At 61.9% G+C, this 119,930-nt stretch overlaps 6 protein-coding genes across 9 annotated transcripts; 2 read left to right on the forward strand and 4 right to left on the reverse strand.

Moving 5' to 3' along the window:
* Positions 1-4,488: 4,488 nt before the first annotated feature.
* On the forward strand, positions 4,489-17,389 carry Pkp3 (plakophilin 3). The gene is given in 14 exon segments (XM_042665566.1): positions 4,489-4,826; positions 10,724-10,803; positions 10,899-11,530; positions 11,613-11,736; positions 13,406-13,610; positions 14,107-14,210; positions 14,212-14,282; positions 15,182-15,299; positions 15,370-15,540; positions 15,646-15,831; positions 16,194-16,347; positions 16,502-16,694; positions 16,786-16,873; positions 17,075-17,389. Coding segments are annotated over 14 exon segments (2,400 nt in total). The 5' UTR covers positions 4,489-4,588; the 3' UTR covers positions 17,111-17,389.
* A 363-nt stretch (positions 17,390-17,752) lies between these two features.
* Sigirr (single Ig and TIR domain containing) lies at positions 17,753-30,274 on the reverse strand. 2 transcript variants are annotated; one of them, XM_042665519.1, is made up of 10 exons: positions 30,253-30,274; positions 25,319-25,485; positions 23,854-24,052; positions 23,271-23,404; positions 23,049-23,189; positions 21,297-21,440; positions 20,111-20,213; positions 19,800-19,950; positions 18,349-18,532; positions 17,753-18,079 (listed from the first exon to the last, which is right to left on the reverse strand). In XM_042665519.1, the coding sequence occupies exons 2-10, from the start codon at positions 25,323-25,325 to the stop codon at positions 17,919-17,921; spliced, it is 1,224 nt and encodes a 407-aa protein (XP_042521453.1). In that variant the 5' UTR covers positions 25,326-25,485; positions 30,253-30,274; the 3' UTR covers positions 17,753-17,918. The 2 variants fall into 2 exon arrangements, with proteins under 2 accessions (XP_042521453.1, XP_042521452.1); XM_042665518.1 differs by lacking the exon at positions 30,253-30,274 and adding an exon at positions 27,221-27,645.
* Positions 30,275-31,704: 1,430 nt separating this feature from the next.
* Positions 31,705-54,023, reverse strand: Ano9 (anoctamin 9). The gene is made up of 24 exons (XM_042665513.1): positions 53,952-54,023; positions 46,134-46,211; positions 45,909-46,031; positions 45,638-45,783; positions 43,754-43,800; positions 43,611-43,669; positions 43,455-43,531; positions 43,225-43,359; positions 43,013-43,109; positions 42,803-42,863; positions 42,618-42,700; positions 42,294-42,398; positions 41,664-41,816; positions 41,560-41,596; positions 39,519-39,630; positions 34,777-34,834; positions 34,592-34,689; positions 34,356-34,498; positions 34,126-34,278; positions 33,449-33,596; positions 32,476-32,577; positions 32,299-32,392; positions 32,017-32,186; positions 31,705-31,928 (listed from the first exon to the last, which is right to left on the reverse strand). The coding sequence occupies exons 1-24, from the start codon at positions 53,955-53,957 to the stop codon at positions 31,901-31,903; spliced, it is 2,313 nt and encodes a 770-aa protein (XP_042521447.1). The 5' UTR covers positions 53,958-54,023; the 3' UTR covers positions 31,705-31,900.
* A 12,600-nt stretch (positions 54,024-66,623) lies between these two features.
* LOC122095029 (vegetative cell wall protein gp1-like) lies at positions 66,624-67,765 on the reverse strand. The gene is made up of 2 exons (XM_042665555.1): positions 67,701-67,765; positions 66,624-67,203 (listed from the first exon to the last, which is right to left on the reverse strand). The coding sequence occupies exons 1-2, from the start codon at positions 67,763-67,765 to the stop codon at positions 66,624-66,626; spliced, it is 645 nt and encodes a 214-aa protein (XP_042521489.1).
* Positions 67,766-69,902: 2,137 nt separating this feature from the next.
* Positions 69,903-94,816, forward strand: Ptdss2 (phosphatidylserine synthase 2). Its single transcript, XM_042665514.1, has 12 exons — positions 69,903-70,127; positions 74,682-74,783; positions 82,860-82,942; positions 86,847-86,914; positions 91,320-91,454; positions 91,589-91,639; positions 92,060-92,173; positions 92,330-92,448; positions 93,135-93,249; positions 93,322-93,467; positions 93,552-93,737; positions 94,105-94,816. The coding sequence occupies exons 1-12, from the start codon at positions 70,012-70,014 to the stop codon at positions 94,265-94,267; spliced, it is 1,398 nt and encodes a 465-aa protein (XP_042521448.1). The 5' UTR covers positions 69,903-70,011; the 3' UTR covers positions 94,268-94,816.
* A 1,210-nt stretch (positions 94,817-96,026) lies between these two features.
* Rnh1 (ribonuclease/angiogenin inhibitor 1) lies at positions 96,027-118,341 on the reverse strand. Of its 3 annotated transcripts, none has more exons than XM_042665515.1 (10): positions 118,267-118,341; positions 106,244-106,348; positions 101,408-101,578; positions 100,970-101,140; positions 99,608-99,778; positions 99,363-99,530; positions 99,084-99,254; positions 98,709-98,879; positions 96,403-96,579; positions 96,027-96,284 (listed from the first exon to the last, which is right to left on the reverse strand). In XM_042665515.1, the coding sequence occupies exons 2-10, from the start codon at positions 106,336-106,338 to the stop codon at positions 96,197-96,199; spliced, it is 1,383 nt and encodes a 460-aa protein (XP_042521449.1). In that variant the 5' UTR covers positions 106,339-106,348; positions 118,267-118,341; the 3' UTR covers positions 96,027-96,196. The 3 variants fall into 3 exon arrangements, with proteins under 3 accessions (XP_042521449.1, XP_042521451.1, XP_042521450.1); XM_042665517.1 differs by lacking the exon at positions 118,267-118,341 and adding an exon at positions 108,461-108,575; XM_042665516.1 differs by lacking the exons at positions 100,970-101,140; positions 118,267-118,341 and adding an exon at positions 108,461-108,542.
* Positions 118,342-119,930: the final 1,589 nt, after the last annotated feature.

A 119,930-nucleotide genomic window follows, 5' to 3' on the forward strand; every position in this document is an offset into this window, starting at 1 on the left:
GGGAAGCTGAGATCTGAGATCTCAGTTCAAAGCCAGTCTGAGCAGGAAAAGTCCATGAGACTCCTATCTCCAATAAACCACCAGAAAACCAGAAGTGGCGCTGTGGCTCAAGTGGAAGAGCGCTAGCCTTGAGCTGAAGAGCTGAGGAACAGCGCCCAGGCCCAGAGTTCAGGCCCCACAACCAGACCCCCCAAAAAATAAATAAAATAAAAAATAACCAATGCTGGAGCTGGAGCTGGAAAGGTGGCTCAGTGGTAGAGTGCTTGCCTAGCATGCATGAGGCCTTAGGTTCAATCCTGTAGCACCACATAAACAAAAAAGCCAGAAGTGCTGTTGTAGCTCAAATGGTAGAGCGCTAGCCTTGAGCACAAGAAGCTCAGGGACAGCACCCAGGCCCTGAGTTCAAGCCCCAGGACTGGCAAAAAAAAAAAAAGACTAACACATGCAAATGAGGTCACTGGCTCAGCAAAATCAGGAAAGACTAAGGCTTGGCACTTAGGGGAGATGCCCCAGGTGGGGCCTCAGGCTTAGAAAGAGGGCTCTGAGGGCCCCAGGCCCCCCAGCGCCAGCTCCCAGCCCACCCCGCTGGGCTGCTAGGCAGGGTCAGAAATATCTCTAGGTGCCCTAGTTCACTTTGAAACTTATGGAAGTTGTTTAACCATGTGGAGCTTCCGTTTCCCCACTGCAAAATCGACTCTCTAGAGATGTTCTTGTTGGGACAGCATCGGCCTGCACTCCGGGATAACTCACGGCCATGCTGCTCCCTGTCCCTGCCACCACCTGCTGCCACTCCTTACAGAGAGGCTGATACCCAGTCCACCATCTCCCCAAATCAATAAACAACCTTCAGGCCCCCGCCAGCCCCCCGCCCTCTCCGCTGGGCAGGGTATCCAGGCTCCAGCCCTTTGCTCTCTCAGGCCCCTCAGGGGGGCTGGGGGCTGCAACAAAGCCTGTCACGCACACCTTGTCCAGAGCATGCCCAGTGCACACAGGAGGGGCCCGTGAAGTCCCCACCGGCCCGTGTGGACCCCCAGAGGGGCTGATAGGTAGGGGACCGACAACAGTACCATGCCCTCAGCTACCAGGGAGGCCACAAAGGCCGGGCCGAGCACCTGTAGGCCCAGGATCAGGGAAGAAAAGCCACAAGACAATAGGGCAACACTGAGTGGGGTCCAGTGCAGTGGGCCTTGGGCTGGGTTCTGCGGAGCTCCGTCCACTGGACTTGCCCGGCACTGGGCTGCAGGCTTCTGGGGCCTCCAGCCGCATGGCTGCGTGACCAGAGATGAGCCCTTCACCTCAGTGTGCACCCGTGCTTTGTACGTTGTGTTTCTGAAAATTACTTGGCAGGGGCTGGGAAGGTGGCTCAGCAGTTGAGCGCTCGCCTCCCATGCATGGGGCCCTGGGATCGATTCTTCAGCACCACATAAGGAGAAAAAGCCAGAAGAGTCGCTGTGGTTCAAGTGGTAGAGCGCTTGCCTTGAGCTGAATTGCTGAGGGACAGCGCCCAGGCCCCAAGTTCAAGTCCCACAACCAACAACAGAAAAAAGAAAAAAAAGTACTTGGCATTCACATCCTCCACCTTCCCCAGATCCCCAGCTTTCTGCATCTCAATATACTCCTGGCACACCTCCCGTCCCATACCCTTCCTGGACTCCTGACCTTCCAGACCCAAAGGCTTGCCCTCTGTGCCTCTCCCTCCAACACACACCACACACAGGGGCATGCATGCACACGCGTGCACGCGCACACGCACACACGCATGGAAAGAGCCTTCCTTCTCCCTAGCCAAGGGAGTGATCTCACCCCCCAGCCTCAGTGATCCCCACACCCAACTCCTCTGCCAGGTGACGACCACCGTAGGGCACCCTGGGAGCCCCGTGCACTCACGGTGTGGACCCTGGGCTCCTCGGATGAGGGTGTGCAGGACTTAGCCCACCTCCGGCTTTCTAAGCCCCGGCCAGAGGCTGGGTTTGCCTCTCAGCTGTGTTCCCCGGCTCACAGCAGCTCCTGGGAGAGGGCCCTGGAGTCTGATGCAGACCCCAGCCCCGAGCCGAGAGCCTGGGGAACCAGCCCCGGAGGGCAGCTGGAGGAAGCCCCGCATGTCAGGGTTTCCGGGGCCCGCCCCACGTGCTGCGGCCTTGCACCTGGGCCCTCCTGCGGCCTCGGCCCTCAGCCTGGCCTGGCTTCCCGGGGCTCAGGCAGGGCGGGCCCCAACTGCGCCAGGCGTGCGCCTCTAGGCCCATCAGCGCCGCACAAACTTGTCTCCCGGGATTTTTCCACACAAAACACGTCTCCCAAGGAAGCAACCGGTCTGATGAGCTGGGTGTGCGGCGTGCGCACCCCGCCCTCCGGTGCCCCCACAGAGGTGTCTCCAGGCAGAGGCTGCCCACAAGAGCGAGGCCCAGGATGGAACCCCGGATTCCTCGGCCAGTGGCAGCGGCCCCGGGGACGCACCGGGAGTCTGGCAGGATCCGGAGAATCAGCCAGGTAGGGCACCCAGCCCGCCCCCACCCTCCCAGGGGCCCGAACACACCTTTCACCTTTCCAGGTCCCTCTCTGCTAACCCCCACTGAGCTGCTGACCCCCTCTAGCCCTCCCTTCTCCTGACTCCCCCGTCCCTCCCTCCTCCTGACTCCCCCCTCCCCCCTCCGTCTTCCTAACCCCCCTCCAGCCCCCCTCCTCCTCCTCCTGACTCCCCTCCAGCCCTCCTCCTCCCGACTCCCACCCTCTGTCCCTCCCTCCTAAATGCCCACTCTCCCACCCCCTTCTCCTAACCCTCCTCTCCAGCCCCCCTCCTCCTGACTGTCCCCTCCAGCCCTCCCTCCTCCTGACCCCCACCCTCCAGCCCTCTTCCTCCTGACCCTTCATGTCAAGCCCTCCCTCCTCCTGACCCTTCACCCTCCAGCCCTCTTCCTCCTGACCCTTCATGTCAAGCCCTCCCTCCTCCTGACCCTTCACCCTCCAGCCCCCCTCCTCCTGACTGTCCCCTCCAGCCCTCCCTCCTCCTGACCCCCACCCTCCAGCCCTCTTCCTCCTGACCCTTCATGTCAAGCCCTCCCTCCTCCTGACCCTTCACCCTCCAGCCCCCCTCCTCCTGACTGTCCCCTCCAGCCCTCCCTCCTCCTGACCCCCACCCTCCAGCCCTCTTCCTCCTGACCCTTCATGTCAAGCCCTCCCTCCTCCTGACCCTTCACCCTCCAGCCCTCCCTCCTCCTGACCCCCACCCTCCAGCCCTCCCTCCTCCTGACCCCCACCCTCCAGTCCCCCTCCTCCTGACCTTTCACTCTCCAGTCCTCCCACCTCCTGGCTGCCCACTCTCCAACCCCTTCCTCCTGGCTGCCCACCCTCCAACCCCTTCCTCCTAGCTGCCCACCCTCCAGCCCACTCCTGGCTGCCCACCCTCCAGCCCCCTCCTCCTGGCTGCCTACCCTCCAGCCCCCTCCTCCTGGCTGCCCACCCTCTAACCCCCTCCTCCTGGATGCCCACCCTCCAGTCCTCCCACCTCCTGGCTGCCCACCCTCCAGCCCCCTCCTCCTGGCTGCCCACCCTCCAGCCCCCTCCTCCTGGCTGGCCACATGACCCTCACTCTGAGTCTCATCACACCCCAGACCTCTGCCCTCAGCCACTCAACCTTAAGACAAACGTCTCCAGGACACCAGGACTGGGACATAGGCCTGCCATGGGAAAGAGCCCTCAGAGTCTAGAAAGAGGCGGGGGCGGTGGGGATGGCAGCCCCGGAGTCAGAGGAGCACGGGGGCCGGTTGAGACACCAGCTCCAGCTCCATCTAACAAGGAACTGTGCTGGATGCCAGGCCTGACCCAGAGCTCCTCAGAGTATGCCGGTCCCCCAAACTGCAATGTTTGGAAGCTCCTAGGACCAAGCTCGATACCCCCTGCAGCCTTCCCACCTCTCCTTCCGCCCCTGCCCCCACCCCAGCCCTCAGCACACCCTCCCTCCTGCCCCCCCCCCTGCCCAGCAGGTGCCAACATGAGCCCTGTCCCCTGAGTCAACCCCCTGGGGCGCCTGGCCTGCCCGCCCTGACTCATGTGTTGGGAACGGGCCTCCCACCCCAGGCCTGGCTGAGCCAGGGAGAGGTGCCAGGGAGGGAGCCGGGGCCCTTCCGAGGACCAGACCAAGCTTCCAACCCTCCCACCCTCCTCCAAACTCTGTCCTGAGCTCTGGATTCAGCCAATAACCGTTCCTGGATGCCACCAGGCTAGGGTGTTGGAGGACCCCAGCAGCTCCTTACCACACTGACTCCACGAGCCCTGGGCTGGCTTTTTTAATCTGAGAACTGATAGGGCCCGGACCCCTGGGGTCCAGTCCTGGCTTGGGAGAAGAGTCAGACGCCAGGCCAGGGGAGCACAGGGCCTGTTCTTCCGCCCAAATTCCACCTTAAGCAGGCAGAGGCCCGTCCCTCCCACCTGGCCCAGGTGTCCCCGCCCCCAGAAGAGCTCTGGGCTGGGCGGGCCAGCGTCTGTCTCCAGGCCAGCTCTGAGCGCCAGCAGGGAGGGGACTTCTGGGACAGGGCCTCAAGGGACAGGACCAGGAAGGGGCCAAGCAGGCCAGCCAGGTGCTCCTGCCACCATGCAGGATAGTAACTTCCTGCTGTCCGCCCTGCAGCCCGAGGCCGGTGTGTGTTCCCTGGCCCTGCCCTCCGACCTGCAGCTGGACCGCCGGGGTGCTGAGGGGCCCGAGGTGGAGCGGCTGAGGGCAGCCCGAGTCCAGGAGCAGGTCCGAGCCCGCCTCCTGCAGCTGGGCCAGCAGCCGAAGCACAACCACAATGGGGCAGCCGAGCCCGAGGGCTTCGCTGAGGTCGCCCGAGGTAGGCCGGGCTGGCAAAGGCGGGCCGGAGGAGGAGACGGCAGTGGGGACGGGGACAGAGGCAGTGGACAGAGATGGCCGGCGGGGGTGTGGTGGTGTCGGGGCAGAGGCCGCCCGGGCTCCAGGGTTCAGCCATTGACTCACTGAGGCCTTCTCTGAGTCACCACCCCGCCCTAGCAGGAGGGCGTGGGCGTGGGGCTCGGACCCGGGAAAGCGGCCACGGGCAAGGTAGGGCTCCACTTCTGGTGGGCCCAGGGGTGGAGCCCCCACCTTCTGGGCCTCCCCACCCTCCTCATGGGAAGGATGGGGGAAGGCTGTCCCCTGTGGAACAGGCCAGGCCCATCTGTCTGCAAACCCGGAACTCACACCAGGGAACACAGGCCGAAGTGAATGGGACAGGAGCTGGGAGAGGGGAGCCCGGAAATCCCCGACAGAGCCAGGGCCTGTCTGGACCCAGGGCTCCCTGAGGACTTGCAGGCCCAGCCTGCCAGGAGTGACCCAGATATTCTCCGTGAGAACAGCCAGTGGGGGTGTGGACGCCCCTCAGTGAACCCGAGCCACCCGGGCACTTGGGGGTGAGATGGAGTGTGTAGTGTATGTGTGGTATGTGTGAAGTGAACGTGTGTATGAGTGTGTCTGTGCTGTGTCTGTTATGTGAGTGTATGTGAGTGTCTGGGTGGTGTGTGTGGTTCATGTGTATGTGCAGGGTGTGTGCATGTGTGTGTGGGGAGATTGTATGTGAGAGTGTCTGGGTGGTGTGTGTGGTATGTGTATGTGCAGGGTGTGTGCATGTGTCTGGGTGGTGTGTGTGTGTGAACTATGTGCAGGGTCTGTGCATGTGTCTGGGTGGTGTGTGTGTGAGTGTATGTGCGGGGTGTGTCCATGTGTGTCTGGGTGGTGTGTGTGTGAGTGTATGTGCGGGGTGTGTGCATGTGTGTCTGGGTGGTGTGTGTGTGAGTGTATGTGTGGGGTGTGTCCATGTGTGTCTGGGTGGTATGTGTGTGTGTATGTATGTGCGGGGTGTGTGCATGTGTGTCTGGGTGGTGTGTGTGTGAATGTATGTGTGGGGTGTGTGCATGTGTGTCTGGGTGGTGTGTGTGTGAGTGTATGTGCGGGGTGTGTGCATGTGTGTCTGGGTGGTGTGTGTGTGAATGTGTGGGGTGTGTGCATGTGTGTCTGGGTGGTGTGTGTGAATGTATGTGCGGGGTCTGTGCATGTGTCTGGGTGGTGTGTGTGTGTGAATGTGCAGGGTGTGTGCATGTGTGTCTGGGTGGTGTGTGTGAATGTATGTGTGGGGTCTGTGCATGTGTGTCTGGGTGGTGTGTGTGTGTGTGTGAATGTGCATGTGTCTGGGTGGTGTGTGTGTGTGTGTATGTGCACAGTGTGTGCATGTGTGTCTGGGTGGTTTGTGTGTGAATGTGTGGGGTCTGTGCATGTGTGTCTGGGTGGTGTGTGTGAATGTATGTGCGGGATCTGTGCATGTGTCTGGGTGGTGTGTGTGTGTGAATGTATGTGCGGGGTCTGTGCATGTGTCTGGGTGGTGTGTGTGTGTGAATGTGCAGGGTGTGTGCATGTGTCTGGGTGGTGTGTGTGTGAATGTATGTGCGGGGTCTGTGTATGTGTGTCTGGGTGGTGTGTGTGTGTGAATGTATGTGCGGGGTGTGTGCATGTGTGTCTGGGTGGTGTGTGTGTGTGTGAATATATGTGCGGGGTGTGTGCATGTGTGTCTGGGTGGTGTGTGTGTGTGTGAATGTATGTGTGGGGTGTGTACATGTGTGTCTGGGTGGTGTGTGTATATGTATGTGCGGGGTGTGTGCATGTGTGTCTGGGTGGTGTGTGTGTGAGTGTATGTTCAGGGTGTGTCCATGTGTGTCTGGGTGGTGTGTGTGTGTGAATGTATGTGCAGGGTGTGTGCATGTGTGTCTGGGTGGTGTGTGTGTGTGAATGTATGTGCGGGGTCTGTGCATGTGTCTGGGTGGTGTGTGTGAGTGAATGTATGTGCAGGGTGTGTGCATGTGTGTCTGGGTGGTGTGTGTGTGAATGTGTGGGGTCTGTGCATGTGTCTGGGTGGTGTGTGTGTGTGAATGTATGTGCGGGGTGTGTGCATGTGTCTGGGTGGTGTGTGTGTGTGAATGTGTGGGGTCTGTGCATGTGTGTCTGGGTGGTGTGTGTGAATGTATGTGCGGGGTCTGTGCATGTGTCTGGGTGGTATGTGTGTGTGAATGTATGTGCAGGGTCTGTGCATGTGTCTGGGTGGTGTGTGTGAATGTATGTGCGGGGTGTGTGCATGTGTGTCTGGGTGGTGTGTGTGAATGTATTGCAGGGTCTGCATGTGTCTGGGTGGTGTGTGTGTGTGAATGTATGTGCGGGGTGTGTGCATGTGTGTCTGGGTGGTGTGTGTGTATGTATGTGCGGGATGTGTACATGTGTGTCTGGGTGGTGTGTGTGTGAACGTATGTGCGGGGTGTGTGCATGTGTGTCTGGGTGGTATGTGTGTGTGAATGTATGTGTGGGATCTGTGCATGTGTGTCTGGGTGGTGTGTGTGTGTGAATGTATGTGCAGGGTGTGTGCATGTGTGTCTGGGTGGTGTGTGTATGTGCGGGGTCTGTGCATGTGTCTGGGTGGTGTGTGTGTGTGAATGTATGTGCGGGGTGTGTACATGTGTGTCTGGGTGGTGTGTGTGAATGTATGTGCGGGATCTGTGCTTGTGTGTCTGGGTGGTGTGTGTGTGTGAATGTATGTGTGGGGTCTGTGCATGTGTGTCTGGGTGGTGTGTGTGTGTGAATGTATGTGCAGGCTCTGTGCATGTGTCTGGGTGGTGTGTGTGTGTGAATGTATGTGCAAGTGTGTGCATGTGTGTCTGGGTAGTGTGTGTGTGTGAATGTATGTGCGGGGTCTGTGCATGTGTCTGGGTGGTGTGTGTGTGTGAATGTATGTGCGGGGTGTGTGCATGTGTGTCTGGGTGGTGTGTGTGTGAATGTGTGGGGTCTGTGCATGTGTGTCTGGGTGGTGTGTGTGAATGTATGTGCAGGGTCTGTGCATGTGTCTGGGTGATATGTGTGTGTGAATGTATGTGCAGGGTCTGTGCATGTGTCTGGGTGGTGTGTGTGAATGTATGTGCGGGGTGTGTGCATGTGTGTCTGGGTGGTATGTGTGTGTGAATGTATGTGTGGGATCTGTGCATGTGTGTCTGGGTGGTGTGTGTGTGTGAATGTATGTGCAGGGTGTGTGCATGTGTGTCTGGGTGGTGTGTGTATGTGCGGGGTCTGTGCATGTGTCTGGGTGGTGTGTGTGTGTGAATGTATGTGCGGGGTGTGTACATGTATGTCTGGGTGGTGTGTGTGAATGTATGTGCGGGATCTGTGCTTGTGTGTCTGGGTGGTGTGTGTGTGTGAATGTATGTGTGGGGTCTGTGCATGTGTGTCTGGGTGGTGTGTGTGTGAATGTATGTGCAGGGTCTGTGCATGTGTCTGGGTGGTGTGTGTGTGAATGTATGTGCAAGGTGTGTGCATGTGTGTCTGGGTGGTGTGTGTATATGTATGTGTGGGGTGTGTGCATGTGTGTCTGGGTGGTGTGTGTGAATGTATGTGCGGGGGGTGTGCATGTGTGTCTGGGTGTGTGTGTGAATGTATGTGCGGGGTGTGTGCATGTGTATCTGAGTGGTGTGTGTGAATGTATGTGTGGGATCTGTGCATGTGTCTGGGTGGTGTGTGTGTGTATGTGCAGGGTGTGTGCATGTGTCTGGGTGGTGTGTGTGTGAATGTATTGCGGGGTCTGTGTATGTGTGTCTGGGTGGTGTGTGTGTGTGAATGTATGTGCGGGGTGTGTGCATGTGTGCCTGGGTGGTGTGTGTGTGTGAATGTATGTGCAGGGTCTGTGCATGTGTCTGGGTGGTGTGTGTGTGTATGTGCAGGGTGTGTGCATGTGTCTGGGTAGTGTGTGTGTGAATGTATGTGCGGGGTGTGTGTATGTGTGTCTGGGTGGTGTGTGTGTGTGAATGTATGTGCAGGGTGTGTGCATGTGTGTCTGGGTGGTGTGTGTGTGTGAATGTATGTGCAGGGTGTGTGCATGTGTGTCTGGGTGGTATGTGTGTGTGAATGTATGTGTGGGGTGTGTGCATGTGTGTCTGGGTGGTGTGTGTGTGTGAATGTATGTGCGGGGTGTGTGCATGTGTGTCTGGGTGGTGTGTGTGTGTGTGAATGTATGTGTGGGGTGTGTGCATGTGTGTCTGGGTGGTGTGTGTTTGAATGTATGTGCGGGGTGTGTACATGTGTGTCTGGGTGGTGTGTGTGAATGTATGTGCGGGGTGTGTGCATGTGTGTCTGGGTGGTGTGTGTGTGAATGTATGTGCGGGGTCTGTGCATGTGCCTGGGTAGTGTGTGTGTGTGAATGTATGTGCGGGGTGTGTGCATGTGTGTCTGGGTGGTGTGTGTGTATGCATGTGCGGGGTCTGTGCATGTGTGTCTGGGTGGTGTGTGTGAATGTATGTGCAGGGTGTGTGCATGTGTGTCTGGGTGGTGTGTGTGAATGTATGTGCAGGGTGTGTGCATGTGTGTCTGGGTGGTGTGTATGTATGTGCGGGGTCTGTGCATGTGTCTGGGTGGTGTGTGTGTGAATGTATGTGCGGGGTCTGTGCATGTGTGGAGTGTAACTGTGTGTGGGTGTGTGTTAGGAAGTCACTCGAACATGCTGAGATTAGGACACTTCCTCTCTAGTCCATCTACAACAGCAAGGATTCAAGTCAGACAGTAAGACAAACCTCTGGTCAGAAGTCACCATGGTTCACATGCTTAGGAAGGCTCCCAGAACTGACCCCGTGACGGCTGTCCAGAGGGGCCGGCCAGGGTGGCTACTGCCTGCTGCGGGCCCTGGCCTTGCTGGACCAGAGCCGTACCAGGGGTCATGGGGGGGAGGGGAGGGAGGACTAATTGCCACCTGGCCACCCTGCCAATTAGGGGAGGAGAACAGTAATTTGGGGGTGGGCGTCAGGCCCCCAGGCTGGGGTGTGCCCCAGGCTGTCCTCCCTGGCGTCAAGAGTTAACAAAGCCTCATTAACCTGGGTAGATCTGGGGAGCTCCTTGGTGGGGCACCCCAGACCATCCAGCGGGGGTGGGGTGTGGAGAAGCCAAGGTGGACTTCCCACGCGTTCCTGACCCTTCAGCCCTTGAGCCAGCAGCTCTAGTCAAGGAGCCCCTCCCACAAGCAGAGTCCCCGCAGAGACGAGCCAGGAGGGAAGCTGGCTTCCTGGGCTTTCGCTACTCACCACGTGACCACCACCTGCCCGCCCCTCCACCTCCTATCCACTGCCCACCGTCCATCCACCTATTCCGGGGCCTCACCAGCCCTCTTCCCCGCCCACACCCCTTCCACCACTCGCGGAGCCAGGCTGCCGCCGCCCGGCTGAGGTGGGGCTGGATGGGGCGGGTGTGGTCCCGCCTCAGGCTCTGTCACCGTCCATCAGGGCAGACTGGTCCAGGAAGACTACCTCCTGGGTCGGCACAAGAGCTCTCCCGGCAGCCAGGGCTCAGCCTGGGTCTGGGCACAGGAGGCGCTCCAAGGGAATGAGTGTGGCTTGGGGCAGTCCGGGCTGGCTCCCTGGTGAAGGGGGCTGTGTGCCCTGTCCTGGCAGAGACTGGACAGCGGGCGGAGACCCTGGAGCGCTCCCCAGGCAGCCTCGAGGTCAGTGGGGCCGGTGCCCTGACGCCTCAGGCAGAGGCACAGCCGCTCCACAGCGGCTGTGGAAGGACAGAGGTGGCGGTGAGGCTGGACACCATTTCCAATGCCCACTTGGCCCTGGGGCTGAGGCCACTCTCAGGGACAGAGACAGCGGGCAGAGGGAGGCCGGAGGCCGGTGCACAGCTGACCGGCCAGGCCGGCTTCCCCCGCCCTGTCTGCAGGTCCGTCCAGGAGCCAGGACCCCACCCCGCAGGCCGGCTTCAGCTCCCGTTCCCAGGGTCTGGGTGGCCACAAGCCCGCGGTGAGTGCCGGGGGGGTCGGGGCGTCGGGGCGTCTCGGCTGCAGCGAGGGTGGGCGGGTTCCCGGACACCTGCTCACCGCGCTCTTCTTCCACAGACCTTCAGGCCCATCGCCAAGCCGGCCTACAGCCCAGCCTCCTGGTCCTCCCGCTCGGCTGTAGACCTGAGCTGCGGTCGGAGGCTGAGCTCTGCCCACAACGGGGGCGGGGCCTTTGGGGCTGCGGGGTATGGGGGCATCCAGCCCGGCGCGCCCATGGCCGTGCGGCCCGTGTCCTTCCACGAGCGCGGCGGGGCGGGCGGCCGGGCTGACTACGACACGCTGTCCCTGCGCTCACTGCGGCTGGGCCCCAGCGCGCTGGATGACCGCTACAGCGTGGTGTCGGAGCAGCTGGAGCCCGCGGCCCCCTCCACCTACCGCGCCTTTGCCTACGAGCGCCAGGCCAGCTGCGGCTCGAGCAGGGCGGGGGGCACGGACTGGCCGGAGGGCCCCGAGGGGCCCCCCGGCCGGACCATCCGCGCCCCTGCCATGCGCACCCTGCAGCGCTTCCAGAGCAGCCACAGGGGCCGCGGAGGGGCCGGGGCGGTGCCGGGGACCGGCCTGGAGCCCGTGGCCCGGGCCCCGTCCGTGCGCAGCCTCAGCCTCAGCCTGGCGGACTCCGGCCACCTGCCAGACGTGCATGGGCTGGACAGCTACGCCGGCCACCGCACCCTGCAGAGGCTCAGCAGCGGGTGAGCGGCCGGGCGAGGGAGGGGGCGTGCTCCCCAGCCCGGCCCAGGCAGGTCAGCCTGACCCCCGACCCTGGTTCTGCAGCTTTGATGACCTCGACCTGCCCTCTGCAGTCAAGTACCTCATGGCTGCAGACCCCAACCTGCAGGTGCTCGGGGCGGCCTACATCCAGCACAGGTGCTACAGCGACACGGCAGCCAAGAAGCAGGTGACTGTCCACCCCACAGGCCACCCGCTGCCCCTCAGGGGGGACTGACCACCCCGCCGGCCACCCGCCGCCCCTCAGGGGGGACTGATCACCCTACCGGCCACCCGCCGCCCCTCAGGGGGGACTGACCACCCCGCCGGCCACCCACTGCCCCTCAGTGAGACTGACCATACCGCCGGCCACCCACTGCCCCTCAGTGAGACTGACCACCCCGCTGCCCCTCAGACTGTCCACCCCACCGGCCACCCACTGCCCCTCAGTGAGACTGACCACCCCGCAGGCCACCCACTGCCCCTCAGGGGGGACTGACCACCCCGCAGGCCACCCGCTGCCCCTCAGTGAGACTGACCCTGACCACCCCGCCGGCCACCCACTGCCCCTCAGTGAGACTGACCACCCTGCTGGCCACCCACTGCCCCTCAGTGGGGCTGACCACCCCGCCAGCCACCAGCTGCCCCTCAGTGAGACTGACCACCCTGCTGGCTACCTGCCACCCCTCAGTGGGGCTGACCACCCCGCCGGCCACCCGCTGCCCCTCAGTGAGATCCCTGATCACCACCGCCCATGCTGGCCTCCAGTGCCTTACTCTCCTTACTCTCCGTGCTGACCTCCAGGCTGACTGGACACACTCTCCCTGTCCTGGGCCTCCTCAGCAGAGAAGAGTCAGGGAGCACCTGCCCACCTCTGTCATTTCCACACACCCACACCATCGTCACACAACACAGCACACACGTGTGCATCACGCTGCACATGCCTGCATCACCTACGCGCACTTGCACCCCACTACACGCGCACAGACCCCCACCCATCCCCGCACACACGCACAGACCCCCACCCATCCCCGCACACGCGCAGACCCCCACCCATCCCCGCACACGCGCGCAGACCGCCACCCATCCCCGCACACGCGCGCAGACCCCCACCCATCCCCGCACACGCGCGCAGACCCCCACCCATCCCCGCACACGCGCGCAGACCCCCACCCATCCCCGCACACGCGCGTGCAGACCCCCACCCATCCCCGCACACGCGCGCGCAGACCCCCACCCATCCCCGCACACGCGCAGACCCCCACCCATCCCCGCACACGCGCGCAGACCCCCACCCATCCCCGCACACGCGCGCAGACCCCCACCCATCCCCGCACACGCGCGCAGACCCCCACCCATCCCCGCACACGCGCGCAGACCCCCACCCATCCCCGCACACGCGCGCAGACCCCCACCCATCCCCGCACACGCGCGCGCAGACCCCCACCCATCCCCGCACACGCACGCATAGACCCCCACCCATCCCCGCACACGCGCGCGCAGACCCCCACCCATCCCCGCACACGCACGCATAGACCCCCACCCATCCCCGCACACGCACGCATAGACCCCCACCCATCCCCGCACACGCGCGCAGACCCCCACCCATCCCCGCACACGCACGCATAGACCCCCACCCATCCCCGCACACGCGCGCAGACCCCCACCCATCCCCGCACACGCGCGCAGACCCCCACCCATCCCCGCACGCGCGCATAGACCCCCACCCATCCCCGCACACGCGCAGACCCCCACCCATCCCCGCACACGCGCGCGCAGACCTCCATCCATCCCCGCACACGTGTGCACACGCGTGCACGTGGATGCACTCATGACCTGGGTCTCTGTGCGTGTCCCAGGCCCGCAGCCTGCAGGCGGTGCCTAGGCTGGTGAAGCTCTTCAACCATGCCAACCAGGAGGTGCAGCGCCACGCCACAGGGGCCATGCGCAACCTCATCTACGACAACGCAGAGAACAAACTGGCCCTGGTGGAGGAGAACGGCATCTTCGAGCTGCTGCGGACGCTCCGGGAGCAAGATGATGAGCTGCGCAAGAATGTCACAGGTGCTGGTTGCATCCGTCCGTCCAGTCCCGGCTGCCCTCCAGGGGCCCCTCCCCACGGCCCCCCACGCCCTCCTCCTCCTCCTCCCTTGCTTTTCCCCTCCTCCTCTGTGCTGTTCTCCATGTTCTGTGACAGACACATTTCCCCTGTTCTGCCTCTTTCCTTGGTCCCCAAATTCTGTGCTTCTGGCTCTGTCCCTCACTTATTTATTTTCGGTCATGGGAACGGGATTCAGGGCCTCACGGACGCCGTGCAATTGCTCTGTCATCGACCTGGGCCCCAGCCAGGACTCGCTCCTCACAGTCACCTTCACCTCTGGTCCCCCATGACCCCAATTCTTGTTTTCTGTCCCCACAACACTGGCCCCAGCACTGGGTGCCTCCCCAGCAGGCTCTCAGTGAGGAGGTACCAAGGACAGGAGAGCGCAGGCCGCATCCAGCTCCGTTCTCAGAAGGGAGCCCACAGCCTCCTGACCCCTGCCTTGGCCCGCCCACCCAGGAATCCTGTGGAACTTGTCATCCAGCGACCACCTGAAGGACCGCCTGGCCCGAGACACGCTGGAGCAGCTCACAGACCTGGTGCTGAGCCCCCTGTCAGGGGCCGGGGGGCCCCCCCCTCATCCAACAGAACGCCTCCGAGGCCGAGATCTTCTACAATGCTACCGGTTTCCTCAGGTGTGCTGGGCCGCAGGGCCACCAGAGGCCAAGGGGGGGACAGCCGGTGCCGTGCGGGGAGGGGCAGCGCTGGAGAGCCGTGCCCGTGGGGGAGGGGCAGCGCTGGAGAGCCGTGCCCGTGGGGGGAGGGGCAGCGCTGGGAAGTGGTGCCCGTGGGGGGAGGGGCAGCGCTGGGAAGTGGTGCCCGTGGGGGAGGGGCAGCGCTGGGAAGTGGTGCCCGTGGGGGAGGGGCAGCGCTGGGAAGTGGTGCCCGTGGGGGAGGGGCAGCGCTGGAGAGCCGTGCCCGTGGGGGAGGGGCAGCGCTGGAGAGCCGTGCCCGTGGGGGAGGGGCAGCGCTGGAGAGCCGTGCCCGTGGGGGGAGGGGCAGCGCTGGACAGCCGTGCCCGTGGGGGGAGGGGCAGCGCTGGGAAGTGGTACCCGTGGGGGGAGGGGTAGCGCTGGGAAGTGGTACCCGTGGGGGGAGGGGTAGCGCTGGGAAGTGGTACCCGTGGGGGGAGGGGCAGCGCTGGACAGCCGTGCCCGTGGGGGGAGGGGCAGCGCTGGGAAGTGGTGCCCGTGGGGGAGGGGCAGCGCTGGGAAGTGGTGCCCGTGGGGGGAGGGGCAGCGCTGGGAAGTGGTGCTTGTGTCTGAGACCTGAGGGACAGGCTACCATTGGCCAGTGGGCCTGGAGAGCAGGCACTGGGGCAAGCCACCTCTGGCCACCAGGAGGAAGGTGCGTCAGGCCCCGGCTGCAGGCTCCCAACCCTCAAGTGGTATCAAGGGGCAGGTCCTGCCATGTCTAGCAGGTGGAAAATGCTGGTGGCCGTGAATCTCACCGTAGGGCGGAGGCTTTGGCCTGGAGTCCCTAGGGACAGCTGGGCCGGGACCCCGAGGGGGACTCGATCTGTTTCCCTCCCCAGGAACCTCAGCTCGGCCTCCCAGGCCACCCGGCAGAAGATGCGCGAGTGCCACGGGCTGGTGGACGCTCTGGTCACCTACATCAACCACGCCCTGGATGTGGGCAAATGCGAGGACAAGGTGAGGGGCGGGGGTGCCTGGGGGTCCCCAGGCTTCAGCCTGCGCTGACCGCCGCCCTCCACCCCCACAGAGCGTGGAGAACGCCGTGTGCGTGCTGCGGAACCTCTCTTACCGCCTGTACGATGAGATGCCGCCGTCGGCCCTGCAGCGGCTGGAGGGCCGGGGCCGCGGGGCCCTGGCCGGGGCGCCAGCCAGCGAGGTGGTGGGCTGCTTCACACCTCAGAGCCGGCGGATGCGTGAGGTGGGCGCGGGCCTGGGCGGACGGGAGCAGAGGGCCCCCGTCCCGGACCCTCCCCCCGGCCTTGGCTACCCCGGACCCCGCTGACCCCAGCACCCTCTCGTCCAGCTGCCCCTCACAACCGATGCGCTCACCTTTGCCGAAGTGTCCAAAGACCCCAAGGGCCTGGAGTGGCTGTGGAGCCCCCAGGTGGTGGGGCTGTACAGCAGGCTGCTGCAGCGCTGTGAGCTGAACCGGCACACCACAGAAGCGGCCGCGGGGGCGCTGCAGAACATCACTGCCGGCGACCGCAGGGTCAGTGGGCCATGGCCCCGCTCCATCCTGTGCTGGGCTGGACGCCAGGACGCAGCAGGAGCCACTCCCCAGGAAGCTGGGGAGGGAGGACTGGGACTCAGAATGAGGCGCACGCTTTGCCCAAGCTCAGAACCCTGAGCTTACTCCACTTCTGGAGGCCTGAGCAGAGGGTCTGCCCAGACAGGCCTGGCCCCGGGAGGGCAGAGCTGAGCAGTGGCTCCAAGCGAGGGCGCAGCCCTGTGCTCCGCCCCAGGGCAGGGCGGCCTGGGCGCTGCTGGGGCCTCACCTCCCCGGCCTCCCCTCTGCAGTGGTCGGGTGTGCTGAGCCGCCTGGGCCTCACCTCCCCGGCCTCCCCTCTGCAGTGGGCGGGTGTGCTGAGCCGCCTGGCCTTGGAGCAGGAGCGCATCCTGAACCCCCTTCTGGACCGGGTACGGACTGCTGACCATCACCAGCTGCGCTCGCTCACAGGACTCATCCGAAACCTGTCTCGCAACGCCAGGAACAAGGATGAGATGTGTGAGTCAGGCCGTGCCTAGCCAGCCCAGTGGTTCTCCCTCATCGTCTGGCGTCTTGGTAACAGGCTGGGTGGGGGGAGGCAGGGGCATCAGCTGAGGGGCAGAGGGGAGGGGCACCCAGGAGCCCAGGGTCACTGACCTGGCCCTCCTGGCAGCCACCAAGGTGGTGAGCCACCTGATCGAGAAGCTTCCGGGCAGTGTGGGTGAGAAGTATCCTCCAGCCGAGGTGCTGGTCAACATTATAGCGGTGCTCAACAACCTGGTAGTGGCCAGTCCCATCGCCGCCCGCGACCTGCTCTACTTTGATGGTCTCCGAAAACTCATCTTCATCAAGAAGAAGCGAGACAGGTGAGGGATGACCCGACCCCAGGCAGCCTGGCTGGGCCCCCGCTGCCCAGGCTGCCCCTGGTACTGACCCCCAGCCTCCGGGCTTCCCCAGCCCTGACAGTGAGAAGTCCTCCCGAGCAGCCTCCAGCCTCTTGGCCAACCTGTGGCAGTACAGCAAGCTCCATCGAGACTTCCGGGCGGTACGTGCTGCAGAGCCCAAGCCTCAGGGCCTGGGGGACGGGGCACGGGAAGTCTAGGGAGGGACCCAGAAGCCAGGATGGAGTGGGAGTCGGGGCCACTGGGCAAGGGCCGGGCCGCGCCCAGCACGGGGTGGGGGGGGCCTGCAGGACAACAGGGCTGCACAGCAGTGATGCCCTAACCCCGGCCACTCCCCCCTGCAGAAGGGCTATCGGAAGGAGGACTTCTTGGGCCCATAGATGAAGACTTGTGGAGGACAAGGTGGAGCGTTCCAGCTTCGGAGTGGGCAGACTTGGCGCCAGCTGCTCACTCGCCCAGCTGGAGGAGGAGCTGATGGCCATAGGGTCTCACCTCCTAGAGGCTGGAGACAGCGGGAAGGGTGGGGTCTGGCAGCTTGGGGCTGGTTTCTGCAGGGGGTGGGGGCAGGGCTTGAGCTACTCTGGTGCGTGGGGTGGAACCCGGTCATAATGCAGAGGTGAGGCTGTCCTTAGCCTGGCAGGGCCGCAGGAGCACTGAGAATAAAGGTGGCAGCCGGAGTACTTCCTGTCTGGCTGCGGCGCCTGGACTGGCTGAGCCCAGGGGATGCCCACACGGACCGCTTGGGTTACACGGCCTCTCAGGACCAGGAGTCCAGAGTCAGAGAAGGCAGCAGAGAGCCCTGGAGAAGTGGAGATACAGGTCCAGCAGAGCTGGGGGCCCTCTGAGCACATTATCCAGTACCTCTGTCCAGCCCGGGGCTAGTGCAGGGACTCATCCCCACCTAAGGTTTGGAGGTGCCCTGGCTAGGAGTTCACACTAGTTGCCTAAGTTGGGGTCCCAGAGGCTCAGGCACATCCGGAAGCCACTGTTGATAACTGCACAACAGACAGCATGGTCACAGCTTAGAATTTAAGACCTTTATTACGTGGCACTGGGGTCCACGTTCCTTCCCTGAGAACCAGACAGGGGCTGCGGCCTTTCCGAAGGACACCTCCTGCCCTGCCTGCCCTCCCTGCCGTCCCCCCGGCCCGCCGCCCCCCTCAGCCCGCGTGCCAGGCTAGGCCAGAGCTACACGTCTGCCTCCGACACCAGGCAGTAGAAGTCCGTGCGGGCGCTGTAGTTCCTGGAGCCAAGGTCAGAGATGTCCACCTCGCTGCTTTGGCCTCCCAGCAACACCCCACCTGCATGTCGTGAGGCTGGTGGCTCCCCAAAAATAGGTCCACGCACGCCTGCAGGGGGTGGCACGAGGTCTGGGTCAGGGGCGGCCCGCAGACTGCCCCTCGGCCCGCAGACTGCCCCTCGGCCCGCAGACTGCCCCGCGCCAAGACCCACCGCCTGGCCTGCGTCTGCTCACCCCCAGCCACAGCGGCCCGGGAGGGTCAAGCCAGTGTAGAAGGGGGGAGAGGGGAGGGGGCTCTCGCAGGTGTACGCACCCCCCCCCCCGCGGGCCAGCCCCCCCCCCTGCGGGACCCGGGGCCGCGGCGGGGCAGCGCCGCACCCAGGTCTCCCTCGGGGTCCGCGTCTGCGTCTGGCTCGGGAGCTGCGCGGCCCGGCGTGGTCAGCATGGGGTCCTTGTCGTCCTGCCGCTGGGTCTGCGGGTCCCCGGCCCCCGCCGCCGGCCGGTACTGCACGGCCCGCGGCAGCGCCAGCTGCAGCTCTTTCCAGAAGTCAGAGGACGGCGTCTGCGGGCGGGGCTGCGTCAGCGGGAGGCCCGGCCCAGGGTATGGGGGGGCCCTGCCCCGCCGACCCGCACCATCGAGCCCCCCACCGACCCGCCCCACCGACCCACCCCACCGAGCCCCCCACCGACCCGCCCTACCGACCGGCACCACCGACCCGCACCACCAAGCCCCCCACCGACCCGTCCTACCGAGCCCCCCACCAACCCGCCCCACCGACCCGCCCCACCGACCCGCCCCACCGACCCGCCCTACCGAGCCCCCCACCGACCCGCCCCACCGACCCCCCCCACCGACCCGCACCACCAAGCCCCCCACCGACCCGTCCTACCGACCCGCCCTACCGAGCCCCCCACCGACCCGCCCCACCGACCCCCCCCACCGACCCGCACCACCAAGCCCCCCACCGACCCGCACCACAGAGCCCCCCACCGACCCGCACCACAGAGCCCCCCACCGACCCGCCCCACCGACCCGCACCACAGAGCCCCCCCACCGACCCGCACCACCGAGCCCCCCACCGACCCGCACCACAGAGCCCCCCCACCGACCCGCACCACCGAGCCCCCCACCGACCCGCACCACCGACCCGCCCCACCGACCCGTCCTACCGAGCCCCCCACCGACCCACACCACAGAGCCCCCCACCGACCCGCACCACCGACCTGCACCACCGACCCGCACCACCAAGCCCCCCACCGACCCGTCCTACCGAGCCCCCCACCGACCCGCACCACCGACCCGTCCTACCGACCGGCACCACCGACCCGCACCACCAAGCCCCCCACCGACCCGTCCTACCGAGCCCCCCACAGACCCGCACCACAGAGCCCCCCCCACCGACCCGCCCCACCGACCCGCCCTACCGAGCCCCCCACCGACCCGCACCACAGAGCCCCCCCCACCGACCCGCCCCACCGACCCGTCCTACCGAGCCCCCCACCGACCCGCACCACAGAGCCCCCCCCACCGACCCGCCCCACCGACCCGCACCACAGAGCCCCCCCCACCGACCCGCACCACAGAGCCCCCCCCACCGACCCGCACCACAGAGCCCCCCCCACCGACCCGCACCACCGACCCGCCCTACCGAGTTCCCCACCGACCCGCCCCACCGACCCGCCCCACCGACCCGTCGCACCACCGAGCCCCCACCGAGCCCCCCCACCGACCCGCGCCACCGAGACCCCCACCGACCCGCACCACCGACCCGCACCACCGACCCGCACCACCGAGCCCGCACCACCGACCCGCACCACCGAGCCCGCACCACCGAGCCCGGCCTCCAGAGCAGCAGCGTCACCAGGTGGCGGTGCTGGCGCAGCAGGCGCAGCGCCGGGTGCCCGGGCCCGCGCCGCTGGCCGTCGAAGGTGATGAAGATGGGTCTGCGGGTCAGCTCCAGCAGCCGGCACAGGCCTTCCCTGCGGGAGCCGCGGTCAGCCCCGCCCGCCCCGCGCGCCCCCGCACAGGCCTTCCCTGCGGGAGCCGCCCGCCCCCCCCCCTTCCCGGGAGCCGCGGTCAGCCCCGCCCGCCCCGGCACAGGCCCCCCCACCCCCACCCCCCCCCCCCCCCGCCCGGTACCGGAAGCTGTGGCTACACCAGGCTTGGCCCAGGAAGGCGTCGGAAAGCACGACGATGAGGCGTCGGCAGCGGCTCAGGTTTACCAGGAGGTCGGCCGAGGGCTCTGCGGAGCAGGGAGAGAGGGGTGACCCGGGCGGCACCCGAAGAACAAGCCCGGCCGCCAGGGGCGGGGCCGTGGGCGGGGCCGGCGGCGCTGGGGCGGGGCCGGCAGCTAGGTGATGAGGGCGGGGCCTGCAAAGGAGGGCAGGGTGGGAGCCGGGGAGGGGTGGGGCTGTGGGCGGGGCCGGCGGCAATGGGGTGGGCCTGCAGCCCAGGTGATAGGGCAGGGCCGTGAGGAAGGGGGGGAGGTGGGGTGTGGGCGGGGCCAGCGCCGGCCTGCAGCCCAGGTAATGGGGGCGGGCCGGGTGTGGGCGGGGCCAGGTCTGCAGCCCAGGTGATGGGGCGGGGCAAGGTGGCAGCCCAGGCCGTGTGGGCGGGGCCAAGGGCGAGCCTGCAGCCGAGGTGGTGTGGGCGGGGCCAGGGGCGGGCCCGCAGCCCAGGCGGCGGGGGCGGGGCCGGGTGTGGGCGGGGCCAGGGGTAGGCCTGCCGGCAAGGTGGTGTGGGTGGGCCGGGTGTGGGCGGGCCTGCTGGCGAGGTGGTGCGGGCGGGGCCTGGTGTGGGCGGGGCCAGGGCGGGCCTGCAGCCCAGGCGGCGGGGGCGGGGCCAGGGGTGGGCCTGCTGACGAGGTGGTGTGGGCGGGGCCGGGTATGGGCGGGGCCAGGGCGGGCCTGCAGCCCAGGCGGCGGGGGCGGGGCCAGGGCGGGCCTGCAGCCCAGGCGGCGGGGGCGGGGCCAGGGCGGGCCTGCAGCCCAGGCGGCGGGGGCGGGGCCAGGGGTGGGCCTGCTGACGAGGTGGTGTGGGCGGGGCCGGGTATGGGCGGGGCCAGGGCGGGCCTGCAGCCCAGGCGGCGGGGGCGGGGCCAGGGCGGGCCTGCAGCCCAGGCGGCGGGGGCGGGGCCAGGGCGGGCCTGCAGCCCAGGCGGCGGGGGCGGGGCCAGGGCGGGCCTGCAGCCCAGGCGGCGGGGGCGGGGCCAGGGGTGGGCCTGCCGACGAGGTGGTGTGGGCGGGGCCGGGTATGGGCGGGGCCAGGGCGGGCCTGCAGCCCAGGCGGCGGGGGCGGGGCCCGGGCGCTGGGGGCCGAGTCTCACCCGCGCGGGGCAGGAGGTCGCGGTCGTCCAGGAAGAGCTTGTAGCCCCGCCGCCTCTCCAGCTGCGGCTTCAGAATGAAGTGGACGAACTTGCGGTCTTCGGGGCAGTCGCTGTAGGACACGTAGGCGTCGTAGAGCTTCCCATCTGCGGAGAGTGGCCGGGCCTGTGTGTGGCCTGGCCGGCGCCTCGGCCGATCCCGGCCCCGACCCCTTGCACCTCCCCGGCGAGGTTCTTGCTCCTGCCCCCCCAGCCCCGGGCACCCTCAGACAGCGCCCTGGCTCCTGCCTGCCAGGATCTCCCCCGCCAGGCCGCCTGGGATGCCCCCCCCCCCCGTGTACCATTCATCTCCACCTCCCCCCTCCCCCCCGTACCAGTCATCTCCACCTCCCCCCTCCCCCCCCCCGTGTACCAGTCATCTCCACCTCCCCCCTCCCCCCACCCCCGTGTACCAGTCATCTCCACCTCCCCCCTCCCTCCGTGTACCAGTCATCTCCACCTCCCCCCTCCCCCTCCCCCCGTGTACCAGTCATCTCCACCTCCCCCCTCCCCCCCGTGTACCAGTCATCTTCACCTCCCCCCTCCCCCTCCCCCCGTGTACCAGTCATCTCCACCTCCCCCCTCCCCCCACCCCCGTGTACCAGTCATCTCCACCTCCCCCCTCCCTCCGTGTACCAGTCATCTTCACCTCCCCCCTCCCCCTCCCCCCGTGTACCAGTCATCTCCACCTCCCCCCTCCCTCCGTGTACCAGTCATCTTCACCTCCCCCCTCCCCCCGTGTACCAGTCATCTCCACCTCCCCCCTCCCCCCCCGTGTACCAGTCATCTTCACCTCCCCCTCCCCCCGTGTACCAGTCATCTTCACCTCCCCCCTCCCCCTCCCCCCGTGTACCAGTCATCTTCACCTCCCCCCTCCCCCCCCATGTACCAGTCATCTTCACCTCCCCCTCCCCCCGTGTACCAGTCATCTTCACCTCCCCCCTCCCCCCACCCCCTCCCCCTCCTCTCCCCGTGTACCAGTCATCTCCACCTCCCCCCTCCCCCCGTATACCAGTCATCTCCACCTCCCCCCTCCCCCTCCCCCCGTGTACCAGTCATCTCCACCTCCCCCCTCCCCCCGTGTACCAGTCATCTCCACCTCCCCCCTCCCCCCCCCCGTGTACCAGTCATCTTCACCTCCCCCCTCCCTCCGTGTACCAGTCATCTTCACCTCCCCCCTCCCCCCGTGTACCAGTCATCTCCACCTCCCCCCTCCCCCCCCCCCGTGTACCAGTCATCTTCACCTCCCCCCTCCCCCCGTGTACCAGTCATCTTCACCTCCCCCCTCCCCCTCCCCCCGTGTACCAGTCATCTCCACCTCCCCCCTCCCCCCCGTGTACCAGTCATCTCCACCTCCCCCCTCCCCCCTCCCCCCCTCCCCCGTGTACCAGTCATCTCCACCTCCCCCCTCCCCCCGTGTACGTCATCTTCACCTCCCCCCTCCCCCCACCCCCTCCCCCTCCTCTCCCCCTGTATCATTCATCTCCACCTCCCCCCTCCCCCGTGTATCAGTCATCTCCACCTCCCCCCTCCCCTCGTGTACCATTCATCTCCACCTCCCCCCTCCCCCCGCCTCCCCCCTGTACCATTCATCTCCACCTCCCCCCTCCCCCCCGTGTACCATTCATCTCCCCCTCCCCCCTCCCTCCTCCCCCTCCTCCCCTGTGTACCATTCATCTCCCCCTCCCCCTCCCTCCTCCCCCTCCTCCCGTGTACCATTCATCTCCACCTCTCCGTGACAGTCTTGGTACCAAAGCAGCACGTTGAGGCGACACTTCAGGTAGAGCAGGGCCAGCAGCAGCAGAGCCAGCAGGACGAGGAGGGAAGCCACAACTGCGGCCACATGGCCCGCCGGGCCTGCGGACAGGACGAGCTCCGGTTACTGACCCTCAGCGCCAGGTCCCTGCTGTCCCCACCTTCACCCCATGCGCCCCTCACCAGCTTTCCACAGAGTGAAGGAGAAGGAGCTGGTGTTGAGGACAGAGCAGGCAAAGGCCCCGTAGTCTTCAGCACTGGTCAGGTTGACCCCCAGGACACTGGATACAAGCACCTCTGAGAAGTTGGCCTTGACCCTGGGGAAAGAAGCTCAACCCTTAAGAGGCTCTGGGGCCTCCGTGGATGCCTGAGCCCCTCCTGACTGGAAGGTGGGTGAATCCTAGGCAGGGAAGGTATGGGCTTCCTGGGTGGCTCTCGAGCCGAGAGTTAAGTGGCCAGTGCCGGCCACTGGCAAGGCTGCCTCACAGCCACCGCCTGGCCCTGGATCTTGGGGTCCTCTGATCTCAGGCCTGGCCAGTGCTCATAGTCCTGGGAATCCTTAAAGCAAGCATCCACAGGGTCTTGAAGCCCCAGGAGATCTGGCCCTACCGTCACTGTGTCCACAGGGACACGACCCATATCCAATCTGGCTAGCTTCTGTTCAGCCCATGTCCAGGTGTTTATGACCAGAGTGTAGGTCACAGAGACTGCTGGCCATGGGCATGTCTGGGCGATCCTGCTCTCCTCAGGCACCCCAGTCTCTTACCAGAAGTCCTCTTGGAGGCTGTAGTGACTTCCATTGGGTAAAGAAAGCCCATCTTTCAGCCAGTGAACTGAAGGCTGGGGACAGTGGGGTCCAGAGACAACCCAAGCTGTGCAGTTCAGAGCAACTACACTGCCCAGAGCATGTTCCAGGGCTTGGTCTTCAGATGGGGAGAGGAAGTCGGGGGCCCTGCCACAGACACCTGCAGAGAGAAGAGCAGATCAGCTATGCCGTGATGTTGGGTTCCCAGGCCACGTGCAGGTTGGAACCCAGAAGAAATAATGCAGCCAGCAATGCTGATTGGTAGTCACACCACGTCCATCCCCAAGTCCCGAGGGGACAGGCCCCAAGCAGTAGCCATTGTTAAATGTTCTATCTGCCCTGAATGTGACCCAGGACATGGTCCAGAGAGGCCATGGCCAAAGTAATATTTGAATTAACCCTGGAATGCTCTTTTTTTTTTTTTTTTGGTTGGTCGTGGGGCTTGAACTCTGGGCCTGAGCACTGTCTCTCAGTTCTTCAGCTCAAGGTGAGCGCTCTACCACTCGAGCCACAGCGCCACTTCCGGTTTTCTGGCGGTGTGGAGATAAGAGTCTCACGAGTTTCCTGCCTGGGCTGGCTTTGAACTTTGATCCTCAGATCTCAGCCTCCTGAGTAGCTAGGATGACAGGCACGAGCCACCAATGCCCAGCTCCCTGGATGCTCTTTACGTAAGACATGAGTCTTAGCCGCCATATTTCCCACCCAGAGGAGAACAGACACCACACCTCTGGGATTGGCTTGCTCCAGATGGGGGAGATGCAGAAAGCTTAGGCACCAACAGGTTAAAAGAATATATACACTGAGCCGGGCGCTGGTGCTCACGCCTGTCATCCTAGCAACTCAGGAGGCTGAGATCTGAGGATCAAGGGTCAAAGCCAGCCTGGGCAGGAAAGCCTGTGAGACTCTTATCTATAATAAACTACTCAGAAAAAGCCAGAAGTGCTGTGGCTCAAGTGGTAGAGTGCTAGCTCTGGAGTACAGAGAGGCTCAGGGACAGCGAGCGCCCAGACCATCAGTTCAAGCCCCAAGAAAAAAATGCACTGAGAGGCCTGGGTAGAACTGGGAGCCTGAGGTTGCACGACCCTCCTTGTCCACAGGCCCGCTGCGGGCCAACCTTTTTCAGCTTTGGATCAAGGTGATGAGCCCTGGCCGGGGCCTGAGGGGTAGATTCCAGAAGTGTGGTGTCCCTCAGCCCACATCCACCCCCTCATCTCTGTGCCCCTGGGCCTCACCCTGAGTGCCTGGGCCCGGGACTCACGGCCTCACGGCCTCCTCTGGGCTCAGGGCCAAAGGCTGAGGAGCAGTGAGCAGAGGCCTTTGTACCCAAGCCTGCGTCTGAGCAGAGAACTCAGGCAAGAGCAGAGTGTGAGGCCCGGAGCCAGGATCAGGATACAGAATGAGGCCTGTGCCTCTGTGCCCCACCTACCTGCCATGGCTCTGTCGGGGGCCTCTCCGGGACAGGCTGAACACTGGTGGTGGGCCACCCCTGGCTCCAGGAGCTCCTTAATGAAACAGACTGCTCCACCAGCGGCTGGGCGGAAACCCTCTCTGTCCTTGTGGTCAGTTGGTCAGGGTGCCTGGACAGGTCAGAGGCTGCCGCCATCCCCAGGGAACAAGTTAAACAGGAACAGGATGAGTTAACCAGTAACCCTACAACAGGCAGCACAGGCACCATGCCAGGCAGCTGCCATGGGCTCTGGCCAGTCCTCGGGGCCTCAGTGAGCTGCCAGACACCCGCCCAGTCAGAGTGGGCGCCACCTCACACTGCCCGGGGGGACGAGAAGAGGATCTCAAGTCTATGACTTTTTTTTTCTTGCTCTGGGGCCACAGAGATGACCCAGGGGTGCAGTGGACACATACACATACAGTCTGCTCTTGTGAGGGAACAGCCTCATCCCTGGTATCCCTGCAAAGGACTGCTGCACGCCAGCGGCTGCCCGGCGCCTGCCGCCCAGCGCCTGCCGCCCGGCGCCTGCCACCCGGCTAGGTCCTGGAGACTCACAGTACTTGGCTGCTGGACTCTAGCTCAAAGTCACTCCCAGCCGTGGAGGTCTAGATGCAGTGCATGTGCCTGTGTGCATAGGCACACAGCACACCTACGGTCACTCTGCGGGTCAGCTGGGGCCTGCAGTCCCTGAACCAGGAGGGGCAAACGCCAACTGGGCTGCAATGGAGGCTACTCTGAGGGCTGACCGAAGGCTGTCCTGGGCCACTCAGCTGCCAGCAGTAGCTACACACACCTGACTCTAAAAGCCCCTTAGTGACATGATGCAAGGAGGAGCTGCTGAGAGCTATTCCTCATCACCTGGACCCTGGGGTCTCCTGACCCCGGTGCACCCTCTCACTGAGGGGATACATGGGCAGCAGTGACCTGGGGTCAGTCCCAAGACTCTAGGCCCAGGAACCCTCAAGATGTCTGCTCCTTGGCCGGAACCGGTGGCTCACCCCGGTGATCCTAGCTATTCAGGAGACTTAAGACCTGAGGGCTATGGTTCAAAGCCAGCCAGAGGCAGATAAATCCACGAGGCTCTTATCTCCAATTAGCCAGCAAAAAGCCAGAGGTGGAAGTACAGGTCAAGTGGTAGAACACCAGCCTTGAGCAAAAAAGCTAAGGAGCAGGGCTGAGTTCCACCCTAAGTACTGGAATTTTAAAAAGTCTCCACCACACTAAAGCCCCAGAGGGTTCCTCAGAGATAAGGCTCCTACCCCGCCCATGTTCCCCCAGCCAGGAAACCAGACTTGGCTGGGCAGCAATTGCCCTAGGAACTAGCTCAGCCTGTAGCGTGTCTTCTGTTGGCATTGGCAAGGGGACTTGTCCAGAAGCCCCTTAGAGTGGAGGGAAGTTGTAGGAAAGCCCATCAAGCAGAACTGCCCTCGGAAGGTGTGCAGAAGACGCCCTCTCGTGCAAAGGCCCCGCATAGCATGAACATAGAGCCGTGTTCCAGCCCGGCAGGTCCCATAGTGTCCCCTGCAGCCACTTTGGGTTTTTTGTTATTTTGTTTTTGCCAGTCCTGGGGCTTGAATTCAGGCCTGGGCGCTGTCCCTGAGCTGCTTTTGTTCAAGGCTAGCACTCTACCACTTGAGACACAGTGCCACTTCCAGCATTTTCTGTGTATGTGGTACTGAGGCATTGAACCCAGGGCTTCATGCACGCTAGGCCAGCACTCTACCACTGAACCACATTCCCAGCCCTAGCAGCCATTCCTGAACTCTCCAGATTTAAGATCTTGAGCCCCTGCAAAGACAGTCTCAGAAGCTGAGGTAGCTACCCCCCCTCCAACAATCTGTGCACACAGCCCTCTGACCCACACAATTAAACCGGGCTTACCTTGGCTGGTGTGCACCCTGGGTTCCACCCAACACCCTTCCTGCCGCACGCCTCTGGCTACCACTGCTGTACACACTGTTATATACTCCCAGTGCTGCCTTCACACACACAGGTGTGTGCGTTGGCACATGTTGGTATGTGCGTGTGGGATGCCCGGGGGTCCTCGGCCACGCCTAGCTCTGAGAACAGGCCACAAAGCCACGGAGCAGCAGTGAAGGCGGTCACCGGTTCCGGCTCTCGGCTCCCCCTCCCCCCAGAAGTAGACCGCTGAGGTCACTGGTGTGCACTGGGGAGCAAGGCCCTCTGCTGGACCCCAGCAAGTGTCCACAACACCACGGCTCCCCAGGACGCACCCCCAGCTTGGAGGGAACCTGCTTTTGTGAGTGTTATTTGAGAACTTTCCTGTAGTTTCCTGGCCTTGCAGTCACATCCTCTCCCAAGCCAAGCTCCACCCAGGCACCCACCCCTTCCCCTGGCGGGCGGGCATTTCAGCCCTGGCCCCGCCTGCCTGGTTCTTCCCCTGGCTGAGGCCATCCTGGCCTCTGGGGCCTCCTGCTCTGCACTTGCCTCCGTGCAGTGTGTGTGTGTGTGGGGGGGGGGTTGTAGAGGGGCACGTGCTGGGGTGATGTGCAGGGTCCTGGCCTGAAGGCCCCAGAAGCACCTGTCTTCACAAGGCGGGTCGGTGGGGCCACCTCCTGGGTCCCCTCCCTCGGGGTGGCTGGGTCCTCTCTGGCCAGCCCCGTGCTCGTCTGACCTCAACCTTCCACAGAGCAAAGGAGACCCTTCAGGAACTGCTGGCTGAACACGGAGGGTGGCGGGGATGAAGACGCAAGGGCAGGGCTCGGAGTCGCTCTGATTAAAACACGATGGAAGCATGTGGGCAGTGCCACCGGGAAGGAGACAGGACGAAACGGGTGGAAACGGGTCCGTTGGCAGACAGGGTGGGGGGTGAATGGGTTGCACTGCTTGGGTACAGGTGTGAAATGTCACGGTAGAGCTTGTTACGGTGGATTTGGGAAGGGGAGGGGACGAAGGGGAATCGGCTGCAGGGGTGTGGTGTGTACACCTGGACATGTGGACAAGAAACCCCTGCAGATGGGAACGGTCGGCTGAGAACAGTCCTGCGGCAGAGCGCCCGACAAGACCCGGATGAGAGGTCACAGGGCGGAGCAGGCTCCTGGGCCTGACCTGGGCGGTGGAGGGCGCCCCTTCCCGGGTCACTGCGGGTCACTGCGGGTCACTGCGGGTCACTGCGGGCGAGGCGGCCTGAGCCCGGGGCCGGGGCCCCACAGGCGGCCCGGCCTGGCCCTCAGAACCGGGCGGGTCTCCTCTGGCCGGCCGGGGTGGGGGTGGGAGGCGGGGGGGGGGGGGGGGGGGACGGGGGGAGGGGGGAGGCGGGGGACGGGGGGGAGGGGGGACACGGGGGGCAGGGGGACGGGGGGAGGCGGGGGGGCAGAGGGGAGGGGAGAGGCGGGGGGAGGGGGGACACGGGGGGGCAGGGGGGAGGGGGACACGGGGGGCAGGGGGAGGGGGGACACGGGGGGCAGGGGGGAGGGGGACACGGGGGGCAGGGGGGACGCGGGGGTCAGGGGGGACGCGGGGGGGCAGGGGGGAGGAGGGACACGGGGGGCAGGGGGAGGGGGGAGGCGGGGGGGCAGGGGGGAGGGGGGAGGCGGGGGGGGGGCAGAGGGGAGGGGAGAGGCGGGGGGACGGGGGGAGGGGGGGACACGGGGGGCAGGGGGGAGGGGGGAGGCGGGGGGGGGCAGAGGGGAGGGGAGAGGCGGGGGGACGGGGGAGGGGGGACACGGGGGAGGCAGGGGGAGGGGGGACGCGGGGGGGAGGGGGGACGCGGGGGGAGGGGGGACACGGGGGGGAGGGGGCAGGGGGGACGGGGGTCGGCGGGACGCGGCTCGCGGGGCCTTCCCGCCTGGCTGGGCACGGCGGGGCGTGCTCCGTGCCCGGCGGGCCCCCCCATAAGCCCTGCGCGGTGCTGCGTCCCCCACTCTGCGCTACGGAAAACCGGGGCACACGCGGCCCGGGAGCACCCAGGTCGGGCCGGGGTGCGGGAGGACCCGCGCCGCAGCCCGCGCCGCAACCTGCCTCGCCGGCCAATTACCGGGCGCTGCGCCTGCTCGGGCCAGCTACCTGCTCGGTAATGCACGCGGTCGGCGGGGGCGCCCGCGGGGTCCGGAACGCGTGCCCGCGGCGGGGGCGGGGGGGGGGGGGTGGCGCGCGCGGGGTCGGACGCGCATGCCCGCGGCGGGGGGCGGGGGCGCGTCTGCGGGGTCCGGACGCGCATGCCCGCGGCGGGGGGCGGGGGCGCGCCCGCAGGGTCCGGAACGCGCGTGCCCGCGGCGGGGGCGGGGGGGGGGGGCGCGCGCGGGGTCCGGACGCGCGTGCCCGCGGCGGGGGCGGGGGCGCGCCCGCGGGGTACGGAAGCGCGCGAGTATTTCTTTTCTAAACTTGCCCTTCCACGTGAAGGCATGAATCCTACATTTAATTTTAAAAATCAGTTAGTTCTGAGACTAGTATCATCCTAATTCAAATTGAATTCACAAATAAAAGAACCCAACGTGGTTGCATGGGGTCCGGACGCGCGTGCCCGCGGCGGGGGCGGGGGGCGCGCCCGCGGGGTACGGAAGCGCGTGCCCGCGGCGGGGGCGGGGGCGCGCCGGGCGGGGCGCGCGCGTTGGCGGCGGGCCCGGGCGCACGCGCACTAAGGGCCGCGTACGCGGGCGGCGGAAGCTCGCCCCCGGCCCCGGCCCCGGCCCCGGCCCCGGCCCCGGCCCCGGCCCCGGCCCGCTCTCTCCGGCGCCGTCGGAAGCCCCGGCCGGGGTCTGGCCGTGCGGCCGGGGTCCTGCGCGTTTCGGCGCCCCGCCGCCTGCGGTGGGGCCGAGCGGAGCCAGTGCGCGGGAGGCCGGGCTTCCGGGCGGCCCGGGGCCCGCAGGGCCGCGCGGGGTCCCGGAGCGCCCCGGCTCCAGCCCGGCCCCGAGCCCGGCCCGCCGCGGCTGGCGCCCGCGCCCCGCACTCACCTCCAGGGCCTGCGTCCGGCGCGCGGCACGCCGGGGCCCGGGGCGGGGCCGCCGGCCAGGTGCGCGGCAGGTGCGGCCCCGCCCCGGGCCCGGAGGGCGGGCGGCCGCTCCCCGCCCGCCCCGAGGCCCCCAGCCCTCTGCCCCTGCGGGCCTCGCTCACCCACAGCCGGGGGTCAGGGGGGTCGGGGGTCTGGGGGCCTCGCTCACCCACAGCCTGGGGGTCGGGGGTCTGGGGGCCTCGCTCACCCACAGCCTGGGGGTCGGGGGGGGGGGGCCTCGCTCACCCACAGCCTGGGGGTCGGGGGTCTGGGGGCCTCGCTCACCCACAGCCTGGGGGTCGGGGGGGGGGGGGGCCTCGCTCACCCACAGCCTGGGGGTCGGGGGTCTGGGGGCCTCGCTCACCCACAGCCTGGGGGTCGGGGGGGGGGGGGCCTCGCTCACCCACAGCCTGGGGGTCGGGGGTCTGGGGGCCTCGCTCACCCACAGCCTGGGGGTCGGGGGGTCGGGGGTCTGGGGGCCTCGCTCACCCACAGCCTGGGGGTCGGGGGTCGGGGGGCCTCGCTCACCCACAGCCTGGGGGTCAGGGGGCCTCGCTCACCCACAGCCTGGGGGTCGGGGGGTCGGGGGGGCCTCGCTCACCCACAGCCTGGGGGTCAGGGGGGGGGCCTCCCTCAAGGAGAGGCCCCTCACCTGGAACATTCCAGACCCCACCATTCTCTGACCATGTAGCACAGAGCAGATGTGACCTGGAAAGCTTATTTTTCCTGCAGCAGCAGGCTCAGCAGCCAACCCAGATAAGCTTGGTTTTATGACAGAAAGTTCTGGCGGCTGAGCACGGCCAGGGCCTCCAGGGGGACAGGAGCCCAGCTGAGGGCCAACGGGGCTGGAGGGGCCAGCCAGGCTGCAAGGGGCCGGGGGCTGGAGGGGCCAGCTGGCCGCAGGGGGCCAGGGGCTGGGCTGCAGGGGGCCGGGGGCTGGAGGGGCCAGCTGGCCGCAGGGGGCCGGGGGCTGGGCTGCAGGGGGCGGGGGGGGGGGGGCCAGCTGGCTGCAGGGGGCTGGGGGCTGGAGGGGCCAGCTGGCCGCAGGGGGCCGGGGGCTGGGCTGCAGGGGGCGGGGGGGGGGGGGCCAGCTGGCTGCAGGGGGCCAGCTGGCTGCAGGGGGCCAGCTGGCTGCAGGGGGCTGGGGGCTGGGCTGCAGGGGGCCGGGGGCTGGGCTGCAGGGGGCCGGGGGCTGGAGGGGCCAGCTGGCCGCAGGGGGCTGGGGGCCGGCAGAGGAAGGCCCTGAGAACTCTTCCTGCTTTGGCCTGCATGAAGCCCCACACCCTGGCTCTATGGGAACTTGGACACCCAGAGAAATGGGGCAGATGCCATAGGGACACCAGTGCTTTAAACACACAGAACTCCAACGGCGCAGCTATAGAAGGCTGTCCAGGGCTTCCTTGGACGTGCCAGGTATACCACCTTTATTCAAGGACTCCGATAACCACCCACATGTACGCAGCCTCCAGGGCCACCCATGTCGACACAGGCCTCCCAGGATCCCACACCCGGGCCTTCTCACAGCTCCCAGGGCAGGCCGCGGTCAGGGTCAGTCTGTGGACGTGGGAGCTGGTGCCCAGGCTCCTCTCCCCTTGTTCAGGGCTGGCTGTCTACACCTCTGTGCTCCTGGAGCTGGGCCTGCCGGTGGGTGGGTGGGCAGGTAAGGTCAAAGGGTGGATCCCCCGTGGACCTTCCCCAGCGCCTGCCCCAGCCCAGCCAGCCCTACCACATTTTCTGAAGCGTCTGGTTCTCCTGAAGTGTCTGGTACTTCTCCCGAAGCATCCTGTACTTCTCCTGAAGCGTCTTGTACTTCTTGTCTAGCACAGTGTTCTTCACCAACTGGGGGGTGTCCGGCACAAACCACGCCGCGATGAGCTTGACGCACAAGGCCACATGCTGCGGATGGGGGCCCAGGAGGCCCAGTAAGGACAGGGCTAAACAGGACCTTTGGGGGTCGGTGAAGAGAGCTGCCTGCCTGCCACCTCCACCTCTCCTCACTTCCGCTCACCTCGAAGAGGATGACGAAAGCTAGGCGGATGGCCAGGAGAAACCAGAACTGCTCAGAGAGGTTGTAGTCGTGGGCGTTGCGGTAGTCCCGGTACCTGAAGGAGGGAGGAACCTGAGGTCAGGGGTCAGGAGGGCAACCTGGGGGGGGAGGGAGAAGGGGGAGAAGAAGGTTCCAGACCTGCACTTGGTGATGTTTTCCCAGCCCTCTTTCATGATTGGGTCCTGGAAGTCCTTGATGTGGAAAACAGACAGGCTGTGGTTCACATAGCCCTTGAGGCAGCTGCAAAGACAGGAGGGGGCTAGCAGGGCCCCCGGGGCCTGAAGCACTTCTCAGAAAGTGGGGGGCTAGCAGGGCCCCCGGGGCCTGAAGCACTTCTCAGAAAGTGGGGGGCTAGCAGGGCCCCCGGGGCCTGAAGCACTTCTCAGAAAGTGTGGGGCTAGCAGGGCCCCCGGGGCCTGAAGCACTTCTCAGAAAGTGGGGGGCTAGCAGGGCCCCCGGGGCCTGAAGCACTTCTCAGAAAGTGGGGGGCTAGCAGGGCCCCCGGGGCCTGAAGCACTTCTCAGAAAGTGGGGGGCTAGCAGGGCCCCCGGGGCCTGAAGCACTTCTCAGAAAGTGGGGGGCTAGCAGGGCCCCCGGGGCCTGAAGCACTTCTCAGAAAGTGGGGGGCTAGCAGGGCCCCCGGGGCCTGAAGCACTTCTCAGAAAGTGGGGGGCTAGCAGGGCCCCCGGGGCCTGAAGCACTTCTCAGAGACCCACTGAGTCTGGGGGACAATTGGAGCAGGCACTATGGGTGCTGAGTCTACTGGGGTACCACCAACTGTCTCCCCCTCCCCCAGAGTCTGGGGAACACTCCTGGAGCTGCTCCAGGAGACGCGATCTGCAGTTGCCACGCTCCAGGGAAAGGAGCTAGGCATGGCTCTGCCCGGTCCCCTTGTGAGCCATTCAGCGGCAGCTGTACTCCAGGACCTCCATCCCAACAGGCTCTAGCCGAGGGGCTAAAGGTCAGTGTGGGCAGGGCAAGGAAGCCCCAGCTCCAGCTGCACTATAGTCCCACGTTGCGCAGGCAGTGTCCGGCCACTCCCGGCAGGGAGGGCTTGGGCTCCTCGGGGCTGGTTTCTTGGGGGGGGGATTCTCAGCGTGTGAGGCCTTACTCTTCTGTAGAGTTGGAGCCGGGGTGGCACGGGCCATGGCGGTACTTGTAGACCATGCGGGGGATGAACTCAGAGGTGAAGGCTATGACCATGCCATTGGTGATAACGGCCAGGACGCCGACGGTCTCCAGCACCTGCAGCCAGGTCCCTGGGCCAGAGCAGCGGGGAGAGGCCATCAGAGCCGTGGCCGAGGCAGCCCCGCTCTGCAGCCTGGTCCAGTCCCCAGAGGCCGGCAGCCCGCCTGGCCGAGGGCCTGTGGCACCCTGCCCACGACACCCCAGTGCAGCAGTGGGTGAAGTTTCTCATTCGGAAATCCCCAGCCAAGGCAGATACAGTGCTGTGCCTCCTGCAGTCCTTCACCCTGGCATAAATGGGGGGGGGAAGGACTGGGGGATCTTGTCCCCCATCTTCCTCCTGAACTCCTTAGCAGGACCTTTTGGTCCCAGGCACCCCCCCACTGGGGACTGGGCTTCCCAGACTCAGCCCTCAACCTTGGCAGCCCCGTAGGCAGAATGGCTGTCTGGGTGGAGGAGTGGAGCCCCAGTACCATCAGGCACAGGCTTGAGCTACAACAGATGAGTGCAGTCGCAGGCCCCGCTGCGCAGAGCGCAGAGCCTGCAGCTGGCTGCTGCACCCCAGCACCCGCCCCCTCAGCCCACCCTGCCGGCCTGACCGACCGATGTCCTTGGCCTTGCGGGCCACCAGGCGCCGCTGCAGCCGGACCATCTTGATGGCGTCCAGGCGGATCTCCACCAGGTTGCTGAAGAGCGCGAGCAGCGGTGCCAGCGGAAAAGCGGCCACGAAGATGGTGGTGAAGCCGTACTGGATCACTGTGTGGCGGACACCTCAGTGTGGGCCAGGGCTCAGAAGCCCCCTCCCCCCCACGCTCCCCTCCTCCTCCACACACTCATTTCCATGAACTCGTCAAACAGGCTGAAGGTGGTAATGGGGTTCAGGAGGTAGTTGCGTCGCCACTCCTGCAGCTCGGGCTCGTGGGCCCCAAAGTTGCGCTTGACGGTCCACATGGTACGGCACTTGTGGGCCAGCCACCTGAGGGACAGGAGTGGTGAAGACCTGCAGGCAGGGGCGGAGGGAAGGGCGGGCGGGTGGGGCCGGGTGGGGATGGGCAGAGGCCTTCCTCACGGGCCCAGGTACTCCATGCAATTGCTCAGTGTTTGCTTCAGACCCATGATGATGGCCATCTGCACAAACAGGTCCATCATGCAGCCGCTGAGATGGCACTGTGGGGCCAGAGGAGATCAGGGGAGGGCTTCAGGAGGAGGGCCTGGACACAGGAGGGCCCCGACACAGGAGGACGCCACACTGACCTCCTCTAGCTTCCACAGACCCGCCAGGCGTGTGGACTTCCCAGGGTGGCCGTTGATCCTGGGGTGGAAAGTGAGGTGTGGGAGGAGGCAGGCCAGCACCCTGCTGAGGCTGCAGTGCCCGTGAGACAAATGACGTAGCACCTAACTCTCCTCCTGCCGGCCCTGCAGGGCAGCACACAAGCCCAGCCTCATCCTGAGAGCCTGCCGGGCAGCACACAAGCCCAGCCTCATCCTGAGAGCCTGCAGGACAGCACAAGCCCAGCCTCATCCTGAGAGCCTGCAGGGCAGCAGACAAGCCCAGCCTCATCCTGAGAGCCTGCCGGACAGAAGACACAAGCCCAGCCTCATCCTGAGGCCCTGCAGGGCAGCACACAAGCCCAGCCTCATCCTGAGAGCCTGCAGGGCAGCACACAAGCCCAGCCTCATCCTGAGGCCCTGCCAGGCAGTACACAAGCCCAGCCTCATCCTGAGAGCCTGCAGGACAGCACACAAGCCCAGCCTCATCCTGAGAGCCTGCAGGGCAACACACAAGCCCAGCCTCATCCTGAGGGCCTGCAGGACAGCACACAAGCCCAGCCTCATCCTGAGGGCCTGCAGGGCAGCACAAGCCCAGCCTCATCCTGAGAGCCTGCAGGGCAGCACACAAGCCCAGCCTCATCCTGAGGGCCTGCAGGACAGCAGACAAGCCCAGCCTCATCCTGAGGGCTTGCAGGGCAGCACACAAGCCCAGCCTCATCCTGAGGCCCTGCCGGGCAGCACACAAGCCCAGCCTCATCCTGAGAGCCTGCAGGGCAACACACAAGCCCAGTCTCATCCTGAGGGCCTGCAGGGCAGCAGACACAAGCCCAGCCTCATCCTGAGAGCCTGCAGGGCAGCACACAAGCCCAGCCTCATCCTGAGAGCCTGCAGGGCAGCACACAAGCCCAGCCTCATCCTGAGAGCCTGCAGGGCAGCACACAAGCCCAGCCTCATCCTGAGAGCCTGCAGGACAGCACACAAGCCCCGTCTCATTCTGCGGGCCCTGCAAGGCAGCACACAAGCCCAGCCTCATCCTGAGAGCCTGCAGGGCAGCACACAAGCCCAGTCTCATTCTGCAGGCCCTGCAGGGCAGCACACAAGCCCAGCCTCATGCAGGCCCCACAGGCTCAGACAGGAGTGCTGAGTTGGTCTCTATCCCCAGAGAAACTGTACATATGGTAAGTTTATGTTTAAAGATTTCCTGTTTTCTGTGACATAATACACACACCTGCACACATACACACTACTAGGGACCAAGGCCCAAGTGTCTGTCTAGCAAGGGGAGAGGGAGGAGCTAGAGGGGAGAGAAAGGTAGTGGGAGGAAGGGGAAGAGAAGAGGAGGGGAAGAAGGGAAGGAAAAGAAAGAGGAGGAGAAGAAGGGGGAGGGGAAAGGGGAGAAGAAAGGGGGAAGGGGAAGGAGAGGAGGAGAAGGGGGAGGGAGGAGAAGAGAAGAGAGTAGTGAAGGAAAGGGAGGAAAAACCGTGCAGGAGGGGAGAAAGGAGAGGAGAGGAGCAATCAGTCGCAGACAGTGGAAACTTGTGAACTGGCCCGGTGTGGTAGTGCGCACCTTTAACCCAGCATGAGAGAGAGAAGCTGAGACAGAAGCTCTCGAGTTCTACACCAGCCTGGAAGACAGGGGAAGACCCCGTCTTAACAACAAACAAAACCTGTAAATAACCAGAATGAAATTCACAAGAAACCTTGTGAGCTATATGAAGAAACTCTACTGTAATAAAGAATATAAAGGGAGCCGGCTTTCAGTAGGAGAAGTCAGAGCTGCCCTGGGATAGGGGAAGGTATGGCCCCCAAAGCCAGCCAGTCCTGATTCCTGAAACCTGTGGCAATGAATCTCAGTGATATGACCGATGGGATGAAGGCTGCCAATCAGCAGACCAATCCACAGAGACTTCAGAGTCTTTAGGATCTTAAATGGAGAAAGGAGTGGCCAACCAGGACTCAGCTTGACATCGCCAGGTTTTTTATTTTGTCTTGTTTTCCTTTGTGCCCATACTGGGGCTTGAACTCAAGGCTTGGGCACTGTCCCTGAGCTTTTGCACTCAAAGCAAGCACTCTACCACCTGAGCCACAGCTCCACTTGACAGTTTTTTGGTGGTTAATTAGAGATAAGAGCCTCATGGACTTCCCTGCTCAAGCCGGCTTTGAGCTACAATCCTCAGACTTCAGCTCCCTGAGTAGTTAGGATTACAAGTTTGAGCCACTGGCACCTGGCTTGACATTGCTAGTTTTGGAGCCGGAAGAGAACATCATGAATCCTGGCAAGAAAGGCAAGAAAGCGGACTTTCCTCAAGCGTGCAAAGAGACGGGCCTGTGGCACGTCGAGTTTCAGGTACTAGTCATCTGGAACCCTGGGCCACGTGAGCTGTAAGGTGATCAACTCACTTGGGTTGTCACAGCCACTAGGCCGTTGTCACCTGCTACAGCAGCAGCAGGAAACGAATACAGTATTCTGGTCAATTTTCTCTAATGTTTTTTTGTTTTTTGTTTTTTGGTCCGGTTGTGGGCCTGAACTCTGGGCCTGGGCACTGTTCCTCAGCTCTTCAGCTCAAGGCTAGCTCTCTACCACTTGAGCCACAGCGCCACTTCCGGCTTTTTTTCCTGCTTATGTGGTGCCAAGGAATTGAACCCAGGGCCTCATACATGCAAGGCAAGCGCTTTACCACTGAGCCACCTTCCCAGACCAATTCTCTCTAACGTTATCTGTATCTTTACTATAATACTAACGCAAACCCTACAAATTTTGAGGCAGTTTGACAGAATGATTCAAAAGTTCATCTAAAGAATAAAGGTGGAGGCATGGAAATGGGGGGGCAAAGGATGAACAAATAGGGCAGTGGTACTCAGTGGAAACTATATTGAACTATAAAACTGTGGGTGGGCACAGGAGGGAAAAACTGGAAGAGACTTAAGGAAGGAGTGACATTGTCCAAAGAGAAATACAAATAAAAGGCAAGTAAGAGAATAAAGGTATAGGGCTGGGAAAGTGGCTCAGTGGTAGAGCGCTTGCCTTGCATGCATTATGTGCATGCATCAGCACCACATAAGCAGAAAAAGCTGGAAGTGGCGCTGTGGCTCAAGTGATAGAGAGCTAGCCTTGAGCTGAAGAGCTGAGGAACAGCGCCCAGGCCCAGAGTTCAGGCCCCAAAACTGACAAAAGTTTAAACAAAGAACAACAGAAAAAAAGAATAAAGGTGTAAATTACCATTAAAAAGGGAAAAAAGAAAGATGGGCACCAGTAACCTTAGCTACGCAGGAGCTGAGATCTGAGAAACGATGCTCAAAGCCAGCCAAGGCAGGAAAGTCCATGAGATTCTTTTTTTTTTTTTGCTGGTCATGGGGTCTGAACTCTGGATCTGGACGCTGTCCCTCAGCTCTTCAGCTCAAGGCTAGTGCTCTACCACTTGAGCCACAGCGCCACTTCCGGCTTTTTCTGTTTATGTGGTGCTGAGGAATCGAACCCAGGGCCTCATGCTTGCAAGGCATGCACTCTACCACTGAGCCACCTTCCTAGCCCCTCCATGAGATTCTTATTTCCAGTTACTCACCAGAAAACCAGATGTGGCACTGTGACTCAAGTGGTAGAGCACTCGCCTTGAGCTGAAGATCCCAGGGACAGAGCCCAGGCCCAGAATTCAAGCCCCATGACCAATAAAAAAAAAAAAAAGGAAAAAGAGCCAGCTACCAATGGCTCACACCTATAATCCATACCACTCAGAAGGCTAAGCATTGGAAGATTGCAGTTTGAAGCCAACCCTGAGAGAAGAGTCTGTAAGAATCCAATTAACCAGCAAGATATTGGACTGGAGGCATGGCTCAAGTGGTAGAACACCAACCATGGTCAAGAAAGCTAAGCCCTGAGTTCGAGCCGCAGAGCGGTGATCTCAGTGCAGCCAGCTGCAGCCTGGTGGTGTGGGGCCCACGGGAGCTGCGTGGAGCACACGGGCTTCCCAGGACAGGAGGGCAGTGGGCCGCGCAGAGAGGGGACAGCTGCTCACAGAGAATTAGACACATGGGCTTCATTCTCACACCAACTCTACGTCCTCATGAATCACACTGCCAAACCACAAGCATCTAAAGTCAATCATGGCCACGGTGCTGGCATGAAAAGCAGCAACCACAGAAGATCTTGTGAAAAGCTCACTGCGGGGGGAGGAGACCTGCCCTCTGAAGATCTCTCTCTTTCCAACAGGACCAGACACAGCAACTGAGGAGCTGAGCTCCAGAGCCAAACGTTCTGCTTCATCACCTATTGGTAGTTTAACCCTGAGTTTCTTAACCAAGCTAGGCCTCAGTGGTCTCATCGGTGACATGAGGCAAAGACAACACTGTTCCTGGGGCCACTGTGTAGATTCAATGATCTGACGACCGTGAAGAGCCAGTGGGCGTATGGGATGGGAATAAGCCGTTGTTATAAAGACCCGTCCCATCTGCTAGCAGAAACCAACTCAGAGATGAGCAGAGCCCCGGGACTGCTGAGGCGCAAGAGGCCCGTGGCGATGCGGGCCTGGAACACTCGCCAGGGCGAGCCCGACCCAGCCTTGGTTCTCCTGTGGGGCTGGGCGCTGGCCCTGAGCCGCGGCGCCATGCGCCTTTCTGCCTCTGTGGCGCTGAGGAGTCGAACCCGGGGCCTGGCTCCCCGCGGAGCCCCGCCCCAGCCCTGCGGCCGGAACGGCAGGGCTCAGCCGCGGCGCGCAGAGGCAGCGCACCTGCCCAGGATGAAGGCGATGTAGATGAGAGAGGAGAAGTGCACGAAGAACTGCAGGGCGAAGAACTTGACGGTGAACTTGCTCTCCCGCTCGGAGAAGGTTCTGGGCTCCTCTGCAAGGAGACACAGCGCGCGCTCGCCCGCCGTCCCCCCGCCCCCCGGGACGCGCCCGGCCCGAGTGACCCCCCAGGACGCGTCCCGGCTCCCCCCGGCCCCCAGGACGCGTCCCGGCTCCCCCCGGCCCCCTAGGACGCGCCCCGGCTCCCCCCGGCCCCCAGGACGCGCCCCGGCTCCCCCAGGACGCGTCCCGGCTCCCCCCGGCCCCCAGGACGCGCCCTGGCTCCCCCCGGCCCCCAGGACGCGCCCCGGCTCCCCCCGGCCCCCAGGACGCGCCCCGGCTCCCCCAGGACGCGTCCCGGCTCCCCCCGGCCCCCAGGACGCGCCCAGGCTCCCCCCGGCCCCCAGGACGCGCCCTGGCTCCCCCCGGCCCCCAGGACGCGCCCCGGCTCCCCCCGCCCCCCGGGACGCGCCCCGGCTCCCCCCGCCCCCCGGGACGCGCCCTGGCTCCCCCCGCCCCCCAGGACGCACCCTGGCTCCCCCAGGACGCGTCCCGGCTCCCCCCGGCCCCCAGGACGCGCCCCAGCTCCCCCAGGACGCGCCCCGGCTCCCCCCGCCCCCCGGGACGCGCCCCGGCTCCCCCCGCCCCCCAGGACGCGCCCTGGCTCCCCCAGGACGCGTCCCGGCTCCCCCCGGCCCCCAGGACGCGCCCCGGCTCCCCCCGGCCCCCAGGACGCGCCCTGGCTCCCCCAGGACGCGTCCCGGCTCCCCCCGGCCCCCAGGACGCGCCCCGGCTCCCCCCGGCCCCCAGGACGCGCCCTGGCTCCCCCAGGACGCGTCCCGGCTCCCCCCGGCCCCCAGGACGCGCCCCAGCTCCCCCAGGACGCGTCCCGGCTCCCCCCGGCCCCCAGGACGCGCCCAGGCTCCCCCCGGCCCCCAGGACGCGCCCCGGCTCCCCCCGCCCCCCGGGACGCGCCCCGGCTCCCCCCGCCCCCCGGGACGCGCCCTGGCTCCCCCAGGACGCGTCCCGGCTCCCCCCGGCCCCCAGGACGCGCCCCAGCTCCCCCAGGACGCGCCCCGGCTCCCCCCGCCCCCCGGGACGCGCCCCGGCTCCCCCCGCCCCCCAGGACGCGCCCTGGCTCCCCCAGGACGCGTCCCGGCTCCCCCCGGCCCCCAGGACGCGCCCCGGCTCCCCCCGGCCCCCAGGACGCGCCCTGGCTCCCCCAGGACGCGTCCCGGCTCCCCCCGGCCCCCAGGACGCGCCCCGGCTCCCCCCGCCCCCCAGGACGCGTCCCGGCTCCCCCAGGACGCGTCCCGGCTCCCCCCGGCCCCCAGGACGCGCCCCGGCTCCCCCCGGCCCCCAGGACGCGCCCCGGCTCCCCCAGGACGCGTCCCGGCTCCCCCCGGCCCCCAGGACGCGCCCTGGCTCCCCCCGGCCCCCAGGACGCGCCCCGGCTCCCCCCGGCCCCCAGGACGCGCCCCGGCTCCCCCAGGACGCGTCCCGGCTCCCCCCGCCCCCCAGGACGCGTCCCGGCTCCCCCCGGCCCCCAGGACGCGCCCCGGCTCCCCCCGGCCCCCAGGACGCGCCCCGGCTCCCCCAGGACGCGTCCCGGCTCCCCCCGGCCCCCAGGACGCGCCCTGGCTCCCCCCGGCCCCCAGGACGCGCCCCGGCTCCCCCCGGCCCCCAGGACGCGCCCCGGCTCCCCCAGGACGCGTCCCGGCTCCCCCCGCCCCCCAGGACGCGTCCCGGCTCCCCCCGCCCCCCAGGACGCGTCCCGGCTCCCCTCGCCCCCCAGGACGCGCCCCGGCCCCCCGGCCCCCCAGGACGCGCCCCGGCCCCCCGGCCCCCCAGGACGCGTCCCGGCTCCCCCCGCCCCCCAGGACGCGCCCCGGCTCCCCTCGCCCCCCAGGACGCGCCCCGGCCCCCCGGCCCCCCAGGACGCGCCCCGGGCCCCCCGCCCCCCCCAGCCGGGGCCTCCTCTCACCCAGGTCGCAGAGCTTCAGGGCCATGAACCTGTTGACCTGCCGGGAAAGGGCGTCACACGCGGGGCTCGCGGGGCGCCTCAGCCCCGCTCCTCGGCTGCCCTACCTTGGTCATGAGGACAATAATCACATAGTGGACCAGAGCTCCGGTCACCACCACCGCCGTGGTCACCTGCTCGCCCAGGAAGCTGCTGAAGAGGGCGGCCGCCAGCACTCGGTAGACAACCAGCACGTGGGCCATGCCGATAATGAGGCCGATCTGAGGGTGGGCAGCGGTGGGCGGGCTGGGGCGGGCTGGGGCCGCTCTGCCGTCCCGCCCCGCTCTGCGGCCCCGCCCTCGCCCCGCCCCTCGCCCGGCCCCGCCCCTCGCTCTGCCCATCGCCCCGCCCCACCCTCGCACCGCGCCGCCCATCGCCCCGCCCATCGCCCCCGCTCGCCCGGGCTTCCCCTCCCCTCACCCCTCGCTCCGTCTCTCGCCCACCCCTTGCCCCCGCTCCGCCCCCTCACTCCACCCCACCCCGCTCCACCCTTCACTCCGCCCCCTCGCTCCGGCCCGCCCCTCTCGCTCTGCCCCTCGCCCCGCTCCACCCCCTCGCCTCGCCCCCTCCCCACCCCTCGCCCCGCCCCTCGCCCTGTCGCCCCGCCCCTCGCCCTGTCGCCCCGCCCCTCGCCCTGTCGCCCCGCCCCTCGCCCCGCCCCCTCACCCTCTCGCCCCGCCCCTCACTCCCTCCAGTACCATGAACAGAGACAGGACCAGGATGATGGTGCTTCGCAGGTAGGAGTGTTGGTGAAATCGGAGCCTATACTCAGGGCAGTTGATGAGCTCAAGAGCCATCTCTTCCTGGGGAGAAGGCACAACACGCCTCAGACACAGCGGGAAACACCTCCAACAGGGTGGACACGCTCAACAGGAGAGAACCCACTGAATGGGGGACACAGCTCAGACACGGGGTGCACGACAGCACCATGCCTTCCTGCAGTACCCAGCTCAGACCGCGGCCACGGTTTGGGCCACAGGGCCCTCGGGGTGCCGATGACCCTTGCTGCTGGCCTGCCTTACCTGGTCTTCATCCCAGCCGTACAAGTCCCAGTTCAGGACCACCTGTGCTCGCTGCCGTTTCCAGATCTCTAGGAACACTGTGGCTGCAGTGGAGACAAGAAAGCACTTCAGATGCTGGTGCTGACCCTGCAGGGCCTCGGGCTCAGGCCGGCCCTCAGAACGGTGCAGAAGGCCAGCAGACTCACCCCACACAGCCATGAAAAAGGCAAACAGCACCGTGCCGTCGTTGTCGAAGAGGTGGGTGAGCTGGGGAGAGGCACAGGCTGCGCTAGGCCTTCACCCGTGCCCCAGGGAGGGGGGCCTCCAGCTCTGCAGAGCACCCGGGTTCCCGTCTTCCCACCCCCACCCCTGGGCAGACACACCGCGCCAGCCCGTGCCCTAGGTTTGCAGCAGACCTTCGCAAAGGTGCACGTCTCCGACAGCACGTGGAAGCCTCCGGTGTGTTCCCCCACGGGGCACATGACAACGCTGTGGGCTTCACAGACCTCCTTGCTGAGGGGGCAGGGGTGGTGCTGACACTGATTTTTCCCAGATGCCAGGCCGTGCTGGGGCCCTGTCCCCATCCCAGCCCACCGCCCTAGCCTCCAGTCCCCAGCACCTGGCCTACCTGATCTGACTGGCATCAAACAGGGTGAACCCACTCAGGAAGACGAGGAGGCCCATCAGCGCCGCGGGCACCAGCATGTAAGTGTACCAGCCGAGCCACGCAAAGTACAGTGCCACCTTCTCGCCAAAATAGTTCCTACAGACAAGCCACCCTGTCGAGGCCTCCCCTCCTCCTCCGGGCAGCCGCAGCCCCCTTGGCGGGCCCTGGGGTTCCCCCGGGGGCAAGGTTACCTGATTGTGTCAATCGGCTGCTTACGGAACATGCTTCTCCACTGCGCCCACTTCTTCAGCTCTTCCTCCCTGTGGACCTAGGTGACAACGTTCGCGTTCGCTGGGGTCTCACCCTCAAGCCCCAGACCCCAGCCCCAGAGCCGGCCCACCTCTCACCTTGTGCAGGGCAAACCTGGCTTTAAAGACCCCGCCTTTCACCAAGTCCTCGAAGGAGTCTGGGGGTCACAGGCCTGTGTCAGGGGGCGGAGGGCAAAGGGGCTGCCTGTGCCGTGCCTCCCATCACCTGCCCTTAGCCTCACCCCCGGCGGCTGTCGTGCGGTTCAGGAGAAAGTTCACAATTCGGATTCTGAAACCCAAGGGTGAGGTCAGGGTCCGGTCCCGCTGTCCCATCCGCCTTCCACCTGGGCTCTGAACCCACAGATCAGCTGGGATCCCACTCACCCTTCTGAGAGCCGCTGGGGGTGGGACGCTGCCAGGGTCCTTCCCCACCCCCACTCCTGCTGTCAGCCCTGGCTCCCAGAGCCCCCGCCTTTCAATCCTGCCCCCACCTCTGAAGCCTACCACATGCCAGAACAATCCCTCTTTACAACCCAGTGAGTCATTTTACCTACATGGGGGCTGAGGCTCAGAGATGCTGGGTGACATGACTATGGCCACATTGCCAGGCATGGAGCTGCAGAGCCACAGTGGAGGGCATCCTCTGGCTGTGCCTCGTGTGTGTGTGTGTGTGTGTGTGTGTGTGTGTGTGTGTGTGTGTGTGTGTGTGTGACTCCTTCCATGAAGCCTGAACCTCTAGGCTCCCACCAAGCTGCCTGCTCTTCCGGCTGCCTCTTGTTGCTCTTGCTGGTCTCAGCGGCTCTGGGACCCACGATCAGATTCCAAGAGCACCCTCTGCCCATGCCCTCTGGCCAGGCTCCGGCTGAGCCCTGGCACCTGGTGGGGGCGGGGGGCGGGGACCGGGACCGGAAATGCCAGGGGAGGTAAGTGGCGGAGCTGGGACCTGGGGACACAGCAGCCTCTCCCTACCAGGCTTCTGTGCAGAAGGTGTGGTGCAGACGTGCAGAGAGGGGCCTTTGAACTAGAATGGGGGGATTTGGGGGAGACGCTGGCCTCTGAAAGTCCTGCCCACTCCCCTCACTTCACACCTAGCTGGGATTCTGTGTCCTCACAAACAAGGTCAAAGGTGTCCTTCAGAATGCCTCAGTAACAGACTCATCATTATACCTTGTCACACATGGAAACTGGGGAAGGGTGGTCGCATGGGGTCAGAACCTAGGGCCTCTACGCTCCGAGGCTGAGAGGAGACAGAACTCAGCACAGGCCACGACTCTGCCCATGCCAGGCCCAGGGGTGAGGTCACTGTCTGTACCAGGCCCGGGGGTGAGGGTACTCTGCCCATGCCAGGCCCAGGGGTGAGGGCACTCTGTCTGTATCAGGTCCGGTGGTGAGGTCACTCTGTCTGTATCAGGTCCGGTGGTGAGGTCACTCTGTCTGTACCAGGCCCGGGGGTGAGGTCACTCTGTCTGTACCAGGCCCGGGGGTGAGGTCACTCTGTCTGTACCAGGCCCGGGGGTGAGGTCACTCTGTCTGTACCAGGCCCGGGGGTGAGGTCACTCTGTCTGTACCAGGCCCGGGGGTGAGGTCACTCTGTCTGTACCAGGCCCGGGGGTGAGGTCACTCTGTCTGTACCAGGCCCGGGGGTGAGGTCACTCTGTCTGTACCAGGCCCGGGGGTGAGGTCACTCTGTCTGTACCAGGCCCGGGGGTGAGGTCACTCTGTCTGTACCAGGCCCGGGGGTGAGGTCACTCTGTACCAAGTCCGGGGGTGAGGTCACTCTGTCTGTACCAGGTCCGGGGGTGAGGTCACTCTGTCTGTACCAGGTCCGGGGGTGAGGTCACTCTGTACCAAGTCCGGGGGTGAGGTCACTCTGTCTGTACCAGGTCCAGGGGTGAGGTCACTCTGTCTGTACCAGGTCCGGGGGTGAGGTCACTCTGTCTGTACCAGGTCCGGGGGTGAGGTCACTCTGTCTGTACCAGGTCTGGGGGTGAGGTCACTCTGTCTGTAGCAGGTCTGGGGGTGAGGTCACTCTGTCTGTATCAGGTCTGGGGGTGAGGTCACTCTGTACCAGGTCTGGGGGTGAGGTTAGGGCACTCCCAGCCCTGGCTCTCGACGCAGCCTCTCACCTCGTGGTGGCTGGGACCGGCTCAGACTTGGCGAGTTTGTCACTGGGGGTTGGACCCTCGGATTCCATGAGGAGAGTTTGGTACAGGTCAAAGATCCTACTGTCTGCTCGAATCCCGAAATACACCTGTTTCCCGTCTTCCACCACCTGGGGAAGCCACATGGGAACCTGTTCCCTTCATCTGCAGCCGGGACCTGTCCCCACGGGCTGTCCTTGCGGCCCTCGGCCTGTGACGCCCCACCCAGGCTCCGGCCTGCAGGGCACAAACCTACCTTGAAGTGGAAGCCCTTTCTCTGGAGCTGCTCCAGAAACTCCTGCTGCCTCTCCTGCTTCAAGCTTTGCTGAGGATGCCAATCAGCCACCAGAACATAGTCCCATTGCTCAGACGCCTCAGCCTGGAGGAAGGAGGGAAGGAGATACGGGACCACGGCCCGGTACAGGACTAGAGGAGCGGCGGTGGGCGGCGGCACCAAGCCCCCGAGGCCCAGCTGACCCACCTCAAGAGCGCGGCTCCTCTCCACCAGCGGGAAGCTGTCGGCCTCCGCGCCCACCAGGACCTGGAGGCTGTCTTCACCCTGGAGACAGAGAGGGGCTGGGGGTCTGTGGAGGGCCCCTCCTGCCCCCTCCGGCTCCGAGGAGTACGGCCTCCACCCCTGCGCAAAGCTGGGGTCGGGGCGGCCAGGACCGTGGAAGTGAGGCTGACACTGAGGAGGTGACACAGAAGTGAGAGTCACACAGAAGCACGGGTACAAAACAGATGATGCAGAGTCCGCGCGGGCGCACGGGGGGCCGCTGGGCTGGACGGGGGGCTGGACGGGACGGGGCGGGAGCCGCTGGGCTGGACGGGGGGCTGGACGGGACGGGGCGGGAGCCGCTGGGCTGGACGGGGGGCTGGACGGGACGGGGCGGGAGCCGCTGGGCTGGACGGGGCGGGGCGGGGGGGGTGAGGGGGGGGGTCACGGGGGGGGGGCGGTCACGGGCACAAAACAGATGATGCAGAGTCCGCGCGGGCGCACCGGGAGCCGCTGGGCTGGACGGGGCGGGCTGGGGGGGACAGTCATGGACAGCCCTCTAGCCCCCCAGAGCAGCCGCCACGGGAAGACAGGCAACCTTGCAACAGAAGATGGGGCGGGTGGCAGGAGGGGCCAGTGCCCACACGTGAGGAGTCGGGCAAATCAACGGCTGGGAGCCAGGAACACTGCTCCCGCCTTGCACGCCCTTGCACACACGGTGGCCCACTGAGCGGCGGGGCAGTCCCCAGCCATGCCTGGCCTGTCTGCCCTCAATGCCGCGCCCCCAGCCCATCGGCGCAAGGTGAGGGGGAAGCAGCTATGGAACCATAGATCTTCCATCAGGCCTTCTACGAAACAGACATCCCCCTCCCCCTCCCGAGGGGCAGACACCCTGACCTGACCACGTGAGGAAAGCCAGGTCATCCGAGAGTCACTGGACATCAGGGACCCCATGGGATGTGGGCGCTAGGACAAGGTCCCCTCACCCCATATGAGGACGACCTTGGACCATGGGCCATGCACAGGCACAGAGGAACTCCGCGGGGGGAGCCAAGGCAACAGGAATACCCACCACCCCGGACTGGGAGTCGGAGCAGGGAGAGGAGCAGCCAGGGTGCTGAGCACGGGCCATGAGGCCGGTGGGGGCTGAGCACAGTGCACCCCCGCAGCGCACAGCCAGGCTGAAGCCGTCTCAGAAAACAAATTTTTTATTTTTTTATCTTTTTTTGTTCTCTTGTGCTATTTATTTCTAATGACTTTCAACTGGGAGAGAGCGAGGCAGGGGTAACACTGTCCAAAAAGAAATGTACTCTTTACCTGACTTATAACTGCCACCCTCTGTGCATCACCTTTATAATAAAAATAAAAAAACGTAGCCAGGCACCAGAGGATCACGGTTCAAAGCCAGCCAGGCAGGAAAGTCCATGAGACTCTTATCTCCAATAAACCACTCACAAAATGCTGGAAGTACTGCTATGGCTCAAGTAGTAGAGCAGTAGCCTTGAAAACAAAGAGACTCAGGGACAGCACCCAGGCCCTGAGTTCAAGTCCCAAGCCTGGCATAAATAAATAAATAAAGTATAATAACAAAAAGAAAAAAGAAAATGACTTTCAGATGTTTACCTGCAACGTAATATACCAATTTTATAACAGTAAACTGAAAAGCAACCAACAGGCAAAGCTGTGCTTTTTTTGTTAGTTTCCTTTTGAAACAAGTCTCTGTGTGGTACCATGCCTGACTCTGTGTGTGTGTGTGTGTGTGTGTGTGTGTGTGTGTGTGTGTGTGTGTGTGTGTGTGAGAGAGAGAGAGAGAGAGAGAGAGAGAGAGAGAGTGTCCTGGGGCTTGAACTCAGGGCCTGGGCAATATCACTGGGCTTTTCCCCTGAAGGCTAGTGCTCTACCACTTGAGCCACAGCTCCACTTCCAGCACTTGGTAGTTAATTCCTGACTGGGCTGGCTTTGGACCGTGATCCTCAGAGCTCAGCCACCTGAGCTGCTAGAGTTACAGGTGTGAGCCACCGCGCCCAGCCACTGCCTCATTTTTTCAGGAATGTTCATAAACTGGATAAAACTGCACCATAAAGGAGGTGGCAGTGGCAGAACCGGAGCAGTGGGTGCTGTGAATCCATCCTGGTGGGTGGTGGGTGCTGCGTGCTTTATCCTCAACAAACAAGGTGCCTGAGTGCTGAAGCTGAGGGAAAGCAGAGCTGCTTTCCCGAGGTGCTGGGTCCTGCAGGGGGGGTGGGGGGGAGGCTGCCAGGCAGGTCAGGGAGGGCCTGCCTCAAAAGAGTGCCTGGCAGGAGGGCCGGGGCTCTCCGGGGCTGTTCTGAGTCTCAGCCACCTGCCCTGCCCACTCAGGCTCTTGCTCTGCCTGCTGCCCCCCTCGGCCCCCTTTCCTGCCTGCACTGCCCGCCCCCCCCAGTCCCCTTCCCAGTCGCACTGTCCCCGTCCCCTCCCCCGCCCACACTGCCCGCCCCCCCAGTCCCCTTCCCAGTCGCACTGTCCCCGTCCCCTCCCCCGCCCACACTGGCCCCCCCCCAGTCCCCTTCCCAGTCGCACTGTCCCTGTCCCCTCCCCCGCCCACACTGCCCGCCCCCCCAGTCCCCTTCCCTGCCCGCACTTCCCCCCCTCCTTCACCCCCTCCCCCCCCCCCCCCCCCCCCCCCCCCGTCCTGCCCCAGCCACATTCCTGCCGCCTCCTCCAGAGTTTCCGCAGACCGCCCCAGCCTGTCCAGCCTCAAGGCTGCCGGTAAAATGTGGGCCACCCAGTCACATTTCCATTTCAGATCAACGCCAAGGGCTTCTGGGGTATCTCAGTGACGGTCTGGGTTAGACTTGCAAAACAATGTTTGTCTCAGATTCAACTGAACCAAGCTCCTCTTTGCTTTGTCCTGCTGAGTCTGCAGCCCTCCTGGAGCCCCAGATCCACGCACACCCCCCGGAGGGCACAGCTCCTGAGCAAGGCTGGCTCTGCCCCACCCCCCCATGCCCCCACAGACGGGCAGCCCCCCCCCCAGCCACTCCGGGCCAATCTAGGTGTCCATGGTTCTTTGTCCTGTTCCTCACCCTCTGCCCAAGTCCTGTCTTCCCCCGCCCTCTCCCGATTACACCCCAGACTACTGGCCACTCCCAGCCTTCCAAAGTCAGCTCACAGACACCTGTGCCCAGGTGTGGCACCTGCTAGCCGAAACTTCTCCCGTCTGGAATCAGGGGAGAAACCGAGCTCAGTCAGACCCAGGGGAGGGGCGGGGCACCCTCGCCTCTTCAGGGAGGAAGGAGAACCATCAAACAGGTCAGGTGGCCCAGGGACCTGCCTGCCCCCGGTCCCCAGCTGGGCAACAGAGTTCAAGTGGGTGTTGTGTGTGATGAATTTGTTAGGGAAATGGATTTTTTTCAGTTATAGTTATGTGTGTGGTATATTTACTTTGGTTCTCATAAAAACATTTACTAATTATTTATAGGACACATATCACATGCTTTGGTCATAATCCACACATATATTGTATGTGCTTCTTGTTAATTCTTTTTAAAATGGTTATGATAGGCCGGGCGCTGGTGGCTCACACCTGTAATCCTAGCTACTCAGGAGGCTGAGATCTGAGGATCGCGGTTCAAAGCCAGCCCGGGCAGGAGAGACCGTGAGACTCCTATCTCCAATAAACCACCAGAAAACTGGAAGTGGCGTTGTAGCTCAAGTGGTAGAGCGCTCGCCTTGAGCTGAAGAGCTGAGGGACAGCGCCCAGGCCCAGAGTTCAAGCCCCACGACCGACAAAAAAAAAAAAAAAATGGTTATGATAAAGGTGATATGGGGTTGGCCGTTCCACAGGTCAGGTAATGAGCACGTGTCTTTCTGGACAGTGTCACCCCTTCTGTCTCTCTCTCTCCCGGTTTGGGAAGTGGAGTCTTACGAGCTTGATTTCCCTTGTCATTCCCTCTCGTCCGGGGCCCACACATCAGTGTGCCCCAAACTCAGAAAGCAGGGGTGTTGAGGCAGATCCTGCCATCCCAGAACCCTAGGCTGGACAGGACTTTGGAGCCCAAATCACAAGGGAGCCTGGGTTCTTCACCCTCGAAGGCCTGGGTGAAAGACTGTCCTGAGCTGGGCTGCCCTCAGCTGCTGAGTGCCAGCCACCTCCCCGCCACAGGCCAGCCCACAGCCGCACAGGTCCCGGCCCTGAGACTCGCTGCCCCACACCCCGCGGTCTCTGGTCTCCTCCCTGGCCACAGCCCAAGCCTCCTAGCTCATCTTCCCAGCTGTCCTCCTAGCTCTGGCCCCCAGCCTGACACCATGAGCTTCTCAGCACTGCCCTTGGGGTCTTCACAGGGTGAGGGGCGAGGGGCTGGGCTGGCCTGAGCTCCAGCCAGCTGTGCACGCGCGTGGGTGGGTGTGCACGCGTGCATATGCGCGTGGTGCACCAGTGCTGGGGACTGGACTCGGGCCTCTTGCCCTCACTTAGCTTTTCCACGTAAGGCTGCTGCTCTGCCCCTCAAGTCGCGTCTCTCCTTCCAAGTGTTGCTGGTTATTGAAAACAAGAGTCTCTCAAATTTGTCTGCCCAGGCTGACTTCAAACCAGGGTTCCCAGACCTCAGCCCCCTGAATAGCTAGGATGGCTGGTGTGAGCCATGGGCACCCAGAGAGTAGACAGCGTTGTGCAGTTGAGGCAATGTCCAGGAGCTACGTCCTCATCCATAGCGCCAGCCACCACCCACCGACTCCCAGGGTGTGGGCTCAGCCGGGGCCTCAGAGGCTGGTGCAAACCAGGGTCAGCATTCGGGCTCAGGCAGACGGCTCAGCTGTGGCCAGTTGCCCAGAGACTCGGTTTCCTCATCTGTACAGTGGGGTGATGTCACCCCACTTTGCAGGCAGAGCAGTGGACGAAGCCACATGTCCAGCCCTGGAGTTTCCTTCATCGTTTCTGTCCTTCCTGCCCTGGGGCTCATGGGACCCGTCCCACTGGGTGAGCCCACGGGTTCTACGTGAAGAAGCTTCTGGAGACACCGCTCCCAGGGACTGTCCCTCCTGAGGGTCAGGAGCCTGCCTCAGCCCGGCTCGGGCGGCCGACCTCCCGCCTGGCCTCCAGGTCAGGGTTGGCAGGGGTATGGCTGCCACCTGGCCGGCCGGACCTCCCCTAGCTGCACACCAGAGGGATGAGTCCTCTCCTCTGTGTGGCCCCTCACCTGAGGCCGCACCCAACCTGCCGGCCAGCACTCCTGGCCCTCTGGACAGGGCCCTTGAGCATGCTGCAATTTCACCATCCACCAAGGGCACCGTTCCACTTGACAGGGCCCAGCACAGAGGCTGTTCATGCCCACCCCATCCCCCAGGCTCTGATTCCCCAGGGCCTCCCCACCTGCTCCCCCCTCCCCCCCCACTCTCCCACCTGCTCCCCCTCCCCCCACCCTCCCACCTGCTCCCCTCCCCCCACCTGCTCCCCCCTCCCCCACCCTCCCCCCTGCTCCCCCCTCCCCCCTGCTCCCCCCTCCCCCCTGCTCCCCCACCCTCCCCCCTGCTCCCCCACCCTCCCCCCTGCTCCCCCTGCCACCCTCCCACCTGCTCCCCCTCCCCCACCCTCCCACCTGCTCCCCTCCCCCACCCTCCCCCCTGCTCCCCTCCCCCCACCTGCTCCCCCTCCCCCCACCCTCCCACCTGCTCCCCCCTCCCACCTGCTCCCCCACCCTCCCACCTGCTCCCCCTCCCCCACCCTCCCACCTGCTCCCCTCCCCCCCTGCTCCCCCTCCCCCACCCTCCCACCTGCTCCCCCTGCCACCCTCTCACCTGCTCCCCTCCCCCACCTGCTCCCCCACGCTCCCCCCTGCTCCCCCACGCTCCCCCACGCTCCCCCACCCTCCCCCCTGCCCCCCACCCTCCCCCCTGCTCCCCCTGCCACCCTCCCACCTGCTCCCCCTCCCCCACCCTCCCACCTGCTCCCCTCCCCCACCCTCCCCCCTGCTCCCCCTGCCACCCTCTCACCTGCTCCCCTCCCCCACCTGCTCCCCCACGCTCCCCCCTGCTCCCCCTCCCCCCACCTGCTCCCCCACCCTCCCCCAGTTCCCCCACCCTCCCCCCTGCTCCCCCTGCCACCCTCCCACCTGCTCCCCCTCCCCCACCCTCCCACCTGCTCCCCCCTGCTCCCCCTGCCACCCTCCCACCTGCTCCCCCTGCCACCCTCCCACCTGCTCCCCCTGCCACCCTCCCACCTGCTCCCCCTGCCACCCTCTCACCTGCTCCCCCTGCCACCCTCTCACCTGCTCCCCTCCCCCACCTGCTCCCCCACGCTCCCCCCTGCTCCCCCACGCTCCCCCCTGCTCCCCCACCCTCCCCCCTGCTCCCCACCCTCCCCCCTGCTCCCCCACCCTCCCCCCTGCTCTGGCTCTCCAGAGTCCTCGCATCCGACCCCCGCCATTCTCCCTCCAGCAGTCACTGTCAGTCACCCCCAGCCCATCCTTTCCATGTCTGCCCCTCGCTCATCCCCAGATACCAACCAGGCAGCTGGCTCTGTGCTGCCGGAGGGGAGTGGGCACTGTGAGCATGCCTGGGTGCTGGGTCCCTGGGTGTCTACCCAGCAGGCACCGGTGCCCAGAGCCCCGCCTTTGGCGGGGGCAAAAACGTGGGGCAGCGCTCCTGGGGGACAGAGTGTGTGGCCCCAGCCCAGGGGCCCTCAAGGCCGCAGCCCTCAGCACCTCTGAACGCCGGTGGTCCCAGTTCCCAGGGACCAGTCTCAGTACAGTCCCGGCAAGGACTCAGTCCTTACCACATCTGAGGATTCATAGGCCCTGCTCCTGGTGACTCACTGATAGCAGCTCTGTCCTCAGCACATCGTGACTGCTCGTGACTCAGTTCTCAGCACCTCACCCGCACAAAGGCCAAGGGCTGAGGCTAGAGGTGGGCGGGACCCAGATCAGGGAAAGTCGCTCTGGGGGTTCAGAGGCTCGGACCAAAGCAAGGGCAGTGGGGGCCGTGGAAAGAATCCGCAGGTGGGTGTGATCAGACCATGTGGGGAGCTGAGACCTCAACTCCTCTGGATCGCTAAGGACCAGAGTGCTCACTCCAGCCAATGGAGACTGTTTCCTCTCCTTCCCAAGCCCCCGGCCTCTCCACCTCCAAGGCACGGGGTGGTCAGGGGACCCTAGGTCAGGCCAAGTAGTCAGGGACCAGAGCCGGGCCCAGGAGGGGCCAGGAGGGGCCTGGCAGAGGGAGTGGCTGCTGACGAGGCCCACGCCTGAGCTGAGAGCTGAGTGGAAACTTTGTTTCACTCTCAGCCTCTCCAATGGGCTCTGCCCCGGTGCCCAGCGCCTGGCACTGGCCCCGGGAGAGGAGCACCCAGCGCCTGGCACTGGCCCCGGGAGAGGAGCAGGATCTCTCCCAGGGGGCCGCAAGCCCTTCCCCTAGCACGCTCACCCCCGGTCCCACCAGCCAGCCTCTGCCTACAGCAGGACCCCAGCGACAGAAGGTCCACTGTACGTCGGCCTTGACCACCCTGCAGGCCAGCCCTGACCCCTGGGCCTCTCTCCCCAGCACCGCTGCTGTCCGGGGGCTCAGCATGCGTACTACCCCACGTGCCCTGAGACTGTAGCAAAGCCATCACAGGGCACATACAGACGTCCAACCCCGGGTTCCCCGGACTTGGAAACCAGGCCCTGTGGGTCTGCCACATCTCCAGCCTGTTCCATCAATCCCGAGTCCACTCATGGCTCTGACCACCCTCTCCCAGGCTGGCCAGGCTGCCAGGACCCCGCAGACGCCTTCCCGGGAGGTGGAGAGGCGGGAGGAGTGGCAGCTGGGCCTGTGCCGCGCTCAGCTCACCTGCATGCTGGCGTGCTCTCTGTGTCTGGGGCCAGCGGGAGGCGGTGGCCCCCATGCAGGCGGGCCAGACGGGCTTCCACGTCCCCCGTCTCCTCCTCGACTTCCGTGTGAGTTCACTCCTCCCTCTTGCCCTGCCACACCCCAGGTGTTCTGGGAGGAGCTAGTGTTTGCCAGCTGCTACCACAAACACAGAAGCCCCCTTCCAGCCCACAGGAGCTCAGACACCGTTCCGGAAACCAGGTCTGGGCGGGACCAGACTGGACAAAGCCTCTAGACTCCCCTGGCCACCCTGCTTTCTTTCTCCTCCCTTCCCTACAGAAGAAATCTGGCTATAAGATGGGGTGCAGGGCACCCCCTGGGGGAAGCAGGTGTCCTAGGCTATAACAGAGACAAGCGCTCCCTCCCTCCCCCAGGATACCTCCGGATCAGCCGGACCCCTCCCTGCAGGTCTGGTCACCTCTGGATCAGCCCGACCCCTCCCTGCAGGCCTGGCCACCTCCAGATCAGCCCGACCCCTCCCTGCGGGCCTGGCCACCTCCAGATCAGCCCGACCCCTCCCTGCGGGCCTGGTGTCCATTCTGCAAGAGGAGAGGAGGGAAGGGCAGTGGGTGGATGCTCAAGGCCCCCGTGATCTCCAGCCGGTGTCCTGACAGCTGGGGACCTGGGGGTCTGCAGGCGACCCTAAAGGATGCAGTTCCACCCATCCACCGCAGCAAAGTCCACTCCCGGTGGCCCGAGGACTGACCTGTCTTGACACAGAGTCCAGGAGAGGTGAGGGCGAGGGGCGGTTCCAGAAGGTGCTGGACGGACCAAGAGGCCTGACAGACGCACGCTGGGAAGCTGGAATGCACTGAGACCCCAGGGCAGAGGAGGGCCCTGCGACCCCCGCGAGCCGTCCAGCAGAGGGCGCCGGCAGCGCCGTGGGGTGCTCTGGAGAGCAGGGGCCCTGTGAGGTCACGGAGGGCACAGGGCACAGCTGTGAGCTGGGGACCAGGGGCCCCAGGGTGTCTGGGGTGTTGTGGGGTGAGAAAGCGCCTTGGGGGGTCACAGGGCGTCGTGGGGGTTGCCAGGGAACACTGTGGAGACAGGAGCTCCGACTTGGTGAAGTCTGCCCAGGCTTCTCAGAGGGCCAGCACCCCCCCCCCCCCCCCCCGACCTCTGCTTGGAGTCCTCCCACAACGGAGACCAGGAATGAGGGATTCGGTAGCAAAGGTGGACCCGGGAGAACAGAGCTGTGCGGCGGAAGCAAATCAGACCAACACGGAGCCCGCTGACGACAGACAGGCCTAGCAGTGGCTCAGACACGCTGGTGCACTGTTCTAGCCTGTAAACTCTGAGCCGGGCACCAGTGGCTCATCCCTGTACCTCTAGCTACCCAGGAGGCTGAGATCTGATTGCGATTTGAAGCCAGTCAGAGCAGAAGAGTCCCCATGAGACTCTTACCTCCAGTGAGCCACCAGAAAACCAGACATGGCTGTGTGGCCCAAAGTGATAGAGCACTGCCCTTGAGCAAGAGCCCAGGGACAGCGCCCAGGTGCTGAGTTCAAGCCTCATGACTGACAAAAGAAAGGAAAGAAAGAAGGAAAGAAGGAAAGAGAAGGAAGGAAGGAAGGAAGGAGAGAGAGAGAGAGAAAGAAAGAAAGAGAGAAAGGAAGGAAAGAAGGAAGGAGGGAGGGAAAGAAGGAAGGAGGGAAGGAAGGAAAGAACGAAAGAAAAGGAAAGAATGAAAGAAAGAAAGACAGAAAGGAAGGAAGGAGGGAAAGAAGGAAGGAGGGAAGGAAGGAAAGAACGAAAGAAAAAGGAAGGAAGGAAGGAGGGAGGGAGGGAAGGGAATGGGAATTCTGGAAGCTAGGTATATGATACAGTGGTAGAACACTTGCTCAATCCCTAGTGCTGCAAGAAAAGAAGATTCAGAGAATCAGCGAGCGCGCGCGGTCATGAGCGGGAGTGGAGTGACAGAGAGGGCAGTTCAGCACTAGTGCGGCTGACCTGCGGTCCTCAAGGTTCAGAATTCCTTTAAGTTGTTGCTCTGCCGCCTCGAATAACTGGTCTCCTTGTCCCCCCGTGGTCCAGGGTGGCCGCTCCAGTGCAGGCAGCACGTGCTCTTCTAGCCAGCAGGAAGAGCCCAGAGGACGCCACGGCCTTCCCAGGTTTAGGCACATGACCACGCCTTACTGCAAGGATCCCTTTCCCTGAGGGAGAAAGTGAGGCTCGGGAACTCAGCAGCCTCATCCCAGGCCACAGGGTCTCAGACGACCACTGAGAATCAGAAGCAGAATCAGAGATGTTGTGTTCCACCAACTCGGATCCACATCACCCACCAGCACCTGAGCCTTGGGACTGCGTCCCCAACCGGTGCCTCTCCTACGCCTCACGCCTCCTCCTGAGAGACTTGAGTCTACCCAGCATTCATTTCCAACGTCCTTACTGAGAAATGCCAATTTTATTGTTGAAGAAATCTTGATCCTGTCTTTGTTGTTGGTCGTGGGGCTTGAACTCAGAGCCTGGGCACTGTCCCTGAGCTTTTTTGCTCAAGGCTAGCAGCTCTACCACTTTGAGCCACAGCTCCACTTCTGGTTTTCTGGTGGTTCGTTGGAGATACAAGGCTGGCTTCAAACCTTGATCCTCAGTTCTCAGCCTCCCGAGTAGCTAGGATGACAGGCGTGAGCCACCGGCACCCGGCTCTTATCTCCACTTTCTAAGGGCATAAGAGAGGTGGCTCCCTGCCCAGAGGTCCCCACACCCAAAGGTCGGCAAGCCAGGGCCCACACTCAAGCGACGGCAAGCCAGGGCAGACGGCTTCACCCCGTCTGCAGAGAGGGCCACTTCATCTTCACAGACAACGGCAAGAAGCCTCAAAGCCTTGACACCAGGCCAGTCGCTGGCCACTCCCTGCGCCCCCTGCTCAGGAGGCTGGGATCTGAGGATCGTGGTTTGAAGCCAGCGCGGGCAGGAAAGTTTCTGAGACATTTCTAAACCATGCAACCAAGTCTGTTATTAGGCATGGGTTTTTTAATGTCTTCAGAAGTTCCATATGTAGGGAAAAGTACCTGCCACGTAACATATTGGAACTTGCAAGCCTCATCTCTGCCTAGAGAAGGAAAGTTACCCTGGGGCTTGCTTAACTAGGAGGCCAGTGCGTCTGACGACCCCAAGAACACGGAGATGAACATGGCAGACAGATTGCCCACCATCCACACCGGCACCACCAGGCCTAGCCCTTCCTGAGGCCCACAATCCTCAAATCATCATCGTCACCACAGAAATCTGGGATATATGTTTCTTGGGGCTCACCAGAAAATGGGGTGAGGGGAAATGCCATTTTCGAAATGATTCTGGCAGGATTTCCTTGCGGACGGTCTTGTCACCACCGAGCCGGGAGGCCTGAGCCGTGGCAATCTCAGCCTCCCTCCTGCATGGCAGCCAGCGGGAACAGAGCCGAGGGGGCGCCGGGCGGGTGGCTGTGGAGAGCGCACACTCTCCACCCTGTGAGACTCTTACCTCCCATCAACCACCAACGCGCGCGGAGCAGAGCTAGGTTCAAGGGGAAGGGCACTGGCCTGGAGCAGAGGAATCCAAAGGGCAGTGCGGAGCCTGAGTCCATGTCCTCGTGCTGGCACCGCACACACGCGCGCACACGCACACACACGCGCACGCACACACACACGCACATGTGCGCAATGCATGCGCAGACATGCGCACACGCGTGTGTGCACACATGGACACACACATGCACACACACGCTCACACACATGTACGCACTCACAGACACGCACACTCGCACACACGTGTGCACACACATGCGTGCACACGCACACACACGTGCGTGCACACACGCACACGTGTACACGCATAGACACGCACACAACTACACATGTACATATTCACACACAGACACATGCGCACACATGCACACATTCACACGCACACACACAGCGCACATGCACACACACTCATGTGCACACACACACGTACACATGCACACATGCATGCACGCATACACACATGCACGCACGCATGCGCATGAACACACACACGCACACATGCATGCGCGTGTACACACATGCACACACGCAGCACACATGCATGCACGCATGCGCATGAACGCACACACGCACACACGCATGCGCGTGCACACACATGCACACACGCAGCACAATGCATGCATGCACATGTGCACTTGCACACACATGCATGTGTGTACACACACATGCAGATGCACACTCAAAGGATCCATGGGAACATTAAAAATGTCTATTATTAAGTAAAAAAGTAAATGGATGAAATTTTTATCTCATGTAAATTAAAATAAAGTAAAGGGCTGGGAAGGTGGCTCAGTGGTAGAGCGCTTGCCTAGCATGCCTGAGGCCCTGGGTTCTATTCCTCAGCACCACATACACAGAAAAGGCCGGAAGTGGCACTGAGGCCCAATTGCTAGACGGCTAACTTTGAGCAAAAGAAGTTCAGGGACAGTGCTCAGGCCCTGAGTTCAAGCCCCAGGACTGACAAAAATAAATAATAAAATGCATTCAAGTGCTAGAAGAATAGATTTGTGCTTGACACTTTCGTTTGCTTCACTAGTGAACTGTGGGTTTGGAGGTGTGGTTCAGTAGGTCAGAAAGAGCACCAGCCAATGAGCAAAGCATCTGGTCCTGAGTTCCAGTCCTTCTGGCAAAAAAAGAAAAGAAATATACTTTGCTTCTTCCTTATGCTACTTTGCTTCTTCCTTATGCTACTTTGTTTCTTTGAAACTTCATACCACAAATACACTTTCCTATAAACTTTATTTTCTTGTTAACCTGTTGCTTTATCATTGTTTATTACTGTAAACATTTTCCCTTTAAAGGCAGCCTTACTGTGGGACCCGTGATCTGGGATGCAGGGGAAGGAGCCCCGGTGCTGGCTGAGCCCTGAGCGATGGGACCCCTGTGGTCCCTGCCGGGCTGTTCCCAACACTGTCCCTGTCTTTCTTGGCAGAGAACTTTGGCCCAGAACTCCTGGGGCTCCTGCTCTTCCCTGTGGACTGTGGACTTTGCCATCCATTCCTTCCTCCTCTAACGCAGGAAGAAACACCTCCCTGACCACTTGGCATCCTCCACAACAGTCCAGCTGTTCCTGTCTTGCAGCCTCTTTCTAATGGGGAGCCCAGGGCCACCTGGGAGGACAGGAAAACAAACACTTTCCTCTGAGACGTTACCCTCCCCCCAATACTGTGGTATTGCTTGTCCTTACCCCTCTTCCTAAGACCTGCAACCCTTGGGAAATGTGTTTGACCAACCTCCAAGAGCCTGAATATGATCAAAGAGATGCTGCCCTGCCCAGAGGCCCCAGAGCGCCTCCCCCACAGGAGTGGGTCAGGGTGGGCGGCTGCAAGCACCTACTTCTCGTTAGATCCGCCCAGGAAAATAGTCCCTTCCCTTTGTTCTCTGTCTGTGCAAACTGCACGTGCCCGCCCCCCCTCCCCCCCCCCCGCCCCCCAGCAGTCCCATAAACTGTCAGCACCTGTATCGACCAGGCCACTGGTCCCTGACACCTGTGGGGCAGTGGCAGTGGGGGTCCCCTCCCCCCCAAGGTCACTTTCTCATTTGCTGAGGCCCCCTCCTACCCTTCCCTGAATAATCCCCCCCACTCACTCAAGCTGCAGCCGGGTAGGTTAGCTCTCCCGGTAAACTCTTTTCTGCCTGAACCCTGTGGTGGTCTCCTTTCGGCAAGTTTTACATCTGGTTCCAGAACCCAGGAGAGGACAGTGTCAGGGGTCATCGGACCCCCTCTGCATCTCTTTCCCAGGGTCACCCTGCTTCCAGCCGCCCCTCCTTGGACCCAAAGGAATCCCGTGTCAGACCTCCCAGCTCCCTACCTCTACCCTGCTGGCTGTGCAGCCATCCTACCATCTGTCTGGTGACATCTACAGACCCTCTGCTCGCCTGTCTCTCTTCAACATAGCGCCATGCCAGAGGGATCCCCGACACCTTCTGGCCAGTCTCTTCTAGTTTTGGGGACACTTGAATGGAGCGACCTGGGTGGGCTGGGACAGCTCCTCCTCGCAGACTCCTCCCCCACGCATCCCCACGGCTGGCTCTCTCTGAAGAATCCATAAATCTGATGCATTTTTTTAATTGCAATCAAGTCTGGCCACAGTACCCTACTCTCAGAGACTTGGACCGTGTCTGCCAGCACGATGGCAAGTGGTCAGATACACTCGGGCTTCCTTTGCTCTCCTTGCTCGTCCTTCTCTCTGTCTGTCCTCTCTAAGCAAACTCCCTCTGGCAACCTTCACCCCTGTGACCACAGGCCTGTGTGGCTGACAGATGGGTGGGCACCTCTGGAACAGCGACTTTCTTTGTCTTCTAAGTGTAATAGGAGCAGTTCAATCTCTCTCCCCCCCTCCCTCTCTCTCTCCCCCTCCCCTCTCCCTCTCTCCCTCCCCCTCTCCCTCTCTCTCTCCCTCTCTCTCTCTCTCTCCCTCCCCCTCTCCCCCCCCCCCCTCTCTCTTTCTCAGCTTGAACTCAGGTCTTGGACACCGTCCCTCAGCTCTTCAGCTCAATGTGAATGCTCTACCACTTGAGCCACAACACACTTCTGGTTTTCTGGTGGTTTATTGGAGATAAGAGTCTCACGGACTTTCCTGCCCGGGTGGCTTTGAACCGCGATCCTCGATCTCAGCCTCCTGGGTAGCTAGGATGACAGGCGTGAGCCAGCAACACTCTGCTCTCTCTCTTTCTTACTTGAAAGGTCTGGGCCTCCCTGCCCAGAATTAACACTTCCAACAACCATTTGCTGAGTTATACAGATCATCTGAAAATTAACAAATTTCATTATACAACATTTAAAACACAAACACGTTTGCACACATGTGCACACACACACACACACATTTGTTGGCACCACTGAGATCATCAGGCAAATCTCTAATATGGTTCATGGCAGCAATCAAACGTTTTTCCAAAATTCTAAATTTCCTATGAAAGCTTAAATAACTTACTACTAGCAGCCAATGCTATCTACCATTTTTCCTTGAAATGCAGGATCATTTCATTCATTTAACACAGTATCTTCCACTCTTCCTCAACAGAGCAATTTTTTTTTTTTTTTTGGGGTCCGGTCGTGGGGCTTGAACTCTGGGCCTGGGCGCTGTCCCTCAGCTCTTCAGCTCAAGGCTAGCACTCTACCACTTGAGCCACAGCGCCACTTCGGGCTTTCTTCTTTTTGCTTATGTGGTAATGAGGAATCGAACCCAGGGCCTCAGGCACACAAGGCAAGCGCTCTACCACTGAGCCATCTTCCCAGCCCAGAGCAATTTTTCTTTGTCAGCTATTATTAGGAAAACAGTTTCAAAATATCTTAGGTGTTACTTAGATTTCTTTTTTCTTTTCTATTCTTTTTCTTTTTTGTCGGTCATGGGGCTTGAACTCTGGGCTTGGGCGCTGTCCCTGCACTCTTCAGCTCAAGGAGAGTGCTCTACCACTTGAGCCACAGAGCCACTTCCAGTTTTCTAGTGGTTAATTGGAGATAAGTGTCTCACGGACTTTTCTGCCTGGGCTGGCTTTGAACCTCAGATCTCAGCCTCCTCACTAGCTAGGTTTACAGGCGTGAGCCACCGGCTCCCAGTAGTTACTTAGATTTCTATACACCACAATCTGAGAACGAGTAGCCCAACTCAATGAAAACAGATGTGTATTTGTAATGACTTTGCTACTATTTTTTTTTTTTTTCTTTTTGTGCTGGTCCTAAGACTTTAACTCTGGGCCTGAGAACTGTCCCTCAACTCCTGTGCTCAAGATTTACACTTGAACCATAGCTCCACTTCTTTGGTACTTAAATGGAGATGAGTCTCACAGACTTCCCTGGCTTTGAGCTGTGATCTTCAGATCTCAACCCCCAGAGTAGCGAGGATTACAGCTGTGAGGTACTGGCACCTGCTAAAATGTACGCTTGAATAAACTATATTATTTTAGTGTATGTAAACATCAAGGAAATTATACAGTGAGATTAATGCAATACAAACATCTACAGAGAATTTCAGAACTTTTTGTGACTTTAGTAGTTTAATTCTATGTAACCTAACTCCTTGCCAATTATTATTTTATGCATGTTTTGCTCAAAAGGTCTCCAAAGATAAGTTTTCAATTATCTGCTTGCATTTATTATAATAGCTGTTGCTATGTGATAAGCTATTAGTGCTCCTGGAAACCTGACATACTTTAGATTAATGTGCTCCTCATAGAAATGTTAGGATGTGGGAATTATTATCTCAACTGAGCAGATAATTGCTTGGTAACATCCCAGCAAAAAACAAAAAAAAAGTGTTGAATGAAGTTACTTGTCCAAAGTCCTCCTCCTTGGCCACGTCCCCTGCTAACATTCAGTAAACGGCAGAACCAGGACTCAGACCTGGCTCTGCACCTCCTCTTACCACTGAGTGTCGCCAATACTCACATAAAGAAAATGTATTCTGGGGCTGAATCATGGCTCAGGTGGTATAGAGTGCGTGTCAGCAACTACAGGGCCCGGAGTTCAAGCTCCGTTCCACCACCTCCACCACCAAAAAAAAAAAAAAAAAAAAGTATTACAAAAGGGGGAAACCTACTTCCTCCCTCTCTTGGCCTTCCTCTGTGGAAGTCCTGCCTGCTGTGAAGACCTGCTCCTCGGCGGGCTGAGCTTGCCTCTCCCACACATCTGCGATGGGGCCTGTCCTGGGAGCTCAGTCCTGCGGTTTAATTTTCTTGAGAAAACTCACAGTAGCAGGTGTCCCGGGTGGTGTGAGTTTTCTGTAATCCTCTCACCTTTACAGACCTACCCAACCAGCACAAAAATTCACTGCTCCTCTCCTTCCCTTGCATGGTTTTGTTTGGTTGTTTTGTTTGTTTGTTTTGCCTGTCCTGGGACTTGAACTCTGGGCCTGGGCGCTGTCCCTCAGCTCTTCAGCTCAAGGCTAGCGCTCTACCACCTGAGCCACAGCGCCACTTCCAGCTTTTTCTCTGTATGTGGTACTGAGGAATCGCCCCCAGAGCTTCATGCATGGGAGGCCAGCACTTTACCACGGAGCCACGTTCCCAGCCCTTGCAAAGATATTTTTAGAAAGCATTTGCCAGAGTCCTACTGTTTCCACCATGCGAGTGACTCAGGCCTAAGGGAGCCCGGTGACTCAGGCCTAAGGAAGCCTGGGCTCCACGCCTGGGCCTGCTCTCGTGAGCCTTGTCCCATTCTGTCTGGGCTAAGGCCGGAAACCACCATTTCCCCTGTTAGCAGGGACTTGCCCGAAGTCCCTGGGCATCCGACCAGGTGAGGAGGCTCAGCAGCTCAGAGTCCTGACAGGATCCCTTCTCCAGGGGGATCCCCAAGTCTGTGGCTCCTCCCACCCCCATGGAACTGAGCCGTCACCCTCTGGTCTCAGGGCTCCTCCCAGGTGCTAAGGAGGGCTGGACAAGGAGGATGGGTGATCCAGGGGCCCTGGCCTGGGTGGGAGAGGCAGGGAGGGGCAGGGACAGGACAGGAGTGAGCCCGGGGGTCACAGGGAGGGACAGGAGTGAGCCCAGGGGTCAGGACACAGGGACAGGAGTGAGCCCAGGGGTCAGGACACAGGGACAGGAGTGAGCCCAGGGGTCACAGGGACAGGACAGGAGTGAGCCTAGGGGTCAGGACACAGGGACAGGAGTGAGCCGGGGGTCAGGACACAGGGACAGGAGTGAGCCCGGGGGTCACAGGGACAGGACAGAAGTGAGCCCGGGGGTCAGGACACAGGGACAGGAGTGAGCCGGGGGTCACAGGGACAGGACAGGAGTGAGCCCGGGGGTCACAGGGACAGGACAGGAGTGAGCCCGTTGGGTCAGGACACAGGGACAGGACAGGAGTGAGCCTAGGGGTCACAGGGACAGGACAGGAGTGAGCCCCGGGGGTCAGGACACAGGGACAGGAGTGAGCCCGGGGGTCACAGGGACAGGACAGGAGTGAGCCGGGGGTCACAGGGACAGGACAGGAGTGAGCCCGGGGGGTCAGGACACAGGGACAGGACAGGAGTGAGCCGGGGGTCACAGGGACAGGACAGGAGTGAGCCCGGGGGCAGGACACAGGGACAGGAGTGAGCCCGGGGGCAGGACACAGGGACAGGAGTGAGCCCGGGGGCAGGACACAGGGACAGGAGTGAGCCCGGGGGTCACAGGGACAGGACAGGAGTGAGCCGGGGGGTCACAGGGACAGGACAGGAGTGAGCCCGGGGGTCAGGACACAGGGACAGGACAGGAGTGAGCCCGGGGGTCACAGGGACAGGACAGGAGTGAGCCCGGGGGCAGGACACAGGGACAGGAGTGAGCCCGGGGGTCACAGGGACAGGACAGGAGTGAGCCCGGGGGTCACAGGGACAGGACAGGAGTGAGCCCGGGGGTCACAGGGACAGGACAGGAGTGAGCCCGGGGGTCACAGGGACAGGACAGGAGTGAGCCGGGGGGTCACAGGGACAGGACAGGAGTGAGCCTGGGGGTCAGGACACAGGGACAGGACAGGAGTGAGCCCGGGGGTCACAGGGACAGGACAGGAGTGAGCCCGGGGGTCACAGGGACAGGACAGGAGTGAGCCCGTGGGTCAGGACACAGGGACAGGAGTGAGCCCGGGGGTCACAGGGACAGGACAGGAGTGAGCCGGGGGTCACAGGGACAGGACAGGAGTGAGCCCGGGGGGTCAGGACACAGGGACAGGAGTGAGCCCGGGGGTCACAGGGACAGGACAGGAGTGAGCCCGGGGGGTCAGGACACAGGGACAGGAGTGAGCCGGGGGTCACAGGGACAGGACAGGAGTGAGCCCGGGGGTCAGGACACAGGGACAGGACAGGAGTGAGCCGGGGGGTCACAGGGACAGGACAGGAGTGAGCCCGGGGGCAGGACACAGGGACAGGACAGGAGTGAGCCCGGGGGGGCAGGACACAGGGACAGGACAGGAGTGAGCCCGGGGGTCACAGGGACAGGACAGGAGTGAGCCCGGGGGCAGGACACAGGGACAGGAGTGAGCCCGGGGGTCACTGGGAGGGAAAGGAGTGAGCCCAGGGGTCAGGACACAGGGACAGGAGTGAGCCCGGGGGTCACAGGGACAGGACAGGAGTGAGCCCGGGGGGTCAGGACACAGGGACAGGACAGGAGTGAGCCCGGGGGTCAGGACACAGGAACAGGACAGGAGTGAGCCCGGGGGTCACAGGGACAGGACAGGAGTGAGCCCGGGGGGGCAGGACACAGGGACAGGAGTGAGCCCGGGGGTCACAGGGACAGGAGTGAGCCCGGGGGGGCAGGACACAGGGACAGGACAGGAGTGAGCCCGGGGGTCACAGGGACAGGAGAGGAGTGAGCCCGGGGGGGCAGGACACAGGGACAGGACAGGAGTGAGCCCGGGGGTCACAGGGACAGGACAGGAGCGAGCCCGGGGGGTCAGGACACAGGGACAGGACAGGAGTGAGCCCGGGGGTCACAGGGACAGGACAGGAGTGAGCCCGGGGGCAGGACACAGGGACAGGACAGGAGTGAGCCCGGGGGTCACAGGGACAGGACAGGAGTGAGCCTGGGGGCAGGACACAGGGACAGGACAGGAGTGAGCCCGGGGGTCACAGGGACAGGACAGGAGTGAGCCCGGAGGGTCAGGACACAGGGACAGGACAGGAGTGAGCCCGGGGGCAGGACACAGGGACAGGACAGGAGTGAGCCCGGGGGCAGGACACAGGGACAGGACAGGAGTGAGCCCGGGGGGTCAGGACACAGGGACAGGACAGGAGTGAGCCCGGGGGTCACAGGGACAGGACAGGAGTGAGCCCGGGGGCAGGACACAGGGACAGGACAGGAGTGAGCCCGGGGGTCACAGGGACAGGACAGGAGTGAGCCCGGGGGCAGGACACAGGGACAGGACAGGAGTGAGCCCGGGGGTACAGGGACAGGACAGGAGTGAGCCCGGGGGTCACAGGGACAGGACAGGAGTGAGCCGGGGGTCACAGGGACAGGACAGGAGTGAGCCCGGGGGCAGGACACCTGGCGGAGCTCCGGTGCAGGGCTGCTCCGGTGGAGGGCTCAGGAGAGGTCCGGGCTCCCTAGGGCAGGAGGCGGACGGGCTTCTCTGTTGCTCGGCCTCAGTATCTCTAGAGGAGATTTGGGAGGAACTGAATCCAGGCAGAGCTGGTGGTGATGTGGTCTGTGAGGACTGGCCCGGGAAGGGGTGCTGGGGGGAAGGGGCAAGCGCCCGCCCCCTCCAATGTCCCACCCTGACTTCCGTCTCCAGGCTCCACCCCTAAGCCTCAGGCTCCGCCCAGGCCATAGGCCCTGCCCCCACATCAGGCCCCGCCCACAACACTCAGGCTCCGCCCCACAGCCCCATGCCCCGCCCTTCAGGCCTTGGCACCGCCCCATGCCCTAGGCTCCACCCCCACGGCCCTGGAGAGGCTGCGGCAGGCCGGATTGGCTTAGACCAGGGCCTGGGCGGAGCCGACTTGGGGACACACCCAAGACCGGAAGGGAAGTCTTCATCCCTGGAGCTGGGAACATGAGGGCGGGCCAGCAGGCCGGTGTGGGGAGTCCGGGCCCTTCGGGGAGGAGGAAGTGGGGGTACCACTCACCCCGCCCCCGCCCACCCTCCAGGACCTCCACCCGCCTGCCAGGGCCATAAAGCTGGAAGCCAGGCCTGGGGACCGGGGCGGTGCCCTTGTTAGCTGGGGCAGAGGGGAAGCTGCTGGGCGGGGGCCAGGGGCCTGGGGGCGGGGGCCAGAGCCGGGGGCCGGGGGGCGGGGGCCAGGGCCGGGGCACGGGGGGCCAGGGCCGGGGCACGGGGGGCCAGGGCCGGGGGGCAGGGCCGGGGCACGGGGGCCAGGGCCGGGGCACGGGGGCCAGGGCCGGGGGCCGGGGGCCAGGGCCGGGGCACGGGGGGCCAGGGCCGGGGCACGGGGGGCCAGGGCCGGGGGCCAGGGCCGGGGCACCGGGGACCAGAGCCGGGGGCCGGGGGACAGGGCCGGGGGCCGGGGGCCAGGACCGGGGCACGGGGGACCAGGGAACAGGGACAAGGCCGGGGGCTGGGGGACAGGGCCGGAGACGCTGGGGGACGCTGGGGGACAGGGCTGGGGGCCCGGGGCACCGGGGGACAGGGCCGGGGGACCAGGGAACAGGGCTGGGGGACAGGGGCTAGGGGCTGAGGGACAGGGCCGAGGGGCCGGGGGACAGGGCCCGGGGCCGGAGGACAGGGCCGGGGGCTGGGGGACAGGGCCAGGGGCCAGAGCCGGGGCGCCAAGGGGCTGGGGGATAGGGCAGGGGGCCAGAGGACAGGGACGGAAGACGGGGGGCCAGGGCCAGGGCACCGAGGGACCAGGGGATAGGGCCGGGGTGCTGGGGCACCAGGGGACAGGGCTGGGGACAGGGCCGGGGCGCTGGGGGACAGGGCCAGGGGGCTGGGGGACAGGGCCGGGGGGGGGGGAGGTCGGGGGACTGGGCCGGGGGCCTGGGGCCTTCCCTGGCTGTCAGGTGCCTGGCTGGCACAGGGATCTCTGGCAGGGCTACCTGCTGTCCGCCCCCACAAGGACGGGAGGCTTCCAGGGACCTAGCCTTTCCTCTCTCCTTGGGAGTCCAGGCCAGAGGCCACGCGTGGTGAAGTGATGGCAGAGAAAGTTTGCTACTGGACAAGTTGTCACTGGAAAACACCACTTCATCCCGGGGGCGGAATCCGGGACAAGGGGTGTTGAAAGCGTGGTCCTGTGTCAGCTCTGATCTCAGCTCTGGTTCTCCAGTCCCTCACTGATTAGGAGGAAGTCGGTTCCTGGGGGAGGCGCCCTGTGCTTTGGGGTGCAGTCTGACCGTCATCATCGGCCCCACATGGGGTGCCACTCCTGCAAAGCCTTTTCCCTCTCAACCACCTTTTCCTCTTCTCTCCTTTCCTGTGCGCTCCTGCTCTGGAGCAAGCCAGCAGTTTGCTCCCCCTCCCCCCTCAAATTCTTTTCTGCCTGAACCAGGTGGCTGTCTCCTTTTGGCCAACCTTACAGATAGTTTCAGTCCTTTGTCACATAGATGTTATAGATCAGTTCTGTTTTTTCTGGAGGTCATCAAAGTGTGAGAGAATAGCTTAGAGCAAAGAGATGCAAAGCTTTTATCCTGCTTTGCTTAATTTGTGGCAGCAAAAACAGTTTAAGTATATTATGCTTTGACTAGACTGAAAATGAGTTGTGGGTAGGGTGAGAACCCCAACATTAGCAGGTCGGGTTTGAGTACTTACTGAGATTGCCTGTGAGAATTTCCTAGCCTTAGAGGTCTGGTCTACAGGGCCGAACACTCTACCCCCGCCAAGAGTTGGGAAGCTTAGTATTTTTCTCAGGGACTTTACAATTTCATCCATTTTGAATTTCCTTTGTATTTCCTCTTCACTCATGCTGTGACACAGGCAAGCTGAAATCATGGCCAGAATAATAGTGTTATTGAGATAGAACTCATACACCAAACAATTCACCTCTTCACGTATTCAGAATAGAAGTGGCTTTTGGTATTTACAAATATATGTGAACATTAGCCCCAAAATGGAATCATTATCAAAAGATCTTCCAAATGCCAGCAATAAAGGCCTACTGATCTGTGTGCATTCCTGAAATATGTGCATGCCCCTTCCCTGAGAAATTATCTGAGAACCACTTCCAATACGCTAGTCATTAGTTCTTGCACTAAGGCTGTTTCAAAGCTCTTTATCTCGATTCTGTCTTCAAAAGTTCCTCTTTGAGTTGGGTGCTGGTGGCTCACGCCTGTAATCCTAGCTACTCAGGAGGCTGAGATCTGAGGATCGCGGTTCAAAGCCAGCCTGGACAGGAAAGTCCGCGAGACTTTTTTTTTGGGGGGGGGGGGGTCGTGGGGCCTGAACTTGGGCCTGGGCGCTGTCCCTCAGCTCAAGGCTGGTGCTTTACCACTTGAGCCACAGCGCCGCTTCCGGCTTTTTTCGTTTTGCTTATGTGGTGCTGAGGAATCGAACCCGGGGCCTCATGCTTTGGAGGCAAGCGCTCTACCACTGAGCCACCTTCCCAGCTCCCGTGAGACTCATCTCCAATAAAAACCACTAGAAAACCGGAAGTGGCGCTGTGGCCGAAGCCCAGAGCGCTGGCCCTGAGCTGAGGGTCAGCGCCCAGGCCCCGGGACCGACCCCCCCCAAAAAAAGTTCCTCTTTGACTGGACAGGGATGAAAGTGAAAAATACAAGTCCTGGGAGGAGGTGAGAGCCGGGGATGAGGGGACAGAGGGCACCGAAGGAAGGGATGCCTCCCCGCGTCCTGGGGTACGGCCCCTTCCACACCTACAGCGAGCTACTGTGTTCTAGAAGCCAAAGCAGCACCTGTTGAGAAGGAATCCGCCTCTAAGGTCTAGGGTGGGAGCCCACAGCCCCACCTGGTCTCGAGGGCGGGCGGGAGGCGGGCGCGGGGCCCCGGGCCCGGCCTGTGTCCGCCTCGGCCTGGGTCCGGCCCGGCCCGGAGCTGTTTTGCTCAAGGTCAGCACTCTACTCGAGCCGCAGCTCCACTTCTAGCTTTGTGCGTGCGCGCGCGTGCGTGCGTGCGTGCGTGCGCGCGCGCGCGCGTCTCCCGGCCGTCCCCCTCCCAGCGAGCGCTCCATCCTGGAGCGGCAGCGCCACTTCCGGCTTCCTGGTGGGTCTCTGGAGATCAGTCACGGCCTCTCCGGCGGGGCTGGCTGTGAACCGCGGGCCTCAGCCTCCGCCCTGCGTAGCTAGGACGGCAGGCAGGCGTGAGGCTCGGGCGCCCGCCCCGGCGCCTCTTCACGGTTCTGCCCTTAGCTTCCTCCCCGCGGCCCCCGAGGAGCGCCCGGCCCGCCCCCCGCTGCGCCCGCCCGGCTCTCCCCGGCCGGCAGCCCGACTCCGCGGGCCTCCGGTCTCCTAGCAACCCGGCGGCGTCCGGCCGGCGGGCCCCGCCCCTCGCACTCCCGGCATGCCCCGCGGCCCTGCGCGCACTACGTGTCCCACAATGCCCCACGGCCCCGCCCCGCTCCGCGGAGACCCCGCCGGGCGGCGCCGGGACCCCCGCCCGCCACCCGCGGCCTGCGCGGCTGTGCGGGCCGGGCGCCATGTGGAGGGCCGAGCGCCGGGCCGCCGCGGCCTCGCGGCCCGAGTCCCCGCTCCTGGAGGGCCGCCGCAGCACCGAGTCCGAGGTCTACGACGACGGCACCAACACCTTCTTCTGGTGAGGCGGGAGCCGGCGGGCGGGGCGCGGCGGGCGCCCGGGGTCGGGGACCTGCGCCGGGGGTCGGGAGGCCGGGGGCCGGGGTCGGGGACCTGCGCCCGGGGTCGGGGACCTGCGCCGGGGGTCGGGGACCTGCGCCCGGGGTCGGGGACCTGCGCCCGGGGTCGGGGACCTGCGCCGGGGGTCGGGGGGCCGGGGTCGGGGACCTGCGCCGGGCGTCGGGGACCTGCGCCGGGGGTCGGGAGGCCGGGGGCCGGGGGTCGGGGACCTGTGCCGGGGGTCGGGGACCTGTGCCGGGGGCCGGGGACCTGCGCCCGGGGTCGGGGACCTGCGCCGGGGGTCGGGGACCTGCGCCCGGGGTCGGGGACCTGCGTCCGGGGTCGGGGACCTGCGCCGGGGGTCGGGGGGCCGGGGTCGGGGACTGCGCCGGGGGTCGGGGCGTGCGGGGCGCGCCGCAGTCGGGTGAGGGCCGGGGTACCCCGCGTCGGCGGCGGGCCAGCCCGGCCAGGCCCCCGGGCCGCGAGGTCAGCGGCCGGCGCTGTTCGGACCGACCACCCGCCGCCTCCCGGGCTGGCCGCCCGCGCGGCCCCGCGGCCCGGCAGCGCTCGGAGCCCGCTCCTCTCGCCCGCCCCGCCTGGCGGCTGGGAGCGCCCCGGTCGCCCGGCTGCGGCGCGGACCCCGCTCCGGGCAGACCCGCGCGGCGGCCTGCGTGACCTTGGCTAGCCCCGCACCTTTCCTCACTCGTGATCCCGAAGCCAGAAGGCGCCCTGGTGGAGAGCACCGGGACGCGGGCGCCTGTGCGCGGACGGAGACCCATGCCATCGCAGGGAAGGGGCGGGATGGGGCGGAGGAGGACGGGCCGCCACACAGGTAGCACCTTTGAGCGGCGCCTCGCGAGTAGGGGTGACAGCTCCGCGGGGTACGGAGGGGAGCCCTGGGTGGACCTTTAGGTCAGTGCTACCCTGGGGTGCGGACAGCTTCCGGAGGGTGCGCAGCCTGGGGATCTCAGGTCTCTCCATCCAGAACCACACCCGGCCCCTCAGACAGCTGGAGGACACCAGCCTCCCACAACCGAGCAGGGGACTCCTTGGAGACAGTTCTGGAAGGAGTGGCCGGATCACCTCCCTTTTCCACACTCGTTTACTCGGCGAGGTGCTCTTGCCATCCGTGGGGGCGGGGGCTGGGACTCGGATCTGAAGGAGAGCTTAGACTCAGGCACCGTCCTGGGATCTGAGGACTGGGCCCAAAGAGTGACAGATGTGCAGCCCCAGAAGTTGGGAGCATAACCCTCCCCCGACGTGGTTACGGCTGGAGCACTCCAAGAAAGGCAGGTGCTGTCTGTGGAAGTGTAGACCAGAGGCTCTCCGGACTCTCCCCTAGGAGAGCTTGAGAGACTGGAGTCAGGAGAGACTGTGGGGCTGGCGCCCCACCCTGCTTGCGCCGAGGAGCACCTGGGGCTGGGGCCGGAGGGGAGGGAAGTCTTTCACATTTCTTTCTGGTGTTTACCAGATGCCTACCCAGTGAGCATTACTGATGCTCCTTGCTGAATCGTGTGCCACCACGCTTCTGAACTATCTCTCACTGACCTTTTTTTTTTTTAAAACCAGACAAGGTGGTACACACCTGTAATCTCAGCATTCAAGAAGCTGAGGCAGAAGGACAGGGAGTTTAAGGCCAACCCAGGCCACATAGTAAGACCTAATCTCAAAAAAGCTAAATAGTAACAGTACTCTTATTTTGTGTCTTACAGAATTTGGATAATGTCATAAAAAGTTAACACAGGTAAAGGGTAACGTGAAAATATTACCTAAAAATGTGAAGATGTAATCTAAAATTTTTGAAGCCGGCTGTTGGTGGCTCACTCCTGTAATCCTAGCTATTCAGAAGGCTGAGATCTGAGGATCGAGGCTCAAAGCCAGCCCTGGCAGGAAAGTCTGTGGCGCTGTGGCTCAAGTGATAGACCACTCACCCTGAGCTGAGCTCAGGGACAACACCCAGGCCGGAGTTCAAGCTCCATGATCAACCAAAAAAAAAAAAAAATTTTTTTTTAAATGACCTGAGGGTCCAAGGCCACCAAAAGAATTTCGCATGAACAAAGTCTGTTTTTAGGTTTTTCCATTTTCAAAGACACATGGCTTCTCTGGGGTTTTGGTTAGCCATAGGGAGGTCTAAGGTCTGGGTCTGAAGTCCAGTGGGGACTATGGGGGGACGGGGGGAGAGTGGTTTAGAACCAAAAATACTATGCTGAGCTGTATCAGTGCATGTGTCTGTCTGGAAGAATGTTGCAGACTACTTCCCAAGAGAAAGTAGAGTACCTATCTAGATCCCACTCCTCCTAACCAGCTGCCACCTACAGAGCTTGCTTTGTATGCATGCACTGGGGTTTGAACTCAGGGTCTTGCTCTTACTTGGCTTTCTTACTCCAGTCCAGCATTTTGCTGATTAATTGGAGGTGGAGGCTTTTGCTCAGACTTTGCTGCTCTGGCTGGCTTTGAACCTCAATTCTACAGGTCTCGGCCTCCTGAGCAGCTAGGACTCTGGGTGTAAGGCACCAGTGCTCAGCCTAGGGAGCCCTTTTTGTTGTTGTTCTTGGTCATGGGGCTTGAACTCATGGAGCCTGGGCACTCTCCCTGAGCTTTTTTCTCAAGGATAGTGGTGTTCTCTACCACTTTGAGCCACAGCTCTTCTGGTTTTCTGGTGGTTAATTGGAAATAAGAGTCTCACAGGGACTTTTCAGCCTGAGCTGGCTTTGAACCACAATCCTCAGATCTCAGCCTCCTGAGACGCTAGGATCACAGGCGTGAGCCACCGGCATCTGACCCACTGAGCCTTCTTAGTGACTGGGTATTGCTGTTACCACAGCTTCCTAAGTAGCTGTTTAATGGGATCTAAGGTTATGTCATCGTAGATGGCCCAGGTTTCTCTGGAAGATGGCTCTCTCAGTGTGGCTTAGGGCTTTCCCAGCTTTGCCCAGGTGTGGGAAGCATGACCAGCCAGTAGGATGCCTTTTTGGTCTTCGGTCAGCAGGCCGGAGGGTCAGTGCCACAGCCTGGGCAGGCTCTGGCCCTTCCTTGGTGATCCCTGTGTGTTTGCTGATTGGTCTTGGCAGTCCTGCTTTGCTTCCCACTCAGCATGGCGATCATGGTTTTCTCTGGAGGCATGACAACCGGGTATTTTCCACTCCTGGCAAGGGGCCAGCTGTCTTCACCCACTCCCTTGCAGAGTAACTAAAGTCCTAGAATTTATATAAAGCAGCTCTCTGCCTGACCCCCCCAAACAGACCTTCTCCATATCTTTCCACATCTGGGAGGAGCAAGGAGGTGCCCTTACCCAGATGTGGCTTCCCGAGAGAGCAGGGCCACCTGGCTCCTGAGTCTTGTTACTTGTGTGGACACATGTGCTGTGTGCTCAGCAAGAAGCAGTAAGGCGGGGCAGCATTCTGGAGTCTGCTCTACTTTGAATCTGTTAAACCCTTCCTCCATGTCTCCAGCCCGGTGTCCTCCTTCCTGCCCTGGACAGGACAGAGCTGCGTCTCTCCTGCCTTGGCCTCTCCTGGGAGGAGAGGACCAGGCAGTCACTTACTGCCAGAATGACAGTGTGAACAATTACCTCAAGGGCAAAGAGTTACTCACTTTTCAGGTGATCTTTGTGTTTTTAGGAGAAAGAAAAGGTAACACCCCCACCAAGGTGGATAAGGATCTAGGCTGCCCTTATCAGACAAACTAATTAAACTACTGGAAGGTTATTGTGTTAGTAAAAAGTAAAGAAGACCAGGTGGTGCTGTGGCTCACGCCTGTTATCCTAGCTACTCTGGAGGCTGAGATCTGAGGATCACAGTTCAAAGCCAGCCCATGCAGAAAAGTTCATGGGACTATTACCTCCAGTTAACCACCAAAAAATGGAAGTAAAGTTGTGGCTTAAAGTGGTAGAATGCTAGTCTTGAGCAAAAAAGAATGAGTTCAAGCCCCCCCTCACCCACCCACACACATAACCAGTGGGCTGAAGTTTTTTTTTTTTTTTTTTTTGTCGGTTGTGGGGCTTGAACTCTGGGCCTGGGCACTGTCTGTCAGCTCTTAAGCTCAAGGTGAGCGCTCTACCATTTGAGCCACAGCGCCACTTCTAGGTTTTTGGTGGTTTATTGGAGATCTGAGTCTCACGGACTTTTCTGCCCGGGCTAGCTTTGAACCGTGATCCTCAGATCTCAACCTTCTGAGTAGCTAGGATTACGGGAGTGAGCCACCAGTGCCCAGCAAGCCATTATTATTTTTTTTTAAGATTTTTTTTTTTCCCCCTGAGCTCTTTTGTTCAAGGCTAGAACTCTATCACTTTGAGCCAACAGTTCTTCTGGCTTTTGAGTCTCATGGGGTTGGGAGTGTGGCTCAGTGGTAGAGTGCTTGCCTAGCATGCATGAAGCCTTGGATTCACCTTCTAGCATCCACAGGTACAGTCAGTCAGCTGGGAAGTAAAGGTCACATTCTCCCTTGCAGAGTGGTTAGTGTGCTGTGTTTCATGTGAGTAGTTGGTGATGTTATTCCTATGTGTTTTTGGATTCAGGCGAGCTCACACCTTAACTGTGCTGTTCATCCTCACCTGTGCACTGGGCTATGTGACTCTCCTGGAAGAGACGCCTCAGGACACAGCCTACAATACTAAGAGGTAACTGTGCCTGGTGTGGAGCGAGTGGTGTCCTGCCATCCTTGTTCACAGCTGAGCGCTCAGCCTCCCCTTCTGTATTCTGAGGCGCCCAGGTCCTAGTCAGCAGCCCCGGGGGTGCGTGGTCATCTCTGAGTAAGCCATAGTTTACACTGCAGGGACCAGAGTGAGCTGCAGCAGTATGTGTGTGTGTGTGTGGGGGGGGGTCTTCTAGCTGACACAGTTCTATGAAGTCATCAATACCAAGACTGACCACTTTGAGAGGCTAGGCAGTATTTGACCTCAGGATTCTCCAGAGCAGGCTAGTCACAGGCCTGTCCATCTTCAGCCAGTCCTGAATGTGTGCAGACAAGCAACACCAGAACATTCTCCTTTGTCCTGATTTTTCTACACCTGACAGACTTTGTCGCCTTCCTCCTATGGTTCTCAGGCCTATGTGTCTGCCCAGGCTGCTTCCTGTTCAAGGAAGCTGGGGGGGGAGGTGGGGGGGTCTGAGGAGGCAGAGGAAAATGCTGGAAGTCTGTAAAAGCCTCAGGTCAGCCCTGGTTAGCTGTGAGGCTTGTCATAACCTCTGGTTATGACCATTCTGGGTCAGCACTTTGTGTTTGACAAATGAGGGTCTTCGTGCTTGTGGTCAGAATTAAACAAGGTGCTGGTGAACGTGTGTGTACCTGTGGGTGTGGCTGGCCTCTGTGTGTGTCACCGTGCCCGTTAGGTGGCCAGGTCACACCAAGCGGCTTGCCACTAGTGTGGTTGGCTTGGTACACAGGTGGCAGCCTCTATAAAAGAGCAACTGTGGTCAGCCTTTTAAGGGTCTGTGTCTTTGGACGCTGTTAGGTCTTCTGTAAGGAGTTGCTGTTGGAGCTCCCAAGCCCTGCTCCCGTCCATTTCCGGGCCCGTACTCTGGGTTTTCTGCCAGCTTGCTCCCAGGCCCACCAGCTTTTCTCCTACCTGCTACCTGGCCCTGCCCGTGCTGGCCCTCTGGATCTCGTCTGTAGGACCGCCTGGCCCCCTCTCTCCTCAGGCGGCCCTGCCTGTGCTCAGGCGGCCCCTGCTCTCCCCCTGGGCACAGGCAGGGCCGCCGGGTCCTCTCTCCTCAGGCAGCCCCTCCCGCCGCCGCCCCCCCCCCCCCCCCCCCCCCCCCCCCGGCACGGGCAGGACACGGTGGAGCCACCCGGGAGCATTGGTTCCTTGGTGAAGAGGCAGTGAATCTGGGGGCAGGTACCTGCATTTGTCCACAGGCAAGTCCCAGCTGTGGGTTCAGCTGTGGGCACCTGGCATGGAGGGGCTGCAGCATCTGCTGCGTATGGCAGAAAAGAAGTCCCAGAGACAGGACTTGCCCATACTTCAAGACATTCCCTGGGACTAGAATTGCAGCCAGAGGCCCTGGGTTCAATCCCTAGCACCCCAAAGACAACATCTGTCTACGTGAGCAGTCATTTTAGCCAGAGATGAATAGTTGTGATGTCATGGGCAAGAGCTGTGGCAAGGTAGAGCGTGTCTGCCCCTCCCCCGAAGAGCTGACCACACCACATGACCCCTCCTGCCCACATAGGTGGCCCAGCCCAGTGAGGCTAAGAGCAGACCCCACGCTTAAAACAGGCAGCGCCAAGCCAGCTGCCAGGAATCCCAGGAGGCTGAGGGCTGAGGACGAAGGTTCAGAGCCAGCCCAGGCAGGAGAGGCTGCGAAACTCTCCAATTAATTGCCAAAAAGCTGGAAATGGAGCTGTGGCTCAAGGGATAGAGTGCTAGCCTTGAGCACAAAAGCTCAGGGACAGCAGGTAGGCCCTGAGTTCAAATCCCAGGACTGGCACTCACAAAAGAGGTGTGGAAGCTCCTGTGAATATAGCCCCACTGCATCCAGTCCTTAGAGCACTTCTGAGCTGTTTCCATACACTAGAAACCGCCTCTCCACCATGAGGACCGTTGACACTTACTCTTACATTCTCTATTCCCCATCCTGCTTCAAGAGCACAGAGCAGCTGGGGAGGTCCGGGACCTGCCCTTGATTCCTTCTGGGACGCTCCAGCCTCTCCAGGTCACACTGCACTGTCCGAAGCTCTGCTGCCTGGCACTGTTGCCGAAGGTGCATCTCCCCTGAAGCTGTTCTTACCAGGCCTCCTGGGCCACAGCCAAGTGGTACAGCCAGGGGACTCAGCAGGCCGATTTTTGTTGTGTGGAGTTTTTGATGCCCTCAAGGAAGTAGGTTTCATTAGAACGTACATTGTTAAAGGCTTGGTAAATTAATTTGGTTTTGCTAAGCTTTTAATTTTAGCTTGTATTTCATTGTTCATTTTATGGATCTACGGTTTTTTTCCCCTTGTGTGTGATACTAGTATTTGAACGCAGGGGCCTCATACTTGCTCCGCAGGCTCTCTACCATTGTTCCAACTTTCAGCCGTTTTTGCACTGGTTAGTTTTGGGATGGGGCGTCCATTCCTATATGGTGTGTACCTGGACCATGAGCTGAAGATTTTAGGCTTCCCCTTGTAGCTGGAATGACAAGTGTGCATCAACATGCCTGGCGTCTGTTGACATAGTGTCTTTCTTACAGACGTTTCTTCCTGATTTCATTCTCCCAAGTAGGTAGGTTTACAGGTGCAGTCACTGGTACCCAACTTGTTCTGTTCTGTTCTGATACTTTTGGAGAAGTTATCCCGCTGTATTGCTTAGGCTGGTCTCAAACTCCTGGGCTCAAGCAATCCTGCCTTAGTCTTCCAGGTAGCAGCGACTGTATTTCTTCTCACGTTGGCTTTCTTGACAATCTGCTGTATTTCTAATAGAGTTTTAGCCTACTGGCTTGGCAGATGCACATACTGTGTGCCCGCTGTGTGTCCACGTGGAGGAATGGAACGTTGCTTTCACTGGTTGCTTCTCACCGCAGTCAGCTGGAGGTCTGGTCCCGCACATGGCTGCCTTGGTGTCTGGCTTCCTCCCCCGAGCACTGTCTCCGTGCCTGGTGGTGTGCAGGGCTCATCATCTAACTGCAGTGTCCTTGTTGGACGACACACGCACCACTGATGTGCTACCCAGCCCAGGTTCATGGTGAGCAAAGTGAAACTCCTCACATGTTGTAATCATAAATTGCACTATATACATAACACAAATACATGGATACTCTTTGAAATACATTGTTTTAGATTTTTTAATTTTTTATTTTGGTATGGGGCTGGAATTCAGTGTCTGGGTTCTCGTAGCTTCTTCTCAAGGCTTACGCTCCACTTCCAGGCCTTTACTGATTGATTCCAGGTAAGTCTCACAGGCTTTCCTGCCTGGTCTGGTTCTGAACCACAATCTTCAGATCTAAGCCTCTTTTTCTTTTTCTTTTTTTTTTGTGTTGGGGGGGGCGGTCAGTCGTGGGACTTAAACTCTGGACGTGGGCACTGTCCCTCAGCTCTTCAGCTCAAGGCGAGCGCTCTACCACTTGAGCTACAGCGCTCTACCACTTGAGCCACAGCGCCACTTCCCGTTTTCTAGTGGTTTATTGGAGATAAGAGTCTCGAGGACTTTCCTGCCCAGGCTGGCTTTGAACAGCAATCCTCAGATCTCAGACTCCTAGTACCTAGGATTACAGGTGTGAGCCACCGGCATCCAGCTAAGATCTAAGCCTCTTGAGTAACTAGAATTACAGAAGTACAGTCATGAGCCACTGACACCAGGCAGCAAATACTGTATTATAAGGAACCTTGAGTAAGGGTTTTTATAGTTTCAGAGGATCCTGAAATCAACATCCCACACACAGCCAGGGCAATTGTATTATTTCATTTTCTTTTGTTTAAGACAAGGTCTCTCTGTTCAGCCCTGTTTGGCCTGGAGGGAGGGAGGGAAAGAAGGGGGGGAGAGGGAGAGAGAGAATATCAATGTGTGTGTCAGTGTGTCTGTGTGTGTGTGTCCTAAGGCTTGAACCCAAAGCCTGGGCACTGTCCTTGAGTTTTTTGTTGTTGTTGTTGTTTTTGGTCTGCCACGGGGCTTGAACTCTGGGCCAGAGCTCTTCAGCTCAAGGCTAGCCCTCTACCTACCATTTGAGCACTACTTCCACTTTTCTGGTAGTTTATTGAGATGAGAGTCTCAGACTGGATGGCCCAGGCTGGCTTTGAACTGCGGTCTCAGCCTCCTAAGTAGCTAGGATTACAGGCGTGAGCCACTGGCACCTGGCACGGCCCTGAGGTTTTTTTGTTTGTTTTTGTTTTGCATTTTACCACGTAAGCCACAGGCCCACTTCTGGCTTCTTGGTGGTTAATTGAAGGTTAAGATGGACTTTCTGCCTGTGCTGACTTGGAACCATAATCCTCAAATCTCACTCTCCTGAGTAGCTAGGAGTACAGACGTGAGCCACCAGTGCCCAGCTAAGCGTGGAATTTTTTATCCTCCTATCTCAGTCTCCCAGTGCTGGGATTTCAAACATGCATGGTATGGGGTAGTTGTGTATGTACAGACACAGGTTAGGGCAGCAAGCGAATGCTGTTTTCTGTGCACTGAGGGCCTTGACCTTCCTGGTCCTTGACAAGGGGTATATCCGGTGCTGAGAACATCGCTTCCAGTGCTCTCTATTGAGAGCCAGACTCCTTGGAGAAACAGCTGATTGAGTCCATTCTATAGTGTCTGAATTTCAAAAACTCAGAAAAACGAAACGATTTATGCCAAAACAACACAGGAACTACACAAGAGTCCTCTGTAGTCAAAGTTGGAATAGTTTGAGCAATGAACTTGTTTGCTGGAACAAAATGCAAGGTATAAAATAAATATTCATAAATATTTGACAAAATAAATAAAAAGTTTTAAAAAGCTAAGTACTGGTGGCTCATGCCTAGCAACTCTGGAGGCTGAGATCTGAGGATCGCAGTTCAAAGCCAGCCCTGGCAGAAAACCGGAAGTGGTGCTCTAGCTCAAGTGGTAGAGCGCTAGCCTTGAGCTGAAGAGCTGAGGGACAGCGCCCAGGCCCAGAGTTCAAGCCCCACAGCCAACAACAACAGCAGCAACAACAAAACCAACTCCAGGAAATGGAAACCTGGGTTTTTGGTGGTGGTGGTGGTGGTGGTAGTGTTTATTTTTGCTTTGTTTTTTTCTTTAGAGGTCGTAAAGTGGGGGCTTCCGAAAGGATGAACAAAATCAGTTCTATTGCAGAATGCACTGTGTGGGAACTGACCTGTGTAACTTGTGAGGCGGGACAGGAGCGGGAGACAGGGACGCAAAGGAAGGGATGCACCCTCTGTACGACATTATCAACAATAAAACTACTTTTTAAAAGCTAGCCTGTAAAATCGTCATGTGTGTGGGATGTCTAGTCTGAGTCAAGTCCTCAGGCCACGGGGCTGCGCCAGCCCTGGGCGCTGTGTCTGGCTGAGGCCCCTGGGGGCCAGGAGAGAATGACATGGCTGTCTCCTCCTCTGGCGGCCCGCCCCTGCTCTTCCCTTCTTCCAGCTGCCGTTCCATCCCCAGCCCCTTCCTCAGGCCGCTTCCTGCCCTGAAGCCTTGGTCCTCGGTCCTGTCCTGGCAGCTGGACCAGAAACTCACTTGTGGGTTGCTTCCACTGTCCTGCCGAGGTGGGACTGTCGGCTGGGCCAGGCGTTGCTCTCTGGCCTCAAATGACCAACCCTACTCTTCATTGTGGTCCTGGGAGTTTCATGGTAGCCACCCTGATGAGACTTGCCATGATCCCATGTCATGTGAAATTGAGGGCACGGGACGCTTGGCCAGGGCCGAGCATCACGGGAGCTGGTGTTGCTGTGAACAGCTACTGGCACATGCACTTGTCCGAGAGCTTGTGGGCTGGCGCCGCGCCTTTCTTGTGCACTTTGCCGAGGTGAAGACCCTTTTCTGGGCCCCCGCTCCAGAGCTCATCTCTGGGCCAGCTTCTTAGGTGTTGGGTGTGGTGGTAAGCAAGCACTTAACTTTCCATCCTAGGCCTGCAGGAGTCTGTTGGTATTGGAAAAGGTGGCTCAACAGCGAACAAGCCATGTTGCTCCGTGTATCTACTTTAACACAGGTACAGCTAGAGTGCCTGCTTGGCCCATATTAGAGCAGACAGCCATTAGGTCTGAAGCGTACAAGGGCTTTAATGAACCCTAGTCATCACTGGTAAAGCTTAGGGTTTTTTTGGTGATGGTCTTGGGGCTTAAACTCAGGGCCTGAATGCTGTTCCCGGGCTTTTCTGTTCAAGACTAGTGCTCTACCGCTTGAGCCACAGCTTTTTGGTGGTTAATTGGAGGTAAAAGTCTCACAAACGTTTCTGCCCAGGCTGGCTTTGAACCGCAGTTCTCAGCTCTCAGCCTCCTGAGTTGCTAGGATTACAGGCGTGAGCCACCAGCATCCAGCAAGTTTAGGGCTCTTTACTGTAATGTGTATTCGTGGAGACACTGGGCACCATACATGAGTGGCCTCGTGACGCAAGGGCATTCCAGAAGTGGCGCCTGTCTGTGTGCTGCATTTGAGCTCAGTGGGGGCCACGGGGTGGCCAGCTCCGCCTGACCCCCTTCCTGCTCCCCTGCCCGGTGACCCCCTTCCTGCTGCCCAGTGACCCCCTTCCTGCTGCCCTGCCCGGTGACCCCCTTCCTGCTGCCCTGCCCAGTGACCCCCTTCCTGCTGCCCTGCCCGGTGACCCCCTTCCTGCTGCCCAGTGACCCCCTTCCTGCTGCCCTGCCCGGTGACCCCCTCCCTGCTCCCCTGCCCGGTGACCCTCTTCCTGCTGCCCTGCCCGGTGACCCCCTTCCTGCTGCCCTGCCCGGTGACCCCCTTCCTGCTGCCCTGCCCGGTGACCCCCTTCCTGCTCCCCTGCCCGGTGACCCCCTTCCTGCTGCCCTGCCCGGTGACCCCCTTCCTGCTGCCCTGCCCGGTGACCCCCTTCCTGCTGCCCTGCCCGGTGACCCCCTTCCTGCTGCCCTGCCCGGTGACCCCCTTCCTGCTGCCCTGCCCGGTGACCCCCTTCCTGCTGCCCTGCCCGGTGACCCCCTTCCTGCTCCCCTGCCCGGTGACCCCCTTCCTGCTCCCCTGCCCGGTGACCCCCTTCCTGCTCCCCTGCCCAGTGACCCCCTTCCTGCTCCCCTGCCCAGTGACCCCTTCCTGCTCCCCTGCCCAGTGACCCCCTTCCTGCTGCCCGGTGACCCCCTTCCTGCTGCCCAGTGACCCCCTTCCTGCTCCCCTGCCCAGTGACCCCCTTCCTGCTGCCCAGTGACCCCCTTCCTGCTGCCCAGTGACCCCCTTCCTGCTGCCCTGCCCAGTGACCCCCTTCCTGCTGCCCTGCCCGGAGACCCCCTTCCTGCTGCCCTGCCCGGTGACCCCCTTCCTGCTGCCCTGCCCGGTGACCCCCTTCCTGCTGCCCTGCCCAGTGACCCCCTTCCTGCTGCCCAGTGACCCCCTTCCTGCTCCCCTGCCCGGTGACCCCCTTCCTGCTCCCCTGCCCGGTGACCCCCTTCCTGCTCTCCTGCCCAGTGACCCCCTTCCTGCTCCCCTGCCCGGTGACCCCCTTCCTGCTGCCCTGCCCGGTGACCCCCTTCCTGCTGCCCTGCCCGGTGACCCCCTTCCTGCTGCCCTGCCCGGTGACCCCCTTCCTGCTGCCCTGCCCGGTGACCCCCTTCCTGCTCCCCTGCCCGGTGACCCCCTTCCTGCTGCCCTGCCCAGTGACCCCCTTCCTGCTGCCCTGCCCGGTGACCCCCTTCCTGCTGCCCGGTGACCCCCTTCCTGCTCCCCTGCCCAGTGACCCCCTTCCTGCTCCCCTGCCCAGTGACCCCCTTCCTGCTGCCCAGTGACCCCCTTCCTGCTGCCCTGCCCAGTGACCCCCTTCCTGCTCCCCTGCCCGGTGACCCCCTTCCTGCTGCCCAGTGACCCCCTTCCTGCTGCCCTGCCCAGTGACCCCCTTCCTGCTGCCCTGCCCGGTGACCCCCTTCCTGCTGCCCTGCCCGGTGACCCCCTTCCTGCTCCCCTGCCCGGTGACCCCCTTCCTGCTCCCCTGCCCAGTGACCCCCTTCCTGCTGCCCTGCCCGGGCGCAGGGCAGCCACCGTGGGCATCCCCGGGGCCCCCGCACGCCCGCCTCTGTGAAGGGAGATTGTACACACTGAGGACTGTTTGTTCTTTGTTTGCAGAGGTATTGTGGCCAGTATTTTGGTTTTCTTGTGTTTTGGAGTCACACAAGCCAAAGATGGGCCATTTTCCAGACCTCATCCAGGTAACTTGCCGTTTCTTTCTCCATGCGTGCCTGGTGGCACTAATGTCCCCCGCACCACTGTGTCTGTGCAGCTGGGTGTGACCGTCCCCTGTCCCCTTGGCCACTGCCCCCTGCAGGGGGAGGCCTCGGGCTCAGGCCTTGGGGCCAGCCAGGGCTCCTCTCCTCCCGTATTGCCCTGCAGCTCCCCTTCCTCTTCCTACAGATCGGGGCTGTGGGAGGGGCTGTGCTCTGGCTGAGGGCCCTGATGATTCCCAGGTATTCTGCCTCCCTCTACCCTTGGTGCTGACAAATCCCTGAACCAAACTGCCCCCAGCGAAGCGAAGCTGGAGGACACAGACCCCCTGCCCGCTCCCCACTGCTTCCCCAGAGGGCTGGCCTAGCTACAGTAGGGCAGGTAAATTTTCCCCTCAAGAGTGAACAGCATAGTAGTTAGGAATGTATTTCTTCTCAGTCTCAATAGGGGTGTGAATTATAAAACACAGAGATGTTTTTATGTGTACCTGTGTTGTAATAACCTCCATTAAATCTTGGTGTGTTTGTGTGTGTACATACGTGACAGTATCTTACTGTACTCCCCTTCAGTCTCCCAGGAGCTGGGGTTGCAGGCATACAGCCCTGCACCTGGCTTCACTGATGACCTCCTGAGTAGCTAGGATTACAGGTGTGAGCTGCAGCGTCCAGCTGGCCACTGTGGGTGGGGGTTGTGGTGTGGGATGCATGGACATGCCTGCTAGTCCTGCGGCCTGAACTCAGGGCCTGAGCACTGTCCCTGAGCATTTTTTGTTCAAGACTAGCATTCTACCCTTTGAATCACAGCTCTACTTCTGGCTTTTGCTGGTTCATTGGAGATAAGAGTCTCACAGACTTTCCTGCCCAGGCTGGTTCTGACCCTGGGCTCGCAGCCTCCAGAGTGGATAGAATTATAGGTGTGAGCCACCAGCACCTGGCCTTTTTTTTTTTTTCCTAAGATCAAGGTCTCAGCCGGGCACCAGTGGTTCACGCCTGTAATCCTAGCTACTCAGGAGGCTGAGATCTGAGGATCGAGGTTCAAAGCCAGCCCAGGCAGGAAAGTTCATGAAACTCTTATCTCCAATAAACTGCTAGAAAACTGGAAGTGGCGCTGTGGCTCAAGCGGTTGAGCGCGCTCGCCTTGAGCTGAAGAGCACAAGGACAGCGCCCAAGCCCAGAGTTCAAGCCCACAACAACAACAACAACAAAAATCAAGGTCTCAGTGTTTCCTGGGATACTCTTAAACTCCTAGGCTCACGAAATCCTCTTGCCTCCGACTTTTGAGTAGCTGGAATCATATGCATGTGGCCACTGTGCTTGGCTGGTTTTCAGTTTTTCAGTATATTAGTAGTGAATTTTTGTACAAGTCTTCATGCTTATCTAATTTTTTAAATTATTTTTTGTCATTCGTGGGGCTTGAACTTGGGGCTTGGGGCACTGTCTCTGAGCTCTTTTTTGCTCAGGGCTAGTTAGCACTCTTAACACTTTGGACCACAGTTCCAATTCTGGTTTTGTGGTGGTTAATTGGAGATGAGAGTCTCACAGACTTTCCTGCCCAGGCTGGCTTTGAACCTCGATCCTCAGATCTCAGCCTCCTGAGTAGCTAGGATGACAGGCATGAGCCATCAGCACCCAGCTCATTATTTCTTTAATAAGATATTCTAGGGCTGGGAATATGGGTTAGTGGTAGAGTGCTTGCCTACCATGCATGAAGCCCTAGGTTCAATTCCTCAGTACCACATACACAGAAAAGCCAGAAGTGGCGCTGTGGCTCAATGGTAGAGCATTAGCCTTGAGCAAAAGAAGCTGGGGACAGCGCCTAGGTCCTGAGTTCAAGCCCCAGGACAGGCAATAAAATTAAATAAAATGGAGGGAAGGTCAGTTATTACAGAACTACGAGCAAGGCTTTCTCTGTCCCAGAAGCGTGGGTGGGGCTGCAGGGCCGCGGGGCCCGAGGCTGCTCTCCCCAAGCAGGTCCGTGGTGCTGCGCAGAACCATGGAAAGCAAGGTGCTGGTATTAGGGCGGTGGGGCACACTGACCTCCAGAGGCTCTGTGTGCTCGCGGGGTGATCGGCAGCCAGACGCACGCTCTGTCTTCCCCCGGGGCAGTGTTGCTGTGAGCGGCCTCCGGCCGTCCATCTCTGGCTGGGGGCACGCTGGCTTCTGAGCTGCCCTTCCCTCCCCTTCCAGCGTACTTTGCTCTGCTCGCTGTGTTTCTTCACCAGTCTTCGCTTCATTCACGTAAAATGTTCTGGAGCCACCTTCCTCCTCACATCTTGTTAGGCTTGGAAGCAGGGAGCCCCCCCACCCACCCGGGAGGCGTGCCCCTGGGGGCTAGGAAGGTCCTTGGCTCCAGGGCGGCCATGTCCTGGGGCTCTGCCCATCTCCTGCCACCCCTGGGGTCTGTGCTGCGTGGCTGTGCCGTTAGCAGCCGGCCCTTTAAGAGGGGCCGGGATAAGGCTCCAGATGACCTCTCTGGGGGATTGCTTTATTTGGAAACTTCAATTGACTGTAGTTCCACAAGAAGTCCTGGGAAGCAGGTCCTGGCCCATTAGGGATGGTCTCCCTCCCTTTCCAGTTTGGTTTGGTCTTGTCTTTGTGTGTGTGGTGCCGAGATGAACTCCAAGGCCTCACAGAAGCTAGCCCTCCACGGTCCCTGAGCTGGGCCCAGCCCTGCCTGGTTCCGTTACCTGTGGATTCCTCCAGAAGCTGGAGCTGTCAGATGTCCGGAGCACTGCGGAGATTACGCCTCACTATCACCTTTGATGCCTGGATTGATTGCTGTGTTTGGATGGAGGTGGGGCCCTGGAATCAGGGCCACCAATGCCAGGAGTGGTCAGAGTTGTTTAGGGAGATATGAAGGAAACGTAAAGGGTTGCTAGATATTTAGGGATGGGCCTAAAGGGTGGCAAGTGTCAGAGGTGGTCCATCTTCTGGTTCAAGAGTCTCCCTGGCATAGCGAACGTGGTGGAAGAGTCAAGCTCAGCCTCAGAGCTGGTGACCCCAGAGGTGTCTGTCAGGAACAGATCCGGTGACCCGTGACCCCAGATCCGGTGACCCCAGATCCGGTGACCCGTGACCCCAGAGGTGTCTGTCAGGAACAGATCCGGTGACCCGTGATCCCAGATCCGGTGACCCCAGAGGTGTCTGTCAGGAACAGAGAGCCTTAGGCCTCGGCCTGTCCTCAAGGGAGCCACACGGTGGGACACAGAACAACTCTTATCTCTTGGGAGACATCCCTTGAGTCCCCTTGATGTCCCCTGCTGTGGGCTGGGGGTCATCTTGTGATCCTTCAGAATCCTGAGTTGGTTGCACCTAGAGCCTTGTTGCAGCTCCTGAGCCCGCGAAGATTTCTCTCAGACTCGGCCTGCTCTTGGGGCCTGAAGAGCGTAACCTCAGGTGTCCAGCGTCCAGCTTGTGTCCCAGAAGCACTTGAGCACTTTCCTGTGGGCTTCCCGAGCCCTGCCCAGAGGCCCCGCAGCTGCCAAGCCTGCCCTGACGCCAGGCTCATGAGCCTGCGCGCTCTGGGCCCCAGATCAAGACGTGTGCTGACGTAGCAATCACATAAACTGTTTTTTGTTGTTTTTTTTAAATAAAAGACCTTAAACGTGCAGAAAAATATTACCCATGAATAATACTGGAGTTAAAGGCGCTTTTCTTACCACGATAAAGGTATCCACCAAAAACACAGGGCACACTTGCTGATAGATGCAGAGCAAGGGAGTTTGCCACCTCTGCCTCTACCCTGTAGTTCTGGGCCTCTGCGCCCCTGGAGAGACAGACAGAAACAAAGTGCGCAAGGACTGTGGAAGAAAATGGGGAGTTACTCCATACAGACAGCCAGGCGTGTGAGGGGCCCTGCGGGCGGCCTGACCCCCCCATCTTGTCTTTGCAGCTTACTGGCGGTTTTGGCTCTGCGTTAGTGTGGTCTATGAGCTATTTCTCATCTTCATTCTCTTCCAGGTAAGTGGTTTGTCTTCTTTTTTAGATCCAAGATCTGGACTGGAACTTGATACCTGACATGTTCACTCATTAGCTAGCACTCTGCCAACTGAGCCATGAGCCATGCCTTCAACCCCATAAATAGTTTGTCTTAAAAGCTGTGGTGCCAGGCACCGGTGGCGCACGCCTGTCATCCCAGCTGCTCGGGAGGCTGTGATCTCAGGATCACAGTTCAAAGCCAGCCTGGGCAGGAAAGTCCACGAGACTCTTGCCTTGAGCACCAAGAGACACAGGGGCAGCACCCAATGCCGAAGACTGGCAGAAATAATTTTAAAAAAAAATAAGAGGCTGTGACATTAATGATGGAGGAAGCTTTGTACAGTCGGTTGTAAAGCGCTACGAGGAAGCCATCCTGGATCTTCTCCAGAAGGAGTCCGAGGTGGGGAAGGATGGGTCTGTACAGGGCCAGCGGCACACGGGGGCCGTACTTACTGGACGTCCGGCCCGTGAGCAGCTGTGGGTTCAGGAGCTTCTCCTGTCTGGCACAGCCCTGCAACAGGCTAGTGAAGTTGCAAACTCACTGTGGTCATCCCTAAACAATGTGTGTTGCCTTGTCTGTTTACTGATACCTTGCTCTGCCTTGCTAATGAGCACACCTTTTGGTGGTAGACTCAGAATTTCATCCATGTGCTACTTATTGTGGTGAGGCAGCTCTCTGGAGCAGGTGCACAGTGCTGTGAGCGTCCGTGCACGTCCAGGCAGTGGAACTGTCACCACCTGTAGGACATGGGACAGTTCCATCTCGGAGAACTCAGGGCAGCTTGTCGCTGATTGTCCTGCCAATGGAGCCTCACTGTGAGCAGTAGACACACTCCAGGCCCCACCGTTTGTGTTGGTCATCTCCCAGGGAGTGGACAGCACTGCTGCCCGTCTGTGGCTTTGAATGGGCTGTCTGCTCAGGCGTGGAGGAGCGTTGGCCTGTTCCCATTCGAGGTCTGAGAATGGTCCTCTCTGGGCTTTCCTGTCCAGGCTTTGGGTGGATACCGGTTTCCGTCTCTGGAGTGGCCAGCAGTAGGCTGGCTGGGGACAGCACAGGGTGCTTTCAGTGGTCTGGGGAGCGGCTAACTCCTCCCAGTGTGGCGGAGCTGTCCACAGCCCACCAGCACAGACTGAGAACTCTTGCTTCCTGTCCTTGGTCTCAGCTCGTGTGTGTGTGTGTGTGTGTGTGTGTGTGTGTGTGTGTGTGTGTGCGCACGCGCACGCGCGCGCACGCGTGTTCACACATATGCCCAGATTGCTGAGTCCGAGACTCACTCTAATTAATAGAATTACCATAAGGTGATGTGTTCCTGTGACTTTGGTCTGCATATGTTATGGCTGAAGTCCAGGCTCTATCAGATTCCCTTGGTTTTCTCTCCATTATGTCTGTACCTCCTGAGTACCACACCACATCACAGCTCCTCTAGGCTGTGCAGTTTCAGGGCTTCCTTGGTGTTGGTTGGTCTGTTTTGATGCTGATTTTATATATACAAGTGGCACATATCTATGGATAAACAAGGTTTTCATTATCTGAGTAGCTATACAAAGACGTTATTGTTCAGCAAGTCACTTTTTAAGTGTCATGCATCTTGATCCCTTTCTTTACCTTCCCTGTTTTATTATTTTTGTTATCTATTTGTGCCAGTCATGGGGCTTGAACTCGGGCCTGGGCGCTGTCCCTGAGCTTTTTTGCCCAAGGCTGACACTCTGCCACTTGAGCCACAGCGCCACTTCCGACTGTTTTGGTGATTCATTGGAGATAGAGTCTCACGGACTTTCTTGCTGCAGCTGGCTTTAAACTGCAATACTCAGATTTCAGCCTCCTGAATAGTTAGGATTACAGGTGTGAGCCATGGACACCTGGCTGCCTTCTCTGTTTTTGATGTGGGGTAGCTCTGAGGAGGGTTAGTTGAGTATCTAGCAGGTCATACGGCACTTATATTTGGGAGATGTGAGCCTTTGCATTTCCCCCTTTTTATTTATTTTTTTGGTGCCAGTCCTGGGCGCTGTCCCTGAGCTTTTTTTGCTTAAGGCTAGCACTCTACCATTGAGCCACAGCTCCACTTCTGGCTTCTGTTTATGTGATACTGAGGAATGGACCCAGGGCTTCATGCATGCTAGGTGAGCTCTCTACCACCCAGCTGCATTTTCCTAGTTTTTTATTGAGATTATCTTGAGTCATCTGGTTTCTTGCATTTACAAATGAACATTAGGTCATTTTTCTGGCTTTATAAAAGATCCAGTGAAATTTTCTTGTTTTTTCCCTTCTCAGTGCTGGAGTTGGAACCCAGGGCCTCCTGCACATGAGGAAAGTCCCCTACAACTGAACCATACCCCCAGCCCAAGCAGAGATGTTGACAGGGATTACATTAACTCCAGTTTCAGAATATTGTCATTCCACAAATACTGAGTTTTCCAGCCCATACACATGGAATATCTGTCTAATTATTTAGGTCCATAATTTTATTTCTGTTGTGCTTTTCAGTTTTCAGAGTTTTAAGTTTTTCACTTCCTTTGTGGTGTTTTTGTTTTTACCAGTCCTGGGGCTAGAACTCAGGCTCTAGGCACTGTCCCTGAGCTGCTTTTACTCAAGGCTAGCACTCTACTACTTGAGCCACAGTGGAACGGTTTTTGAGTAGTTTGGGATTTTTTTTTTTTTAGTAGTTTATTGGAGATAAGAGTTTCATGGCCTTTCCTCCCTGTGCTGGCTTTGAATTGTGATCCTCAAAGCTCAGCCTCCTGAGAAGCTAGGATGACAGGCATGAGCCACTGGTGCCCAGCTTTCCTTTTTGTTAAATCTTCAAGTATACACTTTAATGCAATTCTTTTCTCAATTTTACTTCTAGGTTACTCATTCTAGTGTGTAGAAACAACTTTTGTACTAACTGTGCCCTCAAGACCTTGCTGAATTTACTAGCTGCAGTAGTTCCTTGTGTTTTCTCTTTCCAGCTCCTGTTGCCTGTGTGTGTCGGGGGTTCCATTCTTCCTTCCCAGTCTAAGCAGTCTTTTATTTCCTTCTCTTCCTAATCACCCTGGCCGGGTTGTGCAGGAGAGCAGGCGCTGCTTCTGCTTGTTTCCTGAGAGCACCAGCTTCTCCATGTTCAGTGAGTGTGTGTGCTGGCTTCCAGAAGCCCCTTATGAAGTGGAGGGAGTTCAGTTTATTCCTAGCTGATGGAGTGCTTTTATTGTGAAGGGCTGGTCAGTTTTGTCAAGTGTGTTTTCTGCGTCACAGGTGGATTTTCCTTTGTCGATAGGAGGTATTACACTGATGGATTTGCTTATTCCCCATTGCGCAGTCCTGAGATCACTCACACTGGGTCCAGGTGCACGTCTGCTCTAAACTTGGTTTCCTGCTGTTTTATCTACATCTTGGTCTGAAATTTCCTGGAACTGCTTTGTTGTTGTTGTTGTTGATCCTGGGGCCTGATCAGGCCATGCCCGGGTTTGTTCACCAAAGGCTAGCCCTCTTCCTTGAGCCGCAGCGCCGCTTCCCGTTTTCAGGTGGTTCATTGGAGATCAGAGTCTCGTGGACTTTGCTCCCCGGGCTGGCTTTGAACCGCGATCCTCAGGTCTCAGCCCCCCGGGTCACCAGCCTGAGCGGCCTTTTCTGCCTTGACATTGTAACGTTTAGCGGAGATTTGACTGATGGTTTTCTCTGCCCGTGCACCCTCCTGGCTCCGGGCCTCGGCTGGGCGCTGGGGTCTGGGCTGGACGGCAGGGCTACGCAGTGTCCCTCCGCTACCTGCTCCCGGCCGTGTGGCGCGTCCCGCTCAACCCCCTCCCGGGGCCTCTGCGATGCCACTTGGAGTCCAGGCCTGCAGCCTCCTCCTCGTCCCCTGTGGGCCTCCTGTCCAAGAGGCGCCTTCCATTGACGAGGTCCCAGAGTGCACTGAGCACGGGGGCTGGAAGGAGCTTTGGCTGGTGTCAGCGTTAGTGTCTGGAAGGTTCCTGTCCCAAGCATGTGTGAAGATGGAGCCCCAGGGCATGCAGCTGTGGGAGGGACGGGGCACAGCCGGTTCCTGGGGCAGGACCGGCCGGCAGGCATTGTCTGTACCCTGCTGCCTCTGGGCCCGTCCCCGCCGCCCGCCGCCTGGCCCTGCCATCCCCACCATCCCCCGCCATACCCGCCGCCCGCAGCCCACCGCCTGGCCCTGCCATCCCCACCATCCCCCGCCATCCCCCACCCCCGCCATCCCTGCCACCATCCCCCGCCATCCCCACCATCCCCCGCCATCCCCCACCCCCGCCATCCCTGCCACCATCCCCCACCCCCGCCATCCCTGCCGCCATCCCTGCCACCATCCCTGCCACCATCCCCGCCGCCCACCGCCTGGCCCCGCCATCCTTGCTGCCCACTGCCTGGCCCCACTCTCATGCTGCCTTGCAGACAGTCCAGGATGGCCGACAGTTTCTAAAGTACGTGGACCCCAGGCTGGGGGTTCCGCTGCCGGAGAGGGACTATGGGGGAAACTGCCTCATCTACGACGCAGACAATGAGACCGACCCCTTCCACAACATCTGGGTAGGGAGCCCCCCCCTTCCCTCCCCCATTCCCTCCCCCCCCCCAGGCACCCAGCCGCCCGCCCCAGGCCCTGCACGGCAAGGCTCCGCGGGGCCCGCGGGAGGCCGAGGCTGAGGCTGTCTCTGTGCCCGCAGGACAAGCTGGACGGCTTTGTGCCCGCACACTTCATCGGCTGGTATCTGAAGGTATGGCGGCCTCCGCCCTCCGCGCCCCGGCACCCGGAGCTCCCGTCCTCCAGCGGGGCCAGAGCGGAGCCCTGACCCCCTGCCCACCTCCGCTCCATCCCAGCACGGGCGGCCGCAGGTCCGACCCCGCTGCACTCTGGGCTCCGGTCCCATTCTGCGGAAGGACCCGCGTTGCCCTGGACCAGGGGAGCGCGGAGCCTGCCTGGGTCCCCTGCGGGGCCCTGCGCGGTCCTGGCCAGCCAGCAGGGGCTGCTTCCCTTTAGAGCTCTGGACGCACCACCGGAGCTGAACATCTTAGCAGATGTCCCACCTGCCGTGCTGACCGGGGACCCGGGGGACCCCGGGGGCAGTGGGCACCCCTTGTGGGCGGCCTGCGGGGGCTGCTGTGCGGAGCCTGACCCGGTGCTTCCTGGCCCGCAGACGCTCATGATCCGCGACTGGTGGATGTGTATGATCATCAGCGTGATGTTTGAGTTCCTGGAGTACAGCCTGGAGCACCAGCTGCCCAACTTCAGCGAGTGCTGGTGGGACCACGTAGGTACCTGCGGGCCGTGGGACAGCCCTGGGCAGCCGGCCTCCGCGGGCCTGGTCTCCGGCCTCCGCGGGCCTGGCCTCCGCGGGCCTGGCCTCCGGCCTCTGCGGGCCTGGCCTCCGCCGCCTGGCGTCACCTCTCTCTGGCCCCTGCCCTAGTGGATCATGGACGTTCTCATCTGCAATGGTCTGGGCATCTACTGCGGCATGAAGACCCTTGAGTGGCTGTCTCTGAAGACATACAAGTGGCAAGGCCTCTGGAACATTCCAACCTACAAGTATGTCTCAGGAGGAAGGGGCCGTGTTGGGTGGCTTCCAGTACCCGTCCCCTCCATGCCACACGAAAGGCCTGAGGATGGGCGGCTGTCCGCCCTCTCAGCCCAGGACCCTCCGCTCTGCCTCCCCAACGCCACACCCGCCCTCTGGCTGGCCCCCCCTGCTGCATAGCGGGGGGTCCCTCATGTTTCTTACTTTACTACGAGATTTAAATAAAGAAAAAACAAGGTGGGTTGGGTGCATGGCTCAGTGGCAGGGTCTTCCCTGATAAGCACAGGCCCTGGATTCCATCCCCAGAGCCACAAAGACAAGCAGTGCCAGGAAGTGTGAGTCTGGTCCTCAGGAGGCTGAGGCAAGAAGGCCACTTGAGCCTGGAAAACACAGATCCTGTCTCAAACCTCAGACAAAGGAGGGAAGGAACAGGAGCCCAAGAAGAGAGTGCGAGGGCGAGGCTTGCGTCCCCTGCGGCCTCAGTAGCGCTGGCCGGTGGGGCCTCCGTCCCCTGCGGCCTCGGTACCGCTGGCCGGGGGAGCCTGTGTCCCCTGTGGCCTCAGTAGCGCTGGCAGAGGGGGGGCCTCCGTCCTCTGCGGCCTCAGTAGAGCCGGGGGGGGGGGCCTGTGGCCTCAGTAGCACTGGCCTCCTCCCGGTCTGGCACCACTGCTCAGGCCCCTGGCTCTCTGGCTTCCAGGGGCAAGATGAAGAGGATTGCCTTCCAGTTCACACCCTACAGCTGGGTCCGCTTCGAGTGGAAGCCCGCCTCCAGTCTGCACCGCTGGCTGGCGGTGTGCGGCATCATCCTGGTGGTAAGGCCGACCGCCTCACGATTGCGTGCAACCTGGGGCCCTGCGCCAGGCTGACCCTCTCCCATCCCCTAGTTCTTGCTGGCGGAGCTGAACACGTTCTACTTGAAGTTCGTGCTGTGGATGCCGCCCGAGCACTACCTGGTCCTGCTGAGGCTGGTCTTCTTCGTGAATGTGGGCGGGGTGGCCATGCGCGAGATCTACGACTTCATGGACGACCTGTAAGGGCCGGGCCGCCCCAGGCCTCGGGTGGGGGGCCCGGGGCAGAGGGGGCCGGGAGTCAGGCAGCTGCCGCCTCTCCACAGGAAGCCCCACAGAAAGCTGGGCCAGCAGGCCTGGCTCGTGGCTGCCATCACCGTCACCGAGCTGCTCATCGTCGTGAAGTACGACCCGCACACGCTCACCCTGTCCCTGCCCTTCTACATCTCCCAGTGCTGGACGCTCGGCTCCGTCCTGGTGCTTACCTGGACGGTCTGGCGGTTTTTTCTGAGGTGAGTAGAGGGTGGGACTCCCCTGCTGTCTGTGGTCCAGCCAGCTTAAACAGCCGTGGGTGTCGCCCCATCTACCTGCTGTCCCCCTCCTGCTTCGGCAAGGGGCGGGCAAGGGTCCTGGCAGCCCCCTCTCCAGCCTTGTTCCCCCAGAGGACCGTGTGGGACAGTGCCTTGGCCCTTTGCCTGGAAGACCTAGGCTCCTTGGGCTTCGTGGCCTGTCCTGGCCCGCACCTTAGCTCCCTTCGTACCCAGCCACTCCTCAGACCACACCCATGGTGTTCCTGTGGAACAGAGGTACCAGGTGTCTGTGGGGTCTGTGCTGGGACTCATGGCGGGGCCGGTGGCAACATGGCCTGTGCCCCCTCAGGGACATCACCTTGAGGTACAAGGAGACCCGGCGGCAGAAACAACAAAGTGACCAGGACAGAGCTGTCGGCAACAGAGACGTGCGCCCAGAGCCAGACGACGACCTTGCAGAGCCCAGGGCGGCCGAGGAGGAAGCCACCAAGGAGGGGGCCTCGGCCTTCTGAGCCGAGGGGAGGGTTCCAGCCTCGCCCCGTGGGTGGGCCCAAGAAGAGGGGAAGGAGGCCCAATCCCTCTGTTTCCAGGTGTGCAAGGGAGTGCGTGTGCACATGTGTGTATCTGAGTGCGCGGCTGCCGAGCCGTCTGGGGGCCGAGTTGGCCAGCGTGGCAGGGACTCACTGTGGAGCACGGACCCAGCCTTGGCCCAGCACGGGGGGAGGGAGGCATCACTCCCCATGGAGTGGGCGGAGGCCCAGAAAGACCGCGGCTCCCTCCCTCAGGGCTGCACAAGTGAGGGACAGTCGCTCATCACCAAGATGGCTGAAAAGCCAGACTGAGTAGCAGCACGGAGCCCTTTCCTCTTTCCTCCGGAGCCTTCACTTAGCCTGGAGGGTGTGTGGTGGGGTTGGAGATCACCAGACTGGCCCCTTGGCACCATCGAGTCAAGAGACACCAGGCCGCTGGGCCTGTGTCCTGGCTGCTCCTCATCTCTCTGACTCCTGAGTCCAAGGCTGTTGCCTTGAGCAGGCAGAACAAAATAAAGTGCTGTGAAGGTGCTCAGCCTCCAGCCTTCTTCCCTGTCCCCATTTTGCTGCTCCACCTTTCCAGAAGCCTCTCATGAGCAGCAGCAGTGGCCTAAGATGCTCAGAGCCGAGGGAGGGTGATGTCCCGGAGTGCAGTGCCCACAGACCTGTCCCTGATGGCAGGTCACCCACACCACGGCCGGAAGGGCAGCTGACCTCTCAGACTGGTGTTTTTAGAACTTTAAGTTCAATCCTAGCACTTAGGAGCTGAGGTACTTGGTGGGTTTAAAGCCATACCTTTTCAAAAACAACAGAAAAGACAGGCATGCACGGTGCCACACACCTGTCGAGCCAGCTGCACCAGAGCAGGCTCACGCTGGCAATCCTAGCTACGCCGGAGGCCCACCTGTGAAGCCAGCCTAGACAGGAAAGACTGAGACTCCAGTTGACCAGCAGTATGTCAGCATCATGGCTCAAGTGGTACAAGAAATGCATTATATAGAAAGATACCACTGTGGTTAGTTGTAAGTTCAGCCCACCTGCAAGTAGTTCTCCAGAAAGTGAGGATTGGGGAAATTTTTATCTTACACAAAAGATGGTCTCTTCCTTTATTGAAGCAACCTTTTTGTGTGCATGTCAGTACTGGGGCTTGAACTCCGGGCCAGAGCACTCTCCTTTAGCTTCTTCAGGCTGGTGCTCTACCACTTGAGTCATGGCCCCACTTGCACTTTTTAGAATTTCCCACCCTCTCAGGAGCCTTGCTTCTGTGTGGTCCAGGGTAGGAAGGCCTTCCACAAGCCACTCCTGCAGACTGGCCTGACAGGAGCGGAGCTGGTGGCAGCAGCGACCCCTGGCTGTGTCCCGTGCACACCAGACAAACGGCGTGGGTTTGAACGTTCTCCTCAACACAGGAGAACTGCCATGTGTGGCTCAGGTGTGGACGGCGCTCAGGTCCTAGCATCATCTGTCCCCGCACACGGTCGTCACTGCTTTGCAGCAAAAACATTCACAAACCTTTCTTCTAGCTTTTTTCACCCTGCCATTCACTAGTACGCTGGACTTGACTGCTCCTGTCCAGATGGTTTAGGTGCTGACCAACCTCTTCCTGGCAGGGCAGGGCCCAGTCTCGGGCAGAGGCCCCAGGCAGGAAGCGAACAGGGAAAGCGAATGCCTCGTCGTCAGCTATAGTGCTGGCGGGCACAGGCATCGCAGGAACCACCATGAAGGAAGAACAGAGACTTCCTCCTAACAAAGCTGTTTAATCATTACAAAGTGTCTCAATTTTTCTTGCAGAAATGATTACATTGTTTCTCTTTGGGCAGAAGCCAAACTCTAAGCTGCAGCCCACAGACTGCCCCAGGGCAGACTAGGCTGTGTCTCCAAGTATAGGTCCAGAGGCCAGGTCGGTGTCCATCAAGAGATAACCCTCAGAGACGGCCTGGCTTCCTCCAGGGTCTGAAGCTGGTCCTCCATCGCCTGGGTCCAGTAGATGTCATAGAGGCTGGACGCAGACAGAAGGAGTGGGCTGGGTGTCACACACGCATATGCACGCACGCGCGCGCACACACACACACACACACACATCCCTCAGCCTGAGCCCCGCCCGCCCGTCCACTTACACTAGCTTCTCCAGGGCCAGGGCGCAGCCTGGCTGCCTGAGGCTGTCTACCAGCCGCTGAACGCCAGGGTCCCCCATGCAGTTGTTGCTGAGCTCCAGCACCCGCAGGCTGTGGTTGGCCAGCAGGGCTGACGCCAGGCTGCTACAACCGTTATTGGTCACGTCGCAGTCCCCTAGCCTGGAAGGGAGCGGGACGGAGGTCAGGACAAGGTCATGCCCGCACTGCCACTAGAGCTGCTGGGCCTGGGCGGCCCCACGCGGTGAGACAGCGAAGGTCCACACACGGGCCCAGCCCTCGAGCGGCCCTGGCCCCACGTCCAGCCGTGGCAGGTCAATTGCACGGTCCTTCCATGGCCCCAGGTACTTTCCCCAGCAGAGGAGGTGCGTGTACAGCTTGCCTTGGTTGGACTCAGGACTCAGGTGGCCAGCTTTGGACAAGAGGCAGGGCGCCGGCCCCTCTGCAGGGTACAGAGAGGCACTGGGAGGAAGGTGCAGGCCATGAAACCCTGAGCTCATCACCAGCACTGCCCCAAAAAACAGCTCAGCTGGGTCCCAAGAGGAGAGTATGGGAGGTTAGAGAAGGCAACAGAGTGAACAGAGGTTTGCAGGTTACAGAAAAAGGTGGATGTCAGCGGAAGGAAGGAAGGCACGCGGGGCGAGCTGGATGCCCGCTCCCGGGTGGGCACTGCCAAGGGCTGCTCAGGCTCTCCAGGGTGGATGACCAAGCTCCAGGCCCTGTCTTTCAGGGCTAATGCAGGCTCCCACATGGTCCCGCTACAACAAGTGTCCCCTGAGAAGGAGACTGCAAGGTGGGTGGCTGGCTGGCCGTGCTGCCGGGCCCAGCCTTCTGTTGGTGCCCAGGGCAGGATGAACGGCAGCCAAGAAGTATCAGTGGCTCACACCTGTAATTCTAGCCACTCAGGAGTCTGAACTCTGAGGGTGGTAGTTTGAAGCCAGCTAGGCAGACAAATCCAGGAGATACATCTCCAATTAGTGGCTCCCACCTATAATCCTAGGTACCTGAGAGGCCTACACCTAGCTCCTCGCCAACAGCTAGGCATAGTGCCGCGTGCCTGTCTCATCCATGCTGTGGAGGCTGAGATTGGGAAGATGACGGTTCAAGTCCTGCCCGAGTAAAATATCACGACACTCCATCTCAGGGGAAAAGGCTGGACATGGTAGTGTGTACCTGCCATCCCAGCTACAATAGGAAGCCTAAAATAGGTGGGTCTCTGTCCAGGTGCAGGCCCAAGCAAAAATCAAGACCGTACCTCAAACTAACCAGTTCCAAAGGCTGGAGGTGTGGCTCAGCAGAAAACGCTTGCGTAATAAATATGAAGAAGAGTTCTGTACTGAAGAAAAGTTCCAAGGATAGAAAGCAGATCTATGAAATTAGAGATAGCAGACCCCTCCCTGGAAGCAATGGGAAAATGGAGGGGGGCCTGGCAGGACTTGCAGGAGGGGGGGAGGGGGGAGGGGGGAGGGGGATGGCCCTCTGGGTGGCTTTTACGTTTTGTTGTTTCTGTGTGTGCCAGTCCTGAGGTCTGGGCGCTGTCCCTGAGTTTCTTTTGCTCAAGGCTAGAGCTCTGCCACTTGAGCTACAGCACCACTTCTGGCTTTTTTAGTGGTTTATTAAGTCTCAGACTTCCCTTCCCAAGCTGGCTTCCAACCACAATCCTCAAATCTCAGCCTCCTGAATAGCTAGGATCACAGGCGTGAGCCACCAACATATGGCTCCCTTTGGGTTTTGTGAGCCAAGGCCTCAGATCAAAGCTGGAGTGACAAGTGGGCAGCAGGCCCTGCGTCCCTCCCAGCACGGCTCACACTCACCAGAGCGCACACAGCATGCAGCCGGGCTGGCCCAGACCTGCATCCCTCCCAGCACAGCTCACACCAGAGCGCACGCAGCACGCAGCCGGGCTGGCCCAGACCTGCGTCCCTCCCAGCACGGCTCACACTCACCAGAGCGCACACAGCATGCAGCCAGGCTGGCCCAGACCTGCGTCCCTCCCAGCACAGCTCACACCAGAGCGCACGCAGCACGCAGCCGGGCTGGCCCGGACCTGTATCCCTCCCAGCACAGCTCACACTCACCAGAGCGCACGCAGCACGCAGCCGGGCTGGCCCGGACCTGTATCCCTCCCAGCACGGCTCACACTCACCAGAGCGCATGCAGCATGCAGCTGGACTGGCCCAGACCTGTGTCCCTCCCAGCACGGGCTCACACTCACCAGAGCTCACGCAGCACGCAGCACACAGCTGGGCTGGCCCAGACCTGCGTCCCTACCAGCACGGGCTCACACTCACCAGAGCTCACGCAGCACGCAGCCAGGCTGGCACAGGCCCTGGCAGAGCTCCTGCACACCTGAGTCCCCCAGCTTATTGCTGCTTAACTGCAGCTCCAGGAGAGACCTGTTCTGGGCCAACACTGACCGGAAATGGGGACAGCAGGCATCTGTGAGGTTGCAACTCTTCACCCTGTGGGGACAGATGCACACCAGCTAGACCAAGGGAGGCCCAACGCTACCACCGGCCCTTGCCCTAGACTCCGATGGGGACCAGGCAGAAACCTCTCCCAGGTGAACGCCGGTCCTCTGGGCTGCTCACTCTGCACACCTGTTCCCCTTTCCCGCGCGGTCCCCCGCCCCTCCTCTCCAGCTGCCCCCCCTGCCCAGCCCTCACCACAGTGACTCCAGCGGGGAGCCGGGCTCCAGCAGGCTCTCGCACAGCAGCCGGGCACCCTCATCGCCCAGGTCGTTGCTGGCCACGCTGAGCTCCTTCAGGCTGGGCTGGGCTCTGAGGAGGCCACACAGCTCCCGGCAGCCCTCGGCCGTGATGTCACACTCCCAGAGCCTGTGGGCAGGGCACTTCTTGAACATGTCACCCCTCCCCCCCCCCCCCCGTGGCCCCAGGCCCCCCCCCCCGCCTCCTCGCACCTGGGGAAGGCTGCAGCCAACTCACCACAGGACCTGCAGCTGGGAGCCGTGGAGCCGCAGCCCGGGGCACAGCAGCGCCAGGCCCGCGTCGCCCAGCTTGTTACTGCCCAGGTCCAGCTCCCGCAGGGGCGCCTTAGAGACCACGTCACACAGATCCCTGCAGTTGGCTGTGGTGACACCACAGTTCTCCATCCTGGAGAAGCAAGGTGGGCCTGAGAGGAGCCCCGGGGCCACCCCCCCCAGGGCCCCCACGGCCTGGGGCTGGCTTACTTGAGCGTCTCCAGCTGGCAAGCAGACTCTTTCAAGCCCTGGCATAGCGTCTGGACTCCAGCCTCATGGAGGTCATTGTTGCTCACCACCAGCTCCTTGAAGTCTGGCTTGGCCCTGAGCACCGCGGCCAGTGATTCACAGCTGGCAGCTGTGAGCCCACAGTACTCCAGCCTGCAGGGGACAGGACGGGATGGGATGGGACAGGATGGGACAGGATGGGACAGGACAGGACGGGACAGGACGGGACAGGATGGGACGGGATGGGACAGGATGGGACAGGATGGGACGAGATGGGACAGGATGGGACGGGAAGGGACAGGAAGGGACGGGACGGGACAGGACGGGACAGGAAGGAACAGGATGGGACGGGACGGGACAGGATGGGACAGGATGGGACGGGAAGGGACGGGAAGGGACAGGATGGGACAGGATGGGACAGGATGGGACGGGAAGGGACAGGAAGGGACGGGACGGGACGGGATGGGACGGGATGGGACGGGATGGGACAGGACGGGACAGGACGGGACAGGAAGGGACAGGATGGGACGGGAAGGGACAGGATGGGACGGGAAGGGACGGGACAGGACGGGACGGGACGGGACGGGACGGGACAGGACAGGGTGAGATGGGTCGGGTCGGGAGGGATGGGTCGGGAGGAGACGGGATGGGGTCTCAGCCTAGCCCCACAGGTGCATGGAGCGATGAAGGGTGGCCATGGGCTACTGCACCTTGCTGTGGTCACGGGCCACCCACCCGCACCTCACTGTGGTCACTCCCAGTGCCACCCACCCGCACCTCGCTGTGGTCACGGGCCCCACACACGCACCTCGCTGTGGTCACTCCCAGTGCCACCCATCCGCACCTCGCTGTGGTCACGCCCCCCCCCCCCCGCACCTTGCTGTGGTCACTCCCAGTGCCACCCACCCGCACCTCGCTGTGGTCACTCCCAGTGCCACCCACCCGCACCTCGCTGTGGTCACGGGCCACCCTCCCGCACCTCGCTGTGGTCACTCCCAGTGCCACCCACACACCTCGCTGTGGTCACTCCCAGTGCCACCCTCCCGCACCTCGCTGTGGTCACTCCCAGTGCCACCCTCCCGCACCTCGCTGTGGTCACTCCCAGTGCCACCCACACACCTCGCTGTGGTCACTCCCAGTGTCTCCCACACTGGACCACTGGCCACATCTGTGCCACGGTCAGGTCGGGTCGGCCGTCAGCCCCTGGCAAGGAGGAGCCCCAGCACCCCGGGGGGAGCACCGTGGCCCGGAGGTCCCCCCGGCCCCTGCAGCTGCATCCTGATGAAGGCCTGGGCGTTCCTGGCTGGGGAAGGGTGGGCCCCAGGGAGCTGAGGCCACACTCACTGCAGTCTCTCGAGGTGGCACTGAGCATCCAGGAGCCCCTGGCAGAGCAGCTGCAGGCCCGCGTCTCCAAAGGGGTTGTCGCTGAGACAGAGCTCACGCAGGGTGGACAGGGCACACAGCACACCGGGCAGGGCCGCACAGCCAGCTGCCGTCAGGCCGCAGTTCTGCAGGCTGGAACACACTCTCTCAGCAGCTCCCCAGCAGCCCTAGGGCAGGCCCTGCTTCTCCCCAGGCTAGCTCCCCATCTCCAGCTGAGAGCAGCTGCAGGAGGGCAGCAGGGTGGCGGGAGGTAAGCCTTGGAGCCAGAAGGCGCCCTGTCCCTGTGGTGGCAGCCACTGCCTGTCACCTGCAGCTGGAGCTGGGGCCCCCAGGGCTCTCCACACCCTACCCCTGCCCACCAAGGCTCTGCCGGAGCGCCGTGCTGGCACCGGGCCTCACCTCAGCTTCTGAATCTGGCAGGTGGGGCTCTGCAGGCCCTGCAGCACCAGCTGCACGCCCGCATTGCCCAGCTCATTGTTGCGCACGTTCAGCTCCGTCAGGGCAGGGTTGGCCTGAAGCGCAGAGCGGAGGTCCCTGCACCGCACCTCAGAGAGGCCGCAATCATCCAGCCTGTGAACAGAGCCCTCAGTCTCCACAGGTGCCCTGGCCACAGCCCATCCATCACCCCATGCAGCAGCAGGCCAGGAACTCAAAAGGCAGTCCAGCCAGGAACCCAAGCGCACGCCTACAAGTCCAGCTGCTCCGGTGACTGAGATCAAGGATCACAGTTCAAAGCCAGTGCTGGCAGCACAGTCCAGGAGACTATCTCCAATTAATCACCAAAAGCCAGAAGTGGCTGAGCACCAGTGGCTTGTGCCTATAATCCTAGCTACTCAGGAGGCCAAGATCTGAGGATCGCAGTTCAAAGCCAGCCCAGGCAGAAAACTCCATGAGACTCTTATCTCCAATAAACTACTCAGAAAAAGCTGGAAGTAGCACTGTGGCTCAAGTGGTAGAGTACTAGTCTTGAGTACAAGAAGCTCAGTGCCCAGGTCCTGAGCTCAAGCCCCAGGACTGGCCAAAAAAAAAAAGAAGGCAGAAGTGAAGCTGTGGCTCAAGTATACAGTGCACGCGCATGCACGCGCACGCACAGACACGCACACACACACACACATAAATTTTAAGAGCCATGTGTGGTGGTTTAAGCCTGAAGTCCTAGGAGGCAGAAGCATAAGTATCTTGAGTTGGAGCCAACTGTACTATACACAGCAAGTTCCAGGTCAGCATGGTCTACGTTAAATTAATAATAGTAGTGAACCCTGCCCCAGAAGTGCTGGGAGCTGGCAGGTGTGCAAGGCCTGGGCTTCCATCCCCACAGCAGGGAGGAAACCCCACAGAAGTGCAAGGGTGGAGGCGTGGCTGACATGTCAGGAGCCTCCGTGTGGCTGACATGTCAGGAGCCTCCGTGTGGCTGACATGTCAGGAGCCTCCGTGTGGCTGACATGTCAGGAGCGCTCCGTGTATCTGACATGTCAGGAGCCTCCGTGTGTCTGACATGTCAGGAGCCTCCGTGTGTCTGACATGTCAGGAGCCTCCGTGTGGCTGACATGTTAGGAGCACTCCGTGTGGCTGACATGTCAGGAGCCTCCGTGTGTCTGACGTTAGGAGCGCTCCGTGTGTCTGACATGTCAGGAGCACTCCGTGCAGGGATGGAGGCACAGCTGACATGTCAGGAGCCTCCGTGTGGCTGACATGTTAGGAGCCTCCGTGTGTTTGACATGTTAGGAGCCTCCGTGTGGCTGACATGTTAGGAGCCTCCGTGTGTCTGACATGTCAGGAGCCTCCGTGTGGCTGACATGTCAGGAGTGCTCCGTGTGGCTGACATGTCAGGAGCGCTCCGTGTGGCTGACATGTCAGGAGCGCTCCGTGTGGCTGACATGTCAGGAGCACTCCGTGTGTCTGACATGTCAGGAGCGCTCTGTGTGTCTGACATGTTAGGAGCGCTCCGTGCAGGGATGGAGGCGCAGCTGACATGTTAGGAGCGCTCCTGACATGTCAGACACACGGAGCGCTCCTGACATGTCAGCTGCGCCTCCATCCCTGCACGGAGTGCTCCTAACATGTCAGCCACACGGAGGCTCCTGACATGTCAGCCACACGGAGGCTCCTGACATGTCAGCCACACGGAGCGCTCCTGACATGTGTCTGACATGTTAGGAGCTCCATGTGGCTGACATGTTAGGAGCGCTCCGTGCAGGGATGGAGGCATGGCTGACATGTCAGAAGCGCTCCGTGTGTCTGACATTAGGAGCACTCCGTGTGGCTGACATGTTAGGAGCACTCCATGTGTCTGACATTAGGAGTGCTCCGTGTGGCTGACGTTAGGAGTGCTCCATGTGGCTGACATGTTAGGAGCGCTCCGTGCAGGGATGGAGGCGCAGCTGACATGTCAGGAGCGCTCCGTGTGTCTGACATGTCAGGAGCGCGCCATGTGTCTGACATGTTAGGAGCTCCATGTGGCTGACATGTTAGGAGCGCTCCGTGCAGGGATGGAGGCGCAGCTGACATGTTAGGAGCGCTCCGTGTGGCTGACATGTCAGGAGTACTCCATGTGTCTGACATGTCAGGAGCACGCCGTGTGTCTGACGTTAGGAGCACTCCGTGTGGCTGACATGTTAGGAGCGTGCCGTGCAGGGATGGAGGTGTGGCTGACATGTTAGGAGTGCTCTGTGCAGGGATGGAGGTGCAGCTGACATGTTAGGAGCGCTCCGTGTGTCTGACATGTCAGGAGCGCTCCGTGTGTCTGACATGTCAGGAGCGCTCCGTGTGTCTGACATGTCAGGAGCGCTCCGTGTGGCTGACATGTTAGGAGCGCTCCGTGTGGCTGACATGTCAGGAGCGCTCCATGTGGCTGACATGTCAGGAGCGCTCCGTGTGGCTGACATGTCAGGAGCGCGCCGTGTGCCTGACGTTAGGAGCACTCCGTGTGGCTGACATGTTTGGAGCGCGCCGTGCAGGGATGGAAGTGTGGCTGACATGTTAGGAGCGCTCCGTGCCTGAAGGGTACAGAGCACAAGACCCTGCAGCATGTGCAGGAGGCAGTGGCCCCAGGAAGTGCTCTGAGAACGAGGAGACAAGTCAGAGCGAGGCGAAAGAGTCTGAGGTGCCCCCACAGCCAGATACACACCTGAGCACTGGACAGACAGTAATTGTAATTCAGTGACATAAAGTGCTTTCGTGTCCATCCCAACTAATGAAAACCTGAATACATGCAAGTAGGACAGGCAGTTCCTATCAAGAAAAATGACAACTGATCGATGGAGAGGAAATAAAGAAATGACCAAAGGCACTGTCTATGACCAGTAAGAGCCAACAAAGGCTGAAGCTAGCAGCAAAGATCTGAGTGGAAACAGGTTTGGGCAGAGTTTCAGATGACCCCACCGGCTGCTAAGGGACTCAGAGCCCTTGGAGAAGCCCAGCAGGACAGGGACCCTGACCCCTGTGGGGCCAATACACATCGGGACAGGACACGGTAGCCAGAAAGACCCACAGCATCTGTCTGCTTGCCAAAAATGTGCAACCATGAGAAAGCCTCAGAGAAGCCCAGATGCCCCATGCAGGCCTTCCACTCTGACTCAGCTGCCTCCGGGACAAGTGCACCGCAGGCAGCTCCCCACGGGCAGGGACGGGTAAAGGACAGAGCTAGGTGACCGTAGGTGACCGGACAGGAAAAGACAACTCCGATGTCTGTGGCTGAGATGGCCTGGGTGTCTCCCTGAGATACCAGGAGGGCGTTGGCAGACACCCAGGTGACCTCACACCTGCAACAAATCTGGAGCTATCCCACACAGCAGCTAGAGTGGGAGGCGGGACCAGGGAAACAAACACCTGTTTTATGTCTGTGGGTTTCTTAGAGCCTGGAGAACAACTGACCCTAACCCCCATTCGCTGTGGAGGAGGGCCAGGCAGGCCACTGTGCTAGCCATCCACCGGCCTTCCTGCCCGCGGTCTCCAGAGGAGGAGGGAGTACCCCATGTCCACACCGGGCAGGCAGTCTACTGTTGCACTGCATCCCCAGCAGCTAGGTACTTACTACCGTGCTGTTCGGGGCTGGGAAGGTGGCTCAGTGGTACAGCGCTTGCCTTGCGTGCCTGAGGCCCTGGGTTCAATTCCTCAGCACCACATAAGAAAAAAGAAAAAAGCCAGAAGTGGCGCTGTGGCTCAAGTGGTAGAGTGCTAGACTTGAGCGGAACAGCTGAGGGACAGTGCCCAGGCCCAGAGTTCAGGCCCCACGACCGGACCCAAAAGAAAACAAAAACAAAACTACCGTGCTATTCTTGGTACCTGGAATTTGCAGGAAGGGCCTGGCAAGGTAGGCACTCTGCCACCTGAGCCCTGCATATATATTTAAACGGATGCCGGGCTCGAACTCACAGAGCGTCACACTCAGCTGGCTTGCTCGGCTGGTGTTCTACCACAGGCCATGAGCCTCTCGGCCAGCCTGGCTTCTGTTGGTTAATTGGAAATGGAGTCTCACAGACTTCTCTACCTGAGCTGGCTTTCAATTACGATCTTCCAGGTCTCAGCCTCCCAAGTAGCTAGGATTACAAGTATGAGCTACCAATACCCAGATTAGTTTTTTTTGTTTTGTTTTCTTGGTGGTTCTGGGGTTTGAACTTAAGGCTTTCTAAATGCTAGGTAAGCACTCTACCTCTTGAGCTGTAACTCCAGAACTTTCTGCTTTGGTTATTTTTAGGATAGGGTCTTGCTTTGTCTCAATCAGATTTATGCTTCCTGCTCTGTGGGTAGGACAAGTGCAGCTACTTGTTGACATGGGACCTCAAGAACTTTTGGGCTGGGCTGGGAAGGTGGCTCAGGGGTGGAGCACTTGCCTCCCATGCATGAGGCCCTGGGCTCAATTCTTCAGCGCCACATAAGCAGAAAAAGCCGGAAGTGGCGCTGTGGCTCAAGTGGTAGAGCACCAGCCTTGAGCTGAAGAGCTGAGGGACAGCGCCCAGGCCCACAGTTCAGGCCCTATGACCAGCCAAAAAAAAGAACTTTTGTGCTGAGGCTTTGAGATTACAGGTGTGAGCCACTGGTGGATGGCTAATCTTACACCTAGCATTTCCTACCGTCAGAAAAGGACGTGAAGCGGCTTTGTGTCCTTGCACGATGTGTTCCGGAGCTGCGCAGGAGCACTCGGCCTCTGACCTCCACCGCGGGAGGAGTCAGGCCTCCCCACCGTCCCGTGGCCCGTCAGGCTGACCAGGCCTCCCAGGCCCCCGGGAGCCTTACCTGACCCACTGGCACTGCTGGATGCGGGGCAGGAGCTCAGTCCACCGGGAGTCGCTCAGCTGCTCACACTGAATGTTGAGATCCATGGTGGGCATACAGCGCTGTCTGAGTAAGAGAAAAGAGAGCACTTGGCAAACTTGCAGGTCAGAAGTATGAATGGAAGAGTCCTAACAGGGCCCCCAGAGGCACACCTTTTCAGAAAGGCCCACCTCTCCTTGGGAGCGCTTCCACACACTTGGCCTCCAGGAGCAACTGTGGCTGGGAGGGACTGCCTGAGGTGGTCCCTGCAGGTGGCAGGCTATGATGCCTGCTCACCTCCCAGCCCCATGGCCTCTCCCACCAGAGCCTGGGGACAGAAGATCTGCCAGGAAGCCCCTGCCCTAGTCCGCCCCATCGGGGGGCACACCCCCACCATGGGGAATTCCTGCCTGCTTAACCCACATTTTGCTCTAAGAACAGGTGGGGGGCTGGCAAAGTGGCTCAGTGGTAGAGTGCTTGCCTCACGTGCATGAGGCCCTGGGTTCAATTCCTCAGCACCACATAAGCAGAAAAAAACAGAAGTGGTGCAGTGGCTCAAGTGGTAGAGTGCTAGCCTTGAGCTGAAGAGCTGAGGGACAGCAGCCAGGCCCAGAATTCAAGCCCTATGACCAGCCAAAAAAAAAAAAAAAGAACAGGCAGGGCAGCACATGACCCACATCCACAAAGCTAGACAGCATAGGAAGCAGGCCCTGGACCCACAAAGCTAGACGGCATGGGAAACAGGCCCTGGACCGGGCAGTCCTCAGTGCCCTGGCCCTCTGTTCAGAAGCAGCTCGGAAAGGCACACGGAGCCTTGTGCAAGGCCGAGTGGAGGCAGGGGCTGTAGGGGTGGGGCCTCCACGGGCAGGGCGCCAGCCTCCAGGACCCCCTCCAGACCAGACCAGGCCAGGGTGCATCCTCTGCCCAACCCTGGCCAGCCTGGCTCCAACCCCAGCCCAGAGAAGCCAGGCTGGAAAAAAGGAGGCCTCTCTGCAGCGAGGCTAAGGGGGGCCAGGTCATGAGTTCTGACACCTGAGAGGGACAGGCACAGAGCCTGACTAAACAAGGCTGGCACTGGCCCTCACGGCCCCAGGCGGGCAAGTGTGCTGTCCCTGAGCACAGGCCAAGCTGCCGGCTGGAGTGACGTGGCTACCTGGGAGAAGTGACCAAGTGTGCTGGCAGCCCTGGGGAAGAGCAGACCGGGTTCTGTTCCAAGTGCTGCTCTGTTGAGAGTTCTGCTCTGAGTGCTAAGTGCTGTTCTGCTCTGAGTGCTAAGTGCTGTTCTGTTCGGAGTTCTGCTCTGAGTGCTAAGTGCTGTTCTGTTCGGAGTTCTGCTCTGAGTGCTAAGTGCTGTTCTGCTCTGAGTGCTGTGCTGTTCTTAGTGCTACAGGCTGTTCTGTTGTGTTCCAAGTTTTGTTCTGCTCTGCTGTTCTGTTCTGAGTTCCGTTCTGTTCTGGGCTGTTCTGAGTTCAGCTCTGAGCGCTGTTCTGCTGTTCTGTTCTGCTCTGAGTGCTGTGCTGTTCTGAGTGCTGTGCTGTTCTGAGTGTTGTTGTGTTCTGAGTTCTGTTCTGTTCTGAGTTCTGCTCTGAGTGTTGTTCTGAGTTCTGTTCTGCTTTGAGTGCTGTTCTCTGTTCTGTTCTGAGTGTTGTTCTGCTCTGCTCGGAGTGAGAGGAAGCCCCGCAGGGCTCACTTCCACAGGGCACCACAGGTGGGTTCGGGCCTGGGCCGCCTCCTGGCGGTGTGCGGGGCCTGTCCTGCTTTCAGGGAGGCCGATCGACCCACGCCCGCCTGAAGCGCTTGAAAAGGGGGGAAAAACAGCACTGCTGGAATCCCGGATGCGTCACCGGCTGGATCCCGGGTGCGTCACTGGCTGGAGCGCTGGGGGACAACCGGCGCGGCCCCGCCCCTCCTACCCCCCCACGCACACATAACGCACCGCCCCGGTCCCCCCTCCCCAGCACACACGCCGTACCATCCCGGGTGCGTCACCGGGCGGGGCTGGCGCTGCCTCCCCGGGGAAGGCGGCTGTTAGACCGCGCGGCCTCGAGACAGACGGGCGGGCGCCCCGCAGGCCGCGAGGCCCAGCTCCGGGCTGGCCGCCGGCCGGGGAGGGCGCCCCGGGGACGTGCGGCCCAGCAGCGACCAGCCCGCGCCGCCCCCCGCCCCCCGGCCCCCGCCCCCCGCGCTGCCCCAGCGCACCTGCGGGTCTCCGCGCTCCGCCACGAGTCCAGAAGGCCCAGGAGGAAGCGGCGCGCGGCCAGCACGTCCCGGAGCTCCGAGCCCGCAGCCGCTCCTTCCGCCCTGGGCGGGGCGGCCCCGCCCCCGGACCGCCCTCCCCGCCCCCGCCGCCCCGGACCGCCCCCACGGACCGCCCCGCCCCGCCCACGGACCGCCCGCCCCGCCCACGGACCGCCCGCCCCGCCCCCGCCGCCCCGGACCGCCCCCACGGACCGCCCGCCCCTTCCCCGCCGCCCCGGACCGCCCGCCCCGCCCACGGACCGCCCGCCCACGGACCGCCCCCACGGACCGCCCGCCCCGCCCACGGACCGCCCGCCCCGCCCCCGCCGCCCTGGACCGCCCCCACGGACCGCCCGCCCCTTCCCCGCCGCCCCGAACCGCCCGCCCCGCCCCCACGGACCGCCCGCCCCGCCCCCGCCGCCCCGGACCGCCCGCCCCGCCCCCACGGACCGCCCGCCCCGCCCCCGCCGCCCCGGACCGCCCCCACGGACCGCCCCGCCCACGGACCGCCCGCCCCGCCCACGGACCGCCCGCCCCGCCCCCGCCGCCCCGCCCACGGACCGCCCGCCCCGCCCCCGCCGCCCCGGACCGCCCCGCCCCGCCCCGCCCCGGCCGCCTATCCGAGCTCTTTCCAGGCCGCACCCGGACGCCTCCCCGCCCCCGACGGTGCAGCCGGGATGACGGGCGCGGGGCTGGCGAGCGCTCTGCCACTTCTGGCTTTTTCTGCATAAGGAGTGCTGAGGGTTCGAACCCAGGGCCACGTGCGTGAAGGCGAGCGCCCCGCCGCTGAGCTGCCCTAGCCCCAGCTCCGCCCCCCAGGCCCAGCTCCGCCCCCAGGTCCGGCCCCGCCCCCAGGCACAGCTCCACCCCCAGGCCCAGCCCGCCCACCCCGCCCAGGTCCCAGCCTCCCAGCCCCAGCCCCCGCCCCAGCCCCAGGCCCAGCCCGCCCAGGTCCCAGCCCCCAGCCCCAGCCCCCGCCCCAGCCCCAGGCCCAGCCCGCCCAGGTCCCAGCCCCGCCCCCCAGGCCCAGCCCCAGGCCCAGCCCGCCCAGGTCCCAGCCCCCAGCCCCAGGCCCAGCCCGCCCAGGTCCCAGCCCCCAGCCCCAGCCCCCCCCAGCCCCAGGCCCAGCCCGCCCAGGTCCCAGCCCCAGGCCCAGCCCCCAGCCCCCCCCAGCCCCAGGCCCAGCCCGCCCAGGTCCCAGCCCCGCCCCCCAGGCCCAGCCCCCCCCAGCCCCAGGCCCAGCCCGCCCAGGTCCCAGCCCCGCCCCCCAGGCCCAGCCCCCCCCCCAGCCCCAGGCCCCGCCCGCCCAGGTCCCAGCCCCGCCCCCAGGCCCAGTCCCGCCCCCAGGCCCCGCCCCCAGCCCCAGCCCCGCCCAGCCCCAGGCCCAGCCCCCCCCCAGCCCCAGGCCCAGCCCGCCCAGGTCCCAGCCCCGCCCCCCAGGCCCAGCCCCGCCCAGCCCCAGGCCCAGCCCGCCCAGGTCCCAGCCCCAGGCCCAGCCCGCCCAGGTCCCAGCCCCAGGCCCAGCCCCCCCTAGCCCCAGGCCCAGCCCGCCCAGGTCCCAGCCCCCAGCCCCAGCCCCCCCCCAGCCCCAGGCCCCCCCCAGCCCCAGGCCCAGCCCGCCCAGGTCCCAGCCCCCAGCCCCAGCCCCCCCCAGCCCCAGGCCCAGCCCGCCCAGGTCCCAGCCCCAGGCCCAGCCCCCCAGCCCCCCCAGCCCCAGGCCCAGCCCGCCCAGGTCCCAGCCCCAGGCCCAGCCCCCAGCCCCCCCCAGCCCCAGGCCCAGCCCGCCCAGGTCCCAGCCCCGCCCCGCCCCCCAGGCCCCAGCCCCGCCCCGCCCCCAGCTCCGGCTCCGGCCCCGCCCCCGCCCCAGGTCCGCGGCCGACCAAAGCCCAACAAAAACCGGGAGGAAGCGGAGTCCCACCGCAGCCTCCCGCCGCGGGCCCGGCAGGAGGCGGACTGAGCGGTGCGAAGCCCGGGCCGCGGGCAGGACAGCGAGGGCGCGCGTCACCCCGCTGGGCCCTTCCGCCCCGGCCCGGGCCATCACGGCCGGCCATGGCTTGAGGTATGACTGCCTCTGCACAAACCTCTCCCTGCTCCCCATCTCCACCGACCACCTAAAAGCCTTCAGGACAAGGTGACCAGGTGAGCGCCTGACCTGGCCCAGGACCCCGGAGCCCCTCCCCTCCGGTCTGTGGGGTCCCAGAGACTCCAGGAGCCTCCGCTTTGCTGACCCCTCACACCCTTGCTTGGACTTTGGGGATGCCCTCTCCTGGTTACTGGGACCCAGGGACGCCTGGAGCAGCGGGACAGGCCCCACAATCCTACCAAATTTTCCACATTGTCTCCACTGACCCGCGTTGCCTGATAGCTCTAATCTTGAGACTTAGGGTTAATTGTTGACAGTCAAAGAAAACTAACTGGTTTGCCCCACTGAAAGTGGCTCCCACTGGTCTGAATTGGGAACCTCTGATTTTACTCTTACTGATTTAAACAGTTATCCAACAGGAGGGGTCTGAGGTCCCCTACACCCAACCCCTCCTCCACCTTTACATGTGCAAAAACCACCTTCATTGATAGCCCACTACGGGGTGGGCCCTGAGGTTTGGGTCGGGGGTGAAGGAGACACCCTGCCCCACCTGCCTGGCCTGGCCTCCAACTGGCTAAGAGGGGACAAAGAGGGACTCCCACAGCGACAAGACCGGAGGTCCCTGGAGGAGATGACACAGAACCCACAGTCCTGTGGCTCTTTGAATACAGAGGTCAACCCCCCCCCCTTCATGGGCTGGGCCTGGGGCTTGTCACTCAAGGCAGCTGCCCCTCTGGGCACCTAAGACAGTGAGAAGATATCTGCCTGGAAGCACTGTGGGGGTAAAGCACAGCTGTGTGGGGCTGCTCAGCTGGGGTAAAGCGCAGCTGTGTGGGGGCTGCTCAGCTGGGGTAAAGCGCAGCTGTGTGGGGCTGCTCAGCTGGGGTAAAGCGCAGCTATGGGGGCTGCTCAGCTGGGGTAAAGCGCAGCTGTGTCAGCTGGGGTACAGCGCAGCTGTGTCAGCTGGGGTAAAGCGCAGCTGTGTGGGGCTGCTCAGCTGGGGTAAAGCGCAGCTATGGGGGCTGCTCAGCTGGGGTAAAGCGCAGCTATGTCAGCTGGGGTAAAGCGCAGCTATGGGGGCTGCTCAGCTGGGGTAAAGCGCAGCTATGGGGGCTGCTCAGCTGGGGTAAAGCGCAGCTGGGTGGGGCTGCCCAGCTGGGGTAAAGCGCAGCTGTGTGGGGCTGCCCAGCTGGGGTAAAGCGCAGCTATGTCAGCTGGGGTAAAGCGCAGCTGTGTCAGCTGGGGTAAAGCGCAGCTATGTCAGCTGGGGTAAAGCGCAGCTGTGTGGGGCTGCCCAGCTGGGGTAAAGCGCAGCTGTGTGGGGCTGCTCAGCTGGGTAAAGCGCAGCTGTGTGGGGCTGCTCAGCTGGGGTAAAGCGCAGCTATGGGGGCTGCTCAGCTGGGGTAAAGCGCAGCTATGGGGGCTGCTCAGCTGGGGTAAAGCGCAGCTATGTCAGCTGGGGTAAAGCGCAGCTGTGTGGGGCTGCTCAGCTGGGGTAAAGCGCAGCTATGTCAGCTGGGGTAAAGCGCAGCTATGGGGGCTGCCCAGCTGGGGTAAAGCGCAGCTATGGGGGCTGCTCAGCTGGGGCACAGCAGACGCAGCCCAGTCCACTCAGCCTTGCCAGCTGCTCTTGCCTCCACTGCTCTTCTGGTCCCCTCTAGTTCCCTCTTAAAGACTAGCCATCCTGGACCAGTGGTTCCCTAAACCATGTCTTTTCTCCATCCTCGCTCTTGTACTACATTCTTCTTCACAGGCTCAGTCCGATTCTGTCTGCTCCAATCAGGGGAGCCTAGGCAGAGACAAAGGCCACAGGGTGGGATTTCATGTGACCACCATTCTCCCTCCAAGCTTTACCAAAATTGTCTTAAAGGTTTTTCTGTTCTGGTTATTTTATTCTGGTGTTTCTAGTGTTGTTAGGTTTTTTTAAAAACCTAAGCATAGGGCTGGGAAGGTGGCTCAGTGGTAGAGCGCTTGCCTTATATGCATGAGGCCCTGGGTTCAATTCCTCAGCACCACATAAGCAAAAAGAAAAAGCCGGAAGTGGCGCTGTGGCTCAAGTGGTAGAGCGCTAGCCTTGAGCTGAAGAGCTGAGGGACAGTGCCCAGGCCCAGAGTTCAGGCCCCACGACTGGACCCCCCCCCCAAAAAAAAAAAAAAAAAACCTAAGCATAGCTTAAAACTTTGCGCACAAGGGCTGGGAACGTGGCTCATTGGTAGAATGCTTGCTGCTCATGCATGAGGCCCTGGGTTTGATTCTTTAGTACCACATAAGCAGAAAAAGCTGGAAATGGTGCTGTGGCTCAAGTGGTAGAGTGCTAGCCTTGAGCAAAAGCAGCTCAGGGACAGTGCCCAGGCCCTGAGTTCAAGCCCCAGGACTGCCAAAAAAAAAAAAAAAAAACTTTGTGCACAAGTGTATGTGTGATTGTGAACATGTTCAAAGTAATCCATTGTAACACATAAAAACTGTCATCATGGTGTAAAAATTATTTGTTTTTAACTAAGGTGAACCTTGTGTTAAAGATAATTACCAAGTGTGCTGCTTGTTAGAAGGAAAAATCTTTATCAATGGACGTAGTAAAAGGAATGAGACCCAGCTCCACTCCTAACCAGGTGTGATGGAGGAAACCAGTAAGGAAAAATGTAAAGAATGTCTTGAAAGACAGTCATGAGTAAAATTGGTATGTAATTAAGTTGGCTGTGAGTGGCGCTGTGGCTCAAGTGGTAGAGCGCTCACTGAAGAGCACAGAGACAGCGCCCAAGCCCAGAGTTCAAGCCCCACAACTGGCCGAAAGAAAGAAAGAAATTAATAATCCATTAAGTTGGCTGTGATCTACACTGAAAACTAACATCTCATTCTTTTTTTTTTTGTCGGTCATAGGGCTTGAACTCTGGGCCTGGGTGCTGTCCCTCAGCTCTTCAGCTCAAGGCGAGCGCTCTACCACTTGAGCCACAGCGCCACTTCTGGTTTTCCAGTGGTTTATTGGAGATAAGAGTCTCACGGTTTTTCCTGCCTGGGCTGGCTTTGAACCGCGATTCTCAGATCTCAGCCTCCTGAGTAGCTAGGATTACAGGCGTGAGCCACCAGTGCCCGGCTAACATCTCATTCTTTATGTCCCATCTAAGAAAATTATAGTTTGTGTGAACCAAAGTTCACTTAGTGTTTATGTTAAGGCCCTTCAAATGAACACAACTGTAACTCAAATGCCATTTTTTCCCTGTTTAATATATAAGCTGCCTTGGATACAGACATCAACTCCTACATTCTTTGTAATTACAAAGGCTTAGTGACACCTGCAAAATCTTAACCTCAATTAGTATCCTAAACTGTTACATGTAATTAAGAATAACTCTATTTCTATTCGGTTGCCTTAACTGAGAGAAAGGGGCAGCAGTTTGGGGATCACGGTTCAAAGCCAGCCCAGGCAGAAAAATCCCTGTGAGACTCTCATCTCTCAAAAATAGCCAGCAAAATTCTGGAAGTGGTACTGTGGTTCAAAGTGGTAGAGGGCTAGTCTTGAGCAGAAGTTCTCAGGGACAGTGCCCAGGCCTTGAGTTAAAACCCATGACTGACAAAAGAAATGCCAACTGGGACAGGCCATCCCAGCAGCAAACACCTAGGACCCCCCCCCCCAAGACAAAACTAGTCCTGGAGTAAGAGGGGACAGTGTCACATCCTATATGGAATTACCCCTCCAAAGTTAACCAGAGCCAGGGATCAAAAGAAAATAATAAGCTTGCCCACCTAACATCCATACCTGTCTATCCATACCTGTCTATCTTGTAACTGGCCAGGAACTTACACTCTTGCCCTTGTTACCTGCTATTAACAGGAAATGATCAAGGCCTCTTACTGGCCCCCTAACCACTCCAATCCAGCCCTGCTTCTGGCTGGTTGTGGGCTCATGGCCAGGGTGTGTTTTCCTTTGTCATTCACACCAACTGGTCCTGCCACCTTGTCAGGCCTCACCCTTTCCAAGGTTCTTTAGCAGATTAGCAGCTCTCACTCAGGACACCACCTGGGAGCAAGCCAAGGACATCCTGTTACAGGTCTCGCTTACACCGCCCTGCGCTGCCCAGCACAGACTTGGACCCTGAAGACCCCAGCCCCCCTGCCTCCTCAAGGCCCCCATGTCAGCCGGATGTAGCCAGAAAGACAACCACTGACCCCTTCCCCCAGTCTCCCCTCTCAGCCCAATGATTTTTGGTTTTCCAGTCCTAGAGCTTGAACTCGGGGCCTAGGCACTGTCCCTGAGCCTCTATGCTCTTGAGCCACAGTGCTGCTTCTGGCTTTTTCTGCTTCTGTGGTGCTGAGGAATCAAACCCAGGCCTTCATGCATACAAGGCAAGCACTTTACCACGGAGCCACTTCCTAGCCCCTCAGCCCAACATTTTTGAATGTATCCAAAGACCTTATACGAAGGACTTGCCTCTCCCCTCCAGTGAGCCACTGGCGCCCAGAAGACTGAATATGAGCCAGGTTCTGGTGGCTCATGCCTGTAATCCTAGCTACTCAGAAGGCTGAGATTTGAGGATTGCAGTTCAAAGCCAGCCAGGGCAGGAAAGTCCATGAGACTCTTATCTCCAGTAAACCACCAGAAAATCAGAACTTGCGCTGTGGCTCAAGTGGTAGAGCGCTATCCTGGAGCTGAAGAGCTGAGGGACAGTGCCCAGGCCCTGAGTTCAAACCCCATGACCAGAAAAAAAAAAAGACTAAATATGGATTGACTCCTGCCTTATTCCCTTTGGTCAAGCAAGACACCAGGTGCGCACAAACAGACTTGACCACGTGCCTGTCCCCAGCAGGTGATTCCAAACTAGGCCTAGCTGAACGTCCCCGTCACCCCAGGTGAGACTTTCCATTCTGGACCTAACCAAGACTACCCAGCCCTAGCCCCAGTAATTACAGCCTAAGTTTTACTCCTTTGGTTCCTTGTTAAGACCCATATAAAGCTGGCCCGCAAATCTAGTCCCTCACACGATCTCCAAACCTGCAGGAAGGGCTATGCCTCTCGCTGGCAATAAACAGTCCTCACCTGTGGACAACTGAGTCCAACCTATTCCTCTTCCGTTCTCCTCCGTTTTCCTATCAGCCGGTTTAGACTGGCTGTTAGACTACTGCAGCTTCAGAAAGGCTGAGAACAGCAGGGCGCCGGTGGCTCACATCTGTAATCCTAGCTACTCAGGAGGCTGAGACCTGAGGATCACAGTTCAAAGCCAGAGTGAGCAGGAAAGTCTGTGAGACTTATCTCCAATTAACCACCAGAAAACCGGAAGTGGAGCTGTGGCTCAAGTGGGAGAGCACTTGCCTTGAGCTGAAGAGTGGAAGGACAGAGTCCAGGCCCAGAATGCAAGCCCCATGTCTAACTAACCCCTCCCCCAAGAAAAGAGCCTGAGAACAGAGGGAAAGGAGTTAGCAACCGGTGGAGAAAGGTCTCTGAGACAGCATTCCAACAATTCCAATTCAGATGCTAAGGTGGGAGATTACCCTGGGTGGGCCTACCATAACCATGAGGGTCCTTCTAAAGATGGCAGGGGCAAGGGCTGGAAAGATGAGGGCAGCCCCTAGATGCTGGGAAAGGTAAAGGACCATATTCTCTTTTGGAAGTCTCTAGAGGGAAACAGCCATGTGATACTCTAATTTGATTTTAACATCCAAAGATTCATTTTGGGCTTCTGCAGAACTATAAAATAACAAGTTGCTAGCAAATGTTACAGTACTGCTATTAAACATATGCTTTCTGCAACTGTTAGAATAATCTTGAAGACTACAATGTTAACTTTCAGTGGCCACAGTGTATGCAATAATCTGCTTGGAGTCAACTGAGTCAATCTCTTTACAGCCAGTTAGTCTGTTCTCAGTTCTTAGTTTTTAGGACCTAAAAGGGCACCTGTTCTAAGGTCCTTCCTACATTTCAGGACACCAAACTGACCTGAAATGCTGCTGGAAACACACTACCTGTGCCCACACCCAGACGTACTGTTTGGTTCCACACTCAACATGGAGGTCATTCCAGGTAACTCCTGGGACACTGGCGCTGTGGCACCCTCCACCACAGGAAGTGGCCCTAGTCCCTCCGCCTCCCACCCCGGCCCCACCACATCCCCGCAGCTCTCAGAGAAGCAGGAACTGTGGCCCTCCATGTCTGCGCTTGGCCCACCAAGGTGGCCCCTGTATCCTGGCAGCAAAACCTGGGCAAGTCCTCTGCCAAGACTGTCCTTCCTGTATCGGCTTTTGGGGGATAAGGTCAAAGGGCCTCAGGTTTGCAAGGCAAGCGCTCTACCACTGAGCCACCTTCCCAGCCCCTCTAAGTGACTTCTTACAGCCACCCCAGAGCCTCCAGCTGGACAGGGTTCTCCACCCAGGGCCTAGAGGGGAGAGGCGCATCCAATGCAGAAGCCCAGCTCAAGGTGGGCTCCGAAGGCTCAGCATGCACAGCCTTAGCAAGGCCTGGCCCGGGAGGACAAGGCCTCGGCCGGACTCCCATCACAAGGCCCACAGCACCTCCGCCCTCACCTCCCAGCCTCCGCCCTCACCTCCCAGCCTCCGCCCTCACCTCCGGCCTCCGCCCTCACCTCCGGCCTCCGCCCTCACCTCGCCAGCCTCCGCCCTCACCCCCCGGCCTCCGCCCTCACCTCGCCAGCCTCCGCCCTCACCTCCGGCCTCCGCCCTCACCTCGCCAGCCTCCGCCCTCACCCCCGGCCTCCGGCCTCACCCCCGGCCTCCGCCCTCACCTCGCCAGCCTCCGCCCTCACCTCCGGCCTCGGCCCTCACCTCGCCAGCCTCCGCCCTCACCTCCGGCCTCGGCCCTCACCTCGCCAGCCTCCGCCCTCACCTCCGGCCCTCACCTCCGGCCTCCGCCCTCACCTCCACCTCGCCAGCCTCCGCCCTCACCCCCGGCCTCACCCCCGGCCTCCGCCCTCACCTCCGCCCTCACCTCCGGCCTCCGCCCTCACCCCCGGCCTCCGCCCTCACCTCCGCCCTCACCCCCGGCCTCCGCCCTCACCTCCGGCCTCCGCCCTCACCCCCGGCCTCCGCCCTCACCTCCGCCCTCACCCCCGGCCTCCGCCCTCACCTCCGGCCTCCGCCCTCACCCCCGGCCTCCGCCCTCACCTCCGCCCTCACCCCCGGCCTCCGCCCTCACCTCCGCCCTCACCCCGGCCTCCGCCCTCACCTCCGCCCTCACCCCCGGCCTCCGCCCTCACCCCCGGCCTCCGCCCTCACCTCCGGCCTCCGCCCTCACCCCCGGCCCTCCGCCCTCACCCCCCGGCCTCCGCCCTCACCCCCCGGCCTCCGCCCTCACCTCTGGCCTCACCCCCGGCCTCCGCCCTCACCCCCCGGCCTCCGCCCTCACCTCCGGCCTCACCCCCGGCCTCCGCCCTCACCCCCCGGCCTCCGCCCTCACCCCCGGCCTCCGCCCTCACCTCCGGCCTCACCCCCGGCCTCCGCCCTCACCCCCCGGCCTCCGCCCTCACCTCCGGCCTCCGCCCTCACCTCCGCCCTCACCCCCGGCCTCCGCCCTCACCTCCGGCCTCCGCCCTCACCTCCGCCCTCACCCCCGGCCTCCGCCCTCACCTCCGGCCTCACCCCCGGCCTCCGCCCTCACCTCCGCCCTCACCCCCGGCCTCCGCCCTCACCTCCGGCCTCCGCCCTCACCTCCGCCCTCACCCCCGGCCTCCGCCCTCACCTCGCGGCCGGCCGTCCCGGCTCCGTGCGCGCTCTCCTGACGGCGGACCCGGGCCGCCGTCCCCGCCCGCCTCGGCGCGGGCCCCGCCCCGCCTCGCCCCGCCCCGCCTCAGGGGCCGGACGGAACCGACGCGCGCGCCCGGGCGGCGGCGGAGAACCCGTGACCGGCCCGGGTGACGTCATGGCCACACGTGACCCTTGGCGGAAGCAAGCCCTCCTACCTGGCGTGAAGCCGCCAGGGGGCGGGGGGAGGGCGCGACTACGCAGGCGCCGTTCTTCCGCCCGCCCCCCCCCACCCAGCGTCCCGCCGTGCTCCGCGAGGGGCCCTGACGCGGTGACGTCACCGTCCCGCCCGGGGGCTCCGCGCACGCGCGCAGGCCGCGGGGGAGGCCCGCGCCGGCCGGGGCCGTCTGTAGCGGTCGGGTGTCGGCCTGGCCGCGCTGGGCAGCTCGGGCTGACCTCGACGGCCGGAGCCCCGAGCCCGGCGGGCCGCGGCCTGTGGCAAGTCTCCGCCGGGGCGTGGGGTCCCTGCGGGACTCCCGCCGGCCTGGGCCCGGGCGGGGTGAGGGCGAGCAGCCAGCCGGGGCGGCCCCGCCGGCCTGGAGCCCCGAGCCCCGAGCCCCGAGCCCCGAGCCCCGAGCCCCCCGCCGGCCTGCAGCCGCGCCCGAGCCCCGAGCCCCCCGCCGCCTGCAGCCGCGCCCGAGCCCCCCCCCCCCCGCCGCCTGCAGCCGCGCCCGAGCAGCCCCCCCCCCCCCCCGCCGCCTGCAGCCGCGCCCGAGCCCCGAGCCCCCCGCCGGCCTGCAGCCGCGCCCGAGCCCCCCCCCCCCCCGCCGCCTGCAGCCGCGCCCGAGCCCCGAGCCACCCCCCCCCCGCCGGCCTGCAGCCGCGCCCGAGCCCCCCCCCCCCCCGCCGGCCTGCAGCCGCGCCCGAGCCCCCCCCCCCCCGCCGGCCTGCAGCCGCGCCCGAGCCCCGAGCCCCCCCCCCGCCGGCCTGCAGCCGCGCCCGAGCCCCCCCCCGCCGGCCTGCAGCCGAGCCCCGAGCCCCGAGCCCCCCCCCCCCCCCCCGCCGGCCTGCAGCCGCGCCCGAGCCCCGAGCCCCCCGCCGGCCTGCAGCCGCGCCCGAGCCCCCCCCCCCCCGCCGGCCTGCAGCCGCGCCCGAGCCCCGAGCCCCCCGCCGCCTGCAGCCGCGCCCGAGCCCCGAGCCCCCCCCCGCCGGCCTGCAGCCGCGCCCGAGCCCCCCCCCCCGCCGGCCTGCAGCCGCGCCCGAGCCCCCCCCCGGCCTGCAGCCGCGCCCGAGCCCCCCCCCCCGCCGGCCTGCAGCCGCGCCCGAGCCCCCCCCCCGGCCTGCAGCCGCGCCCGAGCCCCCCCCCCCCGCCGGCCTGCAGCCGCGCCCGAGCCCCCCCCCGGCCTGCAGCCGCGCCCGAGCCCCTCCCCCCCGCCGGCCTGCAGCCGCGCCCGAGCCCCGAGCCCACCCCCCCCCGCCGGCCTGCAGCCGCGCCCGAGCCCCCCCCCCCCGCCGGCCTGCAGCCGCGCCCGAGCCCCCCCCCTCCCGCCGGCCTGCAGCCGCGCCCGAGCCCCCCCCCCCGCCGGCCTGCAGCCGCGCCCGAGCCCCTCCCCCCCGCCGGCCTGCAGCCCCGAGCCCCCCCCCGCCGGCCTGCAGCCGCGC

Source organism: Dipodomys spectabilis, unplaced genomic scaffold (assembly GCF_019054845.1).
Source record: "Dipodomys spectabilis isolate Male_0828 unplaced genomic scaffold, ASM1905484v1 ptg000331l, whole genome shotgun sequence".
NCBI classification, from domain to species: Eukaryota; Metazoa; Chordata; class Mammalia; order Rodentia; family Heteromyidae; genus Dipodomys; species Dipodomys spectabilis.

Bases quoted from the DNA above. Each gene is read 5' to 3' on its own strand.
- Sigirr (XM_042665519.1), bottom strand. The intron at 20,214-21,296 runs GTGAGACTCGGC...CCTGCTCCGCAG, and splicing joins CGACCTCCTGCCCCGCGCGG to AGCCCTCGGCCGACCTCCTG. The intron at 18,533-19,799 runs GTGCGGGCTCGG...CCCCGCCCGCAG, and splicing joins TCTGGAGGCCGGGCTCGGTG to ACGCCGTCCTCTGACTTCTG.
- Ano9 (XM_042665513.1), bottom strand. The intron at 45,784-45,908 runs GTAGGTTTGTGC...TGGCTTCCCCAG, and splicing joins GAAAGGGCTTCCACTTCAAG to GTGGTGGAAGACGGGAAACA. The intron at 41,597-41,663 runs GTAGGGCAGCCG...CTTTCCCGGCAG, and splicing joins TTATTGTCCTCATGACCAAG to GTCAACAGGTTCATGGCCCT.
- LOC122095029 (XM_042665555.1), bottom strand. From the start codon at position 67,765: ATGACGGTCAGACTGCACCCCAAAGCACAGGGCGCCTCCCCCAGGAAC. The intron at 67,204-67,700 runs GTGAGGGACTGG...CCTATCCCCCAG, and splicing joins AACCGACTTCCTCCTAATCA to CCCCTTGGCGCCCCGGCTCT.
- Ptdss2 (XM_042665514.1), top strand. From the start codon at position 70,012: ATGTGGAGGGCCGAGCGCCGGGCCGCCGCGGCCTCGCGGCCCGAGTCC. The intron at 93,250-93,321 runs GTAAGGCCGACC...CCCATCCCCTAG, and splicing joins TGTGCGGCATCATCCTGGTG to TTCTTGCTGGCGGAGCTGAA. The intron at 93,468-93,551 runs GTAAGGGCCGGG...GCCTCTCCACAG, and splicing joins TACGACTTCATGGACGACCT to GAAGCCCCACAGAAAGCTGG.
- Rnh1 (XM_042665515.1), bottom strand. From the start codon at position 106,338: ATGCCCACCATGGATCTCAACATTCAGTGTGAGCAGCTGAGCGACTCC. The intron at 99,255-99,362 runs GTGAGTTGGCTG...CCCTGCCCACAG, and splicing joins TCCCAGCTGCAGGTCCTGTG to GCTCTGGGAGTGTGACATCA. The intron at 96,285-96,402 runs GTAAGTGGACGG...GTCTGCGTCCAG, and splicing joins CTGGCCCTGGAGAAGCTAGT to CCTCTATGACATCTACTGGA.